The 144,179-nt window shown below is 49.5% G+C and overlaps 1 long non-coding RNA gene across 2 annotated transcripts; it reads right to left on the bottom strand.

The window, feature by feature from the left end:
* Nucleotides 1-91,715: 91,715 nt before the first annotated feature.
* On the bottom strand, nt 91,716-131,977 carry LOC123373138. Of its 2 annotated transcripts, none has more exons than XR_006580580.1 (6): nt 131,856-131,977; nt 128,923-129,212; nt 128,712-128,770; nt 108,366-108,635; nt 99,124-99,193; nt 91,716-91,811 (listed from the first exon to the last, which is right to left on the bottom strand). It is a non-coding gene; the product is annotated as an uncharacterized LOC123373138 (long non-coding RNA). The 2 variants fall into 2 exon arrangements; XR_006580579.1 differs by lacking the exon at nt 91,716-91,811 and adding an exon at nt 96,874-96,961.
* Between the last annotated feature and the right edge of the window lie 12,202 nt (nt 131,978-144,179).

Here is a 144,179-nt window from a genome sequence, read left to right as displayed (position 1 = left end):
CTATCATCTTTCACCAGCATAAAATTCAGTTTTACTCTTGTCGTATCGTCCTTCCACCCCTTAACTGAGTCAGCCGACAAACCGACCTTGCAGCCAGGAATTCCTGCCCTTCTCTCCACTTCCCTCTGTCTAACTCAGCGAGTGCACAGCGGTGTTCTCTGTCGCGTGGAGCAGTGATTTATAGATCCATAGATTCCAAGACCGGACGGGACACCTGCAATCATCTCATCTGATCTCCTCTATAGACCTACCCCACAATAATTCCTAGACTGGATTTCTTAGAAAAACATCCCGTCTTGATTGAAACATTGACTGTGATGGAGGCTCCACCCTGACCCTGGGTAAGCCGTGCCAATGGTTAATTACCCTCATTGTTCAAAATGTGCACCTGATTTCCAGTCTGAATTTGTCTAGCTTCAGCTTCCATCTTTTGGAACTTCTACCTTTGTCTGCTAGACTGAAGAGGCCTCTGTGAGCAAATCTTTTTTTCGCTGTGTAGATGCTCAAGTCATCCCTTAAGCTTCTCTTGGTGAAGATAAATAGACTGAGCTCCTTGAGTCTATCCCAAGAGCCCTGAGTCTTTTGCAAATGTGAAATAGAATGAAAAGCAACGTATACAATGAAACACTCACCCTGCAGCAGCATCTCCTGTGACTCCTGTACCCTGGGGCTGGGCCCGGCTCCCTGCTCTGGGTGTTGCGACCTGGTGTATTGGGTTGCAGAGCTGAGCAGGTCTGGCTTGGCCATGGATGGAGGGGCAAGTAGGCCAAATTTGAGTGAGTGGTATTATGACCTGGTGTACAAGGGGCTCAGTGCTGCACAGGTTGGCCTGGATGCCCCTTTGTCATTGGAGGGTGGGGCAGCCAGGCCAAATTTGAGGGGTCACAGTGCCACTCCCTTACATGTTGCCTGGCTGCCCCTCCATCATCACAGCAGAGGGGTGCCCAGGCCACACCTCAGTGGTGCTGTGACCCAGCATAGAATCATGGAATATCAGGGTTGGAAGGGACCTCAGGAGGTATCTAGTCCCACCCCCTGCTCAAAGCAGGACCAATCCCCAAGTATTTTCTTTTTGCCCCAGATCCCAAAATGGCCCCCTCAAGGACTGAACTCATAACTCTGGGTTTAGCAGGCCAATGCTCAAACCACTGAGTTATCCCCATGCACATGCCGGGTTGCTATGCCTGGAACTGGGAGCCGAGCTGAGCCCTGCAGGATGGGAGCCACTGCTGCTGGGTGACTACAGGGCAGGCTTGCTCTGCAATCTACCCTCCCCAGGCCTCCCATGTCCCTGGGGGCAGGAGCTCCCCCACCCCCGGCTCCCACACCCTTGGGAGCACAAGCTGACACCCCTCTTCAGTATGGATAAAATGAAATAATACAAAATTCCTGAAAAAATATAAAGAAGTCAGAAGAATTTCAGGGGGCTCTACCCCTATAAGGCAAACGAGGCACTAAACCATTTGTCAAGGCCCTACATGCCTGTACAGCACCTAGCACAACATGGCCCTTCTTAGAGTTTCACTCCATGCATCTGAAGAAGTGGGGGTTTTACCCACGAAAGCTTCTGCCCAAATAAATCTGTTAGCCTTTAAGGTGCCACCGGACTCCTCGTGGTTTTTGTGGATACAGACTAACACGGTTACCCCCCGATACTTATTAGAGTTGGGGCCTGTGGCTGCAAATAAATAAAAAACAAGAGTTTTGAGGCTGCAGAAACCAAAAAGATGTTAAAAAAGCAGCAACTTGAAAAACAGCGACGCAAAAAGACACTCGACTCTATAAAAGAGCTCATCTTCGGGGGAAATTAGTGAAGGCTGCTGATAGCTGGATCCAATTTATTAGCGTCTTGGAGCGGACGGTCATGGACAAAAGAGATAAACAATCTTCAGACGGAACAGTTGCAGATCAGTTTTGACATAATCAGGAGAGCAGTTTCTCGGGGCTCCGGGGATGCTGGGCCTGACTCTTAGTTAATCAGAGATAAGCCAGAATTATGGGGTTATCGCTGCTCTCCAGCAGTGTCACAACTGATTGTTAATTGTTCCATTTGAAGAATTATTTATCTCTTTCCCTCAGGATCATCCCCCCCTCTCAGCTTCTTTTCCATAAAAAGGAATGACCCCAATAGACCTTTAAAAGGTAACTTGCAGAGCAGGACAGATGCTATCCGTCATGATTATGAGCTACTGAGCAGCTGGATAGAGAAAAAAGTGACCCATTACGTACATGATTTTGTCTGTTTAGTGGGACTTGGTACAGTGTAACTTTAAGAGGGGGAATCTGCAGGTTTAATGCACAGGAAACTAGGCTGCATTTCCTCTCTCTGGCTCTCAGGACGAGGGGCCTGTGAGAAGCATGGAATAAGAGTTAGAGACCTGAATGTGCTAATTTGGTAATGTTGGTAACACGGGGGTCCTGGCAAATAGCTCAGGTCCTCTCCTGCTGTTTGGCAAATTAAGTGCAGCTGATTTTGTGATGTAGAAAATTTGTTGGGATTTTACTTTTGCTCCAGGCCAAAAAAATTCCGGGGGAATACAAAGCTGGAGTCATTTTTAACCCTTTCCTCAGCGAACGCGGAAAGCAGGGAGACAGCTTGGAGGAAGGCGGTTTAACACTATATTCAGGGCTTTTAATGGGCAGTATTACTAATACTCTATGTACAGCTCGAACATCTGATCAGTCAACCCTCTTTATACCCCTCACCCCTGGGGGGTGGGGCGCGGTGTGTGTGTGTGGTGTTGGACACGGATTGCTCCCGAAGCAGGATTTGCTGCGGTTGTAATGAGAATTTCTCCCTAATAACCCTGAGCAGCAATTTTCATTTCCTGGTTTGCATTGCACGGCATGTTGTATTGCACCATGGTATTTGAGGTATTACTGTGTGGCATTTGGGGTGTTTATTGCCACACCAATCGCCCCCACCCATACAAACGGTTGCATTTAAAAACCCATCAGGGGCTTTTAAATGTTTCTGGTGTGTGGATGGGTGTGCAACTGGGTGGATGGGCTAAAACACTAGACTGGGAGACATGAGGATCAATCTGAAAAACTCAGATCTTCTTCAGGGGGAATTATCCAAGCCCGCTGATGGCTGGACCCCATTTATGAGGAATCTGGAGCAGATAATCAAGGAGTAAAGAGATCAATTGGCTTCACATTGACCTCCAGTGAGTCCCCTGCTCCATGCCTCCCTTTCCCCAGCTGTGAAATGCAGATATTGACACGGACCAACCTTGCTGAGAAGTTGTGACGATTCAGTTCATTAACGTGTGTGAGCTTTGAGGTCTTTGGCTGGAAGAACCTATAGAAGGGCAAAGAATTGTCATTATTGTTACAGAAAAAATTCTCAGTCATGAAGCCAGCGTGTCTAATTTGCCTTTAGAAAATGTTCTGCTCTTTAGAGGAGTCGGCAGCAGTGGAAGAGCCTCGCTGAGATCCATAGATTCTAAGGCCGTAATCATCTGGACTCACCTCCCACATAACGCAGACTAAAGAACTGGTGAGGAATTCCTCTGTACCATCCCGGCAGCCCAGGGCCAGATTTTCACATGAACTCAGCCTCCAACATGCACCCAATGCAGTGAGCCCTTTTGAAAATCTTGCCACTTATTTAGGTGGCTGCACGGGAGCTCGGTACCTTCAAAAAAATAGCCCTTAGTCTCCACGGTTCTAGAGATTTGGATAGAACCTTGATCCTCTGCTCAAAACTCTGTCTGAACCCATCTCATTAATGGAACATTTCTGGAGATTTGATATTTCTTTATGTATGTGGCTTCTGCTTCTGGCTGCGGCTCGGAAGGATGAAATACCTTCAAAAATGGCTCTTTCCTGTACTTCCGGCCCACCTGGGAGCAGGGGGTACCAGGAACCCCAGCAGAAAGGTTGTTACTGTGAAGTCCTAAGACTCAGTATAGGGGAACAACACTTGCTGTATACGGGAGCTCACGCTAACCCTGCCCAGAGTGTTCTGCGCCAGCAGTCATTTGTCTGGTTGCATAAAAGCCAGGATGGATTCTTCAGTAGCACTCTCTCCACTTGTCACTCCAAAGTCCTGGTATGGTAGGTGTTATAGCCAACGAGAGAGAGAGCAGCAGGGGAACCATGGTGAGATGGAGACAAATTCATTGGCCCAAAAAGTCCAGAGAGAGAGTGAGCGATTATCCAAAGACCAAAAGGAGCCCAAGACAGCACATCCATCTTGTAGAATAAAAGCAGCTAACACGTGAAAAGAAACAAAAGAACGTTTCCTTATGAACCATCTCACTGAGACCCAGTGATCTGCTTTTGCCTGCAGGGAAAACAGAAGGGCATCTCTAGCTATATGATATTCCTTTCAATCATCTTCACTTAGTTTTTCCTCAAGGGTTTGCAGAGGTTGTTCCCCGTCAAAATGTAAACGCTCGTGTTTCACAAAAGGTGGCCTGGAGGCAGCATCATGGAGTTTCCTCTGTATGCCAGAAACGCTTATTGATTCTTGCAGGAATCACGACCGTCTCCCGCGTCACTCCAGGAACTCACCATGACAATGGCTATGATAACACATTGCTTTCGCCACCAATTTCACTTGCATTTCTGAAGCCCCTTCCACTAACTAGGTCACAATGCTTTATGCACATTAGTTAACTGTGCACAACTGCACTCTACTGGATAGGGTTGGAACTGGACTCCTGCGTGTCATAGACCCCTCTATTGATGACAACTAATGGGGGATTCTCCTTTAGTTCAAGGATGTGTTTTTGCAGCAAGAGGGCTCTAGCATTGAAGTTCTTGGCCATGAGGGCATTTAGCACAGCGATCAAAGCAGAATCCTCCCCGCATAGAGGCTTGGTGCAGAAATACTCTCCTGATTCTACAGCTGTTGAATGCTACTAATTCATATCACTTCCCTCAGCTTGTAGAGGAAACTCCAAACAGAGCATGGAATGGAACCCAGGAGCTGAAAGAATCCCAGATCCTAACCCGGTGTGTTAATCACAATGTTCCGCTGCCAGCTTCCTGCTTGGGATCTCAGCACCATCTTCATGGAATCATAGGACTGGATGGGACCTCGAGAGGTCATCTAGTCCGGCCTCCTGCACTCAGGGCAGGACTAAGTATTAACTAGACCATCCCTGACAGGGGTTTGTCCAACCTGCTCTTAACAATTGCTAGTGATGGAGATTCCACAACATCCCTGGGCAATTTTTCCAGTGTTTAACCACCCTGACAGGAAGTTTTTCCTAATGTCCAGCCTAAACCGCCATTGCTACAATTTAAGCCAATTGCTTCTTGTCCTGTCCTCAGAAGTTAAGAAGAACATTTTTTCTCCCTTCTCCTTGTAACAACCTTTTTATGTAGTTGAAAACTGTTATCATATCCCCTCTCAGTCTTCCCTTCTCCAGACTAAACAAACCCAATTTTTTTCAATCTTCCCTCACAGGCCATGTTTTCTAGACCTTTCATTATTTTTGTTGCTCTTCTCTGGACTTTCTCCAATTTGTTCACATCTTTCCTGAAATTTGGCACCTAAAACTGGACACAATACTGCAGCTGTGACCTAATCAGCGCAGAGTAGAGCAGAAGAATTACTTCTTGTGTCTTACTTACAACACTCCTGCTAATGCATCCCAGAATGATGTTTGCTTTTTTTTGCCACAGTGTTACACTGTTGGCTCATATTTAGCTTGTGATCCACTATGACCCCCAGATGCCTTTCCGCAGTGCTCCTTCCTAGGCAGTCATTGCCCATTTGTGTGTGTGCAACTGATGGTTCATGGTAACCAATTGCAAGGGCACGAATTGAGGACTGTAAGTTCAGGTGGAGAATCATAGATATGTTGCACTGGAAGGGACCTTGAGAAGTCATCCAGTCCAGCTCCCTTCACTGTGACAGGACCAAGCAAACCTAGACCATCCCTGACAGGTGTTTGTTCAACCTGTTCTTAAAAACCTTTAATGATGGGGATTCCACAACCTGCCGTGGAAGCCTCTTCCAGAGCTTAGCTACCCTTAGAGTTAGAAAGTTATTTCCTGATATCCAACCGAAGTCTCCCTTGCTGCAGAGTATGCCCCATTACTTCTTGTCCTACCTTCACTGGACATGGAGAACAATTCATCACTGTCTTCTTTATAACAGCCCTGAACCTATTTGGAGATCGTTATCAGGTCCCCCCTCACTTTTCTTTTCGTAACACTAAACATGCCCAGTTATTTTAACCTTTCCCCATAGGTCAGATTTTCTCAACCTTTGATCATTTTTGTTGCTCTCCTCTGGAGTCTCTCCAGTTAGTCCACATCTTTCCTAAGTGTGGCATCCAGAATTGGACAGAGGACTCCAGCTGAGGCCTCACCAGTGCTGAGTAGAGCAGGACAACTACCTCCCGTGTCTTACATGTGACACTTCTGCTAATACAGCCCAGAATATTCACCTTTTTTGCAGCTGCATCATATTGTTGACTCACATTTAATTTGAGATCCACTATAAGCCCCGGATCCTTTTCAGCAGAACTACTGCCCAGCCCGTTATTCCTTGCTGTGTAGTTGTGTGTTTGATTTTTCCTTCGTAAGTGTAGTACTTTGCACTTGTCTTTACTGAATTTCATTTTGTTGAATTTGTCAAGGTTGTTTTGAATTCTAATCCTGTTCTCCAAAGTGCTTACAACCCCCCTCTCCACATATCATCTGAAAATTTTATAAGCGGACTTCCCACTCCATTGTCCAAGTCATTACTGAAAATATTGAACAGTGCCAGACCCAGGAGTGGCCCCATCTGGACCCCATTAAATAGGCCCTCTCAGTTTGACAGTGAACCGTTGGTAACTACTCTTTGAATATGGTCTTCCAACCAGCTGTGCACCCACCTTATAGTAAGTTTATTTAGATCACATTTCCTTCATTTGCTTATGAGAATGGCACATGGGAATGTGTCAAATGCCTCACTAACATCAAGAATAAGCCGCAGGAGCTGAGGAGGCCCAACATAAGAAAAGAGAGACCATTTCCATGGAGATGCCCCTTGCAAGGAGAGAAAAGAAATCTGGGAAGGAGGACATTTGTTTCTAAATGGAGCAATTTCCAAAGTAGTCTATGCAGCACTTGCAATAAGCTGCTCTTTAAAGCTAATTTATTTGTTGTTCAAAAGCCAAAAGCCGGCAGCAAATGAGCTCACTACAGCACTGGAGAGCAGCCCTGCTCCTGGTGTAGCAAACGCTCCTCATTCATCGCGCTTCACTGGGTGGACTGGAATGTCATGCACAATGTTGACAATGTTGAGCGTTTGCTGCAGGGAGAAGGGAGTATTTGGAGAGATTCAGAGGCAGATAAAGAAGGCAATGAGGACAGTGGTGTCAATTAGAGGGGGCTGGGGAGGGGGCAAATCCTCCCCCCATCAAAGGATTTTGCATTTGCTCAAAGCTGCATAAGCCACGGAGCAAGGGGTGGCCACAGCCCAACCACTTTTAATCTGTGGCCCCAAACTAAATCGGTTCAGCTGCTGCTGGAGCGGTCCGAGCATCGCTCCGGCTGTGTGGTCGCAGCACCACTGAAATTTGAGCCAGCCACCCTCCATCCAGACGGAGGGGTGGCCAGGCCAAATGGTCCTGTGACCCGGCGCACAGGGAATCTGCCAAGAACCAGACTCCCACTGACAGTGGTTCCTGTACTGGGTGGCTGGCCGAGAGGGAAGACTCCCCAGCTGAGGGAAACCCAGAGTTTCTGCGGGGGAGAAAAGCAGGGAATGGAATCCCCCCACCCCACCCAAGAAATATGTAAATTGACTCCACCAGATGGGGGTCCCGCGAAGATTATGGCTCTGGAGAGAGGTCAGGAACACAGAGCCAGGGGCCCAAACCTGAGAGTGTTAAGCAGATACTGCTAGCACCCAGTATTGCCAACCCAGAGTGTTAAAAAATTGTGGACCCCCTCCCCGCCCCCAAAAATCATGAGTTTGGCTTTAAAATCGTGGGATCTTTCAAAGAATAAATTTGGAGCTGTTTTGATTTGCTTCCTAGCTTTTGTACCTTTGCGGGGGGGGGTCACATTTATAACCCTATCTCCCAAATCCTGTGGGCTAGAGACGTGGTTTTTTTAAAACAGTGACAGCTGAGATTCTGGTGTATTCACATGACTCCGGGAGCTGGGGCTGGATGATAAACAGCAAATCTTGTGCAAATGATGGTAAAATCACAAGTGCTGGCAACACTATAAACACCTTGCAGGGTCAGGGCTTAGGGAGAGGGCGTGAGCGTGACTAGGGGGTGGGAGGAAGAAGAGATCAGTACCGGACGTCTGTGTCACATGAGAGCGTCGCGTGAAGATACCATGGTGATGAATGCAGGGTGGGTAGATAGATAGACAGGACTGTATGACAATTGAGAGAGCCTGACGATCTTGCAATGAGTTCACGAGAGGTTTCTCCAGGCAGCGTGTCATTGTAACCCACTGATGGGTGTGCGTTACAGGTCACCCTCTGGGCTGATCCACAGAGGTTACGCTCCTGAGGCTATGACTACATTAGCGCTTCAAAGCGCTGCCGTGGCAGCGCTCCCGCGGCAGCGCTTTGAAGCGCTAAGTGTAGTCAAAGCGCCAGCGCTGGGAGAAAGCTCTCCCAGCGCTGTCCATACTCCACCTCCCTGTGGGGAATAACGGACAGTGCTGGGAGCCGCGCTCCCAGCGCTGGGGCTTTGACTACACTGGCGCTTTGTAGCGCCGCAATTTGCAGCGCTGCAGAGGGTGTTTTTTCACACCCTGCTGCAGCGCTGCAAATTTGCAAGTGTAGCCATACCCTGAGGCTTGATTCTTTAGCTCAAGTTGTAACAGCTCATGATTTTAGCTCTGGCGATCCCTGGTTCAATCCCCAGTGTGGTGGCCATCACACAATGACCACAGAAGACAAACGCCCAAGTGCAAGAGAGAGGACCTGCCAGGGGAACTGCAGGCCGGACCCACGTGGGGCGCATGGCCTCCTGCCCCCAAAGGTGACCAACAAGTCCTCAGGAGCAGGGAGTTTCCTGCCCAGGCTGAGATGCTGCACGCAGCAATAAAAGCCCTGCCCTGCATCTGCTCTGTGGTGGCAGCTGCTTTTTATGGGGACAAGGGCCAGAGCAGGGCTATTAAGATTTTTATGGACAGGAAAGAGACTGTAAAAGGTAGCTGCTGCAGGAGGAGAGGGGGAAGGCCAGGGCTCCCTTCGCCCACCCGTTCGCAGAGAAGGCTCCGCTGTGCACGAGCTGCCGCGGCTGCGCCTCTGTGCACATTGCTGGGCCGTGCTCTGGGGAGAACCTGGACGCTTCGACAGTTTGCGAAGCAACAAATCTCAGCCGTGTGAGTGTAATGCAGCGAGTAGCTCAGCCCGGGGCTGGGACTGGCCCATTGGAAAATGAGCGGGAGCAGGAAACAATTCCTTTCCCCAAACTCCTCCCGCTGTGTCTGTGAGTCTCTCTCCCTCCCATGCACCACTACAGGCCGGGGACCAAATGGCTAAGCGGCAGTTCTGCAGAAAAGGACCTGGGGATTACAGTGGACGAGAAGCTGGCTATGAGTCAGCAGTGTGCCCTTGTTGCCAAGAAGGCCAATGGCATATTAGGCTGCGTTAGTAAGAGCATTGCCAGCAGATCGAGGGATGTGATTATTCCCCTCTATTCAGCACTGGTGAGGCCACATCTGGAGTATTGCGTCCAGTTTTGGTCCCCCCACTACAGAAAGGATGTGGACAAATTGGAGAAAGTCCAGCAGAGGGCAACGAAAATGATTAGGGGGCTGGGGCACATGATTTATGAGGAGAGGCTGAGGGAACTGGGCTTGTTTAGTCTGGCAGCCTTCAACTACCTGAAGGGGGGTTCCAAAGAGGATGGAGCTCGGCTGTTCTCAGTGGTGGCAGATGACAAAACAAAGAGCAATGGTCTCAAGTTGCACTGGGGGAGGTCTAGGCTGGATATTATGAAAAACTAAACCCCTCCCACTAACCAAACTGGACCCACTTGAGGTGCCAAAATAAGATGCCGTTCACAGTATACAACCATTCCTCTTCTTCCCTGCATGCTCTGAATAGCAGTGAAATAATTAACAGTGCTGGTATCACCATTAGGCTTCAGAGTCAACAGCGTATTGAGGTGAATAGAGGCAGCTGACAGCTCTCTGAGATGCTGTTTCAGGCTGTCTGCAGACTCAGGCAGACATGGCTGCATCTATGATGCATTACAACCTGGAGCAGGAAACAGCAGCCCCAGAGGAAAGGACCGGTTTGCTGAGCTGCCCTGAATCAACCTGACCCCACACTTGTGCTCAGGGCCAGCGCTCCCTCCTTTCATTCCCTCTCAGCCACCAGGGCTCCTTTGCTCCTCTGACCCCTTCGGGCCCTGCCTCCCTTTCTGCTAATCGGGCCTCAATCGCCCTCCCTTGCCAGGGCCCCCACCCCCAGAGATACCATCTCTTTCTCTCCCTTACCATCTACTCACGGGCTTGTCTTCCACGCTCCTTGGAGACACTTCACCTGGGGACGCGAGGGGTCTCCGTCCTGGGCCTGCCACGCTATGTCATGCAGCTGAAATGCAGTGGCACTGACTGCAGCTAACCTTGCCAGCCCAGCACTCAGCTGCCACCCGGCGAGAAGATTCATCAGTCATTATGCATCTGAACAAATAGGTTTCATATTCCAATGGAGAGATCTGTCAGCGGCTCCCCCTCCTCCGGGAATGTCAAGCTATGTAGAGCCCTTTCCTAATGATCCCCCAGGTGAGCAGCTGCAAAGACAGATAGCCCCCGGTGCTTAATGAGAGTCTATCAGGGGTAGCCACACAGAGAAGGAGAAATTAGGAGCCATTAGGCCAGCAGCATTAGGTCCAGTTCTGCCTGAGCGTCGCTGCTGGGGGTTAGCGGCAGGGGGTTATTAGAAAGGAAACACTAGGCCAGGCCTCCACTTTGACGGCCTCTCCAGGAACTGGCTCTGCATTCAGATGGAGCAGAAAAATGATTAGACACCCGCCCGCCCCAGTGGGGATACAGGCAGTGATGACTGACATGCAGTTTAACAGAGATCCTCCCCAGAAAAGGTGGAGCAGAGCAATGGGACTGTGATCTTTCTATTGCCTTCTCTGCTGTTAAGAACATAAGAACGGTCAGACTGGGTCAGACCAAAGGTCCATCCAGCCCAGTACCCTGTCCACCGACAGTGGCCAATGCCAGGTGCCCCAGAGGGAGTGAACCTAATAGGCAATGATCTAGTGATCTCTCTCCTGCCATCCATCTCCATCCTCTGACAAACAGAGGCTAGGGACACCATTCCTTACCCATCCTGGCTAATAGCCATTAATGGACCTAACCTCCATGAATTTATCTAGTTCTCTTTTAAACCCTGTATAGTCCTGGCCTTCACAACCTCCTCATGCAAGGAGTTCCACAAGTTGACTGTGCGCTGTGTGAAGAAGAACTTCCTTTTATTTGTTTTAAACCTGCTGCCCATTAATTTCATTTGGTGGCTCCTAGTTCTTATATTATGGGAACAAATAAATAACTTTTCCTTATTCACTTTCTCCACACCACTCATGATTTTATGTACCTGGCACCTCTTTCATTACTAATTAAGCACTGGGACTGCTGGACCTCAATGTAGGTTTTTTGCTGACACCAGCGATCCACAGACTTCAGTCTGGGACCTGCAGTACTACGAGGGTGCACAGAAATGTCCTAAGGATTCAGCATTGCTGTATTTCAGAACCAGGTGAATCTTGCAAAGAGGCATGTGGAAGCACTGGTGCAAGAAACCCAGTGAGTTTAATTGCTGGGTCAAAGTTTTCTTCAGGGGCAGCTTGTATTTGCTAATTACATGCCAATATTTGTTTTTGAATACTGCTGCTGCCATCCAGTGGGGGGAGCAGAAGCAATACCACATGACTTCAGTGGCCAATCGCACAGAGCGAATAGCAAACAATGAATGAATACCTACAAGAGCTTAACTTCAGTATCCGGAAAGATAATGGAGCAAATAATGAAGCAAGGAATTGGCAAAACCCTAGAAGATAATAAGGTGATAAGTGACAGTCAGCGTGGATTTGTCAAAAACAAATCCTGTCAAACCAACCTGACAGCTTTCTTTGACAGGGTAACAAGCCTTGTGGATAGGGGGGAAGTGGTAGACGTGGTATATCTTGACTTTAGTAAGGCTTTTGATACTGTCTCGCGTGACCTTCTCATACACAAACTAGGGAACTACAATCTAGATGAAGCTTCTATAAGGTGGGTGCATAACTGGTTGGAAAACAGTTCCCAGAGAATAGTTATCAAAGGTTCACAGTCATGCTGGAAGGGCATAACGAATGAGGTCCTGCAGGGATCAGTTCTGGGTCTGGTTCTGGTCAGTATCTTCAACAATAATGTAGATAATGGCATAGAGAGTACACTGATAAAGTTTGTGGATGATACCAAGCTGGGAGGGGTTGCAAGTGCTTTGGAGGATAGGATTAAAATTCAAAATGATCTGGACAAACTGGAGAAATGGTCTGAAGTAAATAGGATGAAATTCAATAAGGACAAATGCAAAGTGCTCCACTTAGGCAGGAACAATCAGTTTCACACACACAAAATGGGCAATGACGGCCTAGGAAGCAGTGCTGCGGAAAGGGATCTGGGGGTCATGGTGGATCACAAGCTAAACATGAGTCAACAGTGTAAACAAAAAAAGCGAACATCATTCTGGGCTGTATTAGCGGGAATGTTGTAAGCAAGACACGAGAAGTAATTCTTCTCTATTCTGCGCTGATACGGCCTCAACGGAAGTATTGTGTCCAGTTCTGGGCATCACATTTCAGGAAAGATGTGGACAAATTGGAGAAAGTCCAGAGAAGAGCAACAAAAACGGTGAAAGGTCTAGAAAACATGACCTAGGAGGGAAGATTGAAAAAATTGGGTTTGGCTAGTCTGGAGAAGAGCAGACTGAGTGGGGACATGATACCAGTTTTCAGATACATAAAAGGTTGTTACAAGGAGGAGGGAGAAAAATTATTCTCCTTAACCTCTAAGGACAGGATAAGAAGCAATGGATTTAAATTGCAGCAAAGGTGGTTTAGGTTGGACATTAGGAAAAACTTTCCTAACTGTCAAGGTAGTTAAGCTCTGGAACAAATTGCCCAGGGAGTCTCCGTCATTGGAGGTTTTTAAGAGCAGGTTAAACAAATATGTGTCAGGGATGGTTTAGATAATACTTTGTCCTGTTGTGAGTGCAAGGAACTAGACTAGATGATGTCGCGAGTTCCCTTCCAGTCCTATGAGTCTATAATAAGGTGCTTGAGAGCAATCTGTAGTCTGAAATGTAGTCATATAGGGACTGACTTCAGGAGTGCTCTGGGCCAGATTCTGAAGGACTAAGCCCTCATAGCCAGCCCTGGGTTTTTAATATTAATACCTCTCTCTTATATAGCACTTTTCTTCAGTAGATCTCTCAGCACCTCACAAGCTTTAATGTGTTTATCCTCACAGCATCCCTGTGAGACAGGGGTATTATCCCCATTGTACAGATGGGGAAACTGAGGCACAGAGAGACTAACTATCCTGCCCAAGGTCATGCAGGAAGCCTGTGGTAGAGCAGGGAATTGCATCCTAGTTTTGTAATGCCAAGACTAATGCCAGATCTCAAACTCCACATTGACAGCTCCCCATGAGTCAGATTCTTTATACATGTTCAGAATCCAGCAGCTCCCACTGTGCCCTTCCTGGGCAGATTTTCAGCCCTTCTGGTGGGTGCTGAACACTTCTGAAAATCTGTTCCATCCAGCGTCTGACAAGCAAAAAATCCAGGGTGGCTCACAAAGCAGGCCAAAGGGTGAAATGAATCATGCACATTGTTCCCTGCATGCAGCTTGGTCAGCTTTAAGCAAATCAGACCACCTGAAATATAGCATCAACCGCGCCGAGAACGCCATCCTCTGTTGGTAACAGTCTGCTCCTCTGGTTGGCCAGTATCAGAAATATGAGACCCAATCTATTTTCCAATATGTGTTGCAACCTGTGTGTTACCTCTTCAAAGGAAGCAACTTATACTGAGAGAAGAAAAAGGTAAGCCCCTAAAGGCCACCTTTTGGGAAGCATTTGCTACAGGGTCTCACAAAATGTTACTTGGAAAATTAATTAATTAATTCCAATTGCCTTGGATCTGAGCCGCGACACCTGACTGAAAACTGGCTTAGGGACTGTAAACAAAAAGAGATGATAAACAACAAGGTACTTAAAGAGGGAGAGGTGTCTGGAGGGAGCTGTGGAGATCGAAGCTACAGCTGGCTTGGTTTTAACATCTTTATTAATGAGATGGAAGGAGACGTAAACAAGACATTAATAACATCCCAAGATGCAACTCCAGGGAGAGGAGCAATGAGCAGAGTGGGAAAATATAAACTCCCATGATGGGGTGGGGAGGGATTCCGAAACATGGACAACCAGCAGGAGAGAGGCCCTTGGAAAGCAGGGACCATCTAAGAGAAGGTGGTGGGCATCAAACTGGAGAGACGAATTCACAGTGTGCGAGGTGGCAGGAAGTCAAGACAATGCAGTTTGGGCTGTAGGAGCACCAGACGTTGAAACCTGTGTGTTCATCTAGTTATCACACACCTATGTGTCAGAGCCATATGCAGTGATATTTCATTTTTTACGGCACCAACCATCTCAGAACATATCAGAACATCGGGTTCAGCTAGACACTTCCTCTAGGTACCATGTTCACCTGGGACACATTCAGGAAAGCACTTTACATTATAGATGATGATTTTCTCACACAAAAGCTATCACAGTCAACACGAGGCAGCTTTATTTTAGACCTCATTACAAAAGATGAATTCATCACTGAACTGGAAGTTGGTGGCTGCCTCGGGACCAGCAATCATGACTTGATTACATTTGGTTTGGCTGTACCAAGGACAGTCCCAATCAGTATTAGATACACTTGGTGCCTCAAAAAGGACATGTTTTCCAAAGCTGAGGAAAATTATAAGCAAAATTGATTGGGGATAAAAACTCAGACAGAAAAATACAATGTTGGTTATTGAAAAGTTGGAGAGTGCAGAAAAGAGCCAGATTTTTGTATTTATTTATTTGAGGACAGGAAAAAATGCCTTGCAGTGAGAAACTTCAAGAGCTCAATTTGTTTAGTTTAAAGAAGACTGAGAGGTGACTTGATCGGTGTATAAAAAAACCTTCACAGGGATAAAACACTGGTCACTAAAGGGCTCTTTAATTTAGCAGAGCAAGGCAGAACAAGAACCAATGGCTGGAAGTTGGACACAAATTCAGCTACCAACTCTACGCTGACAGCTCACAGGTCCAGCTGGCAGCTCAAACTCAATTTGGATAAACAGAGCTCCTAATCTTCCCAGCCAAGCTCCTCCCACTACCTTCTTTTTCTATCAGCGTGGACACCACCACCCTCCTGCTGGTCACTCAGGCCCGTAACCTGGGTGGTCGTCTTCGACTTGGGCCTCTCTCAAGGTCCTTGCATCCAGGTAATGTCTAGGTTTTGTAGATTCTTTCTGCGTGGCATCTCTAAGGTATGGCTTTTCCTACCCATCCACACAGCTAAAATGTCCTCCAGGCTCCCATCAGCTCACGTCTCGGTTATTGCAACCTCCTTCTCTCTGGCCTTCACGGCGGCCATCCTGCCCCACTTTTCTCCAGTCAGAATGCTGCTGCAAAGATTATTTCCCCAGCCCACCGTTTGGCCATGTCACCCTTCTCTTTGCATCCCTCCACTGACTCCCTGCTTCTCTATCACTTCAAACATTAGCTGCCTGTCTGCCTATCGTCTCTCATTGACTATCTCATTGCGCCCTCCTGTCGGTGCTTGATCATCCTCCATCACCCACTTGTTACATTTTCAAACAAGCGCCTTCATGCTTTCTCCCAGGCTGCTCCTCACGCTTGGGGGTGCTCCTCCCAGACATCAGCAAAGCCAGCTCCTTGTCCTCCTTCAACTCCTCCTCAAAACTCTCCTTTGCTGTGAGGCCGACAAAAAACTTGACGATGGTTCCACTGTTGGTGGGCTGACACCACTGACTATCACGCTGACCAATAGAATCATAGAATCATAGAACTGGAAGGGACCTCAAGAGGTCATCTAATCCAGTCCCCTGCACTCAAGGCAGGACTAAGTATTATCTAGACCATCCCTGACAGGTGTTTGTTCAACCTGCTCTTAAAAATCTCCAATGATGGAGATTCCACAACACCGTTGCATTGTTTCCTCATATTCTTCCCATCTGTCTGTGTCCGTCTGTTGTCTCTTGTCTCTTGTCTTACATTTAGATCGGCAGGACCTAGCACACTCTCTGACTAGGTCCCCCAGGTGCTACAGTAATGCAAATAATAATAATAAATAATGGAAACTGAAACCAGCCAAACTCAAATGAGAAATGAGGCACAAATGTCTAACAGGGAAGGTGATTAACCAGTGGCACAGTCTCCCAAGGGAAGTGGTATATTCTGCATCTCTTGATGTCTCCAAATCCAGCCTGGATGCTTTAGTGAAGTTATTGGATTCAATGCAGGGGTAACTGGGAGAAATTCTCCAGTGCTATACTATTCCTGTGCTATACTTGAGGTCAGACTAGATCTGATGGTCCCTTCTGGCCTTAAAAATCTATTAATCTTTGAAAGTACTGTCCTGCGTAGGGGTGATTTACTGATTAGTGGCCCTAGATAGCTCATACCTGCCATAGATGTTGTTGTACCCACTGTATCTTATCACCATAATCATATAGATACTTCTACAATATCATGTTCATCTAGATTCGTATCCAAGTATTGTGCCACAGCTCCAGATATATCTGCCATAGACGCACACTGTCTATTTACTGAGATTCAATGTTCCTCTAGATATCTTGTCCAGAGTACTGTGTTCATTTACCTATCTCATAACTAGATACTGTCCGGCCGCCATGGTAGATCATTCAGCTCAGATAGCAGCAGATAGATGGCGGCGTTTTGTCTGAAGTTTGAAAACGATGCTGCCTTTGTTTTCTGCGCACTTCCCCTGACATGTCTAAGAACTCTGCCTGTCTTTACAGACATCAGCCATTTTGCTCCCAGAGTTGCTGCAGCCTGTTACAGGAGTCACACACCATGCTCTCTCGTGGGGACTTTACTTTTCTCCCTGTTGATTCCCTGTGCAGTGTGATTCCCTGTTTGCACAGACATACTTGCGCTAGCTCTCATGTGATCTAGCATGCTAAAAATAGTAGTGCAGCTATGGTAGCATGGGTGCCAAGTGCTTTGAACCCAGCATAGAGATAGAGGCACTTTTGCTGACTCAGTCTGAGCTGAGAACAGGTGTGTCTAATTAGCGCTGAGGTAGGACTATAAAAAGGCTTCATTGTCTCTCTGAAGCAGAGGAAACTAGGGATGGAAACAGAGAAGGTCCTGCAGGAAAAAAACAGAGGAACAGCCAGACTTGGGGAGAAAGGCTAGACTGAGGTTTGTCTTTTACGGTTAATATCTTTGGCTGTTATCACTTATGTTAGCAATCAAAGCAAAGTCCGGATAGCGAGTACGATTGCACGGTACACAGTGTGTGCAGCTCTGTTCACAGCTGGGTGGGAACTCCACCTGCTTTCATACATGTTCTGTGATGCATGTACGGAAACATGAGCCTTCCTGCTGAATATCAGATGTGTTAGGGGACCTCTCCTCTAGAAGCCGGTGTTAATGTGGCCACACTCTCAGTACAGTGAAGGGAATTCAGAGAAGAGCAACAGAGATGAAAGAGTTAAAGGGGCTGATTTATAGGGAGAGCGCAAAAGGATGAGTAATATGGGAGTTAACTGCCTGCAAGTATTTGAAAGGTGTATGTGGGGGGGGATGTTATTTAGGGTGCCCGGGGGGGGAGGTAGCAGAATTTTCACTTGGAAGCGTGGGATGAAATCAAGCAAAGAAAAACCGAGTCAGATGATCAGGAAATGCTTTCCGCCGCTGGGCAATGCTCCCTAAGCAAGGGGAGGGGACCTCACTGCGTGAGACTTATACAACTAGACAACTTATACACTGGAAATCGGAGGAGAATACACTGTAAGGAATAACCCTACCCTGGTTCCCAGAAATAGCCTGATTGGACTGCTCCATCTCCAGTGTCCATAGGTCACCATGGGGCAGAGAGCAATTGTGGTGCGTTCCCACAGATACACACTGGAAGCCTTGGTTGTGATCTTAGGGAAAAGCAGATCGACCCTTGAAAACTCCTTGAAAAATCACCCCCGAGTGCTGTAGTTAAGCCAACCTAAGTCCCTGTGTAGACAGCACTACATGTTATTCTGTCAGCCTTGCGACCGCCTCTCAGGGAGGTCAGGGCCGGTGCAAGGATGTTTCGCGCCCTAGGCGAAACTTCCACCTTGTGCCCTCCCCGCACGTGCCCCCACCCTGAGGCGCCCCCCCCCGCGGCAGCTCCCCCCCTCCGCCCTGAGGCGCCCTCCCGCCTCCCAGGCTTGCGGCGCCTAAGCTGATTGACGCCGCAAGCCTGGGAGGCGGGAGAAGTGAAGCGGCCATGGCGTGCTCGGGGAGGAGGCGGGGCAGGGGTGAGCTGGGGCGGGGAGTTCCCCTGCATGCCGGCCCCCCCCCTTACTTGCTGCCAGTGGCCCTCCCCGCGTTCCCCTGCCCCAGCTCCCTCTGCCTAAATGCTGGCGGCGACCGGGGCGGCCGAAGATCCGGCCGCCGCGGTTGCTGCCGAAGAAAATGGTGCCCCCCAAATGCCAGCGCCCTAGGTGACCGCCTAGGTCACCTAAATGGTTGCAACGGCCCTGGGAGAGGTGCATTAACTACAGCAGCGGGAGAACCGCTTCCGTCGCAGCCGTGAGTGTCTACAACGAAGCCCGGCAACTCGGCCGCTGTAGAGTTTTAAGTGTAGATGTAGCCTCAACCTCTCTGTCTCTGGCCCCCCATCTTCAGAGCATCTGAGCCCAGCTGGTGAGTGAATACAGAGGGGTTGGTAGGGGAGGTGCGTGGACCATTCCAGAGAAGGATATCAGGGAAAGTTCTGCTTGATTTCTCCATGTCAGTAAAAAACAATGTGAAAACCTTCACTGCATTTTCTTTTAGGGGCGAGGCCATTTCTGGTCTGGTGGGCAGGTCACCCTTCTTAGAGATACAGAGGCTTTTGTGCTGACACAGTCTGAGGTTAGAACGAGTGTCTAATGAGGGCTTGAATGGGAGAACATGACTCTGCTCGGAAAGACAGTTCCTCTGTGCTTCCTTCGCCACGACACGCAGACCTGATGTCCCAGAGTCCTGGCAGAGGGACTGTATGTGCTGCGTCCTGCTCCACAACCCCAGTATTGCCCTCCCTGGACACATGCCTACTCCTTCCAATTCTCTCCCCTGCCACGATAATACTAAGCCCTTATAAAACACTTTGCAGCCTCATGGTGTTGTAGAGGACAACTAACCCCCACAATCCCTACTGAAGTGCCTCAGTAATATTATCCCCATTTTACAGATGGGGAAACTGAGGCACAGAGCTTAAGTGACTCACCCAAGTGCGCACAGTTGGGTTTGTAACTCATGAGTCACTAATTCCCTGATCCATGCCCTGACCACTAGATATCTCTCTCCTCCTCCCTCAGCAACGGCCTCCTATATTGTAACCTCTGCAGACCGCCCACACTGTCCCTCCCCTCCCAGGGCAGTCATGGCATCACTGACATGTCGTGTCCACTCTGAAGCAGGGAGCTCTCAGCTGACTCTGTACATGGGCTTCCCTCGATTTCATTATCAGTTTCTCAGCCTCCCTAGTTAGGTTTGCCTAAAACTGCAGAACGCCCCCTTCTGGTGACAGTGGCACTGGCAGGGCAGAGATGCAGGGAGAATAGGTCCTCTGACCTTGACTTGGTTAGTTACTAAGAAAATATTGGTCTGCTTCAATCAGCAATGCCTCTTCCTTTGGTAAGTGTGTCCATTTCCCCAATAAGCCGTGTCTCATATCTACTTGTCTCTCTCTCTCTCTCTTCCTTTTGCAGTATCTCTCCCTCCCTCCCCCAGCCTAGAGTTCTGTCATTTCCATGGTTACCCCTTACCTTTAAGAACTACATTTTTCCAAGCCCGGAGTGCGATTCCAGTGCTTCACCCTCGGCACAGAACCGTCTCCCTGTGAAGTGGCACTAATTGAGCATGAAATGCTCTGCATCTAAATGACGCTATAATTTATACAGAGCTAAATGGCGGGGAGCAGTAATTTCAGCATGCTGGGAACAAGCCCCTCCTTGGAACGGTTCTGGCAGCGCCTCTCCCGCGCCCTTGTCCTGCGCTGACTTGGGAAGGGGGTTCAAGGACAGGATCTGCTGGTGGACTCTGAGGCTCAGCCCTTATCAAGAACGAGAAACTCCATCAAGGAATCGCAAACAGGGGAACAGACACCCGGATGCCTTATTTCAGATCCAAGGGTGCATAGGCCCCTCCGGCACAGCTGGCATTCGGGGCCTGCCGACCCAGGGACAGCCTGGCTAAAAGCGGCAGAATCCGTACCCACAACCCTGGCTATCCCTGACAATGTCCAGCTGTACTTCCGTTGCCGGGTACAAGACCTAACCATCTCCCTATCACTGGGTGAAACCCCCGGAGAGTCCAAGGCTTTATCCCATATCTGGGAATGAGGCTGGGTCCCATCTACACTACAACTCTAGCCATGTCCCCTGGCTCCGTGTGGATGCGTCCTCTGACTGGACCATTGTAATTTCTGTGACTCAGCATCTGTCTAAAGCAACCGGTGAGCTCTGGGGACTCGGCTTCCAGTCCCTAATCTGTCCTTTGAGCGTAAGCCTGATGTGCCAATGGTTTGTGCTCTCCTGAAGAGAGAGCTTAAGCACAGATTTCTTTGCCACTTAGAAACATGCTGCCAAATTATCCAAAGGGGGCATATTAGCTTCCCATGTTCGGATTGTTCTCTTTGGTCCAGCAAAGCGGAGACTATTACAACAGTAACCGACTCGGCTGTTCCCAAGCGCCGTAGGAATCTGCCCCCACTAAAAATTATCCTGTCCCAGTTAATCTGATCCAAACAAAAACCAGTTCAATGCCCTACAGAACAAACCAGCGCAGTGCTGAGTGCCCTGCAGGGCTGGGGACCATTGCTTTCTATGTACATATGGGTAGAAACCCAGACCCTGAAACCTGACTCTGCCCCTTGGTATCGACCCTGGCCTGGAACCTGACTACGAACTCCTTCGCCACTCCCAGCCTCAGGTTTGACTTTGCTCTGGCCCTCGATCCTGACTGCCCTTGTTAGGATCCTGACGGACAGGGAATTCGGAAAGGGAATTGGAAAGTCAGTGCGCCATGGTCAGGGCTGGCTCTAGGCACCAGCAAACCAAGCACGTGCTTGGGGCGGCACATTTTCAGGGGCGCCATTCCGGCCATCTTTTTTTTTTTTCTCCCGGCGGCAAAAGCCTAGAGCCGGCCCTGGCAGCAGCTGCGGTTCGTGCCGCAGGGAGCAGCGCCTGCATCTTGTGGCTGGGCCGGGCAAGCTCCGAGCGGGGGACACTTGGGCTGGCAGCCGCCCTGCGGGGCACATGGAACTGCCTGCAGGTGCCGCAGGGCGGTCGCCCCCCAGCACTGAAGCCGGGGCTGGGCGAAGCAGCCTGAGCCACCCAGGGACTGCGGCAGGGCGGCCAGAAGCAGCAGCAGCAGCAGCAGGGCCACGGAGGGCGAGGTGCTGCCGTGCAGGGCCTGCTGTCCCGCTCTCTGGGACTCTGCTCCCTGTCGGGCTACCCTGCCCCAGCTCCTCAGCCCCTTGCCAGGCGGTCCCCTGGCTCTGCCCTCCCAGGTCCCAGTTGGTCCTGGAGGCGGGAGCCCTGGGCTGAGGCACGGCCAGGGAGCTAACCCCAACCCGGCCAGCGCCGAACCGGTGTGTAATGCTCCAGCACGGCCAGTGAAAAAAACAGCAGGTAGGCAGAGATTAAACTAGCTAGGGATGTAAAGGGTAACAAGAAAGCATTTTACAAATACATGAGAAGCAACAGGAAGACCAAGGACAGGGCAGGCCCATTACTCCTGAGGATGGAAAGACAATAACAGAAAATGCAGCAACCACCATAATGTTAAATGCCTTTTTTTGTTTGTTTGTTTCAGGTTTCATCGAGACAGGTAGCAGTGATTGGATGACTAACACTGCACATGAGGCTAACATAGGAAAAGAACAAGTTGAGAATTACTTAGACAAGTTAGATGTCTTCAAGTCAGCAGAGCCTGATGAAATACATCCTAGAATACTCAAGGAGCTGGCTGCAAAGATCTCTGAGCCATTAGCGATTATCTTTGAGAACTCATGGAGGACGGGAGAGATCCCAGAGGATTGGAAAAGGGTAAATATAGTGCTTACCTGTAAAAAGAGAATAAGGACAACCCAGAGAATTACAGACCAGTCAGCTTAACTTTGGTACCTGGAAAGATAATGGAGCAAATAATCAAACCATCAGTTTGTAAGCACCTAGAAGAAAACAAGGTGATAAGCACCAGTCATCATGGATTTGTCAGGAACAAATAATGTCAAAGCAACCTAATATCCTTTGACAGGGTAACAAGCCTTGTGGATAGCAGGGAAGCAGCAGATGTGATATACCTCAACTTTACTAAGCCTTTTCATACAGTCTCACATGACCTTCTCATTAACCAATGAGAGAAATACAGCCTAGACGAACCTACTATATGGTGGGTGCACAACTGGCTGGAAAACCATATTCAGAGAGTAGTTATAAATCCTTCAGAATCAAGCAGAAAGGTCACATTGACTGAAGTCCCACAGGGATCTGTCTGGGGTCTGGTTCTATTCAATATCTTCATGAATTATTTGGATAGAGCAGTGGTTCTCAACTTATTTATCACTGCAGGCAGCATATGCCCGTCCCGGGCATTGTGGGCTGGCTGCTCACCCCGGCTGCCTGCCACGGGGGGCTGGCTGGCTGCCTGCCCCAGACTCCTGTCGTATGACTGCCCCGGAACCCCGAGCCTGTGGGGCCAGCCAGCTGCCTGCCCCGGACCCCCGAACCCGTGGGGCCAGCCGGCTGCCTGCCCCGGACCCCTGTCATATGACTGCCCCAGACCCCCGAGCCCGTGGGGCCAGCCGGCTGCCTGCCCCGGACTCCTGTCGTATGACTGCCCCGGACCCCCGAGCCCGTGGGGCCAGCCGGCTGTCTCAACCCTGGACCTCCACCTTATGGGGCAGGCCAGCATCCCTGCTCCTGCTGCACTAGGCGGCAGAGCTGGCCGGACCCCACTGTGCCAGGCATCCAGGAACCCAGACCCCGCCATTGGGGCCGACCTTTAGCACACAGCTGAGCTGGGCTGCAGCTGTGCACTAATTGGCCTGCATGCAGCTCACAGGCCGCAGGTTGAGAACCACTGGGATAGAGAGGACACTTTTAAGGTTTGCAGCTGATACCAAGCTGGGAGGGGCTGTAGGGGCTTTGGAGGACAGGACTAGAATTCAAAACGATCTGGACAAACTGGAGAAATGGTCTGAATTAAATAGGATGAAATTCAATGAGCACAAATGCAAAGTGCTCTGCTTAGGAAGGAACAAACATTCCAGGGGCAGCGGTCACCGGGGGCCATCGGCACTCATTACAAGCTAAGGCAGAGCGATTGCAGAGCATCCAGTAGCAGGATTCGGCATTAGTTCCACTCTGGAAGTGAGCTCAAACCTGGGAGTAAAGGTGGATGGCCAGGAGTTAGTAACAGAGCCAGGGCTCTCGTGTGTGAAGTCAGGAGCTAGCTTGGTTTGGATAGTGCCAAGGGATATGCCAAAGGATCTCTCAGCCTGGGTACATGCAGGTACTAGGGGTGGTCGTGCTAAACAGAAGGAAGCCCAGGAAAGGTTGGCAAAAACAGGACGGTGGCCCAAACGGGATCAGGATTTGAATGAACATCTTAATTCTTGCCTTGTTTGCGCTAGATATGATCCAGCAAAGAGAAACTGCAGAGGGGCACTCATGAGACAGGCTCCCAAGGACCCTGGGAAGAGATCCAGCTGGATTACACTGGGGAACTACCCCTAACATCCCGAGGGAACAAACACGTACTAGTTGTAGTGGACTCCTTCTCACCTTGGCTGGAGGTATTCTCAACTAAGATTACAGTGACAAGAGCTAGATAATTGGTGTATGATTTGTTCAGTGGGTGGGTGGTTCTTAAGGTGATTGATTCAGACAATGGTAGTGGATTTGTTGGCTCAGTGGTTAAGGAAATATGGACACTGTTGGACATAGATCAGAAACTCCACATGGCTTATCATCCCAAAGCAGTGGGGCAGATGGAAAGAATGAAGAGAACCATTCAAACTGAACTCAGGACAGGATTAAACAGCATGGGTAGTAACTGGGATGAAATATTGGCACCGTTCTTAATGCGCATCAGAGCTCGCGAATGTAGATCTGGCGGGGGGGTCCGCTTACGAGGCCTTAAAGGGGAGACCTGCGAAACTATGAATATGATTAACCCTGTACCAGGCCATCTGCCTATGGCAGCCTGGTTCGAGGCCCAGATAAAGGACTTGCAGAAGCAGATTATACAGGTGCAAAAGTGTGTGGTGGCAATAGAGGAGCCAGTCGTTCAGAAGACCAAGGTGAGGTATCAGAGGGGTAGCCGTGTTAGTCTGGTTCTGTAGAAGCAGCAAAGAATCCTGTGGCACCTTATAGACTAACAGACGTTTGGGAGCATGAGCTTTCGTGGGTGAATCCGAAGAAGTGCATTCTTCTTGCATCCGAAGAAGTGGGTATTCACCCACGAAAGCTCATGCTGCAAAACGTCTGTTAGTCTATAAGGTGCCACAGGATTCTTTGCTGCTTCAAGGTGAGGTAGGTATTGTAGTGTAATCAGGCCAAGTCACTTGTGTGTTCCTAGAGTCCAAAGGAAATGCGAATGGTATTGTTTTCACTTGGCTATAACCTGTTGAGTGCTATTGCGTTACATGCAGGGGTGGCTCTAGCTTTTTTGCTGCCCGAAGCACGGCAGTCAGGCAGCTTTTGGCGGCTTGCCTGCGGGAGATCTGCTGGTCCTGCGGCTTTGACGTACCCACCGCCGAATTGCCACCGAATGCCAGCGGACCTCCCGCAGGCATGCTGCCCTCGCAGGGACCGGCAGGGTGCCCCCCGCGACTTGCCGCCCCAGGCACGCGCTTGGAGCACTGGTGCCTGGAGCCGCTGCTGGTTACATGATGTTGTCACGGAGTCCCTGGGCGATGCTCTGGAACTGCTCCCCACTAAGCCAGTCAGGACTTTGGGGAGCCTCCTCTTCCTTGGAGCAGACTTGTTCAGGGCAAGAAGCTCACACGGCTTCACCTCCTGGGTCTCTCCTCGGAGCATTCAGCATGTGCCCCTCCATGCGCTTCCCACAGCGAGCCCACCCCAGCGGGGTCCTGGGGAAGCCACAGGGTCCTGCCCCCCCACTGCGCAGTCAGACGTGACTCTCAGCCAGCCAGTAACACAGAGGTTTATTCGATGACAGGAACACAGGCTAAAACAGACCTTGTAGGTACAGTGAACTGGACCCCTCAGCCGGGTCCATTCTAGGGGGCAGAGCCAGACCCCCACGTCTGCACTTCACTCCTTGTCCCCAGCCAGCTCCAGACTCCCAAAACCCCTCCAGCCCCTCCCTCTGCTCAGCTCCTTTCCCAGGCCAGGAGGTCACCTGACCTCTTTGTCTCCCACACCTTCAGTTGGCACCTTTGCAGAGGAGGGGCCCAGGCCATCAGTTGCTAGGAGACAGAGTGTCAGGCATTTAGGTGCACTGGCCCCTTCCTCTGCAGCAATCACACCCCCCTGATCCCACCACCTAGATACTTAAGAACTGCAGAGGGGACACTGAGGCACCAACACAGTATTCAGAGCAAACATTAAGAACATTCCCAGTTCGTCACAGATGTATGTTCCGGTAATTAGATAATCCTAAATCCAAGTGGGTGTTAGTGCTAAAACGAGAAGATGTTTGATGTGCACATTTAATGAAAACTAATGAAAGATTGTCATTTGCTGATACATTGCATTTACATTGCATGTACCCCTGTAATTACATTTGCACTGTGTATACCCATCCCTGTAACTAAAAATTACCCATCAAGCACGACTGGAGCCTTGGAAGTGCAAATGAAGAAAAGTGCTAACTTCAAAGCAAGTGGCCATGGAGTGAGTGAAAACACCTATCAGACTGTTGTCTGGAGAAGAAGCTGTAAGTACTGATTCAAAGGAAGATCCTCTATTGCTGACTGTTTGGACTCTTATAGGGAAGATACCAAATGCAAAGTGGTGGTCCCCAGGAACATCTGAGTTCCCTGAAAAGATTCTTGGGAAACTGGCAGATTACTGCATCAACTGCCAGGACTTACAAATTTTGTCTCACCTGTTAATGTATTTTACCTGCTTTAACTTCTCAATAACGCTCATTTCTTTTTCTTAGCTAATCTTTAGTTAGTTTACTAGAGAATTGGCTGTTTTTCATGTGAGATCCAGAGCATCAACTTGATCTGGGGTAAGTGACTGATCCTTTGGGATGGGGAGGAACCTGCTGTGGTGTGATTTTTGGTTCGTATACCCTTTTATCACAAAGTCCAGATTGTCTGAGCGGCAAGAGATATTGGCACATCTATGGGGACTATCTGTGACTCCATGGTAAGACTGGGATAGTGATCCAAGAGTTCACATTTGTCACTGGCTGGGTGAAATCTAATAATGGAATCAACCACCAGTTTGGGGTGTCTGCCCTGAGCCTGGGACTCGCATCTGTGAGCTATTCCAGACAGCATGAGAGAGGGCATGGAGATAGCCCCCAGGTTCACACACACTCTGGTCAGTGATTTGCAAAACCACTGCAGAAGCACATCAGATCCAGCCGTAGAGTGAGAACGGAGGGAAACGTGATCTACAAACCACCGTCCGGGCTAAATGAAGTCGATCCACCTTTGTGGGAAATTTCTCTCATTTGGATACTTGGGTAGCATGTGCAGCAGCGATGGAGAGAACTACACGGGGTGTGTTTGGATGGTATCAGCAGGCCAAAATGGACAGCTGGAGAAGGGGCTGTCTGGTGTGAGAGTTTATGGGCATAGCACAAGAGACTTTGGAATTCTTTGGTATATAAATAAAATGTCGGGTTTTTATTTAAGACAAAACAAGTGTGCTTCAGTAGGGCCGGGATGGTTGGTGGGCGTATAGGTACATAAAACCCAACTCTCTTGGTGACAAATAACAAATGATATGCAACATCGCATGCCTAAGCCTACAATTATAGAGTCATAGAAGATTAGGGTTGGAAGAGACCTCAGGAGGTCATCTAGTCCAACCCCCTGCTCAAAGCAGGACCAATCCCCAACTAAATCAACTATGGTACCTCTATCATTGAACCCCTCCCACCTCCCAAAATGATGCTCTTCCTCTGTGCCCAGTGACCACTCCATAGCCAGAAAATAGTATTTTTTGTATACGCCTCACTCGTGAAACAGTGGGAGAAGATGTAAGGTGCATATGCCTCTGACCTATTTTGGAGTTTACAAAATACAGTTTGCCCAGGACCTGCCTGGCCCCCCACATAAGAAATGGTTTACTAATACTATTAAATCCCAGATCAGATTCTGGCAGAATCTGGTGGGAGGTGTCCTGCCAGAGTTTACAAATACTAAGAAGAAAAGAGATACTTTGGCAACTATATTGAGTGGAGCAGGAGTTGGGGTTTCACTGTGCAGTTCTGCAGATGCTGATGGGTTGAATCTTAGAATTAACTCTTTGGTCAATGGTTTTGGAAAAGCAATCAGAAAAGGAGGTGGAATCAGTAGCCTAACGCTGCAGCAGCAGGCGGTGACTCTTAGCAATATGCACGCTCTTGCACCAACTTTGAAATGGATGACTATATCTATAAATCCTGTGATTTGTTTAATGTTTCTCAAGCAATTGCTTGCAGCCTACATGGTACTAAACTTGTTATGTGTTTAACTCAGGCGATAGAAGAAATGAAGTGGAGCGGGCTGGTCGAGACTGTTAAACAGCACACTGATCTGGACCACACTAGTGGAAAAGGGAATTTGTAATATCAGGGAAGGACATTTGCAATCCGCAAGGCTAGGAGGTCCTGCGCCTTGGGCACCACACGCAATTAATACTGGGACCATGCCAGTCATGACAGGGAGGGAGACCTAGAGACTTCATGTATGTTCACACTTTGAGCACTTTTGAGAATGGAACATATAGACAACACTAGCCGAGCCGTAAGCTGGCAGCAGGAACGGTGTAGAGGTAAACGCTGCATGTTGCCAAAGAACCCAGCATAGATGGTTCTTTAACTGCATCTGTCTCCGCAGGAAGTAAGGCCCAACTAGTCAGCAAGGAGAGTGTGAAGGAGGTGGTAAGGCTCAGTGATACCATGTGCGCGGTGGGTTACTGCTGCTTTTCAGTTGGGGCAACGCCATGTCAGGGGAACCTGGATGTATCTTGTCTAAACCTCACCTTTCCGACTCAGACTGGGACCCTGGCCAAGTGCATGGAGTGAGGAGTGTGAGGGAGGAAGTAGGGTGACCAGATGTCCTGATTTTATAGGGAAAGTCCCAATTTTTGGGTCTTTTTCTTATATAGGCTCCTATTACCCTCCACCCCCGTCCCAATTTTTCACACTTGCTGTCTGGTCACCCAAGGAGGAAGTGATGGCCAACTCCGAATGGGAACCATTAGTGCCTAATCCATTTGATCCCAGAGTTCCCTTGTCCGATTTAGTAAAGAGAAACGCAGAGCAATTGCTGCCCGTTACCCAGCGGGGAGCCAAGCACCAACGAATGGGGACAGTGCTGCACAGGCTGTGACCACGCGCTGGTGGGACACCCCAGAGGAGGTGAGTGCGCACCCCCGGTGCATGCCTGAAGTGGAACTGGAACGAGTGTGGTCATGGGAATGCGTAGCTGGATGCTGAAACTGAAAAAGCAAACACGGAAAGAGAGAAATATGATGTGAATGAAACGAATGCTAATTTAAGAGAATACGGCGTTTAGGGGTGGCCGAAGTTAAGACAAGATTCTGCCATAATCTGATCTGGGATTTGATATTATTAGGAAGCCATTTCTTATGCAGGGCCAGGCAGGTCCCGGGCAATCTGTATTTTGTAAACTCCAAAATAGGTCAGAGGCATATGCACCTTACATCCTCTCCCACTGTTTCATGAGTGAGGTGTATAAAAAAATACTATTTTCTGGCTACAGAGTGGTCACTGGACACAGAGGAAGAGCATCATTTTGGGAGGTGGGAGGGGTTCAATGGCAGAAGTACTCGTAGGCTGCGGCATGGGATGTTGCATATCTTTTCTTATTTATCAGAGGGGGAGCCGTGTTAGTCTGGATCTGTAAAAGCAGCAAAGAATCCTGTGGCACCTTATAGACTAAGAGACGTTTTGCAGCATGAGCTTTCGTGGGTGAATACCCACTTGCATCCGAAGAAGTGGGTATTCACCCACGAAAGCTCATGCTGCAAAACGTCTGTTAGTCTATAAGGTGCCACAGGATTCTTTGCTGCTTTTCTCATTTGTCACCACAAGAGTTGGGTTTTATGTACCTATATGCCTGTAAAGCAATTGGTCCCTAGGCAATCTGCAAAGCAGTTGGTTTTTACATGCAAGAAGTATAGATGTTAGTAGCTAGGAAAGATGTATATAAACAGTGCGGTGTCTGACATGAATTGGAATTGTGGTGTCACCCTGCACCTGATCCCCCCTGCATCTGGGCCTGGCCAGCGGGGGCGAAGAGCTGCTACCCGCCTAATAAAGCAACTTGAGTGATGAGCTGGAGTCGAGCAGAGGCTTTTTTGGATCCCAAAGGACTGGATGAAGTGGACGAGGTGTTCTGGATAAGCAGAGTGGAAAAGGTCTCAGAGGGAATCCAGCAGTGGGTGGAAAGTGCTAAGTATGGTTATTAATAGGGAATGATGTCCCTGCCCTGGAATTCTAGAGATGGCAAAAGATTCTCCATCTCTGTAATATTCTGCAGGACTTTCCCCTCAAAGATTCATTGAGTTTGCACAGTAACTGGATAGATTTTTCTGGGGATAGCCCTTGGCAGAGTCATGCACAGCACCAGCAGGGCTGGCATCATGTTCCTCCAGACGGCTCTGCTAATGCTCCCCTCTTCCCTTGTCAATCCAGTCCGGTCTGCAATACAGGGTACCCCTGCCCCAACTCCCAGTTCTGCCAATGCACCTGCAACACTGTCCCCACCTCTGTCAGTCCAGTGCTGAGCCTCCGCTGAGCAGCCTGACTGTGCCTCTGTGTATAGGCAGTGTATGCTCCAGGTAAATATCCACTAGGAGCACCACAGAACCCAACTATACATACAATACGATGGGGGCTAATTTAGCTACAACGAATCAGGAAAAACATCTTGGAGTCATCGTGGATAGTTCTTTGAAGACGTCCACGCAGTGTGCAGAGGCGGTCAAAAAAGCAAACAGGATGTTAGGAATCATTAAAAAAGGGATAGAGAATAAGACAGAGAACATCTTGTTGCCCTTATATAAATCCATGGTATGCCCACATCTTGAATACTGTGTACAGATGTGGTCTCCTCACCTCAAAAAAGCTATACTGGCATTAGAAAAGGTTCAGAGAAGGGCAACTAAAACGATTAGGGGTTTGGAGAGGGTCCCGTATGAGGAGAGATTAAAGAGGCCAGGACTTTTCAGCTTGGAAAAGAGGAGACTAAGGGGGGATATGATAGAGGTCTATAAAATCACGAGTGATGTGGAGAAAGTGGATAAGGAAAAGTTATTTATTTATTCCCATAATACAAGAACTAGGGGTCACCAAATTAAATTAATAGGCAGCAGATTTAAAACAAATAAAAGGAAGTTCTTCTTCACACAGTGCACAGTCAACTAGTGGAACTCCTTACCTGAGGAGGTTGTGAAGGCCAAGACTATAACAGGGTTTAAAAGAGAACTGGATAAATCATGGAGGTTAAGTCCATTAATGGCTATTAGCCAGGATGGGTAAGGAATGGTGTCCCTAGCCTCTGTTTGTCAGAGGGTGGAGATGGATGGAAGGAGAGAGATCAATTGATCATTGCCTGTTAGGTTCACTCCCTCTGGGGCACCTGGCATTGGCCACTGTTGGAAGACAGGATACTGGGCTGGATGGACCTTTGGTCTGACCCAGTACGGCCGTTCTTATGTTCTTATGTTTTGCTTGTGACTTATAGCTAGTACTGGTTAGCTGTGAATGTAGAACTTGGCTCTGCATATCGGATTGCCAGAGGCTTCTGGGAAATGCACTGAAAATCCTGAGGCAAGCTTGAGCGGCATGAAAGAGCCAGGTGGGTGGCTGTTTCATCCTCAATTCCTTAAGAGAGTCAGTGCAGAACTCTATAGACACTGCTGCTCTGACACAGCTACAAATACAATATAACTTGTTACTGATCTAACTCTGCTCACTGAGGACCATCCAAATATTTATCCCTGTGAGGTAGGGAAGTATTATTATGCCGCTTGTGCAGATAGGGAAACAGAGGTACAGCGCGATCAAAGGATTTGCTCAAGGTCACACAAGGTGTTTGTGTCAAAGTTGCAGATGAATGTAGATTTCGTGTAACCTAGTCCAGTGTTTTAATCACTAGGTAATTCTTCCCTTCGCCAACTAGTCTTTTCTTATGTAACACTGGATGTATATGAGGTGGAAGGACTGTCTTCTGCAGCAGCTTGCTAGGGATGTATTCTGATTGGTAGAAACAAGAGCATTCAGAATTCCTCTTGGTTTATTTGGCCCTATGTACTTGTAGCTGAGAGACTTTCAACAAGCTAAAAACCACATGATCATGAGAATTGACTTCCACATGGCCTTGGGCTGTGCTACTGCCAGATATGATATAGACCTCATTGCTAAGAGAAAGTGTGAGCAGCTTTACTGACACCATCCAGCTATAACACGGTCCCCCAAAGGCTGGATGCTGAAGCTAGACAAATTCAGCCCGGATGTAAGGTAAATTTTGAACAGTGAGGGTAATTAACCATTGGAACAATTTACCAGGAGTCGCGGTGGATTCTCCATCACTGACCATTTTAAAATCAAGATGGGATGTTTTTGTAAAAGATCCACTTTAGTTCAAACAGGAATTATTTCAGGGATTTTTTCTGGCCTGTGTTCTACAGAAAGTCAGACTAAATGATCACAGTGGTGCCTTCTGGCCTTAGAATCTACGGATCTATGAAAATATCCATTGTTCTCCATCGAAGGCCAGATCAACATTAGAAACGTTTGCCAGTATAATAATGTCAGTTAGAGGTGTGATTTTTTTTTCATGACATTTTAATACCAGCAAAAGCCCTAATAGAATTATACTGTGACCACTTTTCTAGTATAGACTAGATGGCAGTGCAGATATTTTAAGTATAATATTTCCAAAGTCTTGGCTAAACATGGCACTGGATCTCATGTAAAACCTGGAGCCTTCAGGATCTGTTTCTCCTTCAGTTGTCCCAAAGTCCTGGTGTGGGACATGGAGGGAATCTTTACAATGGATGGATGGATGCTGGGAGTGGGGAATGTGATAGTACAGCAGTGACTTATTTTCATACTACTAAGTTAAATTAAAAGCAAAAGCAACTCCTTGCAACTAAATGCACTAAACAGGCCCCTGATCTAATCAGCTCTTTCAACGGGAATTAAATGCCAATCTATTTTAAAATGCCTTTTGCTGAGGGCTTAATGAGGGAAACCGGGGAAAATCAATTGGTTGTGTGATTTGGAATTTCAGAACATAAACAATAAATGCTAATTAGAAACATTCTTATTAATGGCGTAAACTTTTCCGATAGTTTATAGACACATAATTAAAGTTCGATGAAGCTGCTTTAGAAATTTAGGGCCTGCTGGCAGCAAGAAATGGCTCCCACCTTTGGGAAACTCTCTGTCCATATGGCCCTTTCACATAAGAACGGCCCTAGTGGGCAGGGGGGGCTCTAGTAATTTCGCCGCCCCAAGCAGGGTGGCGCGCCGTGCGGGGAGCTCTGGCGGTCGCCGGTCCCGCAGCTCCAGTGGACCTCCTGCAGACGTGCCTGCGGAGGGTCCGCTGGTCCCGCGGCTCCGGTAGACCTCCCGCACACACGTCTGCGGATGCTCCACCGGAGCTGCGGGACCAGCGCACCCTCCGCAGTCATGGACCTCCCGTAGGCTCCGGTGGACCTCCCGTAGGCATGACTGCAGCAGGTCCGCCGGAGCCGCCTGCCGCCCTGCAGGCAAAATGCCGCCCCAAGCGCGCGCTTGGCGCGCTGGGGTCTGGAGCCGGCCCTGCTACTGGGTCAGACCAAAGGTCCATCTAGCCCAGTATCCTGTCTACTGATAGTAGCCAGTGCCAGGTGCCCTGGAGGGAATGAACAGAACAGGCAATCATCAAATGATCCATCCCCTGTTGCTCTTTCATGTGGGAGAATGACTCCTGGATGAGTCCAGAAGGATGCAGCCAGTTGGAGAAACTCTGTGCCCTGAGCTTTAATTGTTTCACAGAGAAGCTGGGTATAGGGAGCTGTTGAGAATCCTGGAAAGTGGGAACTTCACTGCAACAGTGGGAACAGTGCTCAGATCTTCCTAGTCCAAAATCATAGGCCCCTGCCATTTGAGCTAAAGGAGAATCACGGCTAGCAATATAGGGCCTATGACACATAGTTGAGCAGTTCTGATTCTATCCAGTAGAGGGCAGTAGTGCATATATGTATGAGCCAGCTCATTCCTGTCTTAGGGACTATCATCAGAATAGCTGAGCAGACCACTGCACTCCATTTTCCAGATGTGGAACTATGGCACAGAGGCACTAGCCGAAGGTTATGGCAGAACATCTGGCATGGCATAGGAAACTGAACCTGGGTCTCCTGAATCCTAGATTAGCGCCCCAATCCATCCTTCCTATTGAATCTAACTCTAGGATGAACAAACAACAGAGCTGGTCAACATTTTTCAAATGGTTTTTCAACATCAGGAATTTTCCTGATTTGTGTGTGTGTGTGTGTGTGTGTGTGTATTTGCCAGGTATTTTGATAAACAGGAACATGAAAAACTGAATAGTTTTTTTCAGTCATCAGATTTCCAGTTTATCGTTTTTACTTTGGTTTCCCTTTTTCTCTCCCTTTTCCTCCTCGTGTGACAGAGCGATGGGCAACAACAGCGGATCCAGAACTCTGACCACTGCTGCCTCGCACGCTCCAGAATATGGGGAATATGCCGAGCTGATAGGCTGGAGAGAGTTAAAAGCTAATGACCTCATGAACTCAGCAGTCACAAAGGCACAGGAAGTGTGAAGGGCGGCGGGAGAAAATGAAAGTGCTGTAGGCTGGGAGAATCAAGGACACAGAAGATCTCTCCTCTGCTGGGCTCAGGAGATTTAGAGCCCCAGGATACTGCTTAGATAGTGGCACAATCCATAAAGGTGGTGGGAACCTTGGATTGCCACGGGCTCGCAGGGGCGAAAGAAAATGCAGGCCTGTTATTTACCAGGCTGCACGTGGCAACAGACTATATTGGTAAGGGATGCAAGGAGAGTGTGGGTCACGATGCAAACTGCAGACACACACACACACACTAAACTTAATCAATTTAAAAGTTTTATTGGGGATAATTACAAGGGGTAAGGGAGCAGTGTATGATTAGCTAATAGAGTTAATGAAACTTAAAACACACAATGACTAAAATATCTACTAACAATATTTATAAACAAAGATGCACCATTTAGTAATAACTGATACTTACAAATACAAACCAACGCATAATGACCGGCAAACGTAGAAGCTCTGTTTGAAACACGTGAGTTGAGAGAGAGGCTTCGAGGTGATCAGGCTCGGTTACAGGTATACACAGGACACACGGGTATACACGGGATACACGGGTATACACAGGATTCGTTTTTCTTTCTCCTCTCCCTGCCTGCACATGGCAGGCAGGCCATAAAGTACCCACTATGACATCATAGAAGTGTCATAGGGGACGGGGCCCAAAACCTGTTTGTGTTCGTTTCTGATTGGCACAAGCAAAGTTTACACCATGTAGGGGAGCAGGTGCCTTAAAGTCTGGCTTCGCCCCCAAAAGGTGAGGAAATGCATATTGTCTTAGAATGCGTTCAACACTGAATGACAAAAGAAGAGGCCAGGGCAATACCGGTATGGCAAGTTCTACAGGATGCAGACAGGAACTCATCTCAACAGGAATCATCGTGGAGCTTTCTCTGAAAACACTCATTGTGTAGTGGGAGTCAAAAAAGCAAACAGAATGTTGGGAATCATTAGGATTGGGATAGATAATAAGACAGAAAATATCACATTGCCTCTAAATAAATTCCTGGTACTCCAACATCTTGTATAGGGCGTGCAGATGTGGTCGCCCCATCTCAAAAAAGCTATATTGGAATTGGAAAAGGTACAGAAAAGGGCAACAAAAACGATGAGGGGTGTGGAACGGCTCCTGTATGAGGAGAGATTAATAAGACTGGGACTTTTCAGCTTGGAAAAAAGATGACTAATGGGAGATATGAGCAAGGTCTATAAAATCATGACTGGTGGGGAGAAAGTCAATAAGGAAGTGTCATTTACTCCTCCTCATAACACAAGAACTAGGGGTCACCAAATGAAATTAATAGGCAGCAGTTTAAAACAAAAGGAAGTAATTCTTTACACAATGCACAGTCAACCTGTGGAACTCCTTGCCAGAGGCTGTTGTGAAGGCCAAGACCACAACAGGGTTAAAAAAGGAACTAGGTAAGTTCAAGGAGGACAGGTCCATCAATGGCTATTAGCCAGGATGGGCAGGGATGGTGTCTCTAGCCTCTGTTTGCCAGAGGCTGGGAATGGGCAACAGGGGATGGATCACTTGATGATTCCCTGTTCTGTTCATTCCCTCTGGGGCACCTGGCATTGGCCACTGTCAGCAGACAGGACACTGGGCTTGATGGACCATTGGTCTGACTCAGTATGGCCGTTCTTATGCTCTAATGTAACAAACTTTGCAAATAAATCATTGGGTGATTTCCCTGAAGAAGCTCTCCAAACAGTTTTTTTGTGGCCCTGTCAGGGGCACCGGAACAGGAGAGGCCAGGGGGCCAGGGCCTCATCCCTTTTAAAAATGGGAGGGCTATGCCGTAAGGGTGAGCAAAGGAGGGGAGGGGGCAGAGAGGAGTGAGCAGGGGGCGGGATCTTGGGGGGAAGGGGCAACATGGGAGTGAGGCGTCGGTGGGGGAAGGGACGGCACAGGGGGTCAGGCTATGGTTTGGGCACCGTGGCCCCCCCACTTTTCAGGAGCTTCCGCTGCTCTGTCATAGCCCATGTCCTCCCTTTTTTCACTGGGAAAGGAGAAAAGGGGGAAGAAGAGATGGGGTTGAGGGAGGGCAAGAAGAGCTGAAAGCCAAGGAAACAGAGAGTTTGGAAACCAAACGTATTCAGTACATTTGGTGAAGGTTCTCCGAGAACTTCCAGCCCCGCAGCAAGAACAAAGCTTCGGCAGTCGGGAACATTCCCCCCCAGAATATGTTTTCTGTTGTCCAGCCAGGTCTCAGAAGCAATCGCCGCTCCAGAACGGAGAGGAATGATGCCAGCAGGAAGGGTTTCCCCTTTGGTGTTTCAGCCTGAGAAGAACTTCTCATTGCTACAGCCAGTGTGTGATGGGGGGCCACCATCTCAGCCTGCCCTCCAGGGACCTCCCGAGCTCAACGCAGCTAGAGCTGAGGGGCCAGGCAGTGCAGCTAGGGCACAGGGTTGCATAACACGCACGTTTGCCTCAGCCCTGACCTGGGACGACGCGTCCTTCGGGCTGAAAGGGATATTCATTTTCCGTGGCTCGGCTCATCTTTGGCATCTCTCTGGAGACAGCCAACAAGGGGATGGATTACGACAGCAGGTTTTATTATGCAGACATCCCTCCGTTAGAAAATGGATTGAGAGGCACCAGCTTGTTTCACGCAGGTCCCTGACAGCCTGGTGCAGGCAACGGGCTCTCGGTCTGGAGAGAATCTGCTGAAAGGCCCCGGCTCCGGTCCCTGTCGACTTACTTATTTAGCACAGCAGAGCCTTGGCTTCAGGTTTGCTGCATAAATAGTTGCAGCAGAAGAGAGTGGGAGCATTAGCGGCTCCCTGAGTCTACTTGTCTTTTACTGTTGCCACCGAAATAGCGATTTCCATGGCGCACTGTTTCCATCAAGAGTCGTTCCCGGCGCGAGGAGTCGTTGGCTTTGATTAGTCCCCTCGTGTTTCTTCTCCTCCCCTTGAGAGGCGAAAGAAAGGTTTGTCATCCCATGAGGCACCCCTCTCTCTGAGGAAAGCTAAACCGGCAACCTGGGGGTTTTACCCCCCCACACACCATGAACCCCCTCCTTCAGGACCGAGTTAAGGAACCGACATGTACATGAATTGATACCATGTGCTCCCCCCGCCTCCCGGAGATTAGCCCCATATGGGGAAAGAGCCGCGTTCCCATCCATTTGTGAGGGGGGTTGATCTAAATTTATAGCAGGCGTTTTTTAAATATATGTAACAACCCAGGAGATAGACTTCAAACATCGCCAGAATTGGCCGCTTCTCATGATATTTAAAATATACGGCGCAGTTCATTATGTTGTAAATATATTGCTAACACACAGTGATATATACTTACAATATGTTCCTACCACGCTGTATTTTTCTACAGTTTCCTGACCACATGTTAACCATATCAACAGCCCCGAAGCTTTAGGAATGGGCCCTGTCATGGCTGACGGTTGTAGATCTCGTTGAGCAGAGATGGCATAAAATGGGATCCTTCACAGTTCACAACCTTTAATTCTGGCCTCTGACATTTTTCACCACTATCCAGGGGCGGCTCTAGGAATTTGGCCGTCCCAGGAAGGGCGGCACGCCCCAAGCAGGGCGGCTCCGGGGGACCTCTTGCAGACGTGCCTGCGGAGGGTCCGCTGGTCCCGCGGCTCCGGTGGACCTCCCGCAGGCATGACTGTGGAAGGTGCGCTGGAGCCGCCTGCCGCCCTCCCGGCAAAATGCTGCCCCAAGCGCATGCTTGGCACGCTGGGGTCTGGAGCCGGCCCTGCCACTATCCATGACATGATGAGCTCGGGTATAACAACATTACCCCCTTTTACCCGAGGCTGATCAAAAGGTCAGGGCACCGGTGGCATGTTCCAGTCGGGAAGAGAAATCGACAGTGGAGTCGGGTTTTGTTTTTGTTTTGTTAATGCAGTCTTGTCTGAGTGCCAGGAAAATACAATGTGCTGCTTCTCTGAATGCTGGAGGAACCAGAAGTAGGAGACAGCTTCCCTTTTCGCAACAAACTCTTTCAGCCAGTTTGTTCAAGCAGGGATGGTGTCCCTAACCTCTGTTTGCCAGAAGCTGGGCATGAGCGGCAGGGGAGGGATCACTTGATGATTCCCTGTTCTGTTCATTCCCTCTGGGGCACCTGGCATTGGCCACTGTCGGAAGACAGGACACTGGGCTAGATGGACCTTTGGTCTGACCCCGTAGGGCCGTTCTTATGTTCTTATGAGTCTGACTTTCTTTCTGCTTCTCTCTGTGTTGTTTATCCGTGTTGTCCTAAGGCGCTTCAGCCTCTCTCTCTCTCACACCCCCACCCACAAACCAAAACCACTTCCCGCAATCAAAGCCCCAGCTCCTGCATCTGAAGCCCCTTGGGTCGCATAATTCAGCATCTACTCAGCCCTTTCATGTGCCGGGAGTATTGGGCGCTCCTGCTATTGTTCCAGCCCCCTGATAACAATGGGTTCTTTATACTTATTCTGAGTGGATGGTGGCTGCCACAGCTGATCCATAACAAGGAAGTTTAGCCCAGCCAACAACAATGATATACTAGGATTGCCCGAGAGCTTCGTCCCTGCAAGCAGGGCTATGTTCTGGAGGGAAAGTCAGCATCAGGCCTGCCATAGACTGGGAATACGGGGCACATTTTACAGGCTGCAGTATACAAAGGATATGAGCCCTAGGAAAGGGAAGGAGAGGAAGAGGAGGAGATGGAGCTGAAGGGAGAGGGACAGAGTGAGATGAAGTAGGGGCAGAGGGAAAGAAAAGAAAGATAGGGGAGATATGGAGGGAATGGGGTACCACAATCCTACCAACCTTTGTGTTTTTTGCAGTTGCCTGCTGATCCACTGTAGCTCAAGCAAGCCTAGATTTTCCAGAGCTTGGCTCCCATATGGCACCTAAATAAGGACCAGATTCACAGAAGTGTCCAGCACCCAGCAGCTCCCGTTGTGAGATTTGTGAGCACCCAGCGCATGCCCAATACACAAATCTGGCTACTTATTTAAATCTCACAGAAGGAAATATATTTTCACATGTGATTAGACTGTGGAACTCACCGCCACTGGAAGTCATGAAGCACAAGAATTTAGCAAGATGTAGAAAGGGCTTGGATACTTAATGTGCATCACGAGACTAACCAGAGTTATAATTAACAACAACATTTTTGGCAGGGATTTTAAACCTCATGCTTTGGGGCTTAGCGACCAGGACGAGATCTAATGGGGGATGATTTGTTCCCCTCCCCCACCCCATCTGCTACTGCAGGGTTCTCGTTCCTTCCTCTGAGGTCCCTGGGGCTGGCCATTGTCAGAGACAGAACACTGGACTAAAGGGACCGTGTGCCAAGTCCTATGCGCCTATGAACATTCCAACCATAGAGGCAAATCTGCTTCCTAGCAAAAAATCCCCTGGATTGTGCTGAAATTCTGCGGAAAAGCTCTGCACCGCCGAGCTGAACTAAAGGGTGGAGATTTTTGACTAGCAAGGACTTTTCAGGACGTTATGAGGATGGGAAAATAGGGTCCAGACGTAACTGTCTAAAGTGCTTGAAAGGCTATATAACGGTATGATACTACTAACCTTTAAACTGCCTGCCATTTTGGGGGTTTAAATACGCCACCTTCAAGTTGCACTAATGGAGCTGTTATGCACAGAATTCCGCGCTTTTATTTCAGAGAGCAAACGAGTAAAGTGAAAAAAAGCTACTTGCCGCTGTTGGTGGACACTGGCAAATCCCTGATTCCCATGCTGCCAACTCTCGTGATTTTGTTGTGAGTTTTGAGCTATTTGGTGTGTTTTTGTAAAGCCCCAGCTCCTGGAGTCATGTGCTAATGAGAGAATCTCACTTTCATTTTAAAAAGGAAACTTTTCGACCTCGTGATTGTGGAAAAAGTTTGAAAATGGGATCACATTTTCAAAGGCTCAAAACGCAGATGGAGATTGCAAGAACTCAGCATTTTCTTTTTGAAAGAAAAAAAAAAGCCTATGAGTTTAGGCCAATCTCGTGATTTTGAGGGACCCGACCCCTGTGATTTTTGAAGGCTTGGCAATGTTGTGATTGAACTCACCAGCTGCAGCATCAGACACCAAGGGTCTACCCTTTGCTATTATTGCTTCCCTAATCTCCAGCTTTCCCAGCTAGTCCTCCTGCTCTGTAAACCATCCCCTCTGCTGCCCCGTTCATGAGGTGTGACTTTCCAAGCCAAGGACAGACCCACTGAAATTACAGGTGGTCCCCAAATGAAATTCATGGGCAGCAGGTTTAAAATGAAGGAAGTTCTTCTTCACGCAATGCACAGTCAACCTGTGGAACTTCTTGCCAGAGGATGTTGTGGAGTTCCACAGGTTGACTGTGCATTAGGTGAAGAAATACTTCCTGTTGTTTGTTATAAACATGCCGCCCATGAATTTCATTGGTGACCCCTAGTTCTTGTGTTACGAGAAGGAGTAAATAACACTTCCTTATTCACTTTCTCCACACCACTCATGATTTGATAGACCTCTATCATATCCCCCCTTAGTCGTCTCTTTTCCAAGCTGAAGAGTCCCAGTCTTATTAATCGCTCTTCATACGGAAGCTGTTCCATACCCCTAATCATTTTTGTTGCCCTTTTTGGACCAATTCCACTATATCTTTTTTGAGATGGGGCGACCACATCTGTACGCAGTATTCAAGGTGTGGGCGTACTGTGGATTTATATAGAGGCAATATGATATTTTCTGTCTTATTATCTATCCCTTTATGTTCTTATAAAAGGGACAGCTCTCTATGAACTCCTAAAAAAATAGCATAGCCCAACTGAGCATGCTCAGAAGCATATTCCAAATGAGCATGCTCAGAAGTGATCTTTCAATGACTCCGTTTTTTATCATAAACGTTTCTCTCATCCCAAGCCCAGCAAAGGGCCATCTCCTCAGTAAGGACAGTTTCAATGCAGAGTTTGGAGAGGGGCTCGTCTAATGCTAATTTTTAGACCCTGAGAAGAAAATTGAGTCTGAAAATGCCCTAAGAGTAATTTTCCTCCCACAGTGCAATAACTCAAAAATAGCTGAAAGGATTTTTGTCAAACTGTAGGGGGAAAAAAATCATTTCTTCTTGCCTGAGACAAAGTGTGGAAAGTTTTATCCCTAACAGAATTTTTTTCACAGAGTTATGACCATGTGAAACTAAGAGGTTAGAATGAAAAGCCCAATGTAAGGGTAACTATAACTTTTGCTATTGTGAAAGCTGTAATATATGAAGCACAATAAATCTATGGGAAATATATTCTTTTCCATGAAGGGAATTGTCAGAGCCCAGTGTCTAAGTACCAAGATTGATGATAGGGGAACTGTTTTTCCAGTTGACATTTATTTTGCAGAGATATTAATGAGAAAACTGTTTCTTTTCCTGGAGTTCAATTTTAGGGCATTTCCCGACTCTGTTATCAACCAAACCAGCCCATCTGAACGCATTTGACATGTGAACTTGAGACAAGGACTACCAAGCCTTGGAAAGAATATTTAAAGGGCTGTGTTAAGCCCAGATTTGACCTATTTTTACAGTTCTGTAATCGGGTGAGAATGTTCTCTGCTGAAAAGCAAAAAAAAAGGCAAAAAAAAAATCCAAAAACCCACCTACGAAACAAAACTAAAGCCATTATTTATATAGGATCTACAATATTGTGTGGCTATCTGCGGCAGAGTCTTTTCATCTAACCAGCAGAAAGAGGGCATCATTGATAAGAGATATGATATGAGAAAGGAAGTAAACGAAGCAGGTGTTGATGGGTGCATGGCAAGGCACACAACGATGAATGCAACACAGGTGTAATTATTATAGCTGGTCTGTGCCAGAGTGCATCAAACCCCTAAGGTACCAGTAACCTGCCAGCTGTGCCATGACTCAGAGGCACACTTTGCAGGCATTTCAGCAGGGAAGCCTAGAAATCGCTAGCCCCGGTGGGTCCTAGCCACGTGGCGAAGGGAAAGTGTATTTTACTAGGGCTGGCAGGAAAGGGGAAGGTTGCCGATACCCTAGGTACCGAGGCCTGAACAGTTACGGCTCAATGTGAGCAACAGCAGCTCGTGCTTGGGTCCCTTGGGCAGCCCATTTGAGTGTTCTGGCTCTTCGAGCCTCGTGCCTGGGCTGCCCTCTCCAGCCCGGGCGCTATTCCAGCAAATAGGCGCTTGCAGGCTCCCAGGCAGGTGTGTCTCATCGGGATCCCTCTGTCCTGGCTCCCTTCCCAGCTGCTGCTGCTGCCCCCTATGCCCCACACAGACCTGCACCCAGCTGCGACGTGCAGCCATCACAGCCTTCCGCCCGGGACTCTGCATCCAGTTCCTGGGGGTTCCTCTCTGCGTCCAGCTTCCCTGTAGCTCCTGCCTCGCCAGGCGGCTGCTGCTTCCCCTGGGTGCCCTGTCAGTTCCTCCGACCCAGCCTGGAGAAAGAGAATGTCCCGTGGGGCGAGAGCTATGGGACATGTAGTCTCCTGCTTAGCGGGGTCATCACATGGGCTTCTTACCTTATAACAACAGCTAATCTTTGCCCTAACTAGACATCTGAACATCTCAACGCACAATTGGCCAGATGTATTCTGGGATATTTGGGGAGGATTGGGGGTGTTGTTTTGGGGCTTGTTTGTTGCCTTTCTCTGATGTATTGGAGACGGGCCACAGCTGGCGACGGGACCCAGCATGGACCAGTGCTCTAAGGTGGTTCAGAGAATCCTCTTAGATGCCTGACTGTTGGGCCTTGCTCACGTGCTCGGGGTCAAACTGCTCACCAGATCTGGGGTCAGGAAGCAATGTTCTTCTAAGGACTTTGGAGGGTTTATTGCCATCCTCTGCAGCATGGGGCATGGATCAGCGGCTGGGATCAGCTAATTAACCCCCTCCCCTCACAAGGGCCTTGGCCATCGGTGGTTTTATAAAGGGACCATATAGTGCAACAAAAATAAATCTACTCACAGGACTGCAGGCCGGGAACTTGCTGCTTCATTTAACTCCATCACAATCAGGAGGAAAGTCCCACTGGAAATAAGGAGAGATGGAATGTGGCTCCCACCCATAATATGCCAAGTAACCCTATTAATAGGGTGACCATACGTGCCATTTTGGCTGGGACAGTCCTTTTTTAAGCCCTGTCCTGGCCATCCCGGCTTGGCAAAAGCGGGGTGCGGAGGAACATGCAGAGGGGAGGCGAGTGGTGAGACCAGCCCCGTGAAGGTAGGGCTCATGTGAGCAGTGATGCCAGCCCCAGGGAAAGTAGGTGCATCGCTGCTTGGCCAAGCCCTGCCAGCCCCACGTCGGGGGAGCTCAGGCGCACGGCTCAGGCCAGCCCCGTGGGGGGGGAGGAGGAAGGCTCAGGCCAGCCCCATGCAGTGTTCCCTTTTTCCTTTGGGATATATGGTCACCCTACCTACTGGGAGTTAATCAGGACAGTCCATTATAGGGTTCTTACCCCTTTCTCTGAAGCAGCTTGTACTGGCTTCTATCAGAGATGGGATATCGGGCTGAGTGGAGCCCTTGTCTGATCCACTCTAGCTACTCCTGTGTTCCTACCATGGGCCCCCGGGTCCTTCTCATAGGACTGATTAAATCTTAGCTATACTATACTTCCCGCGACTTCTTAAAGGCTGGTCTCTATAGCACAGGGCTGAGGCAGCATGGGAAGGGTGTTGCTGCTGTCTCTGTTGGTCTGCTGCTCTCTGGCCCCCTGAGATGCGGATACGGCCCTCAACTCACTTCAGAGGGGAAAGGAACCTTGCAGCCTGCGTGTGAAAGGACTCAGCTTCCCTGACAGCACCTCTGCTCCGGGTTTTACAGCATGAAATTCGCGGCCCCATCTCCGGCAATTCAGCTGCGTTTTTCTTGGCACGCTCATTCCCACCAGGCATCATGCATGTGCTCCTTGTAGTGGAAACTAAAAAGGCCGAGAAGTGGCCCCTTGAAATTCAGCTCAGCCAGGCTGTTTTTGTTGCTGACAAGAACATCTATCTTTTTGTACCTCCCAGAACGTGAGTTTTGAGTGCCTGGCTTTGTGTGCGCACACCCTGCACCATTTGAATGTGGGAAGCGTTGCTGTGCAGCATGTATTTGGTTTGGAGACCTCCTTGTGCAGGGGTGAGGATAGCAGAGGAATCTGCATTTGAGTTATACTGGCATCTGGGTTATATTTGGGTACATTGGTACAAATCTGGAGTGACTCCACTTCCTGCAGGGGGGTTATACCAGGTTTACACTGATGCAGCTGACATCGGGGTCTGGCCCTTGATTTCTCTTTTGATTCCTCCTCTCTCTCCTCTGCTGTATTTTAGCATCTCGTCAGACAACCTGTGCTAATTGTGTCTGTGAGTGAGGCTTACCCCCTTGTCACCAGACTGTCCCATTCGTAGGGCCACGTTGGCATCCCAGCCAATTCAAGTGGCTCTGCGGGGGATGATCCCGTGGTAGAACAACCCTGCTGGTTAGCTGACCTCTCCCCTTCCCATTCCCCACCTTCCCCATGAGGCAATCCCCACCCACCCCCTTAACTCCCATTCAGGGCCATGCTGAGTATCTGCATCCAGTCCCCCAAACGACCCTTTCTTCATTGTACAGGAGCACATGCAAGGACTAAGGCAGAGGCCATGGGACTTTGAGATCAGGGGACAGAAGGAGACAGGGAGGTTAATGGGGGAAGTTTGCAGGTGACATCGGCTAACCCCCCCTCCACCCCCCACACACAGCCACCAAGACTACTCTCTGTAGTACGCAGCTCACGCCACCATTATCTGGGTGGTTAGCGGGCTCCGTGCAGCACCTCCGAACACACAGTGTCCTGCCCTGTTACACAGCGCACAGGGACGTGGTTCCTTCAGAGGCAACAAATCAGAATGCAATCACTCAGGTCACAGATCTGATCTTACCAAAGCAGGCCATAAATCGCCTGGCCAGGATTGTTCACTGGCTTTGCTGCTCTATGGGATGAGGTCGTAAGAGGGTCTGAGATGGGCGGGGGGGGGGGGGATTAGAGGGAATTGGGGATACCAGTGTTTTGACTGGCAGGGTGTAACGGGGATAGAGCAGGGCCACGGGGCTCCCTCCCTGGAGACAGTGTCTTCGCCTTCTTGGGGCTTCCTGGCTACAGCCCTGTGGCTGGGCCACTGCAGTTCAGTTCCCCCCCAGTGGCTAGTGGGGGTTGGGAGGGACCCAGGCCTGCCCACTACTCCCTGTCGGTAGCAGCCATCTGCTGTATCCCTTTAACTATGTGGCACCACTTCTCCAGTTCTCCAGGCCACTTCCCTGAGGCTTCGCGCCGTCTTCCCCCTCACCTCAGGGCCTTTTCCTAATGGAGTCCCAGCAACCAGCTCAGGGCTCCTTCTGGCAGCACTGCCCGGTCCGGGGTTCTGTAGCTCCGTCAGCCATCCACACGCCATCCACTCTCCAACAGCTCCAGCAAGGAACTGACCTGCTTCTGGCCCTGCAGCTCTTCTTATACTAGGCTGCTGGGCCCTGATTGGCTGTGTCCCACACAGCCACTCTAGGTAGCTTGGAGGACTATCTCCGCTGCCCTTTTTGGGGGCAGGGTGTGGCAGGGCCATGAGGTCCCCAGCAGGGGGCATCAGAAGGTCTGGTGTACCCAGTCACAAATGGGAACACAACGGTGGAGGGCTCAGGACTGCTCATGGGGTGACTGTGACAGGAACACTGGGTGAGTTACACCACTCTCTTCTGGGCCATTGGTGGATCCCATTTGGAGAATGTCTGGAGGAAAACAAGGGACCCTCAAGAGGGAGAGGACTAGCTGGCCTGGCAGGACTTCCTGTGATTGTAGGATGGAGATAAGTACAGATTCACATGGCTTGTCCATGCCTGAGACTACCCAATGCACCCAAAATGGTATCAACATGATACGTGCCGCAGTGCTGAACTCCAATGGGGCTGTGTTCCATGTGGCGTTGGCTAAGGAACATGGCTACGTTATGGGACAGAAATGTACCCTGGGATCCATCTTCCCGCATTGTCTACCCATGCAAGCTCCATTGTTTTTATCAGATGCCAATTACTATAGCACCTAGGTGCCACATACAGTAAAAAGATACATATAGAAATGACACAAAATTGATTGTTCTATTGTTATCCTCGAGTTTGGTCATTTCTTTGTCTTTTCCCCAGAGGGTCTACTCCAAAAGCAAATCAGGGGGCTCAGTCTGGCTGAGTAACCCAAAGAACACACAGACCATGAGCTGGGCCCATCTATGGGATCCTCTGCCAGATGAAGGGGTTGGGGACCTTGAAAACTAGACCGGATAACCCCTGCCTGCAATGTTCTTGCAGGGAGCTTTGGGAAGATGAAGTGGATTATCGAATAGAGCTTTGCCATCTCTAGCTTCCATGATTCATAGATCCCAAGGCCAGAAGGGACCATTGTGATCATGTAGTCCAGGGGTAGGCAACCTATGGCACGGGTGCCAAAGGCGGCACGCGAGCTGATTTTCAGTGGCACTCACATTGCCCAGGTCCTGGTCACCAGTCCGGGGGGCTCTGCATTTTAATTTAATTTTAAATGAAGCTTCTTAAACATTTTAAAAGCCTTATTTACTTTACATACAATAATAGTTCAGTTATATATTATAGAGTTATAGAAAGAGACCTTCTAAAAACATTAAAATGTATTACTGGCACGCGAAACCTTAAATTAGAGTGAATAAATGAAAACTCGGCACAGCACTTCTGAAAGATTGCCGACCCCTGATCTAGTCTGACCTCTTGTAGAACACAGGCCATTGTCCCACAATAATTCCTAGAACAGAGCTTTGGGGAAACTATCCCATCTTGATTTAAAAATGGTCAGTGATGGAGAATCCACCACGACCCTTGGTAAATTGTTCCAATGGTAAATTACTCTCACTGTTAATAATTTATGCTGTATTTCCAGTCTGAATTGGTCTAACTTCCAGCCATTGGATCGGATCGTGTTAGACCTTTGTCTGCTGGACTGAAGAACCAATTATCAAATATCTGTTCCCCATGTAGGTATTTATAGACTGTGATCCAGTCTCTTTGTTAAGCTAAATAGACTGAGTTCCTTGAGTCTAGCACTATAAGGCAGGTGTTCTAATGCTGCAGTCATTCTCTGGCCTCTTCTCTGAACCCTCTCCCGTTTATCAACATCCTTCTTGATTCTGTGATCCAGGCACTCAGCTATGGCACCGAGTGTGGGGGGAGGTGAAGGCAGGTCAAAGGTCAGATTTGCATTTTGCTGAATAATTGCCTTGTACAGCCCGGGCTGATTTTCTCCAGGCTGAGTAAACTGCCTTCAGGGCCAGATTATGCAGCTGCACAATGCAAAGCAGTTCTGCTTCTCCTGAGAATCTTGCCCACATTATGATCCATTTTAATAGCTGAAGCACTTGACAAATTTGACACGTGCTGGGAACATTCACCCACCACTGGATTATTGCCACCTCTGGGAGGCAACGCAAAGCAGTTGTTTAACAGCACAGAGCAATACTCCACAATAGTTTAAGAGAGGCCATGAGGGAAGATGTGGTAACCAAGCAAATTTGCAGAAGGAATTTATTGAGTCAGGAGATAATTATCCAATTGGAATTTTTGGAGGATGCAGAGACCAAGCCAGCAACCCACACTCAGGTGAGTAGCCCCTATTAACCCCAGCTGTCCTGTTGTCATTAGCAAGGCTATAGGCATGAGTGAAGGTAGTAGGATCTTTAGCTCTCTCCTACTCTTAGGGCTTGTCTACACTATGAAATTAGGCTGAATTTATCGACCTTTAGCCTCCGATTTTACAAAGTCAGTGCTGCATGTCCCCACTGTGCACAGTCCGTCAGCGGAGCGCATTCCCCAGTACCGTGGCTAGCATCGACTCATGGAGCGATGCACTGCGGGCAGCTATCCCACAGTTCCTGCTCCCGATTGGAATTCTGGGTTAGGCTCCCAATGCCTGATGGGACAAAAACATTTTTTGCAAGGTGGTTTGGGTACATATCGTCAGCCTCCCATGATGCACTTGGTTTCTCCCTCCCTGAAAGCAATGGTAAACAATCATTTTCATGCCTAAACCTGGGTTACTTGTGCAGACACCATAGCACGGCAAGAATGGACCCTGCTCAGCTGTAGACTATTGTGAGTGTCACAAACACCTCACGCATTGTCCTGCGGTATTTGCAGAGCATAGTCAGGATCCGCTGCATGGAAGAATATGGTGCCACACAAATAGTCGTGCTGGAAGCCATGGAATGGAGCAATTCACACACACTGGCAGTGGCATCCAGGCTTGTTGACATGGTGGAATGCCGCTTCTGGGCCAGGGAAACAGCACAGATTGGTGGGACCGCATTGTGATGCAGGTATGGGATGAGGAGCAGTGGCTGCATAACTTTCGAATGCATAAGGCCACTTTCATGGAACTTTGCAAATTGCTTTCCCCAGCCCTGAAGTGCAGGAATACCAAGATGAGACCTGCTCTGACAGTTGAGAAGCAAGTGGTGATAGCCCTGTGGAAGCTTGCAATGCCAGATTGCTACTGGTCAGTCGGGAATCAGTTTGGAGTGGGTAAATCTACCATGGGGGCTGCTCTGATCCAAGTCGCCAGGGCAATCAAGTCATTTCTGCTAAGAAGGGGAGTGACTCTAGGAAATGTGCTGGACATAGTGGATGGCTTTGCCGCAATGGGGCTCCCTAACTGTGGTAGGGCGATAGACGGAACACACATCCCTATCTTGGCACCAGACCACCTTGCTAAAGAGCACATAAACTGGAATGGCTACTTCTCAACGGTGTTGCAAGCGCTAGTGGATTATAGGGGCCATTTCACCAACATCAACGCGGGATGGTCAGGAAAGGTGCATGATGTGTGCATCTTTAGGAACAATGGTCTCTTCAGAAAGCTGCAAGGAACTTTCTTCCTAGACCAGAAATTACCGTCGGGGATGTCGAAATGCCAATAGTTATCCCTGGAGACCCAGCGTACCCCTTGCTCCTGTGGCTCATGAAGCCGTACACAGGCAGCCTGGACAGTAGTAAGGAGCAGTTCAACTATAGGTTGAGCAAGTGCAGAATGGTGGCAGAATGTGCCTTTGGACATTTGAAGGGGCGCTGGCGCAGTTTACTCACTAGGTTAGATTTCAGTGAAAGCAATATTCCCATTGTTGTTGCTGTTTGCTGCGTGCTCCATAATATCTGTGAAAGTAAGGGGGGAAAGTTTCTGGCGGGGTGGGGGGTTGAGGCAGATCGCCTGGCTGCCAATTATGAGCAGCCAGACACCAGGGCAATAAGAAGAGCACAGCGAGGTGCACTGTGTCTCCGAGAGGCTTTGAAAACCAGTTTCATGAATGATCCAACAGTGATGTGACAGTTCTGTGTGTTGTTCCTTACCAACCTACCCCCTTTTTGCACATGTACTGCCCTGTAAACTAAACCCCCACCAACCACAGTGCGCAGTGAATAAAGAGCCTCTTGTCCTCAATTCATGCATTTTTATTATGCTAACAAACACTGAACAGAGACAGCCATGAACAGCAACGATAACCAGGGTCTAAGGGCCTGATAACACAGTGAGGGAGGAGCGAGGACATGAAGCTTATTACAATTGCACTGTCTAGCAATCAAAGCTGTGGGAACGAGAGCTTTCTGCTCCATGAACCATTCTCTGGAGTTGAGTTCAAGGGATAACGGGGCTTTCCCCCCCACCCCCGCATTCTAGGACGTCTGGGAGAGGAGCATATGGAACTTGGTGAGGAGGGCAGCTGGTTCATCGCTGGATGCAGCGGGACTCTAAGGTCTAGCTGCCTTTCCTGCACCTCAGCCAGATGCCTCGACATGTCTGTTTGCTCCCCCATAAGCCGCAACATCTCCTCTTGCGTGTTATGCTCTTGTTCCCTGCATGCTTTCCTGTCCTCTTGGTCAGTGCGCATGCTCTCTGAGAGTGTGAGCCTCCGTGCATGCAGCGGGGCCCTGTCAGCCTGAGAGGGACGCATTGAATCACAGAACGTGTCTTTCCTTGTCCACCTTTTCCCCCTTCTCATCTGGGACAGCCTTTGTGCTGGACTGGAGGAAGCACCCACAGACAATGTTGCAGCTGCAAGGGAAAACATACATGGTTGAAAAGAAAAGGTTAACTCGTGCAATGAATGAAACAATTCACAGCAGTAAATACATTCCCTGAGGTACACGGCCACATTTTGTTTTCTAAAAGAAGCACCTGCCACTAAGGTACAACACATGGCAGAGCGCTGGGCAGCAGATTTCGGTCTGCAGGCAGGCATGGTGAGCACCCACGAAAGGAGTGGAGGTGTCAGGGGACACCTGGGGACCTTTTTCGGTGTGGAAACTCTTGGCACATAAACAGGCTTTTCCGGGGAGCACCCTTTGCGTGGCTGGACTGGCCGCCACTGTACCCAATTGTTTATCTCACATTAAACATTAACCACAATTGCATTTAACCCCTGTGGTGTTATTACAAGTGTGCACTCACCAGAGGTGCCTTCCCCACCATCACAGTCCCGCAACAGTGGGTCCTTGGAGGGGATTGGCTCCAGAGTTAGAAAAAGGCCTTGGCTGTCCAGGAGACTGGATCCTCCACTTGCCTGCTGCGAATTCTCCTCCTCCTCCTCTTCCTCATCAACAATGTCCTCCTCATTGTTGCCCGTGGCCACCCGGGTCCCTTGGGAGGTATCCACGGCGAGTGTTGGGGTACTGGTGGGGTCCCTGCCTAGAATCACATGCAGCTGCTCATAGAAGCGGCATGTCTGTGGCTCAGCACCAGAGCGACTATTCGCCTCCCTTGTCTTCTGCCTGAGCTCCTTTATTTTCACGGGGCACTGCTGTGTGCCCCTGGTGCAGCCTTTGTCCCCCATGCCCTCTGCCATTTTGGCAGAGAGGTCAGCGTTTCTTCTGCTGGATCGGAGCTCTGCCTGCACAGACTCGTCTCCCCACGCAGCAATCAGAGCCAGTGTCTCCTGTATGTGCCACACTGGAGCGCGTTTGCAGCCCTGGGCTGGCCTGGGCAGCTGTGCTGTGAGCTCTCCACGCTGAGCAACCAGGAAATGAAATTCCAAAGTTCCTGTGTCCCTGGCGGAAGTGCAGTGGAGTTGAAAGTGCTGTTCAGAGCGGTCACGTTGGAGCACTCTGGGATACCTCCCGGAGTCCAAACCCGTCAAATTACACTGTGCTGTGTCTACACTACCCCTAATTCGACCCGGGAAGGTCGACTCTAGCGCTACTCCTCTTGTCCAGGTGGAGTACAGGTGTCGATTTTAAAAGCCCTTTACCTTGATGGAAAGGGCTTGGTAATGTACACACACACACATTGTAAATTCGACCTAATGTGGTGAATGTCAATCTATTGACGTAGTATAGACTAGCCCTTAGAAATAGCATCCCGGGGTCTAATGTCTCAGTTGTATTATCTTTAGGATGGTGATATAAACACTTCGACCAGACCAAGATGTGCAACATGGGAGAATAGAAAATCTCTCTCCTGCTGTCCCCGAAAGATGCTGTAGTATCAATATATTGCGCTGCTCATATGCTAGAGAAATGCCTTTTGAAACCACTCATGAAATCAAACCTCCTTCACTACTTTTTCCTGAGCTCTTTAATATCTTCCCCACCTGTATGATATCACTATGTGTTATCACTCACCAATAAGAGCAGGAGCACTATCTTCTCTGACATGACCTGTCAGGGCAGAACTAACTACATAAGTCAAGGTTTCCAAGTGTTCTGAGCTTCAGCCTGATTGTCTTAGAGTTTACAGTAAAGTTACTGACAGGTTTCAGAGTAGCAGCCGTGTTAGTCTGTATCCGCAAAAAGAACAGGAGGACTTGTGGCACCTTAAAGACTAACAAATTTATTTTAGCATGAGCTTTCGTGAGCTACAGCTCACTTCTTCAGATGTAAAGTTATTAAAGGCTTGTATACATAGAGAACTGCTTCTGTTTAACAGAAGAGGTGAATTTTAAACCAATTTAATTAAACTGGTGCAAAGAGCCGTGTGGACTCACTGACTTTGGTTTAAACTAGGTTTATTTCAGTTCATCTTAAGTCAATTAGGAACAAGGTTAAGTTAAAACTGCAACAAGCCACTTTTAAACTGAAATCAGAGTGTCCAGAGAGGGTTGCACTGGCTTAACTGAACTAGTTATACCTTAGTTATTTACTGTACCTAATAACTTACCCCTGTATATAGCATTGGTGGGACCAATACTGGAATACTGCATCCAGTTCTGGAATCCACATTTTAAAAAAAGAGGTTGAAAAATTGGAGAGGGCGCAGAAAAGAGCTACAGAAATGATTCAAGAACTGGAAAAAATGCCTTACAATGAGAAACTTGAGGAGCTCAATCTATTTAACTTATCAGAAAAATCAGTAGGTGACTTGATTATGGCATATAAGTACCTTCATGGGGAGAAAATACCAGTTACTAGAGACTCTTTACTCTAGCATAGAAAGGTAGAACAAAAGGCAGTGTCTAGAAATGACATCTGAATGAGATAAGGCACCTTTTTTTTTTTAACAGCGAGGATGATTAAGCACTAGAGCAAGCTACCAAGGGACGTGGTGAATTCTCAGAGTTTACCTATCTGGACTAGATGCATTTCTGGAAGATGCTTTATTCAAAAACAAGTTATTAGGTTCAAAACAGGAGTCACTGGATGAAATTCTCTGGCCTTAAAAGCTGCGTGCGACTAGTTTGACTCTATGAAGCTAGTGTAATTAAACTGGTGCACGTTTATATGGAATTAAGTTATTGGAACAAACTATCCACCCAGCCCCCTTGCTTCAGTTCACCTCTACTGTGGAAGAAAACAAAGTCCTCACTCTGAGTTTAAAGGAACAAGCCAGAGGCAGCTTTACTACGAGCAATTGCAATTGGGCAGGAGAGTACACATGGGCAGGTCTCCCATGCCCTACCTAGGCAGGTCTCCGCCAGATAAACAGTCAGGGCAAGCATTTATACCTTTTGTTACATACAGGAATGATCAACAGCTGCATTTTGTTTATACATATTCCTTCCTGAGATCTTCCTTTTCTCAGCAATTTTCTGCTACAGTCTGTGTTCCATTCTTATCTAACACAGGGTCAAAATAACCACTCTCAGTTTTTCCCACTTGCCCAGACCCTGCATTAAAGTCTCGTGTTATTAAATAGAAGAGTTAGCCTGACTCTTGCTTTACCTGGAAGACTAAGATGTCTGCGCTTTTCCCAACTTCCACACTGCTTTCCTCAGACAATATTCACACCCTTGAACATGTGCTATAACTCCATACCAGGGGCTGAAGATTCTAGGAACGGGTGGGATATCTATGGAGTCGGTGACTAGGGACATAGGAAAAATTCCCCGTCAACAAAACCGAAGAGACAGGGACTGTGCAAAAGCAGAACATTTCTGATGTTTGCTGCTTATCTCTGATCAAACTGAATGGAGCTTCTGAGGAACCACTCTACTAAGCTACAGCTGGCAAACCCTGCTGAAAAAAATAACCCTTCATTTTTCTCACTTTGTTCTTCCTCATTCAGTGAACATTGGTTTTTTCCCCCATGTCCTCCATGCTGTTACGGAGATGAAGCCAATTAGATTATAAACTGTCTGGGGCAGGTCCTGTGTCTTATTTTGTGTGCGTACAGTGCGGCCCGGATCCTGATGAGAGCCTCTGGGCACTACTTGGACAAGTAGTACATTAAAATGGCGAGGCAGAGAAGCCCGGTGAGTGGGGTGAGTTGGGGTGATGGGCTTGGAGTCAAGAGAACCACATTTCCTGCTGGGCTATGCCACAGACCTGCTGAATGGCCTTGAAAAGTCACAGCACACACACACATGCCCTCCTTTGTGCCTCAGTTTCCCCATCTGTAAAATGAGGATAATGACACTGCTTTTTCTTTGCAAAGCACTTTGGGCTGCATGGATGAAAAGGGCTATGTGAGAGACAGGACTGGACTATGTGTGGGTTAAAAATGGGACCAGTTCTGGGAAGACGGATTGTCACTTGTACCATGCCTGTGGCCAGGCCACACATTCCTCTTTTGCTGTGTCACATTGTTTGGTTGTTTTTAAAATGTTTTTTTCCCTGACAAAATAGTGAATGGAAAACCAACCAGTGACAGAGCAATGAGTCTGCTCACCGGCTCAGAGCTGTCTTATGCAGAAGTAGGTGAAGCCTGAGACCTAATCCTGGGAGGCCCCCAAGATATCTGGGCTGATTAATAATCAATTATTATTTTCACCTTGCCCAAAGCTGAGGCAGGCACCTCACAGAGCAGAGACTGCCCCCAGGTCCTTGCCCTGATGAGCGGACAGCTGAAACAGACAAGGCGGACGACTGGACCAACTTCTGCTGATGAAAGAGACAAGCTCTTGAGCTCCATAGAGTTCTTCTGACTTCTGGCAGTTTAGACCTAACACGTGCACTTAGACTGTAAGCTCTTTGAGCTGGGGATTGTAATTTACAGAGCCTCGGACAGCACCTTGCCCTGCCATGGTTAGAGCCTCTAAGCCAGGGGTAGGCAACCTATGGCACACGTGCCAAAGGTGGCACACAAGCTGATTTTCAGTGGCACTCACACTGCCCGGGTCCTGGCCACCAATCCGGGAGGCTCTGCATTTTAATTTAATTTTAAACATTTTCTTAAACATTTTAAAAGCCTTATTTACTTTACATACAACAATAGTTTAGTTATATATTATAGACTTATAGAAAGAGACCTTCTAAAAACGTTAAAATATATTACTGGCACGCGATACCTTAAACCAGAGTAAATAATAGTAGGGCATAGACAAGGGAGGGACACATGGGATTGGACGGGGTCACACAAATACACCTAGTGCACACTGCTTAGTGAACAAACTTTTTAAAATAAATTTTAAATGAAAGTTGCAGTTGGATGACTTCCTCCAGGCTTGGCAGCAGGAGGTGGGAGTCTATAGTGGGTGGCTCTGAATGTGGCAAGGGTTGCAGGTGTTGCTTTAACATAGCTGGATGGCCAGCAAGTGTTCTCCTCGGTTTCATGGGGCAGGTTACAATGGGAAAGGGTTGACTATATTTGCAGTAAATATAACCCGACATAAAGCCCAGTGAAGTCAGTGGAATGTTCCCATTGGCTTCTGTGAGCTTTGGGTCAGTCCCACACACCGCCGAGCAAGCCAATCACAGACAGCTATTTCGTCACTGAATTTAAACCAGTGCAACTGATGCGTGTAGGTCTCGGTCCCATGGTATTGCCTCTGCTCTCTGGCTGGACAATTCCCAAAGCCACAAAGGGCCATCAAACTGGCCTCACGAACACTGCTAGCACAAGCAACAAGTGAACGTTCCCATAAGAGCTCACCTGGGGGTGCACGGATTTGCATGAGTACTCCTCTGCCAATATATGTTTGCACAAGTATTCCCCTCCAAATACCCATCCACATGCAGATTTGCTGGATGCACGTTTGCACAATTGAACACTATGTCATCTCTTTCCACAAACACCCTTTCAAACAGAATTTTGCTCGCACGAGTATTTGCAGAAAGCAAGCAATGAGGGCCACAAGCACCATCAAAAGCCAGTTCCCAGCTCTCACTTGGATGAATACTGGTGAGTTCTTTGCCTGATAGCATCCTCCCTGGTCCCAGGATATGCATACCTTCCTACATGTTTCCATCTGAGTCCTGAGAAACTCTGCTGATTCCCCCCCTGCTGCCCATGAGCTGAGACGGCTATACGGGAAAATAATTAATACAAACAATGGCTCAGCCTGAATCTGACTCCTCTTTACTAGGGACAGCCAAGACACACAGATGTCGAAATATTATTGAATTCCTTTGGATACATTTGATCTCCTGAGCCAAAGAATGTGGGACATTTCAGCTTATTTTTAAAACACTGGGCTACAAATCAGTAATTCAATTAGCAATAGCACCGTATGATATCACCTCCCAGCTTCAGAATAAGGTGAAGTATTTTACTGGGCTATGAACACAAAAGTGCTGCCTCCAAGTTACATCTATTGTAAAGAAAGTATCAGAGGGGGAGCCGTGTTAGTCTGGATCTGTAAAAGCAGCAAAGAATCCTGTGGCACTTGCATCCGACGAAGTGGGTATTCACCCACGAAAGCTCATGCTGCAAAACGTCTGTTAGTCTATAAGGTGCCACAGGATTCTTTGCTGCTTTTATTGTAAAGAAAGTGTCCCATAAAATCTTTGATGGTTAAAAGTAAGAGATTTTTTACAAAACAGAGTTTGCTGAATTCATTGAATTCACCCATGCGCAGATGGCCCTGCACAAATCCCATTGCACCACTTTGTCTCGCTTAAGGCTAATTTGAGGTTGTAAATGGTGCATAAGCCTGATGCTGGCCCTCTGTACAGAGATAAATTTCACCCAATTTAAGCGGCACCTACACTTCCTTGTACTTTGCTGGCTTTCCACAATGAAAATAGGTCCGTCAATTTCACTTCTGCAGCTAGTCCCTTTCTGGTCAGTTTAACTGTCAGGATCTCAAGCATCAGCTCAGCGCTGCAGTGACTATGTTGCCAACACTGCAGGGCAGAGTTGTTTTAAAAATGTGCTTCCCCTGGAATAAAAAAAAAAAATCCCCTGGCCTTAAGTTTTGTAAAAGCTGCTTTTTTGGATCAAATGGGAACTGACAGCTTTCCTTTAATGCAACATTAAATCTGAGATCTTAATCTCATCGCACTCAGGAAATTCAGAAGTTGAGCTTCCCACAGAAACCTTAACTCTGCCCCCTTGCGCATATGCTTTACAAAACAAGCTTTCATTCCATTATCACCCAAAATAATGTCTATGCAGTTTTACAAAATGCTATAATCTACATGCATCTAAGGTTACAGAGGAAAGTTCATTTTAAACAAAAGACAGAGCAGACAATTAAGGTTATTTAAAAAGTAATACTGGAGACACATATGAAGGTAAGCTGATACTTAAATACTATTGGGGCAGCGCATTCAAAATGACTAGGTAGATTGATTAGATAAACTGATAGACCTCTCGAATGCTTGTTCAACATACCAGGTTCAGCTTCAGAAAAGCAGACTTTGACTCCCTCAGGGAACTGAGGGGCAGGATCTCCTGGGAGGCTAATAGTAGGGGGAGAGTAGTCCAGGAGAGCTGGCTGTATTTTAAAGAAGCCTTATTGAGGGCGCAGGAACAAACCATCCTGATGTGTAGAAAGAATAGCAAATATGGCAGGCAACCAGCCTGGCTTAATAGCGAAATCTTTGGTGAACTTAAACTCAAAAAGGACTCTTACAAGAAGTGGAAATTTGGACAGATGACTAGGGAGGAGTATAAAAATATCACTAGAGCATCCAGAGGTGTAATCAGGAAGGCCAAGGCACAGCTGGAGTTGCAGCTAGCAAGGAATGTGAAGGGTAACAAGAAGGGTTTCTACAGGTATGTCAGCAACAAGAAGGTGGTCAGGGAAAGTGTGGGACCCGTTCTGAATGGGGGAGGCAACTTAATGACAGAGGATATGGAAAAAGCTGAAGTACTCAATGCTTTTTTTGCCTTGGTCTTCACAGACAAGGTCAGCTCCCAGACTGCTGCACTGGGCAGCACAGTATGGGGAGGAGGTGAGCAGCCCTCAGTGGTGAAAGAACAGGTTAGGGACTATTTAGAAAAGCTGGACATGTACAAATCCATGGGCCGCATCTAATGCATCTGAGGGTGATGAGACAGTTGGTGGATGTGATTACAGAGCCGTTGGCCATTATCTTTGAAAACTCGTGGTGATTGGGGGCAGTCCTGGATGATTGGAAAAGGCAAATATAGGGCCCTAGAAGAATCCAGGGAACAACAGACCGGTCAGCCTCACCTCAGTCCCTGGAAAAGTCATGGATCAGGTCCTCAAGGAATCCATTTTGAAGCACTTGGAGGAGAGGAAGGTGATCAGGAACAGTCAACATGGATTCATCAAGGGCAAGTCATGCCTGGGCAACCTGATTGCCTTCTATGATGAGATAACTGGCTCTGTGGATGAGGGGAAAGAGATGGACATGATATACCTTGACTTTAGCAAAGCTTTTGATACAGTCTCCCACAGTATTCTTCCAGCAAGTTAAAGAAGTATGGGCTGGATGAATGGAACATAAGGTGGATAGAAAGCTGGCTAGATTGTCGGGCTCAACATCAAGTGATCAATGGCTCAATGTCTAGTTGGCAGCCGGTATCAAGCAAAGTGCCCCAGGGGTCGGTCCTGGGGCTGGTTTTGTTCAAAATCTTCATTAACTATCTGGGTGATGGGATGGATTGCACCTTCAGCAAGTTCGCTGATTACACTAAACCGGGGGGAAGAGGTAAATATGCTGGAGGGTAGGGATAGGGTCCAGAGTGACCTAGACAAATTGGAGGATTGGGTCAAAGGAAATCTGATGAGGTTCAACAAGGACAAGTGCAGAGTTCTGCACTTAGGATGGAAGAATCCCATGCACTGCTACAGGCTGGGGACTGACTGGCTAAGCAGCAGTTCTGAAGAAAAAGATCTGGAGGTTACAGTGGATGAGAAGCTGGCTATGAGTCAACAGGGTGCCCTTGTTGCCAAGAAGGCTAATGACATATTGGGCTGCATTAGTAGAAACATTGCCCGCAGATAGAGGGAAGTGATTATTCCCCTCTATTCAGCACTGGTGAGGCTACATCTGGAGTATTGCATCCAGTTTTGGTCCCCCCACTACAGAAAGGATGTGGACACATTTTAATTGCCCTCCACTGGACTCTTTCCAATGATGAGGGGGCTGGAGCACATGACTTATGAGGAGAGGCTGAGGGAACTGGGATTGTTTAGTCTGCAGAAGAGAAGAGTGAAGGGGGATTTGATAGGAGCCTTCAACTCCCTGAAGGGGGGTTCCAAAGAGGATGGATCTAGGCTGTTCTCAGTGGTAGCAGATGACAGAACAAGGAGTAATGGTCTCAAGTTGCAGAGGGGGAGGTTTAGGCTGGATATTAGGAAAAACTTTTTCACTAGGAGGGTGGTGAAGCACTGGAATGGGTTACCTAGGGAGGTGGTGGAATCTCCTTCCTTAGAGGTTTTTAAGGTCAGGCTTGACAAAGTCCTGGCTTTAGTTGGGAATTGGTCCTGCTTTGAGCAGGGGGTAGGACTAGATGACCTCCTGAGGTCCCTTCCAACCCTGATATTCTATGATTTTATGATAGTGGCTGAAAGTTGTCACACTGTGATGGCTGCTCAGTGGCTTCTGCAGAATGGATTTTGCGGGTCTTAGTTCTATTCATACTGCACAAGCGTCTGCAGGACAAAATTTGCTGCCATGTGTACGCCTCTTTGCACCCAGTCTCAGCAGAGACGCCCAGAACTACAAGCGCCATGGAGGCCGAACGCTCCTCTCCAGTCCTTGTGATGATCCGCTGGCAGCCTGTGTGATGTGACTGCACCTCCACCCAAATCCACAGCGGGTTGAAATGTACCTTGGAACCTTGGTGTGGGAGAGCGGCAGGGCTGCCTGTAGCATCTTCACTGCGCAGGTAACCCGGGCCTGAGCACTCAGCTTAGCCTTGCCCAAGGGGGACCGCCCCCACCACAGCGTGTCTAGGGGCCATTTCCTCTAGGGGCCCATCCCCTGGGTCTTTGTGCTGAGATGCGCTAGGATTCTTTCCTGGGCAGTCATATCAGCTCCAGAGAATTGCTCTGTTCTTTGGGGGGAATTGTGGGAAGGCATTGGAGGACTATCCGCACGCACGGGATTTAGCCAGCGTCTGCACTGCACAGTACGTGGGTGCCAGCCTGAGCTGGAATGGAGCATGGGCTCTAACCAGCTCTCCTGGCTAACTAAGCTAGGCCAGGCGTGAAGCCCCCCCAAATCCAGGTCAGAGGTTTTTCTGTGTCCCTGGGGGAGTGGCGCTAAATCACCAGTAAGATCCCAGGTTAACTGTGCGGCGAAGACATACCCCAAAGCAGAATTATTGTTTTCTGCCATCAGCGTCGCCACGAACATCCACTTTCAAGCATCCAGTCCCTGCCCCGCCAGTGGCGATTCACTGCTCCGGCTGCGCTATTCCCCATCCCCAGGAACCGTTCCGCAGAGCCGGGGTTCTGCAGAGCTCGCAGCGGGGTAAAGCGCAGCGTGGGTGGCATGACCAGATGTGACGGGGGAAGCAGAGGGAGGTTATTGTTCCAGGGAAAGCACGTTGAGTGAATGTGCGTCACTCATTAGTGTGGGGATTATTGTTAATTAGTGTTACCGTAGGGCCTGAAGGCTGCAGTCAGGGATTGAGGCCCTGCGAAGGCATCCCGCTCACCACAGCTGCGCCTTCTTGTGGCTGGGTCTGGGAATTAGCTTTCACCCCACCTGGGGCCCCGTTCTGTCCGGTGCTCACGCTGCGGGCCCTCTCCTCCTCTGTGATTTGGGGGTGCTCCCTCTTCATGACTCAGCCCTATAGCCAGGGAAGCATGTCGTCCCCCCTTCTGGGGTAATAAAGTCCCACTGGACAAGCTGTCTGATGCTGTCTCATATGAGCTTCCGTTCCAAGTCTCCGGGTCCTGTGCCACTTCCCCAGCAGCCAGCAGGGGAACCGAGGACAATCTACTATGTGGGGGTCCAGCCCTGGGACCCAATAACCAGCAGCCAGACTCTGCACAGCCCCACTCCTTGCTGCTGTTTCCCTGGGATACTTCCTGCTCAGGCTTTCTGGGGCTTTCTTCCCTGGCTTGACCCTTCTTTGGGATCCCAGGGCTTAATCTCCCCTTTGGACATCATCCTCACCCCCTCTCTGCTCCCGGAGAGTGACGGCCAGCTCCTTCCCTGCAGCCCCCTTCTGCTCTCAACATCCTGCCTGTGACGTTGCTGTCTATATGATTTTGTAAAAATTTGATGAGTGAATATAATGTAACTGGAATGTGCTTCATGCAAAAGGTCTTTTGTAAGGTATCATTACAAAGCTTATAATCTACTGAGTGTGATCATCCTATTTCTATAAACGTACCACTCTTGTATCTGAAACTGGAAATATGAACTAGAACTCTGAGGGGCTATTGTAATTATGCAAAGTGTGGGCCATTAATGGTGGTTTGGAATCTTGATGGCTCCCATTAACCAGGGCAATTGACTGGATGGCTCTGTTTGCAGGCAGCCTTCCACTGAGTCAGGCTGGGAGGAATGAAAGCTTGAAGTCCTGCAGTGACATGTGATCATGTCACCTGAACTAGAATCCATCTTTAACCTGGTGTCTTTCCACTGAGAAGTAGGAGGTGGGAACCCAGAGAGGGACAAAGGATTCCCGCCTTATGCAAAAAGATATATAAAGGGGTGGAACAGAACAAAGGGAGAGAGGCGCCATCACGAGGAATCCCCGAGCTACCACCTGAGCTGGAACAGGAGCTGTACCAGGGGGAAGAATTGTGCCCAGGCCTGGAAGGAGTCCAGTCTGAGAAAAAACTTACTGAAGCATCTCTGAGGGTGAGATTATCTGTATTTAGTTTGATTAGACATAGTTTTGCGTGTTTTATTTTATTTGATTGGTGACTTACTTTGTTCTGGCTGTTACTACTTGGAACCACTTAAATCCTACTTTCTGTATTTAATAACATCACTTTTTACTTATTAATTAACTCAGAGTATGTATGAATACCTGGGGGAGCAAACAACTGCCTATATCTCTCGATCAGTGTTATAGAGGGCGAACAATTTATGCTTTAAGCTTTGTACAGGGTAAACCAGATTTATTTGGGTTTAGACTCCACTGGGAGTTGGGCATCTGAGTGTTAGAGACAAGCACACTTCTGTGAGCTGCTTTCAGGTAAACCTGCAGCTTTGGGGCAAGTAATTCAGACCCTGGGTCTTTGTTGGAGCAGACGGGATGTGGTGTTTAGATGTGCTTGTAATTATTAGAACTGGGAGCGCTGGGTGTTGGGAGTTGGAAAGGACAGGAAACAGGAAGAAGGGGGGAGGAGTTGAGGAGGCTGAGTGAGAGTTACAGAGGGTGCAGCAGCAGCTTGGTAAAGAGGTTTCCACGGTAAAAATAAAGTCCTGTTGAAGCTTGTTAATACCTTGCCTGCTTGATACAACATTTTGGTGACGAGGACGGATCTTCTGCCTCTGAACCCACCTGCACCCTTTCTGCAAAGCCCGGGTGAACCTCCAATTGCTTTTACTGTCTGGATCCACATGTTTGAGACTTATCTGCTTGCAATCAGTGCTACAGAGATTTCTGAAGTAAGAAAGCGTGCTCTGCTAATGCACTGCCTTGGAGCAGAAAGACCGCATATATTTTACACTTTTCCCCTTGCAGATGATAAATATGAGACTGCACTCACTGCATTAAAGAACCGTTTTGTGCCAAAAGTGAATGTAGTAGCTAATCGCTACAGATTTCGCCAGCGTGAGCAGAAACTGGGGGAGACTATAATGCAGTGTATTGCTTCCCTGAGGAGTCTGATTGTAACTTGTGACTTTGGGAATATGGCAGATGAGATGATTAGAGATCAGCTCATTGAGAAAACAATCATGCTTCGTGTAAGAGAATGCTTACTTCTAGAGGGATAGCTCAGTGGTTTGAGCATTGGCCTGCTAAACCTAGGCTTGTGAGTTCAATTCTTGAGGCGAGATCTGGGGCAAAAATCAGTACTTGGTCCTGCTAGTGAAGGCAGGGGGCTGGACTTGATGACTTTTCGAGGTCCCTTCCAGTTCTAGGAGATTGGTATATCTCCAATTATTATCTTTATCTTTAACCACAATTTACACTAGAAAAAGCAATAACTATGGCTACTCAGATTGAGTCAGCTACAGCTGAAACCAAAATAATGAGCAAAGATACAGGAGGCAGAGTCCAGGCTGTGACTCCTTTGCAGAAAAGTTCACTATTGCTGCAGACAAACAATTGCAAGAGGAAAAATAATAAAAAAGCCACCGAATCAGCAAATGCAAAATACAGTAAAAGCATGCTTTCGCTGTGGATCCCCACAACATCTTGCAAGCTCCATAGGATGTCCAGCAAAAGTAGCTCAGTGCAATCATTGCAAAAAGATTGGGCATTTTGCTAAAGTACCGGTATGTTGCAGTAGCAAGTTCAATCAACAAGTGCATGCAGTTACAATACCAGATGTTACTGTGCTGAGTGTGGACAAAATCACTACTGCACATATTCCAGAACAGATAATGTGCACTGTAAACGTTTCTGCCATACGCTCAGGCAAATCACACTCTATTCAGCTAATGTTGGACATTGGCTCAGCAGCATCTATACTACCGGATTCTCTCTATTTGCATTACTTTAAAGATGTGCCTCTTACTGAACCCAAACTTCAGTTGGTGTGTCATTTGAAAACCATATTCCAGTACATGGCTGCCTGCCAGCAAGAGTTACTTTTGGTGATTGCTGTGTAACTGCAGAGTTCTACATTGTCCACAAAAGCACTCCTATCCTTGGCAAAGATTTATTGGCTGCTTTAAATCTCAGGGTAGGTAATGGACGAATTGATCTTCCTCAGCAAAGCACTCTTGCCGTACACACACCAATTTCAGCTGGGACCCAACACCAGGTTGAGGAGAAACTCGGCTGTGCTTATGGATTTCTGCATAAAGTTAAAATACAGAATAATGTGATTCCTGTATGACAGAAATTACGGCGCTTACCATTTTCAGTCAGGGAAGCTGTTTCAGAGGAACTTAGAAAACTTGTTCAAAAGGACATTGTTGCCGGCTCAAAGAGCCCGAGGCGGAGCAACAGCAGGGTTCGTTGCCCGGTGTGCGTCGCACTAATTATCACACCAGGGTGGAGAAGCAAAACCAGGTTTATTTGAGCCCAAATAGGTGCCAGGGAGAAAAGCATTCTCAAATCCTGCACACCGATACAAGCGGTTTTCCTCTCTTTATACAGAACTTCAGCTACGCATTCCCATTACCCCCACACTCCTCCTCTCCCCCCACCTTTCATTCCCATGCAGCAAATACACTTTGCAATAGCAATCACATGAAGCAGTTAAGTCATACTTGGCAAAAAACCACCTTAGCTCGTTAGCAACTTTTCTGTGATCAGTTATCTGTACTTTCCCACCGTGGGGGCTACGTTCTCATGCATATAACTTTAATTACAGCACCTGCTTTCCACCTATCTTATTTAATATTGGCTACATCTAGTATCAAGCAACCTTGCCACTGCAGTAATTAGCACATAACACAAAAGGTTACAAAAGTTTAGTAAGGCTAACAAAAGCACTTTACATAAAGGTACTTTGGGTCACATAGGCCCAAAGTCACAACTTTGGTTTACTCAGGCCTAGTGGCACCAACAACATTATTGAAGAGATTAACTCCCCGGAATGGGTTTCACCTATAGTGGTGACGCAGAAGAAGGGTGGAGGCATTCGCCTTTGTGTGGACTTAAGGGAGCCAAATAAAGCTATTGTGATTGACAGACATCCTCTTCCTCACATAGAAGTAGTATTTGCAGAACTCCGTGGAGCAAAGATGTTTTCTACTTTTGATTTGCAGAGTGCATACCACCAGGTTATGATGCATGAAGACAGCAGAGACCTCACAGCATTTATTACATGAGGACTATTTCGTTTTAAATGTGTTCCATATGGTCTCGCATCAGCCCCAAGTGCCTTCCAAAAATGATGTCATTGATTCTGAAGACTCAACATGGAGTTCAGTGCTATTTGGATGATATTATCGGGTTTGGAAATACCACTGAGGAGCATGACAATAACCTGCAGTCTGTACTATGCTGCATCAGCAAAGCAGGCCTCAAGCTCAATAGGTCCAAATGCAAATTTAGACAAACTGAACTCTCCTTTCTGGGGCAAATAATAAAACCATATCCAGATCATATCTTGGCAATTTCAAATACTCCTCCTCCAACAGATTTGCAAACCTTGCGTTCCTTCTCAGGTCTTACCTCCTAGTATGCAAAATTCATTCCCAGTTATGCTTCTGTCATTGAACTGTTACGAGAATTACTATGGAGAAGTTCAACCTTTGTGTGGACAACAGATGCACAAGCTAGTTTTGAAACAGTGAAAGACTTGATTGTACATAGTCCAGTACTTGCACTATTCAGTCCCGCATTGTCCACAATTGTAACTACTGATGCTTCTGATTATGGACTTGGGGCTGTCCTCACACAACTTCATGAGGACAAGACAGAGAGGACTGTTGCATTTGCTTCAAGGACACTGAGTAATGCTGAGAGAAAATATTCTACCGTCGAGAAAGCAGCACTTGCTTGTGTCTGGGCTACTGAAAAATGGAGAACTTACCTGTGGGGCCACATGTTCAAGTTGCACACAGACCACAGCCCTTTGACGACATTGCTCACCACGAAAGGACTGGGAAGAGCAGGATATCGTATTACTAGATGGTCTGCGAGACTACTCTCTTTCAATTATGACCTGGAATATAAACCTGGAAACAAAAATGTGGTAGCTGATTGCCTCTCTCGCCTGCCTTTGCCTTCACCAGATGGTCCACCGGAGGATGAGGATGTAGTAGTTGCGCTTATTACAAGCACTCTTACTGCAGTTACAAGAGAACAATTTCAAGCTGCTTGTTCAGCGTGTCCAGTTCAACAAAAACTACGTGAATTTCTGACAAAGAGATGGTCCAGCAACCCTAGAAAACTTGACCCAGTTTTGCTGCCTTATTGTAGAGTTCGGGATGAACTTTCTTTGCTCGATAGCTGTGTGCTACGAGGTACACACCGGCTACTTGTTCCAGAAGAATTACAGTCAAAACTCAGGTTTCAGAGTAGCAGCCGGGTTAGTCTGTATCCGCAAAAAGAACAGGAGGACTTGTGGCACCTTAGAGACTAACAAATTTATTTGAGCATAAGCTTTCGTGGGCTACACCCCACTTCAACTTATGCACCTGGCACACAATACTCATCAAGGAATTGTCAGAACAAAACAATGACTATGGGATCTGTATTGGTGGCCAGGGATGGACTCTCAAACTGAAGCACCCGTAAAATCCTGTGTCACTTGCCAAATGCATGATAAGACAGCAGTGACATGTACCCCTCCATTACAGCCTGTCGTTCTTCCTGAATCTGCATAGGAAAAAGTGGCGATTGACATTGTAGGACCCTTTGATACTGCTCCAATTGACCGTCGTTATGCCATCACTTTAATAGACTATTTCAGTAAATGGCCTAAGGTAGCGTTTACATCGCAAATCTCTTCTGCTACAGTAATTCAGTTCCTCTCTTCAGTTTTTAGCAGGGAAGGTAACCCCAAAGAACTGGTTTCTGATAATGGTAGTCAATTTACTTCCCTGGAGTTTGAAACTTTTCTAGCAGAGAGGAACATCTTACACAGAAGGTCATCCCTATATTACCCTCAAGCCAATGGGGAAATCGAATAGTTTAACAGAAATTTGAAAGAGAGTTTGCAAACAGCTAAACTGGAAGGGCGATTGTGGGTACCCTTCACTACTGATTTCTTGCAAGCATACCGTGCTACACAATGTGCCACAACGCAAAGATCACCCGCAGAGTTACTGCATGGGAAACAGATGAATACTAAACTGAACATTGCTGGATTGTTAAAGGCACGACCTGATGCCCCAACCAAGGATGATGTGAGAAAACCAGTTGAACAGAACCAAGCAAAGTATAAGGCTTTCACAGACAAGCGGCGGGGTGCTAAGGAATCAAAGTTTGAGTGTGGTTCCTTTGTTAGAATACGAAAACCTGGAATTTTACGCAAAGGAGGAGAGTATGCCAACACCCAGTCTGCATTGGATGACTTCACCATAGTATCAACACAACAAGACATTGCATGGAACCAGGACTTGAGAGACGGCCTGTCAGATCCAGATGACCACCTGGACTAGAGACTATGTTATGTTATCTACAGTGTTTTCAGTGTAATATTTCTGCCAATAGTATAGTGTCTTGTTTCCTATTTGTTCCTGTGGTTAGAACAACAATGCTTATTTTAACTGGGAGAGTTTCTTAAGAGAGGAGGGAACGTGGTGTTTAGATGCTGCTTGTGATTATTAGAACTGGGAGCACTGGGTGTTGGGTGTCTGAAAGGACAGGAAACAGGAAGGAGGGGGCAGGAGTTGAGGAGGCAGAGTGAGAGTTACAGAGGGTGCAGCAGCAGCTTGGTAAAGAGGTTTCCACTGTAAAAATAAAATCCTGCTGAAGCTTGTTAGTACCTTGCCTGGTTTGATACAACACCAGCCCACGGCTGCCCAGCTGGCTCTCCCTCCTGCGGCTCCCAGGCCCACATTAACCCCTTCCAGGCCTCTGTGGGGCACACACCCTATCACAGGCCCCATTGTGCTGAGCACTGTCCACACATGCAGTAAAATGACAATCCGTGCCCCAGCGAGCCCGGGGAAGGACAGGATCCAGCCAATGGATGACACAGGTAGGGGATCGGGAGGACGGGATGGATGTCAGCAGGCAGCGGGCCATGTTACATGGGAAGGCTCGAAGGTCACCGTGTTGGTGGTTTTATGGATGGAGCTTGTATTGTGCTGTACAAGGGTATCATGGCTGGGCATGGCAGAGCAGGGTCTTCTCCTCTGGAGGCCTCTGCTGAAAGCTGCTCCAGCCCTGCGGTGTCAGCCTCTGCTCGTGACATGGCCATGAGGCCCTCCAGCCAGGTCACATGTAGCACCCTCTGACCCCAGTCCATGGTAAACTGGCTTCAGCACAAACATTGGCTGGCAGCTTCACATTGGTCGTCAGGCTCCCAACCCTTGTCTCCTGGGGCCTGCACAGCACCATCCTTGGGGGAGCCTAGGGGAACCAAGACCCACCCTCTGCTCTGGGTTCCATGGAAGTCACTGGAGCGACAGTGATTTGCACCAGTGCAGAGTCTCATCTCTTATCATCCAGTCTCCTCCTTGTGAAATGACTACACGCTGGAGTGACTGACTGCAGAGGTGAACTGCTGGGGAGTCCCCTGCCAGAAGGGCACCATACTCATGCCGGGCTATTTCTAAACCCCCAGCACTCTCTTACAGTATCTTCAAACCAGCAAGACACAGCTGCATTCCAACGACAGAGCCGGAGGGGGACGGGATCCAATGGTTTCACACCAGACCCTGGTGTAGTTATCCAAAGCGGGAGGGGAGGGAAGCAGTGGAGTGAAGTCACTTTCCTCCAAAGCTCTGGAATGGCTGGATGGGAAACTCTGGACCAGTGTGTGATATCCATGGGGAATCTTTCTGTTACCACCATGGGGCTATGGATCAGGCAGGATCTCTCTAGGTGAGGCACTTCTGGACCCCCGTTATCACAGCCTCTGAGCACTGCATCACCTCCACGCTGTTTATACTCACATCCCCGTAGGTTAGGGAAATGCTATTGTCCCCATTTGTCCAATGGAGAACTGAGGCACAGAGAAGGCAAGTGGTACAGCTGGGAATTGAACCTATCCTTCACCCGTCCTAGGTTAGCACCCTAACCACTGGATGTGCAAAGGCTGGGGGTGGATCAAGGAGCCTTCAACACCCTAGCACCACCTTTCTAGCTGCCCATGGTGCAAACCTGTTCAATGGGGATAGTGAGGTGGCTGGGACACGGCCCCCTGGCCCCCACAGGCTGGCTGAGCATGCCAGGGAGCATGCCTTGTGCTCCTTTAAGGCGAGCTCTCCCACGGCACGCTGGGCAGCTCCAGGAGGAATTGTGACTCCCTGACGCAGAGCACCCCCTGGTGATCCCACTGGAGGAGGGTGACTGCCTGCCATCTCTCCCATGAAGGCTGGGGCTGGAAGTCCTTCATGTCGGGGGATGACCATGCACAAAGCATTTCACAAACCCCTAGGAACTCCCCAGATGCAGCGACAAGAATGAGGCCACAAAGCATGAGCTTAAAAGAGCTTCTCCGGGCTGAGCAAAGGCCTGGAGCATTCAGCACATGGATCAGGATGAAAGCAGCCACACCGGCTTACTTTTGCAATCCAGTCTCTCCCTGGCCTCACAGCTCCCTGTGCCTGGGGCTCTTCTCGGCTCCCCCCTCCCCTTTCTTAAGAACCCAACCCAGCCGGTGCTGGTTTCCCCATTGCGTTTCCCCAAGCCCGCACTGCAGCACGGGATTTCCTTTGAAATGACTGCGTGGGAAACGCAGCTTCTTGGGTCATTTCCCAAACAAAAGCCCAACAAGGAAAATAAAATTAAACCAATGAGAGGTGGAAGCCAAATCACAGCGTCCCTCCGTCCCATCCCAAAATAGGTCAATGGGGCGGCAACTGCCATTTGGAACGAGCATGATGCCTTCCGGCTTCCCTGATCCTGTCCATAAACTCCCCCAGGGTAGGATCCAGTAGCCCCTAGGTTTCTTTTCTCCCCGTTTCTGCTCACCGAGGCATCAGAGTTCGGGGGGATTGCGTGATCACAAGTTTGGCTTGTACGCTAATGTGTACACATCAGTGTTATTCCCTCTCCACCTACCTCCACATTCCCTCTCTGGTCGCAGCAGCCTCCTGTCCCATCCCTGCTAGGCACTAGCTGTGATACATGTAATACATGATTCATAATGATGCGGGTCATATCGCCGTGACCTTATCTTCCTTCCTCACCTTTCCCCACCCCCAGCACAGTCAGTTCATCCATCTTAACCAAGGCTGGACTGCAGTGTCCAGGTCTGGTGCCCACCCTTCGAAAAGGGCACTGCACGAACTGCCGAGAATTCAGAGAAGAGCCTCAAGAGGGAATCAAGGATGGGAAAACCAGCCTTACGGTGAGAGTCTAAGGACGCTCAATCTATTTAGCTTATCGACAAGAAGGTTAAGCGGGGGCTTGATCTCTCTCTTTAGATGCCGCCGCCGAGAGAAGATTTCTTATAGTGGAGGAATCTTTAATCTAGCAAAGTTAGACTTGGGATCCAGGGGCTGGACGCTGAAGCTAGACAAACTCAGACTGTTAGTAAGGTGCAAATTTTGAATTGGGGGGATGATCAACCATTAGAACAATCCCCTTATGGCTATGGTGGATTCTTCATCACTTTAAATCGAGACCAGGTGTCTCTGTCCACACACCACAGAACAAAAACACTAACCCAGGAACCTATCCTTGCAACAAAGCCCGATGCCAGCTCTGTCCACATATTTATTCAAGTGACACCATCATAGGACCTAATCACATCAGCCACGCCATCAGGGGCTCGTTCACCTGCACATCTACCAATGTGATATATGCCATCATGTGCCAGCAATGCCCCTCTGCCATGTGCATTGGCCAAACCAGACAGTCTCTATGCAAAAGAATAAATGGACATAAATCTGACATTAGGAATTATAACATTCAAAAACCAGTAGGAGAACACTTCAGCCTCTCTAACCACTCAGTGACAGACTTAAAGGTGGCAATTTTGCAACAGAAAAGCTTCAAAAACAGACTCCAATGAGAAACTGATGAACTTGAATTAATATGCAAATTAGACACCATCAATTTAGGCTTGAATAGAGACTGGGAGTGGCTGAGCCATTACACACATTGAATCTGTTTCCCCATGTTAAGTATCCTCACATCTCTTGTCAAACTGTCTGGAATGGGCCATCTTGATTATCACTACGAAAGTTTTTTCTCTTAATTAATTAGCCTCTTAGAGTTGGTGGGACTACTCCCAACTACTCCCTCTATGTGTATATATATCTATCTCCTCATTATATGTTCCATTCTATGCATCCAATGAAGTGGGTTTTAGCCCACGAAAGCTTATGCTCAAATAAATTTGTTAGTCTCTAAGGTGCCACAAGTCCTCCTGTTCTTTCTGTCTAAAAGATCTGCTTTAGCTCAACTGCAAGCTGTGGTGATTACCGGGGGGAAATACTCTTGTTTGTGTTATGCAGGCGGTCAGAGTAGATGATCACACCAGTCTCTCCTGGCCCTGGAAATCTATTCATCCGTGACTCTCAGCTCAGACAAGACATCTCAGGAAGAAAAAGTGAACCCCAGTTTCTTCATGTGGCGCCAGTAGATATGTTTCACAGGGTGCCCTGAAGTTCAGCAAACTGGGGGCTCCTGCTCAGAGCAAAGGAGAAGGAACTTCCATGTCAAACTGCTTCCTTGCATTCCCTATCCTCACCAGGGCCGGCTCCAGGCACCAGCTCAGCAAGCAGGTGCTTGGGGCGGCCAAGGGGAAGGGGCGGCACGTCGGGCTCTTTGGCGGCGGGTCCCTCGGTCCCTCTGGGAGGGAAGGATCTGCCGCCAAATTGCCACTGAAGAAGAAAGCGGCGCGGTGGAGCTGCCACCGATCGCGGCTTTTTTTTTTTCCCCGCCGCTTGGGACGGCAAAAACCCTGGAGCCGGCCCTGACCCTCACCCTCCAAACACAAAAGTGCAAATCTGAGAAGGGTGTGTAAGTGTCCCAGCTGGCTTCTAGTGCAGAGACGGTTGCAGATTGTCCATCCGATAGGTGGTGCATAGTTGGAGAGGCTGCCAAATCCAATAGCAAAGGTGAATTCTGCCTGACCGTGTAAAGTGAGCAGACGTCACCGCTACCAAATGCTCTGCTGGCCCACCAGGAAAGCCAGTTTTCATTGAGCTTTGCCCAACCCGCTCTTGCCCAAGTTCTGCTTTTCTTCATTCATTGGGAAAGGCAAATCACTAGGCCTCTTCGTACAACCAAACAGCATCCAAAGTGCCACTATCGTATCTGTACTTACAGTCTCCAAGTCCTCCCCTGAGACAGGGCCCCTCCAGGCCAGGTTCGAGGGTGGTCCACTGGTGAGCAGGGGCTTACCCTGCTCTGTTCCCGGGAAGAGGACTTCAGTCTCATGAACTGTCCCGTCATCAGTACTTAATTCACTTTAAGCCCTTCGCTCCTGGGTAGAGTTGGGTGGGAAATGATTTTCCTGGCTCTCAAATACTTTTGAGTGTTTCAGGTTTTCTCCCGCCTCGCACTGGGACAAAAAGGCAAAACCTTGAAAATTTTTGCAAACCAAAGAACACCCGGTGATGGTGCGGGACTCACCCCTGCGGCGCCTCCTGCTGGTCATCTCAGGGGATTAGCGTTTCCAGCCTCCGGAGTGCCCTCTGCAGGCTGGTGTCCCGCTGCCGCTGGCCCCCGTGTCCCTCCCAGGACCCAGTGCCCCTTGTCTTTGGGGTGCTGCCCCCTGGCAATACTCCCATAGTCTCAGGGTCTCCCCATCCAGGGGAACCCCGAACCCTCTATCCCCACCTTGCCTCAGTCGTGGGCTACTGCCAGTCCGCATCTAGCCCCCGCTCCTGGGGCAGACTGCAGTATAAGCCACTCATCATAGGCAAGGGGGGTTTGGACCTGCTGCCTCTGCCTGCCTGTGGGCTGCCCCAGGCAACCCCAGTACCTAATTGGCCTTCCACTAGGCCGCAGCCTGGGGGTTTTCCAGGCCAGAGTTCCCCAGCTCCCTTGGCCTTCCCCCAGCCCTGCTCCACTCCAGGTACCTTGTCTCTAGCTCCCTGCAGCCAGATCCCTCCCTCTCAAAGCTAGAGAAAGTCCGTCTCTGGCTTCTGGCCCCAGCCCTCTTATAAAGGCCAGCTGGGCCCTCATTAAGCCAGCCATGGCCTGATTGGGGCATGGCCTCTGGCTGAGGCTGCTTTCCCCAAGCAGCCCCGCTTTTCCTTCCCTGCCGCAGCCCTCTCCCGGGGCTTTTTTTAAGCCTTTTAAGGCAGGAGCGGGTGACCACCCCGCTACACACCCCAAACAAACCAACAAACCAAATCGGGTCCAGGTTGCTCAAAACAGTTCATTGCGAGAATTTTGAAACATTTTTCCAACTTTTTTCTTTAAGTAGGGAGATCTGTCGACTCTTAACCTGTTTTGTGACCTGCGTCAGTGCTGGCAGATGGGAATTATTCGATGAAAACTTAGTTTGTGGAAAAATTCCCACCCAGCTCTGCTCCTGGATTCCTTGTGCACACGTGCAAATCACGCACCACGTTGGCTACGCTTAGGGTATGTCCAGTCTGTGGCTGGCCCAGGGGCAGCTGACTTGGGCTCGGGCTAAGGGGCTGTTTAACTGTGGTGTCGATGTTCAGGTTCGGGAGACAGCCTGCGCTCTGGGAGCCTCCCACTGAGCCCAAACAACGACACTGCCATTTTTAGCCCCAGAGCCCCAGCCCGAGTCAAACGATCCGGACTCTGAGAGTCAGTGCCATGGGGGTTTTATTGCCACCGAGACACGCTTTTTGTGTTGCACACACACATAGTGAGGAAAAGACCCTGTGCCACAGAACTCCCCATCTGCACAGGCAGGAAACAGAGGGGAAGTGACTTGCTGAAGGGCCCACGGAAGGTCAGTGGGAGAAGAACCCAGACTGCAGCGTTCCCCTGGGCCAGGCTGCCTCTTGGCCCGGCTCAAGCATCTCTCCCCTCACCCTGTCCGCAGCCACTAGTGTCTCTGCTCTAAAGAAAAAGGCTGCCGGGGCTTGCACCTTCCGCAGGGTGGAGGTGGGTTTGTACCAGAGATAACAGAGCACAAAGACCCATCAGTGCCATTTACCAGCTAATCCGAGCGGGGAGAAGAAGCTAAACACCATTAATACCTGAAGAGTGGGGGGAAAGGGACTAAAAGGATGAACAGCAATAAAAAGTCCATTAGATAATCCACCGTCCCCAGCCCGGGCTTTTAAGTGCTTTATTTACCTCTGGTGCACTTGTGGCACCGCTCGGGGTTGGGCTGAGCACCCTAATGCATGCGAGCAGCAGGCTGACTTCATTCAGCCATTCAATTAACGCCAGAAAGGACCCACTCCGGAGGCCGCACGCATCACCACGGCGATGGCGTATTTAGAGAGAGCGATTCAGGAGGCCGTTAGCATAATCAGAATGGATGAACTTACCTCAGGGAGAAGAGACGGCTTTTAATAGACCCGTAAGTGCAAGCGTGATGAATATTTATCGCGCTCTTCCTTTCAGAGGGGACGCAATGAAATATTCAGCCAGAGCTGGGCCAGGCGGGGTGGGGACGTGGCGGGAAGCTGGGCTGCTGGCTGAACAGAAGGGCACTGGGCCGGCAGAGCAGCCGGGACTGCTGTCTATATCCCCTCGTGCTTAGAGCTTGGGCCGCTGGAGTGCAAAGCCCACCAACGCGACCCGTAAGGAGCGGGAGGCAGGGCTTGAGCGAGCAGAGATGCCAGCCCCAGCCTCGGGCGGGGGGCAGGTGGGGCTCGGGCGAGCAGCACTACCAGAGCCACAAGGGGAGGGGGGCTTGGGCAAGGGGCTTGGGCCAGCCCCGTGCGAGGAGCGGGAGTTCGGGCCAGACCCTCACGGTGTCCTGTTTTCTCTTTGGGAAATATGGTCATCCCAGTTATACCTTGGCTGAGTCAGTGACCGTAAGCTTGTCCGTGTGCCTCCTCTGTTTCTCCTCCCACCCCTTGTGTATTTCCAGATGATCTACAAACGAATAGGCTCCGACAGCTAAAGCAACCGAAGCTATTGTTATTCCGAAATACCAGCGTCTACACGCAGACCTGCGCCGAAATAACTAAATCCATTTGAACTTACGCCTTTTGTTCCTTCGCTGCAAGCCTGTGTCTAGACTAGGCCTAGACTGAATTCTTCGATCAGGGCTTTTCCCGTACAATGTGTACGTACAGCGCCTAGCGCCACGGGACCCTGATCTCACCTGCGCCCTGCAGGGATCATTATAAGAATAACTGCCTCCTGCTAACCACAGCCTGCCTGGTTCCACTCTCAGCTGACAAGGGAACTTTAATGCCAGCCACGGTCTAATCTGCTTTTAAAAATCTCCAATGATGGAGATTCCACAACCTCCCTGGGCAATTTATTCCAGTGCTTAACCACCCTGACAGTTAGGAAGTTTTTCCTAATGTCCAACTAAACCTCCCTTGCTGCAATTTAAGCCCATTGCTTCTTGCCCTATCCTGACAGGTTAAAGAGGACAATTGTTCTCCCTCCTCCTTGTAACCATCTTTTATGTATTTCCTCTCTCTATATATGTCTGGGTTTATATATGTATATTTGTGTGTGTGTGTGTGTGTATATATATATATAAATATAATTTTTCACTTTCATTATTAGAAATGTCAGCTTATGCAACACCCCCTATGTTGTTTCCTAATATCCTTACCTTTCATACGCAAGACAGATGGCTTGACAGCTAGCGCTGCTGAAAAGCCCAAGGAAATCCTAGCTGGATTAAAGTTTTAGTCCATTTCATTTTCATCCACTGCTTACAGCGAAGCTGTACGTGGATATCAGACTAAAGACAGCAATTTGGGAGGCAATTTTCTTGAATTGCAGGTACAGCAGGATACAGGGAAAGGTAATGGCAGGATCAGGCAGTTAGATATGGCATAAACATTTGAGTGACTGGAAAGATGTATTGGTTTTTCTTTCATTCGCTTTTCTTTGTTCTTTTTCTAAATCATCCATAATGAAGAAGAGAGAGAAAAAAAAAGGCAGCACAAGATTTCACCTCGCCCAACAAAGGGCTACATTACTGGCCTCTCCTCCCTTTGATCAGAGCCTGTTCTACCCGATCAAAGATAAACATTTCACCATGGCACCTGCTGGTTAATATTCAGGGACTCTGCCACCACAATTGTCTCCATTTTGCCATGGTTTGGAAGCCTTATCTCTGGAGAGATTTAATAGACCGGATAAAGCATTAGCTGGGACGGCTCCACTCTCTGCCCCACTTGCTGAAGTTATGGGGCCAACGTGGCAGTGGCAGAATCTGCAGAACTGATGGTCCGGGGCGGGGGGGCAGTAATTTTTGTAGCCCTCATGGTTGTGAAAAAAAAACATCGTGGCCAAGATTTTCCAAAAGTGGCTATTGATTTTGGGGGCTCTCCACTTTTGGGTGCCCAGCACACATTAAAGGGGAACCTCTGGACATCAGGACACTCTGAGGTGTCTTACTGTGGGCAACCAGACCCTGAGGGTACGTCTACACTGAGATAAAACCGCCTAGCTCAGGTGTGTCTGGCCAGGGTCACCGGACATGGGCTCACAGGGCTTGGGCTGCAGGACTGTAGATGTTTGGGCACGGGCTGGAGGCCAGGTTCTGGGACACTCCCCCTCGCGCAGTCTCAGAGACCAGGATCCGTCCCAAGCCTGAGTATCTGTGCTGTAATTTTATATTCCCGCAGTCCGAGTCCCACAAGCCCAAGTCAGCTGACCCGTGCCAGCCATGGGTCTTTTATTGCAAAGTAGATGTACCTGGAGCTGTAAGTTCCAAAGGCAGTATTTACTAGGGCTGGCTGAAAAAGTTCATATAAAATATGTAACATTGGACAACAGGGTTTCATCAAAATGGAAATTGGTTTCATGTTGCGTCAGGTTGACATTAATTTCTACATCATCACAGGAATCCCATGATGCACCACAATGGCTCAGCTGCATGGCTAGATGCAGTATGTCATGGGAGACTCAGAATGGCTGAGAAATTGGGTCCATAGGTGAGACTGGGGGCAGGTACGACCTGGAACCACGACCCCCAGGGGGCTCTACAGCAGTGAAGCCGACACAGAGATTAACGATGACCCAACTTGAAACGAATCTTTTCGACGTATCTGAACTGAATTTTTCATTGCATGGAAAGTTTCCATATTTTGAGTTGTCGTTCCAGTTTGGGGGGTGGGGAGGAAACAGATGTCAAAATATTGGAAGTTCCCGTGGGACAGAAATTCATTTTCCAATCATCTCTGCTAGGCCCTTTTGGAAATCTTGGCCATTGAAACTGTGACCCAAGCTGAAACCGATGCCTGGGTCCTGAGAGCTGTGAATTTCCTGGCCCCATATTAGCCTCCTTGGGGTGCTAATTTCAGTGACTAATGGAGATATTTCAGATGCTGGCGTGAATGATGTAATTGCTGAACCTTTTTGTGAGTAGACTGGGGGGAGGGGGGAGGGGGCTGGGAGCGAAGCCCGGGCGGGGAGCTGGATGTCAGCTTGGAAAAGAGAAGACTAAGGAGGGATATGATAGAGGTCTATAATATCTAGTGATGTGGAGAAAGTGAATAAGGAAAAGTTATTTACTTGTTCCCATAGTATACGAACTAGGGGTCACCAAATGAAATTAATGGGCAGCAGGTTTAAAACAAATAAAAGGAAGTTCTTCTTACCACAGCACACAGTCAACCTGTGGAACTCTTTGCCTGAGGAGGTTGTGAAGGCCAGGACTATAACAGCGTTTAAAAGAGAACTAGATAAATTCATGGAGGTTAGGTCCATTAATGGCTATTAGCCAGGATGGGTAAGGAATGGTGTCCCTAGCCTCTATTTGTCAGAGGGTGGAGATGGATGGAAGGAGAGAGATCACTTGATCATTGCCTGTTAGGTTCACTCCCTCTGGGGCACCTGGCATTGGCCACTGTCGGTGGACAGGATACTGGGCTGGATGGACCTTTGGTCTGACCCGGTACGGCCGTTCTTATGTTCTTATGTCACCAGAGGGAGGGACATGCAGAAGAGGAGAAGAGAGATGTGGGGACAGGGAATGGGGAGAGAACAGAAGAAGGGGAAGGAAAAGAGGCAAAGGGTAGAAATCGCACTGGTGCTGAAGGAGAGCAGTTCATAGATGTTGAGGCCAGAGGGGACAATTGTGGCCATCTCGTCTGGCCTCCCACAGAACAGAGGCCAGAGAACCTCACGTGGGTGTTTTTCATCAACCCTAACAACTTGGGGCTGAGCTATGATTCATTCTTATCCTTATTTGCATTCTGGCAGCTGGGCCCCATTGCTCTGTACAAACATATTCCAAAGCGACAGTCCCTGCCCTGAACACTACAGACCACAAGTGGATAAAACAGACAACGGGAGTGCAGGGAAACTGGGAGACACTATAGGCAATCGTCAGCGGTCGCCACGCCCCAGCTGCCTGCAGCATATCTTTTAGAAAGATGTCAGATCTTGTTCTGAAGCTCCCAGGCACGTTCCTTGCTGCTCATCTGTTCCAGCGGTTAATTACCCTCACTGCTGAAAAAATCTGCACCATGTGTCCAGTTTGGACACAGATGACTTCAACTCCCCGCCACGGGATCTTGTCACACCTTTGCCTGCTTGGTGAAAGCGCTCGAGGACGCTCTTAGCTGGGGTTAAGGATGCAGATGATTTCCACCCTACCAAGGGGGCGGTTCTCCCCTCAGACAGAGCATGAGGCTTAAGGCTTAAGCCGTGCCTCTGTCTGTGTCGGCCCCTCTGAGAGAGGAGATCCCTGCCCTGAGAAACAGCCCCATATTTTGCTGGAAATGTGACTAAGATGAGGCAGCACATCCTATTTTAGGAACCCTGAATCTCAGTCTGAGCCAAGACATGTCAGTTTCCTTAACAGCCTGGAGAGTTTGGTCCCTGGCCAAGGATTGTGTCTGCCCTGATGGAATTGGCACCCTCCAGTGTGTTTTATAAGCCAGAGCCAGGACATGTTTTAAAAGTCCCAAGTGGCAGGAATAAACCCAGCAGCAACGGGCTGCTTTGCCTCTTCTGCGACTGCCAATCAAAGGCAGCGGCATGGCTTAAGGAGAAATGGGTTATCCTTCCCCTCACATCGGTGCAGAGGGAATTTACATACAGATCTCCCCTGGGGGCTGCATAAACAGAATAGCTTGTCTGCTCCGTACTCCTCTGCTCCCTGGATGGCCGAGGGCCTGTTGAGATAAGAGATTTTTGCACCTGTCTAAGTCTCCCCAGTGTTGATAATCTGCGCCCAAGGCTAGATACATATCACTTACCCTGCCGCCAAACTCATTTCACTCCAGTGCCGTAGGTCGACGCTGGATGTTTGCACTACTGTGGCTACATTGGTGCAGAAGTCTCTAATGCGAACAAGCTCTGAAACTAAAACCTGATGAGATCAGTCACGGACAAAATCAAGGGTGTTTTATTTACTGCCAGGTGCAGGCCAGCTGACCCAATATCTCCACAGGAGAGTGATATTGGTGATGGAACCAGCCCCCTGCACCTGGAGTAACTCAGTTCTCCTCCCCACACACACACCTTCTGGAGTGACTTCTCCCAGAGCCGCTTTAAGAGAACTGTGTACCCGGCAACTGGGGCATTTCAGTGCATCCTGGTAGAGCCCTGCATGGATACAAAATTTGTATCCACATCCAATCTGCAAATATGGTCTGCAGATATAAAGCAGATTTGCAGAGCTCTACATACTGGTCCATTTGCTATCACACTTTTCCCCTCCAGAATTACTTTGGCAGTGAAACGGCTGATCAGGCAGGCGTGTATTTTGGCAAACTGTCCTGGAAATGTGACGTTTTGCGGGAGGTTAGAAAAGGGTGAAAATGGCTGACACTAATGGCAGAAAACGTGCCGCCAATTTGGTAGGCAAAGTAGATTTTCCTAGCCCAGGCTGTTGGGCGAGAAAAGTTGCTTTGGCTTGTGAACAGAACAGGTTTGAGGTAGAAATCAATGAGGCAGAATGATGACAAGAGAACAAGATGCCATTTCTGCAGAGCTGGTGTTCTGCTCTTTTTAGAATTCCTGGGAGTTCACTGCACCTAGCCACACCCGCCTCCAGCAGGTGCCAGTCCTCAGTGCCCTGTGTTGGTTCCAAACGTGCTCTCCCTTTCTGTTACATATGGCAGCACCAGAGTTGAGGCTAGCATTCTGGGAGTCCCGCTTTCCTGTCCGGCACCACCTGGGATCCTGCACACCTGTGCACGGGAGCGTAAAATCCCACCATGCCTAGACGGCCGCAGCCGCGGTTTACACCCATTTTGCACTCACGTTACATGGGTGTAAATGGAGACACAAACATGCGTGATGTGAGACTCAGACCCGGAGACCGATTCTGGTCTTGCTTAGGCTGGTGTAAATCCGGAGTGACTTTGTTGAAGTCAGTGGAGTTGCACCTGTGTAAGTACGATCAGAATCGGGCCCATGCTGGTACTCAGAAGAGTCCTGTCTCCTCCTCTCAGGGAGCAGGGTGATATCCTGCTCCATCACCGGCACAGGTGCAGACCCCCTTCCACAGAGAGGCTGCAGAGACAGGAGACCAGCATGATAATCTGTGAGGCTGACGCTTCTGTTCGCAACCTGGCCTCTCTGAGCTCCTGCAGTAACTTAGCCAACACTCCCTGGAATGACGCCTGAGACTCAGGTGCTGTCACTGCAGCTGATGGAAAACAACAAAGCGCTGCACAATGCTCTTTCAGTGACTGATATACCAATGAATGACAGGGCAATTACACCATTTATCCAGAGTGTCTCACGCTCGGGCAAAAAGAGCTACAGCTCCAAAATGAAACTGAGTGGAGAATGAGCAAAGAAACACATATGCAGTCAGCAGGCATCCTCAGCCAGTGTACAGACATGCACAGCCAGGATCCTCATATGCACAGGCAATACACACATAGCATTGTTCTACACAAACGACATCCATGCATAATCAGTATAGCTATGCAGACATGCCACACCTGCAAACACACACAGCCAGCATGCCTCTTCACACTGTACACACACAGGTACATTCCTACACATGAAACACTCATGCAAGCAGAGCAAACACTGTCAATTAACAGGCACCCCCTTATGGTATGCATATATCTAAAACCTATATATTCACACGCAAACACAACACCAGCCTGCAGCCTTACATAATACACACACACAACCACACACACAAACATAACATGCAACATTGCCCCAACATACTCACATGGGCTAGGTTCAGCAATCTAAATGTGCCCTACACACACATAAGTGAGGGACTGAGTTGGAATCTGCCAAGGGGCAGAGGGAATCTGCTAGGGGGTAGGTAGGTATTTATGTGCACCCCTGTGACACAGCAAAATAACAACAGGAGGCCATGGGCCAGTGGCCAACACAAGGGGGTTGGAGTCTGCAGTTGGAAATGCCTGACATGCGTCTTTAACAGTGTTTGAAAACCCCCCTCAAAGTTGAATGTTAAAGTTACTAAGTAAGAACTGAGAAGGCAGGAAATAGTAAAGTGAAGGATGCCCGTGTCACCTTAACTCTGTCCCCTTGTTGGTATTGTCTGGCTTAGAATGCAGGTTACAATTTTCTAAACTGCATATATGATTGAGGAACTTAAGTCTTCCAGGGCATTTTTGACAGTTTTACTCCCATTCTTTAATGACACCACCTATTTTTTTCTGGTGGACCCTGCCTCAAACAGTTCACATGTTGGCTGGTGTGCAGTTAGCGTGGCAGCTGCTCAATAGTCACTTTTATCCTCAAAGGCTAATGAGTGGAGCCATGCAGCATCCAACCTGCATGTTGCATACACCCAGAAGCCAGATTGTCAGATATCGGCAGCAATCCCAACAGCTGCCAGCTTCAGTTCAGGCCATTTACTCAGGTGCCTAAATATGTAGGTAGGTATCATTCTTTAGGCACTCAAGTTTGCAAAGATTGGTCTATAGAAACCTCAGTCACCACCTAACTGCCGCCTTGGCAAAGAGCTCATGGGCTGAATGGGATAGAGAGAGACCAAAGTCCCTTCTTCATCCCTAGACAATGTTTGCTTAATTAGTCTTCACGAAAGCCTTATGAGGTAGGTAATGCTTGTTGATCTGATCCCAGATTCTGATCTCTGCGACTCTGGTGTCAATCCAGAGCAACTCCCTTGACTTCGGTGCAGTTATTACACTGGACTAACTGAGATCAGAATCTGCTCTGTGAAGTTCCACGTGAGTTCTTTTTAGAGACGGCATCTCCAGGTCAGGGGCTGAGACCTTTTGGTGGGACAAGGTGTGTGAGGAAAGTCTGCCTCTGCAGCGGCGTTCTGTGCAGAACCAGAGGCTCTGATCCTGTTCTCTCCCCAGCCCCCCGGCTGTCAATCTGGCATCGCTCACCAGCACTGCAGTCAATCACAAAAATTTCAGAAGAAGAAAACCGGCCAGGGAAAACAAATCAATGTTTTCCAAAGGAAAAGGTGCTGAGCAAAGCAGTGTTAGTTCCCAGCGTCTAACAAGGTGTCACAGGCAATGGAGGGCTTTGAAAAAAATGATAACAGAATAACTCTGAAAATCTGGCACTTGGTAGCGATCAGTGGGGGGGGGGGGCGAGGGAGCACCCTAAGGCTGGGAGATGAGGTTAGAGCTCCCCAAAGGCAAGGTCTGTTCTGTGCCACAGACAGGAGCGGACGGGCTACGCAGGATGCTCAAGGATGCCATCCCGTTCCTGGATACCGTTAGCCCATGCTCGGGGGGGATTTTAAATGATCATTTTTGTCTGGTGCTGTTACATCGGGTCATTACAATACCAGGAGCCGGTCCAGCTGCTTTGTGGCACCGTGATGGGGCCAGCTGTGAACTTCTGAGCATTCCCAGTAAGTGTGCCCTCGCCTCCTCCTGGCTCCCCATGCAGGGTGCACTCCCAGTAAGTGTGCGCTCGCCTCCTCCTGGCTCCCCATGCAGGGTGCATTCCCAGTAAGTGTGCCCTCGCCGCCTCCTGGCTCCCCATGCAGGGTCTCCCCATGCAGGGTGCATTCCCAGTAAGTGTGCCCTCGCCTCCTCCTGGCTCCCCATGCAGGGTGCATTCCCAGTAAGTGTGCCCTCGCCTCCTCCTGGCTCCCCATGCAGGGTGCATTCCCAGTAAGTGTGCGCTCGCCTCCTCCTGGCTCCCCATGCAGGGTGCATTCCCAGTAAGTGTGCCCTCGCCTCCTCCTGGCTCCCCATGCAGGGTGCATTCCCAGTAAGTGTGCGCTCGCCTCCTCCTGGCTCCCCGTGCAGGGTGCATTCCCAGTAAGTGTGCGCTCGCCTCCTCCTGGCTCCCAATGCAGGGTGCATTCCCAGTAAGTGTGCGCTCGCCTCCTCCTGGCTCCCAATGCAGGGTGCATTCCCAGTAAGTGTGCCCTCGCCTCCTCCTGGCTCCCAATGCAGGGTGCATTCCCAGTAAGTGTGCCCTCTCCTTCCTGGCTCCCCGTGCAGGGTGCATTCCCAGTAAGTGTGCCCTCGCCGCCTCCTGGCTCCCAATGCAGGGTCATTCCCAGTAAGTGTGCGCTCGCCTCCTCCTGGCTCCCAATGCAGGGTGCATTCCCAGTAAGTGTGCCCTCGCCTCCTCCTGGCTCCCAATGCAGGGTGCATTCCCAGTAAGTGTGCCCTCGCCTCCTCCTGGCTCCCAATGCAGGGTGCACTCCCAGTAAGTGTGCGCTCGCCTCCTCCTGGCTCCCAATGCAGGGTGCATTCCCAGTAAGTGTGCCCTCGCCTCCTCCTGGCTCCCAATGCAGGGTGCATTCCCAGTAAGTGTGCCCTCGCCTCCTCCTGGCTCCCAATGCAGGGTGCATTCCCAGTAAGTGTGCCCTCGCCTCCTCCTGGCTCCCCATGCAGGGTGCATTCCCAGTAAGTGTGCCCTTGCCTCCTCCTGGCTCCCAATGCAGGGTGCACTCCCAGTAAGTGTGCCCTCGCCTCCTCCTGGTTCCCAATGCAGGGTGCACTCCCAGTAAGTGTGCCCTCGTCACCTCCTGGCTCCCCATGCAGGGTGCATTCCCAGTAAGTGTGCCCTCGCCGCCTCCTGGCTCCCAATGCAGGGTGCACTCCCAGTAAGTGTGCCCTCCTCACCTCCTGGCTCCCAATGCAGGGTGCACTCCCAGTAAGTGTGCCCTCGCCTCCTCCTGGCTCCCAATGCAGGGTGCACTCCCAGTAAGTGTGCCCTCGTCACCTCCTGGCTCCCCATGCAGGGTGCATTCCCAGTAAGTGTGCCCTCGCCTCCTCCTGGCTCCCCATGCAGGGTGCATTCCCAGTAAGTGTGCCCTCGCCTCCTCCTGGCTCCCCATGCAGGGTGCATTCCCAGTAAGTGTGCGCTCGCCTCCTCCTGGCTCCCCATGCAGGGTGCATTCCCAGTAAGTGTGCCCTCGCCTCCTCCTGGCTCCCCGTGCAGGGTGCATTCCCAGTAAGTGTGCGCTCGCCTCCTCCTGGCTCCCCGTGCAGGGTGCATTCCCAGTAAGTGTGCGCTCGCCTCCTCCTGGCTCCCAATGCAGGGTGCATTCCCAGTAAGTGTGCGCTCGCCTCCTCCTGGCTCCCAATGCAGGGTGCATTCCCAGTAAGTGTGCCCTCGCCTCCTCCTGGCTCCCAATGCAGGGTGCATTCCCAGTAAGTGTGCCCTCGCCTCCTCCTGGCTCCCCGTGCAGGGTGCATTCCCAGTAAGTGTGCCCTCGCCGCCTCCTGGCTCCCAATGCAGGGTCATTCCCAGTAAGTGTGCGCTCGCCTCCTCCTGGCTCCCAATGCAGGGTGCATTCCCAGTAAGTGTGCCCTCGCCTCCTCCTGGCTCCCAATGCAGGGTGCATTCCCAGTAAGTGTGCCCTCGCCTCCTCCTGGCTCCCAATGCAGGGTGCATTCCCAGTAAGTGTGCCCTCGCCTTCTCCTGGCTCCCAATGCAGCGTGCATTCCCAGTAAGTGTGCCCTCACCTCCTCCTGGCTCCCCATGCAGGGTGCATTCCCAGTAAGTGTGCCCTTGCCTCCTCCTGGCTCCCAATGCAGGGTGCATTCCCAGTAAGTGTGCCCTCGCTGCCTCCTGGCTCCCCGTGCAGGGTGCATTCCCAGTAAGTGTGCCCTCGCCTCCTCCTGGCTCCCCATGCAGGGTGCATTCCCAGTAAGTGTGCCCTCGCCTCCTCCTGGCTCCCCATGCAGGGTGCATTCCCAGTAAGTGTGCGCTCACCTCCTCCTGCCTCTCAATGCAGGGTGCATTCCCAGTAAGTGTGCCCTCGCCGCCTCCTGGCTCCCCGTGCAGGGTGCACTCCCAGTAAGTGTGCCCTCGCCGCCTCCTGGCTCCCCATGCAGGGTGCACTCCCAGTAAGTGTGCCCTCGCTGCCTCCTGGCTCCCCATGCAGGGTGCATTCCCAGTAAGTGTGCCCTCGCCTCCTCCTGGCTCCCCATGCAGGGTGCACTCCCAGTAAGTGTGCCCTCGCCTCCTCCTGGCTCCCAATGCAGGGTGCATTCCCAGTAAGTGTGCCCTCGCCGCCTCCTGGCTCCCAATGCAGGGTGCATTCCCAGTAAGTGTGCGCTCGCCGCCTCCTGGCTCCCCATGCAGGGTGCATTCCCAGTAAGTGTGCCCTCGCCTCCTCCTGGCTCCCAATGCAGGGTGCATTCCCAGTAAGTGTGCGCTCACCTCCTCCTGGCTCTCAATGCAGGGTGCATTCCCAGTAAGTGTGCCCTCGCCTCCTCCTGGCTCCCCATGCAGGGTGCACTCCCAGTAAGTGTGCCCTCACCTCCTCCTGGCTCCCCATGCAGGGTGCATTCCCAGTAAGTGTGCCCTCACCTCCTCCTGGCTCCCCATGCAGGGTGCATTCCCAGTAAGTGTGCGCTCGCCTCCTCCTGGCTCCCAATGCAGGGTGCATTCCCAGTAAGTGTGCCCTCGCCTCCTCCTGGCTCTCAATGCAGGGTGCATTCCCAGTAAGTGTGCTGTGCATTCCCAGTAAGTGGGCACTCACCTCCTCCTGGCTCCCCGTGCAGGGTGCACTCCCAGTAAGTGTGCGCTCGCCGCCTCCTGGCTCCCAATGCAGGGTGCATTCCCAGTAAGTGTGCCCTCACCTCCTCCTGGCTCCCCATGCAGGGTGCATTCCCAGTAAGTGTGCCCTCGCCTCCTCCTGGCTCCCAATGCAGGGTGCATTCCCAGTAAGTGTGCCCTCGCCTCCTCCTGGCTCCCCATGCAGGGTGCATTCCCAGTAAGTGTGCCCTCGCCGCCTGCTGGCTCCCAATGCAGGGTGCATTCCCAGGGGAAAGAGGGCATGGGTAGGCCTACCCCTCAGTGACACCTAATGACATAAAAAGTCCTTCATGCTGCTCTTACAAGCTGTCTTTGTCTTGCACAGAGTCCCACAGGGCATGGCTTCTCAGGCGAGCTAAGGTAAGGTTAAATGTATGGAATAAGCCCACATAAACCTGTTGGGTAGAAAACCAAAGGTCTATGAGCAGGACCTGCTTCAGGGTTTCAGTGCAACTTTGCAGATAGGTTGGGGGATCTTTACGAAGCTCCCCAGGAGATAGGAAAAGCCACTTGAGGAGGAAGTTCTGTTGCTAGGACACTGTCGCCTAAGTGTCATGCTAATGTCTTCTCCGATCAAACGGTAAAAGGGTTAAGAAGAGATGGGGATGTCAGCCATTTCAATGTGTTTGTGTTGATCAGAAGTCAAGTGCACCCACACCAGAAAAGGCAGAAACACAGGGACTTACCGACAAAGTGATGCAATACAAAGGTGCACAACTACAGTGTGATCGAGTGGGGTTCAGGAGACCTGGGTTCCGTTCCCAGGGACTGCTGTGTTCCCATCTCATTGCCTCTGCTTCTCCTCCCATCCTTTGTCTGGCTCATCTATTTAGCCTGTACTGTGTCTTGTTATGTCTGCAGACAACACAACGGGGCCTCTTTCGCGGCTGGGGCCTCTTGACCCTGCCACCAAACAAAGAAATTTTCTTAAAAAGCTCTAGAGCTAAGGTACAATTGCTCCAGCTGGAGGGATCAATCCGTGATTGGTTCACAAATAATGGCTACAGATTAACAGCTTCTGTCACACAGACATTGTGTCCTGGACGCTGCTGCTGAAAGAACTTCGACCGGCTGGTGAAGAAGAACAGACAAGACTTCATGTTGCTTTCCACAGACATCTGTAGCTAGAGTGGAAACTCTGACATCTTTAGAAGGGAAACGACAGAAACAGAAGCAACTGAGGTGGAAGCTGTGTGGCAGGAGGTTTGAACACACAAAGGGGGCAGGCCGTGGAAGCGATTTTGGGAAGTGGGTTGCTGAGGGGATCTCAACCAGCTGATGTCTTGAGTTGTTGCACAGGGTGTCTGCACATAGATGAACTTCACCATAATAGCTTTCAGGGTGTTAGTCTGTATCAGCAGAAAGTACGAGGAGTCCTTGTGGCACCTTAGAGACTAACAAATTTATTTGGGCATAAGCTTTCGTGGGCTAAAACCCACTGCCTACAAATATGAAACCACAAAGACTCTCTGGTTTCTCACTGGGTGGGGAAAAGGTGGTACACAGGGCACACCATTGGGCTGCCTCACCTCTTTGTCAGAAGTGAGGATTTTATGCTGATTGGTCATCCTAAAGGAGAACTAGTCAATGGAGGTGCCCTGCAGAACGGACTGGAAAGGGCCTGCTGCATTCATGGGAGAAAGACCCAATCCTGAGCTGGACTCCTGAAGGATCAGGGAGCATCAGCTGGGTAGGAATGTCAAAAGAATTTTGCACTGATCTTCCTCTGCTCCCGGGGACATCAATGGGAGTTTTAGTGCTGCCTTTGATGGCGGCAAATTTGGGCCAGCAATAAGTGTGTTTGAGACTTCCCCTCACAGCAGGACCTGTGTCTCTGTGGGGCACCTTTCTGTCTCCTTTCCCTACTAGTGAATCCAGGAGAAAGGCTTTTCTTCCTTTCCTGTGCTCGCAGCACCCGAGGGGCTGAGCTGTATCGAAAGCGCTGGCTGAGCAAAGATCTGGTGATATGTAACATAGACACCTTCCCTCAGGGAATGATTTAGTTAATCGCTCCCTGAGTCAGGGGAGGTAATCCATACGGAGATCGATTTGGATGTGTTTTAAGACCATCACCGGGGGCCAGGCATGTCCTGCCTATGCTTGCATGAGAAATTCTACTCAGGGTATCGATGAGCACCTTTGGCTCTTGTGAAATTGTAGTGAGCGGCCGAGATTGTGGCGCGCCGTCCTTTGTCTGAAGGCAGTAACTGGAGGGATAAGTGGAGATTGTGCTGCCTGGATAGTTATGGGTGATGGTTATTATTCATTATTTGCATCATGGTAGCATACAGAGCCCTCAGTTGGGGCCCGGGGCTCCATTGTGCCAGGCACACTCTCATGTGAGAAAACAGACAGTCCCTGCCCCAGACAGGTTACAGTCTGAGCGTCTGATCAGAGATAACAGGTGGACACAACGCTGTAGAGGAGTGGAATTACCATTGGAGCACCCCCTCCTGGCTGGGTATGGCATTGCAGGCTGTCCTCATAAAACATCCCTCAGCGACAGTCACTCTGGCCTTGCAATAATCTGCCTTTTCTTGGGACTCGGTGCCCCAGCCACATCAGTTTTAGTCCCACCCTTTCCAGGGCAATCGACAGTCCAACGAACAATAGCCCCATGGCCTCAAGCCGAGTCTTTGGCCCAAATCCTGACTCACTGGTCCTTCTACGCTGGTTCCTGGGGTCTTTGTACCACCTGTTCCAGTGGGCCAGAAACGAACCCATCACATTTCACTCACTTACACCTTTATTGAACCCAATAACTTGCGTTCGATTAAAGCCTCTCTTCCAGAAAGGTGTCCAGTCTTATTTGAAAGCCCCAAGAGATGGTGAACCCTTGGTAGTTTGTTCACTGGTAAGAGTAAGGTCCTATTATGAGGCGCTTCTGATTAAAATGAATGGTCCAAGTCCCCTTCCCAGATGTAAGTGGTTTTATCTACTGTGATGAGTTTGATCAGGTTATGTTGGTTTTTGGAAATCCAGATTTTAATCATGTTGACATCGTTGTTGAGTTCACGTTGCATTCCTAATCGCTGTCTGATATGACTTTGTTTTCCTGTACAGTATTCCATTCGCTGCTGGCAGAAGGGGAAATGAATACAATTTAATAAAAGCCAGAAGTCTTGAAGGAGTCTTTTACTATGGGCTTGCCTACACTAGAAAGTTGTAGGGCTTCAGCACATAGGGTGGACACAGTTATATGCTATAAAGGTCCTTTAGACCGGCATAGCTATTCCCATGTGGGAAGAGGAATAAGTATACGTATAAATGTCACCTTTATACTGGTATAACTGTGTCCGCACTAAGACATTTATTAGTATAACTGTATTAGTAAAAAATCATGCATAGTTATATCAGCAAAACTTTGAGGCATTCACCAGGCCGAAGCAATAGAAATCCTGTGAATTCATGAGAAGGCTTGCCATGGATGAAATACCCTTGGAAGCGGCGTTTTCTAAAGTGCTCATCGGGGGCTGTTGACATTGATGTGGGAGCAGAGTTGACAATCCCACCCTGTGTCTTTACTCTATAGTTCTCGCAGCTGGCACCTGCCATGGTCTTGCAGCTTGTGGGCACCATGCTGTACAATTGTGGATGTGTTTATTTTCCTTTTGTCTAACACGTTTTTTGGTGCCCAGGAGGTGGGTGGGGAGGCTATGGGGTGACAGTCACCCCTGTGCAGAGTTACCTTCACAAGGCCTCGGCACCACTTAATCCCTCAAAATACATTTTAAGAGGGACTTTGGTGGTCTGTTTTCTCTGCACAGGAATGAATTTCATGCATAGTTTATGAGGGAGACAAGATAGGTGAGATAGTGTCTTTGTTGGACCAACCTCTGTTGGTGGAAGGGACAAGCTTTTGAGCTTCACAGATCTGTTTCTAAGATCTGGAGACGGTAACAGGGTGTCTGAACTAAATACAAGGTGGGAGAGATTGTTAAGTGTAAGGTGTTCACATAGGCTGCAGGAGACCACTTGATATGAAGTGGGCAATTAAGGATTAGCAGGAAGAAGGATGTGTCAAGAATGGTTGTAGTAAGCCGTAAAACCAGAGACTCTAAAACTTTAACAGCTTCCCCCAAATCACCATCTTTGCCACCGTGGATGTCCCTATACACCAACATCCCTCACCATGACGGCATTACTGCCTGCCTCCAATACCTATAAGATAGTGTACCATGCTCAGACATCCACCTCAAACACTTCGCCAAACTCATCCATTTCATCCTCACCCACAACAACTTCACATTGAACATCACTTTGTTCAAGCCATGGGAACTAGGAGGGATCTCCAATCTGCCAACCTCTTCATAAGCCACCTTGAGGGAAAATGTCTGGATAAATACACCCCTACACCAATGATATTCCTGAGCTGCATCAATGACATTTTCATCCTTCGGACAGACGACCTACACTCCCTCCTAGATTTCCACCACAACTTCAACCACCACCACCCATCCATCAAACACTCTAGGAAACGCCCACACCAGCATCAACTTCCTGGACACCACGAATGGCTTCAGCAATGGAACCCTATAGACAACTGTATACCAGAAACCCACAGATCGCCACACCTACCTCCACAGATCCAGTACCCGCCCCAGACACACCAAGAAATCTGTTATCTACACCATTCCTGCCATCCTGGCTAATAGCCATTGATTGACCTATCCTCCATGAACTTATCTAGTTCTTTTCTGAACCCTGTCCCACCTTTAGTTAGCTCAGACACTCTGTCACCTTCTCCAGACCTGAGGGATCTAAAAAGCTTGTCTCTTACACCCAACCGAAGCTGGTCCAATAAAAGATATTACCTCGCTTACCCTGTCTTGCTCCTACCTTGGGACCAATAACACTGCAAACATGCATAGTTTATTAAAACCAAGCTTTGTTTGGATGTGTGTGTCTTTCTTCTATGTATTTCTATCAGGATATTACAATAAGGGAATGCGAGAGCTTTGTTTATTCAAATATCCACCCTGTCACAAACTATATTAGCCTCGGATTTTCAAGTATCCCCCTCACAGACATCTCTCTTCTTTCAATAACTCAGTCTCTTGAGATCAAATCCTCTTTCCTTAATTGCTCCACGGCAATCATCACTGTTATTCTTCATGAAAGAGGCAGACAAGAAGCCTCATCTCCTTTTTGTGAAATCGCTGCCCTTATTTCTAAGCCCCAGCCAGCCGATAGGAAATAATTAAGCTCCTATCTGCACAGCGTGGGGCTCGCTGGGTTGCCAAGTTGCAGGTAGTTTGTTATTCTCGCTTTATCACCCTCTGCAGCAGCGGGACGGAGATTCTTTAGAGAGCTCTGCCTGCGTGTTTATCGCTACACATTTGATTAAAGAGTCCTGGTAATTATTTTATTTATTTGTAAATAAACTATTTCTTTAGCCTCGGTGAGGGAACTGACGAATCTCCATGTACTTGTTCCATTACAGAGAGATTGTTTAGGAGCTGGGGGACTCAGAGAGTGGGGACTGGACAGGACGGGTGGGTGCTAACTTAGAGTCATAGAGTCATAGACTTTAAGGTCAGAAGGGACCATTATGATCGTCTAGTCTGACCTCCTGCACAATGCAGGCCACAGAATCTCACCCAGCCACTCCTGTATCAAACCCTTGACCTATGTCCGAGCCACTGAGGTCCTCAAATCATGGTTTAAAGACTTCAGGGTACAGAGAATCCTCCAGCAAGTGACCCGTGCCCCACTTGGAGACAACAGGGGTCAATTCCCTACCCAGCCACAGACTGCCTCCGGGACCTTCAACAAATCACACAGGGTCTGTCTACACAGCAGCTAGACCCTGTGGCTGGTCTGGGCCAGCCGACCGGGGCTCATAGGGCTTGGCTGTGTGGCTGTGTAGACGTCCGGGCTCGGGCTGGAGCTTGGGTTGTAGGATCCCAGCTCAGGGGCTGCTTTTCGGTATAGATAGCCATGAGCCCAGGCTAGTGCTGAGGAAACCGCTTTGTCGTTCGATGGACGAGTCGCCATTTCTGCGGAAAAGGTTGGAGGTCCCTGCCCAGTGCTTGGAGGAGGGGACTGCACTTCACCCCGCTCCCAGACCTTACAGTCAGCACGGATTGGCTCCCTTCACGGACAGGCTCAGCCCCAGGGCCAAGGACTGGACAGGCTGTGGAAACTGCCCTCCCGCCTCCCCACCCTCCCAGCAGGTGTCCGTCCAGGGGACATGTTGGCCAGGACGCTTGCTGTGCCGTTGCCCAGCCCGGTGGCTAGACGGAGGATGTCATGCTGCTGTCAGTCCGGCACGAAATTCCCTGCAATAGAAAATAATAATAATAATAATAATTAATGGCGATAATAAAAGAGCTGGCAGTGACGTGTCTGCCGCCCAGGGAAGGAGATGTGCCCTGTCACCAAGAGGACTTGGCTTTTGTCTCTGCGCTAGCTTCAGACAGCTCCGGTCTGCCTCCCCTGGCATGTTTCTTGCTTATCAGCTCGGCTGCCCATCCACCTGCTGAGGGTCTGTGCAGAGCAGGGAGCCGAGACGGGACAGACAGTGCGAGCGGCTGATTGAAAAGAACCCACTGGCCAGGGACAGCCGGGGCAAGGCGACGCAGCTCAGGAGTGGGTGGGAGGCTGGCTGGTTCCCAAAGGGAGACACCCTCGGCTCCCTCTCCGATGGATGCTGTTGGCAAAGCAAAGGGAGGTGGAGACCCCCAGGTCACAGGGTGCGCCCTCAGCTGCCCGTGCCACCCGGCCTGTTTCTGTGGCCTCCTGGGCACAAACGCTCACAGCCCATTTCTTTTTTCGCCACGTGCCCCTTTGATCCTCAGTTCCCAACGTGGCAGGACGTAGCACAGGATACGGCAGGAGAGGCCTTCCACAGCCTTCTCTCCTCCCCCCAGCTGCCTCTTACTTCCTGTTCCTCGCAGTTACATATCCTCCCTGTCACAGAGCCAGTCGTCTCCGGGGCCCAGCAGTAACCGCCCAGGGGTCAGTCGTCTGCACCAGTAACCAGCTGATTCATCCCAGTTAAGACTGCAACCTACCAGGTGCTTCAGCAACCTCAGTGCTGAGGGTGCTCCAGCTAGCACTCTGTTACAGCCCGGAGGTGGGACTCCATAGCCCCCTCCGCCGCTCGATTCGCGTTCACCCTGCCATGCTCAGGGCAGTAGCGCTGGAAGGACAAGTTGGCCGTGGGAAGTGTGGGGGTCGGGTGGGGGTCTCTCCAGCACTTGTATGACTCAATCAATAGAGCTGCATTTCTGAACCAGCTCGGAACGCAGCACTGCTGCTGCGACAACAGAAAGCAGCTCCCGGCTCTAATTCTGCCGGAGTCGAGGCTTTGATGAAGCGGCTCTTTGCTCTCCCCCAGGGTGGTTTGGAGACGGTACGTGCAGCCCGGCTCCCCGGTGGTGGGGAAGCAGCGCATTTCCGACCGGAGCCAGGAATGCTAATGGACTCATTTCTTCTCCCAAGGCAAGGAAATTATTTCTGCCCCCGGCTGACCCCGAACCACAGAGACACCGTAAAACAACAGCAGTGTGTTAAAAAAAAAAAAAAACCAACGCAGCCACGCGGCAGCCTCCCTGGTTACCATCCCGGGGTAGCTTGGGCCATGGGTAGCAGGGATGGGGCAGGGGAATGGAAGTCATAACCCGCGAGCAGGACCGGGCTCATGATACATGTGTTCTCCTAGGCAGGTGGAGGGGAAGAGCGGATTAAGGTGACTCCACTGAATGGGAGTCTTTCTCTAGAGACCGGGGCAGGTGTCTCCAGACAAGAGTTTGGGTAGGATGGGCTATCGGGCGGGACTTTTTAATCTCACAGAGGGCCACTGGTATGGGGAAGAGGGGACCTTGTGAGACAGTCAAAGCTGGGACCTAAGGAAGTGGAGGGTATGAGGGATCAGCACTTGGAAGGAAACAATATGATTATTAGCAGTATTTCACCAGTGCCTAGAAACCCAAGCAAGCTAAGAGCCCCCTGTGCTGAGCACTGGACATACACATAGCAAGAGACAGTCCCTGTATCTGCTTATCCCCTTAAGAACTTAGGTACTGATGCCCAGAGGTTGGGCACAGGGCTCTTTGGGTCATCACAGCTCCAGCCACATGATTTTAGGGTCCATATTCAGGGTACAAACTAAGGGCCTTTAGAAATGCAGGAAAAACCCAGGATGCATTCGGACTTTGCTGTTCTCTGGCAAGGTTTGCACAGCAAGAGAGGAATAAAGACCCGTGCACCATACAGCATGAATTTAGAGAGGTCAAGACTTCACAACGGGATTTACCCACCAGGATTTTACCATTGGGCAGGCTCCATTGTGATACAGATCAATAGGTACATGGGCTCGGGTTTTCAAACAGAGCACAGAAATGCGCATACGTCTTTGCAGCCACCCATGTGAAAAGCCGGGCTGCTATATACAGAGCATAATTCCTGCAGACTTGGTCAGCCCCAGTGCAACAGGGCTTTGTAGCAGTTTCAATACCCAATTTTTGATATTTTACTGACTATTCAATTTTTTTTTACTGAAATTGGATTTTGAAAACCAGAGTGTTTTTGTTTTTTTTCATTGAAAAAACAAAACAAAAAATGTCATTGGCAATCCAGAAAATGAAACATAAAAAAAGTCTTGCAAACAATAACTAGTATTTTTTGGCCAGCTGCAGTTAATCGAGTCTGTTAAATACTGTGACGCTGGCAGACCCGGTGCCAGCTCATACCACAGGCTCAGGGTCCCACTGAACCCTGGCAAACCCACTTCATCAGATGCATGGAGTGGACAATACAGTAAGCAGAATATATATCACAACACATGAAAAGATGGGAGTTGCCTTACCAAGTGGGCGGGTCAGTGCTAATGAGCCAATTCAATTAAGGTGGAAGTGGCCTATTCTCAAGAGTTGACAAGAAGGGTGAATATCAAGAGAGGGGAAATGACTTTTGTAGTGCTAACGAGGCCAATGCAATCAAGGTGGACGTCGCCCATTCCCAACAGTTAACAAGAAGGTGTGAGTATCAGTGGATGGGTCACTACAAAAAGTCATTTTCCTTCTACTGATACTCACACCTCCTTGTTAACTGTTGGGAATGGGCGACGTCCACCTTGATTGCATTGGCCTCGTTAAGCACTAAAAGTCATTTCCCCTCTCTTGATATTCACCCTTCTTGTCAACTCTTGAGAATAGGCCACTTCCACCTTAATTGAATTGGCTCATTAGCACTGACCCCCACTTGGTAAGGCAACTCCCATCTTTTCATGTGCTGTGATATATATTCTGCTTACTGTATTGTCCACTCCATGCATCTGATGAAGTGGGTTTTAGCCCACAAAAGCTTATGCCAAATAAATGTGTTAAGCTCTAAGGTGCCACAAGGACGCCTCGTTGCTTTTTCTGTAACTGTGTAACTCACCACACAGGAAAATAAGCATGAATTCAGGTAAAGTGCCTATCCTGCATCCAAGATGGTCCACTGAAGGCAAATGAGGCACTGAGTTGCATCAAAGGACAGAGACATTGTTGATTGCATTCTTCACTCCCTCCAGGAAGGGGAGACCTGCGCATGAACTCATCCCATTAGCTTGGATTGTGGGGGGAAGGGGATAAAAATCCCTGACCAGGAGAAACTGGAAAGGGGCAAAGTTTCCTAAACATAAGCAAGAGATCCCCATGCTGCTTGGTCGGGGTCACCCCTAAAGGGTATATAGAGCTGCTTATTATAGAAGCTTATGTTACCTTTTCAAACTGAAGGCTGTAACTCATCTCTGTGTGTATGTTTCCTGTTTTAACCTTGTAAATAACTCTCCTTTCTTAGTTAATAAAGCTTTAGTTACGTTATTACAGGATTGGCTACAGGCATGTTCTTTGGTTTGAGATCTGAGAACAACTGACCTGGGGCAAGTGACTGGTCCTTTGGGACTGGGAATAACCTGAATATTGTTGTGATTTTTGGTATAAAGTGACCATCTATCACATAGTCCAGCCTGTCTGGGTGGCAAGACTGTGATACTGCTTTAGGTGTTCCCGCTTGTTACCGGATGAGTGAAATCTGATTATAGAACATAGCACCAGATTGGGGGCGTCCGCCCTGTTTCCCGACAGTCTGGCCCGAGGTTGGCACTCATGGCTGTGAGCCACTCCAGGCAGCATGATAAATACACTGATTTTAAAAAGGCCCAAAGCATGTAAAGAAATGCAGCAAAGCTCTTAAAAATGGAAAGCAGCTACAGGAACAAACGGATTATAAATTAGAAACACTGCAGGTAAATTCACACTGTGAAATGTCCGTTTTTCTCTCATTCCTTTGGGGCTTCACGAGTGGCAACCTGGAGAGCCTGGAACCTGCTGCCCCCAAGCATCATTTCTCACTGCTTGAGATAAAAGAGAATCTAGCTGATCCCTTTCCTGTACGGGGCCTAACGCACAGAGTTGAGCAGCTCTGATTCTGCCCAGTAGAAGGCACTGCTGTTCATATACGTTAGTTGGTTTGTCACGATACATTTGATAAACGATTGTTGAATATCACTTTCTCCCCTCTTAAGAGGATGTGTGTCTTCAGGGGACGTGTATTAATGTAGGGTTTTCAAAAGCAGCTGTGGGAGTTCAGTGCCTAACTCTCGTTGATTGCCACAATCCCTTCAGTACTTTTGAATGATCCCATCCTTGTTTCTTACTTGCGGCATCTTTTGTTTTTTTCTTGCAGGCGAAATAATGTCTTTTAAATTGTGTTTCTTCACCCGGGGTGCGATCAAAAATGGGGAACTGGGCCTGATAAGAAATTCAATCAGTTACTTGGAAACTATTCTCCGAGCAAAGAGCCGAAGTCCAGTTTATAAAATACACAGGGAGGGGATCCTGCTGAGTTAAATCCCTGCTGTAATCACACAGTTCCCAGGCGACGGGGTTTATCTCACCTAACAGGCCTCTGCGGCACAGCTGCAATGCAATTCAGTCGCACTTTGCCATCCGGTAATTCCAGTGTTGGAATTTTCATGAGTCTCCCCTTGACATATTGGCTTAACATTCTGTGGTGTGTTTTGATATTCCACGACACCGTGAGTTACCTGCGGGTTTTCCTCTGTCGCTTTGACTGACAGCGCCATCCACACTGGCAGAAAGGACAGTCTCTGGATGGACACACTTCATCCGGCTACATCTGAATTACACAGCCAAACAGGTCTAAACCTACTGTGAGAAATCAACACTGTTCTGGAGCCTAGGCACGCAGAGAGATGCTTATGCATTCTCAAAGGTTTTGGAGAGTCCCTGTAATCAGGGAGTGGAATGTTTGTCTGTAGCCATCCCAGTAGTCAGATGGCTCTCCATTATCATTGGGATCACCAGCTTTGCCACCACAGATCGTACTTTCCTGAGGCTCAAGATGCCAGCGTGGCTTGCTGCTGTATCGTTGCATTGTAATGCAACCTTGCGAGGGAGATGATGATGTTGGACCAGCCCTGGAAGATGTTTCAGGGTTAGACCTGGGCAAATAACTGATTTTTTCCCCCAAGTTTACTGGCAGTTTTGGACGGGGAAAAAAATTAGGCTGGGGTTGAACAGAAACTGATTTTTTTTGTTGAATTGCAGCAAATTGAAAAAGTTGGAAAAAATTTCTTTTCATCTCTGGGCATTTTTAACCTTTTGAAATAAAAGCAAAGGATCTGACAGGCTCGGTTCATGTAGCTGGAGGAGGACATGCCACCATTATGCCCAATAGCTCAGTGGTTAGGGCGCTCGCTAAGAAGGGGGGATGGCTGGGTTTGAATTGTTGCTCTGGAGCTGGGACTTGAACTGGGTGTGCTCCCCACCCAACTGACTGGGTATTCTGGGCTGGGGTGCTCTCAGTCATAGAATCATAGAATCTCAGGGTTGGAAGGGACCTCAGGAAGTATCTAGTCCAACCCCCTGCTCAAAGCAGGAGCAAACCCAACTAAATCATCCCAGCCAGGGCTTTGTCAAGCTGAGCCTTAAAAACCTCTAAAGATGGAGATTCCACCGCCTCCCTAGGTAACCCATTCCAGTGCTTCACCACCCTCCTAGGGACATAGTGTTTCCTAATATCCAACCTAGATCTCCCGCACTGCAACTTGAAAACATTGCTCCTTGTTCTGTCATCTGCCAACACTGAGAACAGCCGAGCTCCATCCTCTTTGGAACCCTCCTTCAGATAGTTGAGGGCTGCTATCAAATCCCCCCTCACTCTTGTCTTCTGCAGACTAAACAATCCCAACCCTGTTGGAGTTGTTCCACTTTGTAGAAAATCTTTATTGGCGAGAATGACTCAACAGCCTGGTGGTGAGGGTACTCACCTGGGAGAGGGGTAGCTGGGCTCAGTCCCCGCTCCAGAACGGTGATTGGACCCTCCTCCAGTTTGTGAATAGCACCTAAGTCCCCTTGTGAATCTAGCCCAGGGGAAAAAAATTGGCCAAAACTGTTGAGCCAATCCATGTCAATTTGGTGAATAGTTCTGGTTGGCCAGCAACTGCGTTTTTCGGCAAACAAACTATTCATCTGCAAAATGTCTCCCGGCTCTATTCAGGATGCTTTTGTGCAGCTGGATGCTGAGGAGCCTGGTGAAAAGAAGAAACCTCTCGGCAAGAACTGGGATGGAACCTTAGGAACCAACATCAGAGCAGAACAATGGCCTATGTAGCACAGCATCCCATTGCCCTGTCATATGGGAACAGGCTCACACCCCATCTAGTTTAGTCTCCCTATGAATCTTTTCCAGCTCTGAGGACACCAGCTCTTCTACGATAATCCCAGGGCTACTGACACTGAGGGATATCTCTTGCCCCTGTTTAAAGAACGGGGGCTGCTTATATGTAGACATCATGGTCATCAGAGAGGTCATCAGAGTTCACCCTGGACCCTTCAGGCTTCAGAACACCAAATGCTAGCCCCTACTTGCTGAGCTAAAGGAAAAGACCTGCCAACTGCAGGCAAGTGGCTGGCTCTGGAAGCTATGGCAGCCAGCAATTGGAGAGACACAGGATCATATGAACTACGCCAGCATGCTACACTTGCACTGGGACAGCTGTAGCAGTCTGGTTGGTTGGAGAACCCCTTATAAGAACATAAGAACGGCCATACTGGATCAGACCCATGGTCCATCTAGCCCAGTATCTTGTCTGCCAACAGCGGCCAGTGCCAGCTGCTTCAAAGGGAATGAACAGAACAGGGCAATTAGCAAGTGATCCATCCCCTGTTGTCCAGTCCCAGCTTCTGGCAGTCAGAGGTTTAGGGACACTCAGAGTATGGGGTTGCGTCCCTGACCATCTTGGGCGATTGCCATTGATGGGCTTGTCCGCCATGAACTTATCTAGTTCTTTTTTGAAGCAGTTATAGTTTTGGCCTTCACAGCATCCCCTGGTAATGAGTTCCACAGGTATCCAGGGGGTGGCAATGGTATATTCAGGAGCTACTATGTGCAGAAAGATTTCAATAAACTGAAGACTTCAGAGGGACACCAGGAGTTTGAGGATCCAGGTGCAAGACCACATGGACCATGTAAACATAAACCTGGAACAGTCAGTGAAGAGGGAGGAATACATAAGCAACACTTAGAGGAGACAGCGAGATGAAAAAGAGAGAGATGGAATCCTGAGGATATAGTTACCAAAGGAGCTGAGCAGGGAGCCGTGGGAGCTGGTGGACGCAAAGCAGCTAGGAAACTCCAGACTGGGAGGCTGCCAAGGAAAGGAGAAAATTGCATTAAATCTTATTTGTCTTTAAACAAAGTGTTCTAATTGCTAACAAAGGCATTTCAAGCAAATTGTAGTAAAACTGAGTTATTCTGATCAATTTACGTAGTCAAGCAAATTACGGAATGAGTCTGAACGAGTGCCAGATACAATAGAGAGAGGGGAAGGCGGTAATTTGGGGGAGGAAAATTACTTGATGACTTGAAACGAAGAATTATTAACCATGAGTTTGAGACATAGATTGCAGGCTAATCGGAATGCAAAATGGGATAGAGATTTTAAACTGTGTTTTAAGGTCTGGGAAATCTGATTAGGGTAAAAGAAACAAGAATTTGCTAGGAAAATGTTGGTGTTAGCTCCTGCAAACACTAACTCAGTGCAAGTAGTCCTTACTATGCCTAAATATGCCAATTGACCTCCGTGGAGCTAGGATGACCTCATGCAAGTGCTCCCATTGGCCAAGAGATAGTCTTGTGGTTAAGACATCGGCCTGGGACAACTCTGGATTCAACTCCTGCTCTTTCTGTGACCCTGGGCAAGCCGTTTGGGATGGATTCTTAAAAGTGCTCCAAGTTTCCTCCCATTGAAACTGCTAAGTGCTGTCACGAGCCCTTTCCTTCAGCTTTCGGTGTGGTGAATAATTAGGGCTGGCTGGAAACCCCAGAGGTTTTTTTCATTTGTTTTTCTTTCACGTTGGAATGAACAGGAGCCCTTTCAAAAAATGTCATGAAAAAACACAACCCACCCCAGAATAGCCAACAGCTTTGTGTTCGGGGCACTCATCTCCAGTGGGAGAGACCCAGGTGCAAGCTCCAGCTCTGAATCAGGTAGAGAAGCGTCTTGAATTTAGGTCTCCCACAGCCCAGGTGAGTCCCCCCCAAGCTCCAGGTTATTGGATCGTCTGGGGCAAGGGCAGCCCCTCTCTCGCCTGAAATGTCAGCCTAGCTCTGTGACCCCATCACAGGGAGTTTTGTCGACACCGATACATTTCTGCAAAATGGTTTGGTTCTGACAAACGAGCATTTGCTGGTGAAAAAATGGCTTGTTGAAAAATTCTCCAGTAGCTCTATTTATACGATTACTTTTGTCGGTCTTGACTGCTTACATTGTAAGCTCTTTGGGGTGGGGACTGTGGCTCATTATGGGTATGTGCAGCACCTAGCACAATGGGGCTCTGGTCAGGCTTGGAGCCTCTACACATTCTGTACTACTGTGATGGGGTGTCTGCCCCATACTGGCCTGTAAGGGGCTAACGCAGTCCTAAGGAGGCAGCGTAAAAAGCAGCCAATAGGAGAGGGGCTACAAGGAGCAGCCAATCAGGGCCTGGCAGGCCAACATAAGAAGATCTGCAGGGCAGAGCAGGGTCAGTTGCTCCCTAGAGTTCCTGGAGGGAGGACTTGCTGTCTTGCAGGTGGAAGAAAGCTAGCACCCTGGACAAAGCAGTGCTGGGCAGGAACATGGGGAGAGAGAGCTCCTGGCTGGCTGCTAAGACCGGGATGCTGAGGCCCTACGGTAAGGGTGAAGAAGGTGCTGGGCTGCAGGGAAGTGGCCCAGGGAAACGTACTCAGAGGTTGGAGGGGACACAGGGTCCCTGGGCCGGAACCCGGAGTAGTGGGCCCGGGTCCCCTGTACTCGCCACTGAGGAAGGGGCTGGACAGTTGAGCTGCAGTACTGGCCCCTGGAAGGGGAGGCGCAGAGTGTGGCATGGCCGGAGGGCTGTGTCATGACGAGGATGCTGCGGTCCTTGCAGTAATGTGGGTCAGGGAGCAGAAATGAGGGCGGGAGAGACACCACCAGAGTGGGTGTACTGACCTCTGGAGCTGATCCCCAAGATGACCAGCAGGAGGCGCTCGCATAGTGAATGGAGCCCTCACAAGTACACATAATAAATAATAATCTCAAAGGAGCAAATAAAAAACCCTAAAATGGGCGGATAGTTGCATGCGTGAGGACCACTAACATGACTAAGGGTTTGTAAGGACCGGGCTCTTTAGGTGCTAGCCTGCACTGTAACTTTATGTAACTTTATGGCGTTAATCTGGATTTACCGAGAGCAGCGTCTGTCTCTAAGTGTGTTACTATGTGCAGACTGTAATCTCGTAACTGGCTATCGGCACGGAGGAATGTTCAGAGGAGCATTTAGGAGAGGATGGAAGGCAAGACTAGAGAGAATTTTTAATAATATTTATTTGTCAGAGAACGCGAGAGTGTGCGGAGTTCTGTAGGACTGGAATTTCTGCGCCCAAAGAGGAAGATAAGGGGAAGGATTTAGAGCATTACGGTGGCATTGAAGTTCACGGGAGCTGAATTATTAATGTTTGCAAAGCACTTTGAAAATGAAAAGCACCATAAACGTGCTAAGTGTCACATTAGCAGGAGCTCTAGAAGGGGAATTTACGTATGAAAGGACACATATCTGTTAGCACCATGCTGAGAGCTTGCTTGTCTCCAGAGAATTCTAAAGTCAGATTCATTCTCAAGGGAGCAGGAATGGCCGAGGAGCCTTCAGAAGCCGCCACAGACCAGAACGTTGGTGGCCATGTAACATTTAATCATAGATGGGAAAGGCCCATTAGATCATTCCCTGGGTCCAGTGCAGACATTAACCAGTCTTCTTCAGAATGCTCCATGACATGGGACTTACGCCACTTCCTTTGGGAGACTGTTCCATCTGTGATCCAGGGAGAGATGCCAGAATCATGGGGCCAGCTCCGCAGCTGGTGTAAACCAGTGCAGTTCCACTGACTTTAATGGAGCTATGCTGATTTACGCTGCCTAGGGATCTGTTCCATGGAGTTTGGAACTGAAGATGAGCTTCCCCCAAGCTCAGAACAGGGCTCAGAGCTAGAGCGCTGGTTTGAGCCATCACTTCGATGGATATCATTTCAGCAGAGCTACCCTTGGGCATTGTACTCCACCGATGCAAGAAGATGAAACCCCTGCTCTGAAGAATTTACAGTGCTAAGGGCCCAGTTCTGCACCCTTGTGATGACAGAAGCTGGCGCAGATGGATATTTTTTAAAAATTCCAAATTTGGTTGGAATATTTTCACTGCACATTTTGAATTTTCCCAAGAAACTGCCCTCATTTTCTGACCAGTGTTAGCAGAAGCAAAGAGAAGACCCAAAGGCTGCCACTGGCAATGGCAGGGAATTGATTGTGTCAGATATGCTCCGCTGACCCCAGCAGCGATCCTTACTCAGCGATCCGAAGTCAGGGAAAGACAGCCGCGGTCTCTGCTGTTGGAAAAGCAATCCCTGCCTGTCCTCCACGTTCACTGTCTGCCACTAGCTCTAGGAACACTCCCCTCCTTAGTGATTGTTCGGCCAAGCTGCCACGCACTCTCAATTTAGTTCTGCGAATCATTCCTTGCAAATCAATCCTTCCAGCCCTCGAGTCATTTCCTTTTCTCGTCGCTAACCTGCCCAGCAATGCCTCTTTGGCCTTGAAGATTCAGGCTCAAACCCAATGAAGATGTGTGTATAACTCCCCTGTTTTTCCACGTTCTACAATTCCCCTTTGCAAGAGGTACATGTTGCCGTTGAAGATTTAAATTCCTCAGGGCAGGGACCTTGGGCCAGATTCTGATCTCTTGCACCAGTGGAAATCCATAGTAACCCCAGTGACATCAACAGAGGGTTACTCTTGATTTACAACAGTGTAACAGAGATCAGTGCTCACGTGTGATGGGGACAAGTAGTGATACAAAACCTCATACAATCAGGATCCCGTCCCTGGCCTAAATTTCCAGCCAGGAAGCACCTAGTGTACTGTTCATAGACTCATAGACTCATAGAATTTAAGGTCAGAAGGGACCATTATGATCATCTAGTCTGACCTCCTGCACAATGCAGGCCACAGAATCTCACCCACCCACTCCTGTAACAAACCCCTAACCTATGTCTGAGTTATTGAAGTCCTCAAATTGTGGTTTGAAGACCTCAAGCTGCAGAGAATCCTTCAATGATTCTGCAATAATAGATTCATAGTCAGAAGGCCAGAAGGAACCAATCTGATCATCCATCCCGACTTCCTGCTTAGCACAGGCCAGAAATCGTCACCCAGTGGTTCCTGCAGTGGAAGAAATGATTACTCCATATTAGTAATTATTACACACAACTGTAATAAATTCTAATATTTCATCTCCATTCTCTCCAGCCTGCCAATGCTCTCCTGGTGCTGAGGGGCTCAGGGCTGCAGGCAGGATGGACAGTGGAGCCTCATCAGCACTGTCCAGATGCATTATCGCGTCCTTGCTCTGTGATGTGACACCTGTTCCATGCAGTCAAAATTACATTCTCGCTGCTGGAATACAATGCAAACTCCAATTTCATATTTGTTGTCCACTATCACGGTTAGGCTTACACCCTTCAAATATTTGCAGGCTGTTATCATGTCTCCTGTGAGTCATCACTGAGCCGGGCTAGTCATATTTAGCTCTTTTAATCTTTCCCCGTAAAGTAAACCCCTCTTGATCATATTTGCTGCTCTGTTTTGAAATGGCAGTTTGTCAGTGCACCTCCTGAAGGAAGCGCTGCATCCCCGGTGCAGTGGGGGACTAGCAGCTCTCCGCTCTGTGACTTGGTACCATTTCAGATAGAGCCCCAAACCATGCAGGGCTTCTTTCTGCCATATCGCATTGCAAGCCCTTCTCTGCTGAGCACCAGTTCCCCAAGTCTTTCTCCAGCACTGGCTCCCCTTTCCCGTTGAATATCTGCGTCCTGCTCCATTTTGGAACTAGCAGCAGCCCAGGCTGATTCTCATTTTATTTCCTGCCCTTCTTTCTGATCTCTCAGGTCTCTTGCTATGATTGCTCCATCCAGGCTTGTGTTCACAACGCCTCCCAGTTCAAGCAGGAGAATGTAATTAACACGCTGTTTCCCTCGTCTCCCAGACTATTAATAAATGTGAAATGAGGCCGCTACCTTGCAGAGCAACGCACAAGGCAGATGCTGAACAAGAGTTACTTTCAGCCTCGTGCTGTGTGTCAGGCCGCCCCTGCTGCCAGAGAGAACCAGGTGGAGCTAATTCCCTTTTGCACCAGCAGCTGAACTGAAATTGATTTCCCTTTACCCTGACACCTGTGCACGCCTTCCCCCGCCAGCTGGAATGAGTGTGATGACGAGGCACCAAGGACACTGGATGATGGAGCTTAACGCTTTCAAAGTCTTGAGACAGCAGGAGCAGGAGGAGAGTATGTGGACGAGGCTCTTTCACATGAGGCTCTCAGACCCACTTGCAAAGCCAAGAGCCCATTTCTCTGTTGGAGAGCGAAGGGGTGAGCAGAGGCGGCTCCAGGCTCCAGCGCTCCAAGCGCGTGCCTGGGGTGGCAAGCCACGGGGGGCACTCTGCCTGTCCCTGCGAGGGTGGCAGTCAGGCAGCCTTCGGCGGCTTGCCTACGGGAGGTCCGCCAGTCCCGTGGATTCGGCGGCAATTCAGTGGTGGGTACGCCAAAGCCACGGGACTGGCGGACCTCCTGCAGGCAAGCCGCCAAAGCCACGGGACCGGGGACCTCCCGCAGGCAAGCCGCCGAATCCGCGGGACCGGGGACCTCCCGCAGGCAAGCCGCCGAATCCGCGGGACCGGGGACCTCCCGCAGACAAGCCGCTCAATCTGCAAGACCGGGGACCTCCCGCAGGCAAGCCGCCGAATCCACGGGACCGGGGACCTCCCGCAGGCAAGCCGCCGAATCCGCGGGACCGGGGACCTCCCGCAGGCAAGCCGCCGAATCCACGGGACCGGGGACCTCCCGCAGGCAAGCCGCCGAATCCACGGGACCGGGGACCTCCCGCAGGCAAGCCGCCGAATCCGCGGGACCGGGGACCTCCCGCAGGCAAGCCGCCGAATCCGCGGAACCGGGGACCTCCCGCAGGCAAGCCGCCGAATCCGCGGAACCGGGGACCTCCCGCAGGCAAGCCGCCGAATCCGCGGAACCGGGGACCTCCCGCAGGCAAGCCGCCGAATCCGCGGGACCGGGGACCTCCCGCAGGCAAGCCGCCGAATCCGCGGGACCGGGGACCTCCCGCAGGCAAGCCGCCGAATCCGCGGGACCGGGGACCTCCCGCAGGCAAGCCGCCGAATCCGCGGGACCGGGGACCTCCCGCAGGCAAGCCGCCGAAGGCAGCCTGCCTGCCGTGCTTGGGGTGGCAAAAAAGCTAGAGCCCCCCTGGGGTGAGCATGCAATACTGTGGATGTGAACCTGGGGAGGGCTTCCTAATGCCACAGAGGAGGGCAACTGAGGCCAAAGTGAGTTGGAAAATAAGGGCAGCTAAGGGGCTCAGTGCAATTCAGAGCTGAGAGGTGTCAAGCAATTAGATCAGGACAGAGAGATTGGAACCCTGCCTTATAGTGATAGACTCCCAGAGCTCAATCTATTTATCTTAACGAAGAGAAGGGTGCTGGGTGACTGGATTGCAGTCTAGAAGTATCTACATGGAGAACAGATCGTTAATAACGGGCTCTTCAATATTGCACAGAAAGGTACAACACCAGCCAATGGCTGGAAGTTGAAGCTAAACAAATTCTGAATCGAAATAAGGCAAAAATATTTAACAGCGAGCGCAATTAACCACTGGAACAATGTACCAAGGCTCGGATGGGTTCTCCAGCACTGACCATTTTAAAATCAAGATTGGATGTTTTTCTAAAAGCTCTGCTATAGGGATTGTTTCGGGGCAGGTCTCTGGCCTGCGTTCTACAGGAGGTCAGACTAGATGATCAGGATGGTCCCTTCTGGCCTTGGAATCTATGAATCTATGTAGCAAAAGAAGATCATGCCCTACATGTTTACGAGCTATGAGAAACTGATTTGGGAAAGGATCTGGGCTGGTGAGGCAGAGAGCTGGGATGCCGCCCCCTCCGAGCCTGAAAGCTCCGAATGCAAAGGTAGCCCTGGGGTGTCTCCCTAGATGGAGGCACAGGCTGCCAAGATGCTGCAAGCTTGGGTGCTGGGACTTCCAGGCTCCCAGCTCCCCATCAGCGAGGAGGAGGCAGGTTGGCCGGAAGCCAGGCAGATTTCTGCTGGAACCCTGGCAGGGTTCCACTGGAACATCATCGAAATTGACCCATCTGCAGGAAGCGTTTCGATTTCAACAAATCAGCAAATTCAGACAAAAAAATGCTTCGCTGGATTTTTTCCAGCCGGCGCTAATGATGATAGTAGACAGACAGACCGATAAGGAAATTGGAATCTATCCAAGCAACGCTAGACCTGTGTAAAGCAGAGCAAGGACCCCAGGGGGTGGGTGCTTATTAATCATACTTTTATTTTATTATTTGTGGTACTGATTTTGATTGTTGATTAGGCCTCGCACACGCTCGTCTTTATTTCCCTTTCCTCCTGGGCACACCAGGACCCAAAGGGTTCCTCCGCTGGGCTGAGACACAGGTCACCTTGGACAAGGAGATGGGTTTGCTTGTTTGTTTTCCAAACAGATAATTAGCACTGCAGGCAGTAAGTGACCTGGGAGAGGGAACTAAATTTACACAGAGCTCTGCGACCTGGCTAGTCCCTCTGGGCTGCTACTCTGCATTTGGGCAGAGGGTCTTTCCAGTGACTTTTGTCTTCCTGCTGAAGCTTTGATTGCTGTCGATGGTGCCTGATGCCTGCCAGGGTTGTGTCTCGGCATTTCCCCCACTGTCCTCACTAAACGATGATTAGTGGGTGCTGGCTTCCTTCGCAGCCAGCAAGTTAGGAACGCCAGCGATTTAACCACTGGAATTTTCATTTACAGCTGACCTTGAGCAGCAGCTTTAAAGGGTGTGTGTTTGTGTCTTTGTGTGTGTGTAAAAACTACATTACAGCACTCCGCCTTTATCATTTGGCCAGTGGAATATTTTACACAGTGGTCTCGATCCCTGTCTTCCTGCAGGTTTTCCTCTTGATGGATTATTCATGGCCACTGCGCCGTGAGCAGAGGTCTGCCGGCAGCCATCCACAGCGACGCCTCGGTCTTTCCCCTGACAGCTTCCAGCTCCCTCGCCACCCAGCCGTGTCTGTAAGTATCGTAAATTGTTCCTTCCAATGCACATTACCTTGGACTTGTCCACGTCTAATTTCACCTGCCACTCAGTTGCCCACTGATTTGTACTGCTAGAGGCTTTCCGGAACCAAAGTAACATTCAGTCACCAGCGAATTTCACTGCCGTGCTATTCCCTCGCCCTTTTGTGCTGCTGTTAATAAACCCCCGCCCTAATGCTGATCTCAGGGCCTCTCCACTATTAACCTCCCTCTCTGCGGAGAAATGGCCATTTACTCCTTCCCTTTCCTTCCGAGCTTTTCTCGTTTTTAATCTGTGGCTTGGCTTTTGCTCTCATCCTGTGGTTACCAAGTTTCCTTAATAGCCTCCTGTGAGGGACTTTATCAAAAGGCTTTTGAAAGCTTAAATAAATTATATCCACCACCACTTCACTCTCTGCTAGCTTGTTAACCCTTTCGGGGGATTCTAGAAGCCAGGTTAGTTAGGCATAACCCGGGGGCACTGCCCACTCTCTACACAAAACCACACTGTTAACTTTATCTTCTCCTCTGGACACCGTAACCAGGACACGGCAAGAGATGGGTGGGAAATAGTTTTCCCGTTCAAAGAGCATTTTCAAGATTTCAAAAAATCTTCCCATCCCGAATCAGGATGAAAAGTGAACGTTTTGGAAATTTTTGCAAATCAAAAATCTTAAAAATACTTCTGGTCAATCAAGATGTTCCGTTTTGATCATTTCAAAATGTTTCATTTCAGTTTTGACCTTTTTAAAATAAAATAAAAAATTGTACTAGAAAATTAACTCAAATTTCCAAATGAAAAGTCATTTTGACCCCAAAAACATATTAAAAATGTCCAAGCAGGATGTTTCAACAATTTCAAAACCATTTTTTCCCCCAGTGTTTTTTAAAATGGAAAGTTTGTCCAAACCGACCCATTCCTGCGAACCATTTTGGCTTTGAAGAATTGGCATTTTCCGACAAAAAAATGTTTAGTTGAAAAATTACCCTGCAGTTCAATTCACAACCTCTCACTCTCCACCTCACCCACACTGCTCCCTCCACTGGCTCTGCGTCAACATCCATCTTCCTACACTGACCTTCAGGGCTGCTTTCTCCCCGTCTATACCTCTGTCTTCATATCTATCTACTCTCTTGCACAATTCATACATAAATACCATGGTTGTCACTCTGGTACGTCCTTTCTGTTCCACTGGAGCTGCGATCTGCCCAAGTCTCCTGCCTGAATACTTCTGAAATAGCATGGCAGATTCTAGGATCAGGCCAGGAATGGAGAGCTCTCCTGTTGCATCATGGTTTGGGATGTTTTTCTAAAAGATCTGCTTCTCTGGCTTCTGTTCTACAGGAGGTCAGATGAGATGATCACAATGGTCCCATCTGGCCTTGGAATCTACGACTCATCCTGATGCCCGGTACTTTGAACCTGTCTGGAAGATGCAGAACCAGTTTAGCTGAATCGCTCTGAAGTTACATCAGCTGTGTCCAATTAGCTCCAATCTGTGAGTGTAAGAGGAGTTTGGAGGACACCTCTGGACTGAGGGAACTAGGGGCTAGGACAGAGGAGGTATTGCAAGGAAACCCCAAGGTTGAAAAGATGAATCTATTTAGTTTATCCAAGAAAAGGTTATGAGGTGCTTATATCAAGGTCTATAAGTGCCTGTCAAGGTGTCCGGATAAGGCTCAAGAGCGTGAGAACCAACCTGAGCGCGGACTGTTAGGAACCAGGGCACAAACCTCAGATTGTGCGTGAGTTCTATAGGTAGATTTCACCAACAGTTGTGAAGTGCAAAGTCCCCAGGCACTATAACAGCCTTAACATGGAGTCACAGGCAGTACCGCTGTGTACACCTACCCCATGAGCTTACCTTTGTGATAGCTGGTCCCTTCAACCAAGGATCACAGCAATATTCAGGTTACTGCCAGTCCCAAAGGATCAGTCACTTACCCCGAGTCAGTTGTGCTTTAGATCTCACACCGAAGACAACGTCTGTAGCCAATCTGCTAATAAATTACCCAAAGAGTTATTAAATTGGAAGAGGAAATAAGAGAGTTATTTACAAGGTTACAGGAGGCAAACGTGCATACATAAATGAGCTGCAATCTGAAGTTTCAAAAGGCAATAGAAGCTTCTATAATCAGCAAGTGCTATATATTCTTTAGGGCTAATCCAGGCTAAGCTGCTGGGGATCCTTTGCTTATGCTTAGAAAACCTTGCCCTCCAGAGTCCAAGCAGCATACAGGTACCGTTCCTTCCGGTTATTCCCTCCCTCCCACCCTTGTGTGCTCCGAGCTGCAAACTCAGCTGGTGGGAGGAATTCACTTGCACGAGTCCTCTTCATGGGGGGTGGGCAGAGCAGACAAAGAAAGTTGTTTGTTCTCTTTAATGTTGCATAACAGTCTGTCTGGTGTTGATGGGCCTTCCTAGTTGGGCAGGACGTAATGCCTTCTGTTGGAGACCAACACTTTCCACTAGTTAATGTCTCTCCCCTGTCTGGTGATTTACACAGTCACCGAGGCTTCCAATACAAATGCTTAAATATTACCTTATAATATTGGACACAGAGGTTATCGGGGAGATGAATGCAGGCAGCAACTCACAAGAATTCAATAAAGTCTAAACACTAAACACAGTCTTATCATTCTAATACGTATTTTAACTACACTAGCACCCAGGTGAGCCAGACCGGTCCCAGCGAGGCATTTGGCTCAGCTGAGACACAGGGACCGCGACATGAGCTGGCACCTGGTCTTGCCAGCGTCACAGAGCCTACATGGGGAAGAGATGTCTGCTAGAAGACAGCTCTTTAATCTAGCAAGAAAGGCATAATGAGATCCAACATCTGGAAGCAGAAGCTAGACAAATTCAGAATAGAAACAAGGTGCAAATTTTTAACATTGAGAATAATTAAGCATGGGAGCAAGGTACCCAGGGATATATTAGATCCTCTGTCACTTGTAGTGTTTAAATCAAGGTAGGATAACTGACTAAAAGATGTCCCATAGCTCCACCACAAATGGTGGGTTGGGCAGACATTACTGGCTAAGGTCTCAGTGTCACAGAGGAGGTCAGACTACATGATTAGAATACTCTCTTCTGCCTTTAAAATCTATCAGTTAATGTTGCCATTATCTGAGTTACCAATACAACCAGACCCCAGGAGAAGGGGGTAAATTTATGGCAGTGGGTGTGGGAACTCCTGCTGTTTACGCAGATCTAGTTATCCTTCCCTCAGTGTCAGCTTCACCCCTTCCTTACTCAAGGGATTCCTTCCCTGCCCTCCCACGCCAAGCAGCCGCCTTCAGATTCCTTCTCGGGGCCCCATGCCTCCCAACAGTGAGCCAATGAGGTCAGAAAGCCCCCGGTGCGCTTGAGCTGCCGGCAAACCCGTGCCAGCTCCTGCCAAGGCCCGCAGAGCTCAGCTGAACACTGGCCGAGGCCTAGCTGGAGCCAGGCTGGCTCACCAGGGTGGTAGCGGTGTTATACCAGGTATTAGCCTTATCAAAATATGTTTTGTGTTTAGACTTTAGGAAATGCTCGTAAGTTGCTGCCTGCAGTAATCTCAGGTACAATACCCGTGTCCTGTGTTCTCCGGCGAGATTTAAGCGTCCGCTCTGTATCTGTAACTCACCAGACAGGAGAGGAGCATCAAGAAGAGAACAGGGGGTGTTCTCTCTTGCCCCACAAAAGCAGGCCCATCGACACCAGATAGCTCATTGTGGAACGTCAGCGGACAAAAGACTCTGGGGGTTGCTTCCCCCGACCCCGGCCCCAGGGTAGAGGAGACTTGCAACTGAATTCCTCCCAACAGCCGAGTTTGCAACTGGAAGCAGCAGGGGGAAAGGAATAAAAGCCCTAACGAGCAGGAACTGTCTCTTTTATGCTGCTTGGACTCTGAGAGGAAAGGACGACTAAGCCTAAACTAAAGATCCCCAGTGCTTAGCCTGGGTTAGCCCTAAAGGACACCCAGAGCGTGCTTATTACAGACGCTCTTGTTACCTTCTGAACTCATTTGTGTGTCTACGGTTACACGCTTTAACCTTGTAAATAACTCTCCTTTTCTCGTCCTATGAAATAAATCTTCAGTTAGTTTGTTATAGGATGGCTACAAGCCTTGTCTTTGGTGTGAGATCTGAGGTGCAATTGACCTGGGGTAACTGACTGGTCCTTTGGGACTGGGAGTAACCTGAATATTGCTGTGCTCTTTGGTGTAACGGGAGCATCTGTCACAAAGACAAGACAGAGGAGAGTGCTTAAAGGGACTGTATGTGACTCCACGGTGAGGCTTTTATAGTGCTTGAGGAGTCTACACTTGGGTGGTGAAATCTAAGTATAGAACTCACAGCCAGTTTGGGGTTCGTGCCCGGCTTCCTAACAGTCTGCTCTGAGGTTGGTACCCACACTCCCGAGTCACTGCAGGACAGCTTGACAATGTCTTTACACTGCGATAATGTGTTCATTAGTAATGACATGAGAGGACAGGAAGATAGATGACCAGTACATTAGAGGGGTGTGTAAGAGATTAAGATTAAGATAGATAGATAGATAGATGGGGTGGATGGGGATAGATAGATAGCGGGGGTGGATGGGGATAGATAGATAGATAGATAGATAGATAGATAGATAGATAGAGGGGGTGTATGGGGATAGATAGATAGATAGATAGATAGCGGGGGTGGATGGGGATAGATAGATAGATAGCGGGGGTGGGTGGGGACAGATAGATAGATAGAGGGGGTGGATGGGAATAGATAGATAGATAGCGGGGGTGGATGGGGATAGATAGATAGATAGATAGATAGAGGGGGTGGATGGGGATAGATAGATAGATAGATGTGGTGGATGGGGATAGATAGATAGATAGATAGATAGATAGATAGATAGATAGATAGATAGATAGAGGGGGTGGATGGGGATAGATAGATAGAGGGGGTGGATGGGGATAGATAGATAGATAGATAGATAGATAGATAGATAGATAGATAGAGGGGGTGGATGGGGATAGATAGATAGATAGATGTGGTGGATGGGGATAGATAGATAGATAGATGACTTGGCAGAATTCAATTTTTATATTTTTATCATTTCAATGGAGAATATTGATTGTTTTTAAGCATTTTGTCTAATTTTACTGATTTACATTTTCACAGTGGCACAAAATTATAGAGTTAAAGCTTTTTTTAAAATTGTATCTATTTAAATTTTCACCATGGTAGGAAATTGCTGGGGGGTCATACATTGCAGGTGGCAGACAAGAATTATTTAATGACAATAGATGTTGAGATTCAAACCATTAAATCTTTATAACCATTAAACTACAAATCGTCAACGGCACGTCTCAAAATACAAAGTCAATATGCTTAACTCAAACTCGAATCAGTTCTCCAGCAGCATTTGTCTTACTTTGCCTACCTGTACATTTTGATTAGTATCAATGGAAATACGTTTTCATCATTTGAGTGTGTGTGATGAAATCAACGTTTATGGACATTTAGGAATAAAAATGGAGCCCTTCCAAGCAGATAGACAGTCTGTTAGACACCCTGTCTTGCTTCAAGCGTAGCTCTCCTTCATCCAGCATGTCCCAGATGTGTGTGAACTCTTGTGCCTTCTTCAGATTGCAAACTCCTTGGGACAGACCCATTGTCTCTCTCTATTTGCATGCTGTTCTGTGCACCCTGATGGCACACAGTTAACAATAAACAATAATAATAACCTTGCCGTGTATATGTGCTTTAATGTCCCAGGTAGCGCGGGTCTGAATACCTAATGCCTTGCTGATTGTTATTCACTCTGTATTCAATGTTTTAAAAAAAATGCACAAAACCACAACCCTATAGTTAGAAAGTGAGATAGGTCTGCTTAATTTCAGGCCATTATCTCCCGGTAATTGCTGGAAGGATTTCATTCAGTGCCAGAGCAATGGAAGCAAATCAATTCTCCCCCCACCCCCCATGGAAAAAAAAAAAAAAGCCCTGATGTTCTCCAAAGGGTTCGGGTTTTCAGACCGCGGCTGGGAGCGAGAGCCAGGGCTCCTTTATCAAATTCACATTTCATTTCCAGAGCACGCCGGAGCCGGGACGTACATTTATAATGAGAAAACGGGAAAAAACACAAAGACAGCGCCGGGGAAATGCTAATGGGAGAAAGTGAGCTGGGGCTCCTGGAAGAATAATGGACAGACACACGTGCATCTCCGGTGACAGGGAGAGACACTGAGGCAAAGAGAGACACACGCACAGACACACGCACAGAAACGCACAGAGCTGTGGGGCATCCACTCGCACGCAGAGGGTTTGTCTGCACAGCAGCTCAGCTCGAGCCGTGTAGATGCGGCAGCATGAGCTAGGCACCTGCGTGCGTACGCTAGGGATTGGGCAGGTTAGCACGCCGGTGGCTAGCCCGTGCGGCTGTGGGCACCGCTGTGACCACCCTCTGTTTTTAGCACGCTGGCTCAAGCAGTGCGGGTCCTTCTACCTAGGCTGGGAAGCACGCTCCCAGCTGATGTGTAGATGTACCCTGAGAGAGACACAGACAGACACACGGACACAGAGCCAGGGAGAGAGAAACACCCCCGGACACGTGTGCACAGCCAGCCCGATGGAGCACCAGAGACAGAAACACGCAGAGACCCCATCACGGACGCAGGCACACGCCCAGCAAGCCAGACACACAGGGCCCCGCTGTGCAAGGTGAGAGCCCCCATCTCCATCAGCTTCTGTGGCACATGACGGGGCTCAGCACCTCGCAGAGGCCTGGACTGTGACCTGGCCCTCAGAATCTTACTGGGGCCTTCCTACTGGTACGCATGCTCCCAGCCATGTACCAGATCGGGCTGCATATGCATCGCGTTGGGGGGTCCGGCTGGGGTGGCCCTTCCGGCGGGACCAGGCCTGGAATGCAGACGCTCAGTGCCGCAAAGACAGTGCTACCAGCATAGAGTCATAGACTATCAGGGTTGGAAGGGACCGCAGGAGGTATCTAGCCCAACCCCCTGCTCAAAGCGGGACCAATCCCCAACTAAATCATCCCATCCTTGCTCCATGAGTGCATAATGACCTTCCTCCATGGGTCACCTCATTGAAGCCAGCAAGATCTGTCCTGGAGCATGGTGCCTTTCTGCACAATTCAGGGCACCCTGACCCAGCCCGTGGTGAAGAGCTGGAAGGGTGATTTATGCCAAAGGGGCCGCAGGGAGACCCTAGCCATGTGCAAGAGTGAGACGGGAATAGGCAGAAAGGAGGCAAGGAGCCAGTTTCCCAGGGGACATTATCAGGGATGGCATGGCTGTGTCTCTTTGCCATCGTCTCAAGCATTAGGCTGGGGCTCATGAGAAGGTTGAACGAGGTGCCCTGCTTGGTTCCGTCTGACCTGTCTTGCAAAGTTCCCATGCTCAGGGCAGCTTAGATTCATGGCTTCATAAAGAGAAAGGCCAGAAGGGGCCCATATTCAGTCTGACCTCCTGCATCACACAGGCCGGAGAGCCCTCCCAGCAATTTCTGCAGCAAACCCCTCACTCCTGTTTGAGCGGGAGTGGATCGTTTAGAACAAGCCATTTGGTTTCAAGCGCAAGTCTTCAAGTGACAGAGACTCCAGCGTGTCCCTCAAGGAGCTGTTCCAGTGGTTAATTACACGCGCTGTCAGAAACACCCCGTACAGAAACGTGTGCCTCTTTATTGCAGCAAAGTCACAATCAGACTTTCCCAGGCTACATTATCCATTGCTCGGTCACGATACATTGCACCCTCAGCAAGTTTGCGGATGACGCTAAGCTAGGAGCAGAGGTAGATATGCTGGAGAGTAGGGATAGGGTCCAGAGTGACCTAGACAAATTGGAGGATTGGGCCAAAAGAAACCTGATGAGGTTCAACAAGGACAAGTGCAGAGTCCTGCACTTAGGACAGAAGAATCCCATGCACTGCTACAGACTAGGGACCGACTGGCTAAGTGGCAGTTCTGCAGAAAAAGACCTGGGGATTACAGTTGGGTATGAGTCAGCAGTGTGCCCTTGTTGCCAAGAAGGCTAACGACATATGGGGCGGCATTAGTAGGATCATTGCCAGCAGATCGAGGGAAGTGATTATTCCCCTCTATTCGGCACTGGTGAGGCCTCACCTGGAGTATTGCGTCCAGTTTTGGGCCCCCCACTACAGAAGGGATGTGGACAAATTGGAGAGAGTCCAGCGGAGGGCAACAAAAATGATTAGGGGGCTGGAGCACATGACTTATGAGGAGAGGCTGAGGGAACTGGGATTGTTTAGTCTGCAGAAGAGAAGAATGAGGGGGGATTTGATAGCAGCCTTCAACTACCTGAAGGAGGGTTCCAAAGAGGATGGAGCTCAGCTGTTCTCAGTGGTGGCAGATGACAGAACAAGGAGCAATGGTGGAGGTTTAGGTTGGATATTAGGAAAAACTATTTCACTAGGAGGGTGGTGAAGCACTGGGATGGGTTCCCTAGGGAGGTGGTGGAATCTCCATCCTTAGAGGTTTTTAAGGCCTGGCTTGACAAAGCCCTGGCTGGGATGATTTAGTTGGGGTTGGTCCTGCTATGAGCAGGGGGTGGGACTAGATGACCTCCTGGGGTCTCTTCCAACACTAATCTTCTATGAGTCTATGAGCAGATTAATCTTCCCAGAACCCAGCTAAAGATTCTGGCTGGCTGGCTGGGAACACCTCCTCCTTCTCCGAGTACACTAGAAAAGGGGAGCAAATTTCTTAACACCTCTCCTCTTTGGGACACTCCTGTTGCATACATACGTGGGGTGAAAGCTTTTCCATTACAAAGACAGTCCACATTTTACTATCCCCCAGTTGCATAGGAGACGGAATAACTGCCAATAATGGCCAATACAACGTCCTTGCTGCTAAGACCGAAAAAGCCATTCATTTCTTGTGTGCACCTTATTTCTAGGCTGCATGGGGGAGTCGTTAGTAGAAATTGAGAGAAGGAAAACGAAGGCTGATTGTGGCCCAAGGTAGTGGAAACCTCATGACAATCTCTTGAGAACTAGCTGTGAGATTCTGGCACTAAATCCCAACCCAGAGGAGCGCCTTGGTATGCAAAGCCCAGCTGGAGGGCTCATTGCTGTGAGAACCAGCCGACCCTGCACCAGACCTCCTCGGCCCATCCTTCATGATTCATTACTTCCAGTTAGTTAATAATGGCTAACTATGAATTCTGAAAGACTAATCGGTCACTGATAATTGGTTATTGGGACTGGGCGACAGGTGATGGATCACTGGATGATTCCCTGTTCTGTTCACTCCCTCTGGGGCACCTGGCATTGGCCACTGTCGGAGGACAGGATACTGGGCTAGATGGACCTTTGGTCTGACCCAGTCTGGCCGTTCTTATGTTCTTATGATAATTACTGCCACTAAGTATTGGCTTTTAATTAGGTGCATAGCTTGCGATGGGTGGCTGTGGTGCTGCCACAGGCAGAGGACTGGGCATCAGGAGCAGATGAGACCCTGTGCAGCACCCACCCTGCTTCCAGGCACGAAACTCTCTAGGGATCCAGACCGAGCGCTGAGACCTCCAGATCACAGGTGCCAGATCAGCTGGGTAGCTTCAGAGCAGAGGGCCTTTCCTGGCTTCCGGTCCTGCAGGCATTGGCAGCTGTAAGGGGCTTCGTGGTGGCTGTCTTGAGTTATGTGCTTTGACTCAAGAGCCATGTCCTGGGCAGGGAATGGCAGAGTGAGTGTTCCTGATCTCATTGCACCGGTGTAGGACGCAGGCCGAGTGTCAGAGCTGTCTGTTCCTGGGGACTGATCCTGCAAAGCTGGGTTGAACACCATCCACTCCCATCGGCTCCAGTGGCAGTTCAGGGGACCCAGGGCCGGCTCTGGGTTTTTTGCTCTGCCCCAAGCAAAAAAAAAAGAAAAAGAAAAAGAAAAACTCTCCTGGAATGCTGCCCATGGAATTGTGCCGCCCCAAGTACGGGCTTGGTTTGCTGGTGCCTAGAGCTGGTCCTGAGGGTACCTAGTACCTTGGCCGAGGCTCTGAACTGAGCACGGGGAAAGGGAGGCAGCTCCCAGGAAGGGGTGTGTCCAGGGCCCCGGCACGCATCCGGGGGGCACACCTTGCCGGTGTGAACAGTACCTCTCACTGCAGCCAGGGCCGAATCCAGCTTTTTTGCCGCCTCAAGCAGCGAAGGGGTGGGGGGGGGAGATTAAAACCGATCGGCGCCACTTCGGCGGTAGCTCAATCGCGCCGCTTCATTCTTTGGCAGCAAGGGCCTGAGGGACCCACCGCCGAATTGCTGCCGAAGACCCAGCAGGAGAAGGCATTCAGCTCAGCTCCTGGGGCCCTGTCTACACTGGGATTTAACTCCAACCCCGGGCGTAGCTGCACCAACCCCCCCTACCACCGACAGCAGTGCAGCGTGACTGCAAACCCGGGCAAGTTCTACTGGTGCAAATCACACTGCTCTCACGGAAATGGAGTCCAGCGTAGGGGCCTGGCGTCATCGATTTACACGGGGGTACGGTGAGCGCTAAATGCACCCATCATGCTCTGGCGCTAATGACTGCCTGGCAATGGACAACATGCGCTTAGGACTCTGCATTGGTGCAGTGCAGGGCGGCTCAAAGGCTATGTCTACCTAGGTGATATTCCCGTACATGCGCGAGTGCTGTTTGAGCTAGCGTGCTAAAAACAGCGGTGTGGCCAGGGCAGCAGGGGCAGAGGCTTGGGTTGCTATTTTCAGCCTACTTGCTCTGCTGAGACTTATAGACACACACACACACACACACACACACACACATGACTGCAGTATAGACATGCACATGGGTCCCCTGCTCCTCCTTGGGACAGGCACTATTCAGAGAGCAGGTTCCCTAACAGTCCATATTGCAAATTCCCTCAGAAAGAGGCTGCGAATCCTTCAGAACCAGCTTTTTCCCCTCTGCCAGGGACACTGGTGCAGGAAAAGCAAAAAGAGAAGAACCCTGAAATTGATTCTTACCTCATATCATTAAAAAATAAATTGCTGCAGCGCTGTAACATAAAGTAAGAATCAATCTTATTTTTTAACACCAGAAATAACCTAATGAAATACAAGATTAAGTCTGAATATGGGCTTCTTGGTGCAGACCCTGTGGGAATTGATTACAGAATTGAATGGCTCCGAGCTGATAAGATGAATTTGGAATAAATCTTACTTTTAACTACTCCCTTTTTATGCTCGTAAAAAAAAAAATCAGATTGATTCCAATCAAAACTTCTTCTAAAAAGGGAGACAGTTTCGATTTGTCATGGCGCTTTTTCAGCGGAACGGCACTGAACTTTGGAGTCAATCTCGCCGCTCGTTATGCGCTCCCCAGAGAGGAAAAGCAGGAGGCACAATATTTCTGATTTACAGCTCAAAACGAGACAGTAATGATCATAATCATCAGGACGAGAAGCGGGAGAGGGCCTCGGGCGGAAGGGGGCTCCCTCCACGGGTTCTGCTACGGGAGATGCTGTTCAGAAGCGAAAGGTTGTCAGTTCTGCCGACGGCTCCTTCGCTGTGTTGCAGGTGGTTAGCTGCAGTCCCCCCCTGCTACTCCAGACCTGGGATCCCCCCGCCCAGCTCTGCTGGTGTCCCTGAATCCTGATTTGCTACTGTCACAGCCCTAGAAACCTGGGCTTTAGCAAGAGTTGGGATTAACTGATAAGATTTGCTTTCACTTTTGTGTTCAGGCATTAGTGAACGACCTCCCCTAAGGTGACTTCTCCAAAGAAGAACCCGAGGGGAGCGACTGGTGCAGGATCATGGAGGGAGAATAGGGCCCAGGTGAGAGGGTCAAACACATTCGCCACACTGTACATCAGTCCCACATAATGGTCTCAAGTTGCAGTGGGGGAGGTTTAGGTTGGATATTAGGAAACACTACTTCACCAGGAGGGTGGTGAGGCACTGGAATGGGTTCCCTAGGGAGGTGGTGGAATCTCCTTCCTTAGAGGTTTTTAAGGTCAGGCTTGACAAAGCCCTGGCTGGGATGATTTAGTTGGGATTGGTCCTGCTTGGAGCAGGTGGTTGAACTAGATACCTCCCGAGGTCCCTTCCAACCCTGATATTCTATGATTCTATAACGTTAGCTGGGGATTCCCCGCTCCACCCCTCCACCCCACCCCCAGGAAATTTCTTTTCATTTTCTTTGAAATTTTTCCATGGCGTTTTCAGGTTTTTTGTCAAAAAGAAATATCAGAGGGGGAGCCGTGTTAGTCTGGATCTGTAAAAGCAGCAAAGAGTCCTGTGGCACCTTATAGACTAAAATGCATCCAACGAAGTGGATATTCACCCACGAAAGCTCATGCTCCAATACGTCTGTTAGTCTATAAGGTACTACAGGACTCTGTCAAAAAGAAAATTGACATCCAGACATTTGGGGGAATTTGGGATGCCAGAAAACAAACATTTCCAAGATCGTTTCCGTTTTTGGCAACTGAAAAATGTTTGGGTTTGGAGTTTGTTTTAACTAAAAACCTGCAAAATTTTCAAAAAATGAAGAAGAAGAAAAAAAAAAAGCCCTTGGCTTTTTGACAAAGAAAACCGGACATTGCCCAGGGGAGCGTCTGTTCGACGACAGAACCACGTCTCGTCAAGAGTCGTTTGGACTGAAAAATCTGACTCGCTCTGGCAGCACGCCTGTGGGATTGCAGGCCGCGGCATGGTTCCCTACCCACACCTCTGGGTTGGAGCACACGGGCCCTTCAGACACCCTGCAATTAGAGATTCGGGTGATCAATGTTAAAAAACTCCAACCCCGCCAGCATCGACCAGAGCGTAGTGAAAGGGAAAAGGCACCTCCTCTTCCCTCTTCCTGCCATGACCTGGCTGGAATTTTAGGCCGAAAAACCTGGCTGGCAGCGTACTGCAGCTGGCATCTTCCAAGCTTCGGTAGCTGGAAAGGCAGCCAGTTGGTCCGGCTGAAGAACAATTTATTCTCCCATCCTAGCGAAATCTGGTCTGCATTAAAAATAACAAAAACCCCTCCAAGCCCATTATGTTTAAATAATGTTAAAGGTCTGACTTAACGCAGCGAAAGCAAATTCCAAGGCCTAATGAAGAAGGATTGTCTGGCACAGTAATAATAATAAACTTGGTGCACATGTGTAGAAAGAGAGAGACGTTCATATGAGGAGCTCACCGCACGATAATTAAGTAGATCTCACCACACTACTGGAGCACTATCGGTGAGGGGTATCTCTATTTTCCAGCTAGGGAAACTGAGGCACAAATGAGGAAGAGTATGGCAGCCCCTGGCTCTTCTTCATGTGCTCCCCCCATCACCTGGAGCAAGGTGGGAGTGCCTGCAGCTCCCCCTCCTTTGCAGGTAAGTGGGGCCAGAGTGGGGAACAGGCAGAGCCTCCCGTGCACTGACATGAAGTGGGAGTCAGCTGTGCCAAGGTACTTTCCTCCTGCGAGCAAAGGGAGGAATAAGGAGACACTCTATGCCTTGGTCTGTTCATGGGACAGTGCAGCTTTGTCCTCAGGGCTTGTCCCACGGGGCATGGGTGGGGGGGACAGACCCACCGGCAGAGGAAGACACAGACACCCAAGAGGCGTCTGAAATGGAGAGTGATCCAGGGGCCATCACAGCTGGGTGGTTGCCAGGAGGCCCAGCTCAGCTGCTGAGCAATGGGAGAGCCAGGCTCCTCCTGCGTCATTGAGGAAACCTCACGAGAGGAGACAGTGCAGCAGACATGGCCAAAGTGCCTGGCTGGAATCCAGCCCACGAACACCTTCTTCTCTGCTCTGAAAGGGGACTGTCCATCAACTCTCTGGCGATCGTCTCTCATGTCCTCCAGCGCACTCCTGTGGCTCCGAGGGGCTGGTGCCTCGAGCAGGGGCTGTTGACTCAGAAGGAGCCAGGAGATGCCCCTCAGAGTCGAGGTGAGCTTGGCCGATGGAGGCGCCGGGTCCCAGCATGCCGTGCTCCATCTGGATGGAGGTTGATGGTGATGATGGACACGTGTGGCTGAGACAGACAGAGACAGATTCGATTGGTTAGCTCTACAGGTGTTGCCAAAGTACGAAAGTGTCAGCCCCACCCCAGTCTGTTGGGGGGCAGGCACGACCCACCTGGGACAGGGTCACAGGCTCTGCTTGGGGCTTGATCCCCTATGTTCTTTGTCAGCAGGACCAATTTCTGCATGACCTGTGGTGGCTTGCTCTGTGTCCCAGGGTCTGGGGTAGCCTCTCCTCATCTCTTCGCACTGAGATGTCTTTGAAGAGCCCTGATCAGTTGAGAAAATCTCTCTCATGCCAGGGCATCTTTGGGACGTTGGAGTAGAAAGCCTCAATCTCTTCTCTGTCACATTGATTGCAAAGTCACTCCTCTCTGGGTTTCAACCATAATTTGGGCCTCCTGACTTATGCCTGTTAGTTAGAAATCTTACTGGAGAGAAGCAGACACTGTTGTCCGAAATCAACAGGCAAAAACTCATGTGCTTTGGTCACATCAGGCAGAGAGATGGAAACGACCTTGAGAAAGTGATCCTGGAAGGAATGGTGGTGGGTCATCCTCGTAGGGAACATAAGAACATAAGAACGGCCGTACCGGGTCAGACCAAAGGTCCATCTAACCCAGTATCTGTCTACCGACAGCGGCCAATGCCAGGTGCGAAAGAGGGAGTGAACCTAACAGGCAATGATCAAGTGATCTCTCTCCTGCCATCCATCTCCATCCTCTGACGAACAGAGGCTAGGGACACCATTCTTACCCATCCTGGCTAATAGCCATTTATGGACTAAACCACCATGAATTTATCCAGTTCCCTTTTAAACATTGTTATAGTCCTGGCCTTCACAACCTCCTCAGGTAAGGAGTTCCACAAGTTGACTGTGTGCTGCGTGAAGAACTTCCTTTTATTTGTTTTAAACCTGCTGCCTATTAATTTCATTTGGTGACCCCTAGTTCTTGTATTATGGGAATAAGTAAATAACTTTTCCTTATCCACTTTCTCCAATCACTCATGATTTTATATACCTCTATCATGTCCCCCCTTAGTCTCCTCTTTTCCAAGCTGAAGAGTCCTAGCCTCTTTAATCTTTCCTCGTATGGGACCCTCTCCAAACCCCTAATCATTTTAGTTGCCCTTTTCTGAACCTTTTCTAGTGCTAGAATATCTTTTTTGAGGTGAGGAGACCACATCTGTACACAGTATTCGAGATGTGGGCGAACCATGGATTTATATAAGGGCAATAATATATTCTCAGTCTTATTCTCTCTCCCCTTTTTAATGATTCCTAACATCCTGTTTGCTTTTTTGACCGCCTCTGCACACAGCATGGACATCTTCAGAGAACTGTCCACGATGACTCCAAGATCTTTTTCCTGACTCGTTGTAGCTAAATTAGCCCCCATCATATTGTATGTATAGTTGGGGTTATTTTTTCCAATGTGCATTACTTTACATTTATCCACATTAAATTTCATTTGCCATTTTGTTGCCCAATCACTTAGTTTTGTGAGATCTTTTTGAAGTTCTTCACAATCTGCTTTGGTCTTAACTATCTTGAATAGTTTAGTATCATCGGCAAACTTTGCCACCTCACTGTTTACCCCTTTCTCCAGATCATTTATGAATAAATTGAATAGGATTGGTGCTAGGACTGACCCTTGGGGAACACCACTAGTTACCCCTCTCCATTCTGAGAATTTACCATTAATTCCTACCCTTTGTTCCCTGTCTTTTAACCAAGTCTCAGTCCATGAAAGAACCTTCCCTTTCATCCCATGACAGCTTAATTTACGTAAGAGCCTTTGGTGCGGGACCTTGTCAAAGGCTTTCTGGAAATCTAAGTACACTATGTTCACTGGATCTCCCTTGTCCACATGTTTGTTGACCCCTTCAAAGAACTCTAATAGATTAGTAAGACACGATTTCCCTTTACAGAAACCATGTTGACTATTGCTCAACAGCTTATGTTTTTCTATGTGTCTGACAATTTTGTTCTTAACTATTGTTTCGACTAATTTGCCCGGTACCGATGTTAGACTTACCGGTCTGTAATTGCTGGGATCACCTCTAGAGCCCTTTTTAAATATTGGCGTTACATTAGCTAACTTCCAGTCATTGGGTACCGAAGCCGATTTAAAGGACAGGTTACAAACCTTAGTTAATAGTTCCGCAACTTCACATTTGAGTTCTTTCAGAACTCTTGGGTGAATGCCATCTGGTGCCGGTGACTTGTTAATGTTGAGTTTATCAATTAATTCCAAAACCTGCTCTAGTGACACTTCAATCTGTGACAGTTCCTCAGATTTGACACCTACAAAAGCCAGCTCAGGTTTGGGAATCTCCCTAACATCCTCAGCCATGAAGACTGAAGCAAAGAATCCATTTAGTTTCTCCGCAATGACTTTAACGTCTTTAAGTGCTAATTTTGTATTTCGATCGTCAAGGGGCCCCACTGGTTGTTTAGCAGGCTTCCTGCTTCTGATGTACTTAAAAAACATTTTGTTATTACCTTTGGAGTTTTTGGCTAGCCGTTCTTCAAACTCCTCTTTGGTTTTTCTTATTACACTCTTGCACTTAAGTTGGCAGTGTTTGTGCTCCTTTCTATTTGCCTCACTAGGATTTGACTTCCACTTTTTAAAGGAAGTCTTTTTATCTCTCACTGCTTCTTTTACATGGTTGTTAAGCCACGGTAGCTCTCTTTTAGTTCTTTTACTGTGTTTCTTAATTTGGGGTATACATTGAAGTTGGGCCTCTATTATGGTGTCTTTAAAAAGCACCCATGCAGCTTGCAGGGATTTCACTTTAGTCACTGGACCTTTTAACTTTTGTTTAACTAACCCCCTCATTTTTGTATAGTTCTCCCTTTTGAAATTAAATGCCACAGTGTTGGGCTGTTGAGATGTTCTTCCCACCACAGGGATGTTGAATGCTATTGTATTATGGTCACTATTTCCAAGCGGTCCTGCTATAGTTACCTCTTGGACCAGCTCCTGAGCTCCACTCAGGATTAAATCTAGAGTTGCCTCTCCCCTTGTGGGTTCCCGTACCAGCTGCTCCATGAAGCAGTCATTTAAAGTATCGAGAAATTTTGTCTCTGCATTTCGTCCTGAAGTGAAATGTTCCCAGTCAATATGGGGACAACCGAGGAGGAGATGGATGGGATGGCGTGTGATGGATCATGGGGAGGTCAGCTGCTGAGTGTGCGAAGGTAGCGATGGATGGAGAAGCCTTCCAAAAATTCTGCTACGAGGTCACCAGTCTTCAGACATGAAAAAATTGACTTTATATAGTTTATATCTAGATAGACAGTGAGACAGATAGAGGTGGGGTGCTGTACAAGAGTTCACCGGGGCTCGACCCTCTCCGGAGCGGAGGGGAGCCACGCCGGCTCACTACACCCCGATGGGTCCGGGGGATCAGTCTGGCCCAGGGTCTCCCACGGTAGCCCTTGCAGGAGTCGGCCAAAAGGTGGTTCATCTGGCTGTGCCTCCAGCGGGGCAACAACCACTGAGTCGGGAGGCTCAGGCCCTCAGGCAGGGCTGAGCCGTAATAACAGTTATGAGCCCCGGCCCTAGGTCAGGCAGGGCAACAAACACTGAGTCAGGGTGCTCAGGCAGGGTTGAGCAGTAACAGGCTTCGGCCTCCTCAGGCCAGGAAGAGGGGGAGTCTGCCACCCAGGAGTGGGGGGGCAGAGGGGACGCAGGCCCTCCCACTACAATGCGTCCCAGCCTGGGGCCCTAGCAGCGGCTGACAATCCGCTGCTTGGTCAGTGGGGATCCTGGCCGCAACACACTGACATGGGCTCTGGTAGTGCTGCAGCCAGATGGGGGTCGGCTGCCCCCGGGCCACTTCCACACTCCCGCTTGGGTCCTACCTGGGTCCTGGCATTGGCCTCTGGGGGATCCAGGAGCATGGGTTCGTCGCGGCAGGGGTTGGTTGGCAGCTCCGGCAGCTCCTCCGGGTAGCGGGTGCGGGGGAGCTCCGGCAGCTCCTCCGGGTAGCGGGCGCGGGGGAGCTCCGGCAGCTGCTCCGGGTAGCGGGCGTGGGGGAGCTCCGGCAGCTCCTCCGGGTAGCGGGCGCGGGGGAGCTCCGGCAGCTGCTCCGGGTAGCGGGCGCGGGGGAGCTCCGGCAGCTTCTCCGGGTAGCGGGCGCGGGAAAGCTCCGGCAGCTCCTCCGGGTAGCGGACGTGGGGGAGCTCCGGCAGCTCCTCCGGGTAGCGGACGTGGGGGAGCTCCGGCAGCTCCTCCGGGTAGCGGGCGCGGGGGAGCTCCGGCAGCTGCTCCGGGTAGCGGGCGCGGGTAGCTCCGGCAGCTCCTCCGGGTAGCGGGCGCGGGGTAGCTCCGGCAGCTCCTCCGGGTAGCGGACGCGGGGGAGCTCCAGCTGCTCCTCCGGGTAGCGGGTGCGGGGGAGCTCTGGCAGCTGCTCCGGGTAGCGGGCGCAGGTAGCTCTGGCAGCTCCTCCGGGTAGCGGGCGCGGGGGAGCTCCAGCAGCTCCTCCGGGTAGTGGGCTCAGGGTAGCTCCGGCAGTTCCTCCGGGTAGCGGGCGCGGGGGAGCTCCGGCAGCTCCTCCGGGTAGCGGGCGCGGGGTAGCTCCGGCGGCTCCTCCGGGTAGCGGGCGCGGGGGAGCTCCGGCGGCTCCTCCTGGTAGCGGGCGCGGGGTAGCTCTGGCCAGTCTGGGCGGCTGCCTTGGGCCGCAGGAGCTTCCCAATCTCGGGCTCCCCTAGGGACGTCTGCTCTTTCCGGCGGCTGGGCTCCTACTGAGCTCTGAGGGCCGGCCTTTATAGTTCCGGGTCACTGCCTGACCCTTTGAGGGGTGGGCTCAGAGCTCCCTAGCTCCGCCCACTCTGGCCTCCAGCTGGGCTCTTCCTCCTCCGTGGCGGAGGGGAGCCACACCGCCTCATTACAGGTGCATATGGGGAGAGATAGTGGTATATGCAGGAATAGATGGTGTGTTTATGGGAATAGATAGTGAGATAGACGGAGGGTGTTTATGGCAAGAGATAATGAACTAGATAGAAGGTATATATGGGGCTAGACAGCAAGCTAGACAGATGTGGGTGTGTGGGGACAGACAGTGAGATAAATAGAAGATTCTGTATTCGCAGTCACAGTCCTTCCCAAGGCTCTCACAGCCTTGTTAATCACCTGGGGTTGCTTACATGCCACAATTTGCATGGTAATTATAATTAACGGGAACAGCAATAAAGGAACCCGAACGTGTGATGTTGTTATCAAGACATAATTATCCCAGAACAATTCGGTGATTACAGTTTGCTGAGGACGGAGCTAATTGTTACAGCGTGACAGGTTCCCTTCACAGCCACCCCGGGAGGCCTGCTCTCCAGCCAGCTGGCAGCTCGAGGCCTCTGCGTGGTGCAGAGGAGTCGGGGCACTAGCGTCGGGGCCCTGAGATCAAGCCCCAGCTCGGGTAGCAGATGGAAAGGAGGCTGGCGAGTTTCACCCAGGTTCTGGACATCGGGTGCCTCCCCGTGAGGGCAGGTCTCTGCTGAGCTGGGTGGGGGTGAGGCCAGAAGCGCACCAGCGGAGATGAGGCGTCTGTAGGCCTGTGTGCACCCTGGACGTAGCCTACACCCTCAGCCCCCTACTTGCACAAGCACCAGATGCACTTGCAATGCTTTTCAGGAGAACCCCCTCGCCCCCCGAGCACACCAGGGGCCGGGGGGCTCTGCGAAGTCGCCAGTCCCGCAGTTAGAGGGTACAGCGGAGGGGCATGGGACATGGCACGCTGACCGAGTGCCACAGGAACGGCCCTGTCACAGCAAGTGACAATCCCTGGAAGCAAAGGGTCAAATATCTTGCTCCTCTGGGCTCGGGGGCATCCCCGCCACACCTCTGTGCCTTCCAGGGAAGCATTGACTGAAGCTCACACACCAGGACCAGTCACTTACAAAGCAGCCTCAGGCTGCAGTTTTTCCATTTGTCCCTAGCTCTAACTCCCTTCCCCTCTGCCAGAATCCGCACCAGGCCTTGGACAGAGGGAAGGACTTGGAATCAATGGAAGCACTGCCAGCAGATCGAGGGATGTGATCGTTCTCCTCTATTCGACATTGGTGAGGCCTCATCTGGAGCACTCTGTCCAGTTTTGGGCCCCACACTACAAGAAGGATGTGGATAAATTGGAGAGAGTCCAGCGGAGGGCAACAAAAATGATTAGGGAGCTGGAACACATGACTTATGAGAGGCTGATGTTTAGTCTTCAGAAGAGAAGAATGAGGGGGGATTTGGTAGCTGCTTTCAACTACCTGAAAGGGGGTTCCAAAGAGGATGGATCTAGACTGTTCTCAGTGGTAGCAGATGACAGAACAAGGAGTAATGGTCTCAAGTTGCAGTGGGGGAGGTTTAGGTTGGATATGAGGAAAAGCTTTTTCACTAGGAGGGTGGTGAAGCACTGCAATGGGTTACCTAGAGAGGTGGACGAATCTCCTTCCTTAGAGGTTTTTAAGGTCAGGCTTGACAAAGCCCTGGCTGGGATGATGTAGTTGGGGATTGGTCCTGCTTGGAGCAGGGGGTTGGACCAGATGACCTCCTGAGGTCCCTTCCAACCCTGAGATTCTATGATTCTAAGCAGCCATGGCCCGGTATGACATTCCTGAGGCGGGAGGTTTACAGGGCAGGTGATAACACAGCCCCTCTCTGGTCTGGATAATGCCCCGGAGTGTCACACCCCGGTAAACAGAAGCCCCAGACAGAGGGAAAACAACTCAGCTGAATGATGAGGTGCCATACAGCTTTCTACCTCCAAGATGCCAGCTCCATTCCAGCCCAGGCTGACAGTGACAGCAAGCCCTTCTTAACTGAGAGCTGTCTGGAGCCCTCTGGAATTTCCTAGGTCTCAGTCCAGCCCATCACAAGACAGCTGTCCCTATCCCAGCACCATTACATCATGCAGCGGCTCAATGATCCATCTCTGAGTTGGGAGCATGGAAGAGGTAACAGGCTATGGCATTGCTTAGCAGCTCAACAAATCCAGGGCTAGTTGGGATTTCATGATCGCTACCATGGAGCTTGGCAGGAATTTCATGGGGATAGAATTCACATCCTCCCACTCAGCAATCCCCACGCTCTACCACTTGAACTAAAGGAGACTCCCCACAAGGTGCTAGGAGCATAGGGCTCATGAAACACAGTTGAGTTCTTCTGGTTTTCTCCAGCAGAGGGCAGCAGCGCACACTGGCCTGTTGCATTCCATTCTCGTTTGCCATGAACCGTCCCAGCAGAGAGGTTGGTGACCTCCACCTTGGCTTGTGGCTAAAGGCCGTTGTAAGGGTTGTGGTGCTGTCACTGCCCGGGGCTTACCTGAGCCTATGGGTAAGCAGAGACCTCCAGTTGTCAGAGCTCACAGGGTGTGTCTACACTGCAATTAAATACCCATGGATGGCCCCTGCTGGCTGACTCAGGCTAAGGAGCCTGGGCTAAGAAGCTGTTTAATAGTGGTGCAGATGTTTGGGTCGGAACCTGGGCTCTAGGACCCGGCAAGGTAGGAGGCATCCTGAGCTCGGGATGCTGCATGTGCCTGACTGCACTGTAGACTTACCCATAGTCCAGCTCCTTTCACCAGAGGAGCACACAGGTCTTTGCCTGCTCAGCTGGAACCTACAAAGAAAGAAGCAGCGATGCAACACAGCTTTGTGGTGTGCAGCATCTTTGGTGCCTGCTGCATCTCCAAAGGCTGCAGCCAGAGGAGGGGACTGGGGGCGGGGGGATCATAGGAGTGCATTATAAATTATAGAATGCAGCAGCATTACCATGTTTTATGGAGGGTAGCTTGAATCACTTCGCTTCAGAGCGATCACGGAGGTAGGAAGGTGTTCGGAGGCAGCAGCAAGAGAGGGGAGAGGTGTTTCCTGCCGAGGTTTGGAGTGAGATGAGGGTGAGATGGCAGGTTGTAAGGAGGCTGTTCCAGTGGCAGGAGCTGCAGAGGAGGAGAACCTTTTGTGCGAAGAGAGGTGAGATTGTGCAGAGAGAGAGAACTGGCAGGAGAACCAAGACGGACACACAGTTTATAGAGCAGACTACACCAAGCAGCAATTTTGACCTGGAAGAAAACAAAAATCACACTGATAAAGTTTGCAGATGACACAAAAATTGGGGAGTTGATAAACAATGAAGAGGGCAGGTCACCGATTCAGAGTGATCTGGTTTGCTAGGTAAATGGGATGCAAGCAAACAATAATGCATTTTAATACAGCTAAATGGACATGTAACTATCTGGGAAGAAAGAATGTCGGCCATCTTTAACCAGTGGTGAACCTCTCCTGGGAAGCAGTGTCTCTGAAAAAGATTTGGGGGTCATGGTGGATAATCAGCAGAACATGAGCTTCTAATATGATGTGGTGGCCAAAAGAGCGCATGTGATCCTGGGTTGTGTAAACAGGAGAATCTGGAGTAGGAGCAGAGAGGTTATTTTACCTCTCTACTTGGCACTGGTGTGACTGCGGCTGGAATCCTGTGTCCAGTTCTGGTGCCCACAATTCAAGAAGGATGTGGAGAGGGTTCAGAGAAGAGCCACGAGAATGATTAAAGGATTTCATGGGGATAGAATTCACACCTGCTGTAAAGTGATACGCTAAATAAATTGAGCTCTTTGAGTCTAACAAAGAGGAGGTTACAGGGTGACGATCTCAGTCTACAAGTACCTACACGGGGAACAAATATGTAATAATGGATTCTTCAATCTAGCAGAGAAAGGTATAAAACAATCCAATGGCGGGAAATTGAAGCTAGACAATTTCAGACCAGAGATAAGGGATAAATTATTGACAGTGAGGGTAATTAACCATGGGAATAATTTACCAAGGGCTGTGGTGGATTCTCCATCGTCAACAAATTTTAAATCAAAATGGGATGTTTTTCTAAAAGCTCAGCTCTAGGAATTGTTTGGGGAAGGTCTCTGCCTGTGCTCTGCAGGAGGTCAGACTAGATGATCAGGATGGTCCCTTCTGGCCTTGGAATCTAGGAATTTTGGATGTGGGCTGGTGAACTTCTGTTGACAATAGCCAGGAGCTATTGGCTCATTGACCATCCACCTCAGGCTTCCTCCTTCCCTCTCCAATGGGAAAGAGAATCATGACCATACGGACATCCCATTCTGAGGACAGTGTTATGGAGCGGGATGCAGGTGGTCTTGCTTAGTAGTCAGAGCAGGAGTCAGGCCTAGTGGTTGGAGCAGGCTACCAGGTTGGGGAACAAAGCCAACAGTCAGCATCAGAGTCAACTGCCAATTACCAGAGTCAGGGGTCAAGCCAGAGTCAGAACCGGAAATCAAAGCTGAGTGTCAGAGCTGAGGCCGGATACCAAATGCCAAGGGTCAAGCCAGAGACAGGGTCCAGGTTGGAAGTCGGAGGCCGGGGCCGGAGTCAGGACTGGTCACTGGTGATTGGAGGCGAGGTGTAAGAGCAGGAACTGGAGGAGAGGCAAGGATCAAGCGCGGAACGAGAGCCCGGTGGGAACAGGAGCAAAGGCAGGAGTGAGGCAGGAGCCAGGAGCGGAGCAGGAGGCAGGAACAGGGGTGGGTGCAGGAGGCAGGCACACACAGGGACCAATGCAGCCACAACAGGAAATCACCTTGTTGCCTGGACAAACGTCCTATGCCACCTTCTAGCTTAAATAGAGTCGTTGGACCAATCGGTGGAGCTGGGCGATCCTCCAATCAGGGCTACTGTGGGCAGTGCCTTGGCTGAAGTTACAGTCTGATTAGCTTCTCAGCCCACCTGGTTTTACAAACAGTAGGTGGAGGTCAGGATGCATCATCTGTCTGGGGACTCCCAGACCAGGCTTCAAGATCTGGGACATCTCAGATGGTTCCCTGGCCCTGGCTACAAACTCCTCGATCATGGCTCATGATGCTCCCATCCTGCTGGCTGTGTGGTGTAGGTGGAGTGAGGATCACCAGGCTGTGGGGCACGTCTGGGGAGAGCTGACCTGGGATCTGCGCTCCACTCCCTGCTCTGCCCACATGCAGGCAGGGAAGAGAGGGGGCTGGCTCTGCTACAAGTTCTGACTTACTTCTACTTCTATGCAGATAGCGCCCAGATACAATGGTGACGGGCGCTTCAGAACCTTCTCTGTCGGCAGGACTATCAAACCTGCTCTGGGGAGAACATGTTGCCCCGTAGCGGCTGGAAGCTCACAGAGGGCCCGATGCCAGCTATGTACTGGGGAAGAGGGCAGAGAGGAATGGAACCGGGGAAAGTGAGAGACATTTGAGAGAGAGGCCGAGACAGGAAGGAGAGATCTTGGAGAGGGGAAAAGAGAGTAAGAACTGAAACAGGAAAGGAATAGAGAGGGGAGGGGACAATGGAAAGCCGGACGAGGGGCTGCAATGGATTTGGGGGGACAAGGCAGGGACTGTCTCAGACGGGGCGGGGCTGGCCCAGGGAGGCTGACAAGTATGGAGCTGGAAGGTGCTGCATGGATCAATGGAGAGAGCCGTTAGGTTCTCACATGCCCTCCCTGCCTGTCCACACCAGCCCCAGTCCCGTGCTCACACTCGGGGACCCCAGCTCTGAGCAGGCTGGGAGAAAGGTCATGGCAGGAGTCCCCCTTCCATCATCCAACGCCCTCACCCCTGGGGCCTAATCCGCAGCGTGGGCGGGATTGGATTGCTGGGAGAGGCAGAGATGGGAGACGCGCCACGGAGAAGGCTCGGTGCGGTGTTAATTGCCTTCTGGCCACTCACTGCATCGTGGAGGTTTTATTCATTATCTTCGTGGATTATCTCCGTTTTTTCAGCTCGGCAAGGGAGCCTTCTGAATCCTCAGCACGAGGTTGGCACCGCTTCCCACAGGGCGCTGGGGATCTTGAGCAGAAGCCTCCTGTGGAGGGAACACACGGGAAAAGAAAAAGACGATGGGTATCAGGTTTGAAAATTTAAAAAACCAAATAATTAAATCCCCTTCGAAACAATGGTCACCTCTCCGAATGCCCCTCTCTGGAGATCCCCACGCCGACCATACCGCTCAGCCAGACTCCCAACCTCGGCTCCAGAGCTGCCCAGGACTCGAATAGCAGGGGGGTTGCGGGGCAGGACAGAGGAGGGATACCAACAAAGCCTTATGCGTGTGGGTCGGGGGAGCCCAGAGCTGGGAAAGCGGAGAAGCTGTGGGTCAGGACCGAAGCACATTGGCCTGGGGGGGAAGGGAGCCGTGTGTGTACACGTGGAGAGAACCTGAGGCTGGTAGGAGGACGGCTGTGGCTCTGGAATGAGGGGCAGAGCTGTGGGTGGGGTGCCCAGGACTGAAATAGCAAAGGGGTTTTGCCACTCCAGCGTGAGGTACGTAGAGATAAATAAACTCCCGGTGGCTTTCCTCCTTAATGGAAACCATTGCGGCTGGAAATGCTGGACGTATTAATAGCAGCCGGAGCTCCTGCAGGTTGGCTCGTATCTGGATTAGATTTGCGTTAAGGAGGGAAAACGAGTCAGACTCAGTATTGGTTTCCACAAATATTTGGCTGTTTAAAAAAGGCCCAAATCTGGAGCTTATCACATTCAGACCCAAACAAAACGTAATGGTACAGAGAGCAATAAAGAGATAACAGGACCAGCAAGTGAAGGGGTGCTGGAGATGGAGCCTTCATCTCCGGGGATGAGAGGGAAGCACAGAGTAGGGGTCTGGAGAGGCCTGGACTCCGCGTGGTGGCTGGGAGCCAGGAACCACTCAGCGTTGGTCCTATCCCTGCCACTGGCTTGCTTTGGGACTTTGGTATAGTACCCTATGTCCCAATTTAACCAGGACAGTCCTGCTTTCCTATGGCACATGTCCCAGGATCTTCTACCAGGACATCTGGAATGGCCCCCTTTTTGAGTCCATCAATGAAAACATTTGGTTTCGCTTACAGGAACGAGATGCTTTTTTCCAGACCTGTCACTGCACTGAGCAGCTTTGTTCTGTTTACCAGGAACTAACAGTCTCCAGAAAGGATGATCAGAGCGCAGTGAAGGGAGAAATCAAACAAGTGTCGAGACCACCAGCACTGGGATTCTAGTTTGGATAGAAGGAGACAGGTCTGGAGCAGGGAGTCGTCAGCACAGTGCTGGTTGTTGAATGTGTGTTTGCAGATGAGATGACCCAGAGATAAGGTGCAGAGGGAGAAAAGAAGGGGACCACGGATGAAGCCCTGTGTAGCCTCCACTGAAAGTTGAAAGGCATGAAGCAGATCCTCCAAAGGACACGCTGAAGGAGCAATAAGAGAGGCAGAAGGAGAACCAGGAAAGGACACAGTCATGGAAGCTGAGGGAGCACAAGATTTCAAGGAGAAACGCTTGATCAGCAGGTCAAAGAGGATAAGGGTGGAGTTCTGGTTCGCAGCTGTAGCTGGGAAGAGGTCATTAGAGACCTTGCTGAGAGCAGGTTCAGTAGAGTGCCAGGGCTCTCAAGTCTGGGAAAGTTTCTCCATCCATACGCTGAGGATAATACTCTTGATCTCCGCCGCTGGATGGGGCTGTGAGCGTGTCTCTGTGGGAACTAACTAGACACTTCCAAGTTCTTCACTCTCTGCACTTTCTTCGACGCTGCTCCTCATGTGTGGAGCATCCTCTCCCAAACTGATCCTTCTCCTCCTTCACATCCCTCCTCAAGACCAACACCTGCCAGGACGCCGCCAAGAAATCAGTCACTCAATCGTGGCTCAAGGGGCAGGTGGCGTTCGTTACCTAGCAATAATTACCGTGAAATAAAAATCTCTCTAGCTGATCTTTTCCAAAACAACTGAGGGTCCGTCTACATTATAATCAACGACCCACAGCAATGAGACTCAGAGCCCGGGTCAGCTGAAGACGTGGCAGAGCGTGGTTCAGAATAGGCTGTACAATCCCCCACCCCACCCCCAAACTCTGCGTTATCTCTACTCTCTAGACGAGGCCTCAGAGTTTAAGCTGATTGGGGCAGAGACTGGGTATTTATTGCCTCTGCTCAAAACCCTACGATTTATTATGATGATTATTGTTGTTGTATTAATAATTCAGTGCCTAGAATGCTTTGGGAATGATACAAATATTGCCATTATTTAAGCATTGCAGTAGCCCTGTGTGAGTTAAAAGAACTCTGCAGAAATTAAGTAATTAATCCCCATGAAATCCCCTCCCCCCCTAGGTAGCCCTATTTCAGATGGGGAAACTGAGGCACAGAGCAGGGGTGTGACCCATCGGGGGTCACAAAATGAGAAAGTAGCAGGCCCAGGCTTGGAACCTGGTGTCCTGACTCCCAGCTGAAATCCATGCTGCCTATTTATTATTCTAAAATGTTGAGCAAAATTTGACCTGCCTGTCCTTTGAATCAGTTTGAAAGTGCTGCAGAAATGCTCGGGTTTGTTATTCCAGCCCCACCGAGCCACGGCTCAGTACACAGAAGCAGCACACAGCCCCAATTTCCACAGCAACCAGCTATGATGTCACAAACAGGGGATTAAGATTCCAGATGGGAAATAAGCAGCAGGAGCCTGAAAAATCTTCAGATACAAAGATCTTCTTTCCATGCAAATGTCCTTCTGCAATAAAACTCGGGGGGGAAGAGCAAATGACAGAAAGGGACGTCAGCAGCATCGTCGCTTAATAGGATATTTTTTCTCCCCTGGGCTTCCTGCGAGGCATGAGCGGGCAGCTTAGACAGATGTTTGCTGATCAGATATGCTGATGATCGGGCCCAGAGGGAACGAAACTTGAAGTGATTCAGTTTACCCGAATGAAATAATAACACTTTCCAACCGCTCCTAGAATGGCAAGTGTAATGTGTTCGATAACAATTAGGAACATCAAGAGGGTGAGGAAGTCTTTGGGAGCGTTTTCTGATGACACCAGGGTCAGGTGGCGAATTTTCAAGCCATTCAAAATTAATTGTCAGGGAAATCGTGGGTGGGGTTAACGAACATGTCTCCAGACAAGCCAAACACTGCTCAGACACGGAGAACCTGAGGGTCTCAGAAGGAGTGGGACAGTTTCATTTTCTGCCCCACGTGTTCCCAAGCAGGAGGAAAGACAATGTTCTCAGAAGAGGCTATCGGCCAGTCCACCCTCTACCCCCTGTAATGGGGTTCCCACCCACGGCTAGTGCGTCTCCTTGTGTCGAGGTCTGAGAATGCATCGAGTATCCCCTTGCTGCCCACTGCTCGCTCTGGGATAGTCTCTCTTCTGGTAACTTGGGCCTCTGGCCAGGTCACTATTTAGTCCACCTCTTCTGGGGTTACCAAGTCCAACAGGACCCCTTGTCACGCTGTCTGGAGTGGCTCACGGCCGCAAGGGCCGACCTCAGGGTGGACTGTCAGAAAACATAGAATTAGATTTCACCAACCCAGTGCCAAATGTGAACTCCCGGATCACAATACCAGGGTTACCATGGAGTCACAGACAGCCCCCTTAGACGCGCCTATCGATCTTGCCACCCAGCCAGACTGGATAAATGGTCACTTACACCAAAGATCACATCACATTCAAGTTGCCAGTCACTTACCCCAGATCAATTGGCACTCTGGACCCTGCAGCAAAGACAACTCTGACCGCCAATTCTCTAGTGAACTATTGAAAGGTTTATTAGCTAAGAAAAAGGAAAGAGAGGTTAAAGCAGGTAAAATCTATACACAGGTGAGTCGCGGTTTGTAATTCCAAATGGTGGCAGTGATGTAATAAACTGCCAGTTTCTCAAAACTCTTTTCAGGGTACCCAGGTTGTCTCTGGGGATCACAGAATCATAGAATTGTAGGGCAGGAAGGTACCTTGAGAGGTCATTTAGTCCAGTCCCCTGCAGGACTAAGTATTATCTAGAGCCTGACAGGTGTTTGTCTAACCTGCCCTTAAAAATTTCCAATGACGGAGATTCCACAATCTTACTAAGTCATTTATTCCAGTGCTTAACCATCCTGACACTTAGGAAGTTTTTCCTAATGTCCAACCCAAACCGCCCTTGCTGCAATTTAAGCCCATTGCTTCTTGTCCTGTCCTCAGAGGTTAATGAGAACAATTTACCTCCTGCCTCCTTGTAACAACCCTTTATGTACTTGAAAACTGTTCTCATGTCCCCTCTCATCATTCTCTTCTCCAGACTAAATAAACCCAATTTTTTCAACCTTAAGAACATAAGAACGTAAGAACGGCCGTACCGGGTCAGACCAAAGGTCCATCTAGCCCAGTATCTGTCTACCGACAGTGGCCAATGCCAGGTGCTCCAGAGGGAGTGAACCTAACAGGTAATGATCAAGTGATCTCTCTCCTGCCATCCATCTCCACCTTCTGACAAACAGAGGCTAGGGCCACCATTCCTCACCCATCCTGGATAATAGCCATTTATGGACTTAACCACCATGAATTTATCCTGTTCCCTTTTACATGCTGTTGTAGTCCTGGCCTTCACAACCTCCTCAGGTAAGGAGTTCCACAGGTTGACTGTGCGCTGCATGAAGAACTTCCTTTTATTTGTTTTAAACCTGCTGCCTATTAATTTTATTTGATGACCCCTAGTTCTTGTATTATGGGAATAAGTAAATAACTTTTCCTTATCCACTTTCTCAACATCACCCATGATTTTATAAACCTCTATCATATCCCCCCTTAGTCTCCTCTTTTCCAAGCTGAAGAGTCCTAGCCTCTTTAATCTCTCCTCGTATGGGACCCTCTCCAAACCCCTAATCATTTTAGTTGCCCTTTTCTGAACCTTTTCTAGTGCTAGAATATCTTTTTTGAGGTGAGGAGACCACATCTGTACGCAGTATTCGAGATGTGGGCGTACCATGGATTTATATAAGGGCAATAATATATTCTCAGTCTTATTCTCTATCCCCTTTTTAATGATTCCTAACATCCTGTTTGCTTTTTTGACCGTCTCTGCACACTGCGTGGACATCTTCAGAGAACTATCCATGATGACTCCAAGACCTTTTTCCTGACTCGTTGTAGCTAAATTAGCCCCCATCATATTGTATGTATAGTTGGGGTTATTTTTTCCAATGTGCATTACTTTACATTTATCCACATTAAATTTCATTTGCCATTTTGTTGCCCAATCACTTAAGTTTTGTGAGATCTTTTTGAAGTTCTTCACAGTCTGCTTTGGTCTTAACTATCTTGAGCAGTTTAGTATCATCTGCAAACTTTGCCACCTCACTGTTTACCCCTTTCTCCAGATCATTTATGAATAAATTGAATAGAATTGGTCCTAGGACTGACCCTTGGGGAACACCACTAGTTACCCCTCTCCATTCTGAGTATTTACCATTAATTCCTACCAATCTTCCCTCCTAGGTCATCTGTTCTAGACCTTTCATCATTCTGATCTTCCCTTTGCATCTGTACCCTTCCCTGTAAGAGTCCGAACAGTCAAGAGATGAAGGATCTTTTCTAGAATACATATTTATAACATCTTCTGACCAAAACCAAGCTAACAGTGTCTTTACCCACTTTTCCTTTGATGACGGTGACGGAGGCACGCACTTGGAGTCTATGACTGCCAGTCACCACACACATTGGCCATTTGCACTGAAATTCTCTCTTCTTTGAGGGGTTATTTAGTTACAGGGGTTTACACAATGGAAATGTTTGCTGCTGCATCATAGCAGGATACAGACAAGAGAAAACAGTGCAAGTAACGTGCCATTAGTTTTATGATGTCTATACACCAAATACACTCTTCTACCTTCAACAATCACTTTGATCTATATTAATACACAAGTTAATTGGCCTGAATACACTCTGCCAATGTCCCACCGCTGTCCAAATGCCATCCCCAGACTTTTCAGCCCCACCGCAGGCCTGCACCACTATAGCAGTGGCTGGCAAAGGAAGCTGGCCCCCCCCTGCTGCACTGGTGACCCTACAATGACAACACAGGTCCACTAGGTCCCCAGTGCTGTCTCCCTGGACTCCTTTCTTCCCAGGCTCTAACTCGTCCCTTGTTCCGGGTTTAGGCCTGGCCTTCCCTCTCTCAGGTGATGCCAGGTAACCTAATTGGCCTCTCCAGCCCTCAAGGCTGCTTTGGGGTAGGCACATCCCAACACCCCCCAACTCAGAGCTGCCCTCAGAGCAGGCCGAGCTATTCAGCAAGATTCACCCCATTTGCAATTTGTCCGGGAGCAGCTGAAGAGTCTCACACCTTGCACTCTTCCAGCTTTTGTGAGTGACACCTGAAGTCACATGTTATCCTCCCTGTTCCTCGATTGGCTAATCTAACCTCTGAAGGCACCAATCCACTCCCGGGGCAAAACTGATTCAATTTCTTGATGGAACGAATTTCAGCGCCAGCCCCGGAGGCTGCCATATGCAGACGTTAATACAAACAGCTCTGCCCATGTTCACATCCAGTAAAGGGGGAACTGTCCAGCCCAAGCGAATCTGTTTTCTCATCCAGCAAACTATTTGTGAGCAGGCAATTACGCTGCACACCAGCCCTCGGTGCCACCTTCAAAAGTGAATCCAGCGGCCCTCCCACACCGGCCTCGAGCTGGGTGAGAAATGCCAGTCCTGGTTTGCTGGGGCTTGTGTGAACATCTCAGCAGGGTTTTTCATCTACCTGGAGGCAGGTTCTCCAGATTTCGTGCCAAACCTCAGGTCTGCAGTTACCAAACACTCAAAAGTGAAACTCGGGCAAAACTGCCGAATTGCACCTGGTTCTTGGCTACAGCTGCATCAGAATCAAACCCTTGTATCCACCCCCTGCATTCAAACCTGCCCCGGCCCCAGGTTGGACTGGAAAGGGGACTGTTTCCCACCTCTGCTTCTGGTGTGACTGAAGTCTCAACACAAGAATAGCTCGACTCACCAGGTTTCGGCCCAAAAGAGTGGAAATCTCATTTCCCCATTAAAGTACCAAAATCTCACAAGAACGGGCTGGTGAGATTCTAGCTCCCCTGAGCCTCAGACCTCCAGCCAGGTTCCACCTGGAAGCCAGACCCTGACACACCCAGACCCAGATCCAAGTACCAAGTCTTCCATCCATCCAGCAGAGCAGCCCAGATCAGTGCCAGATTGGGCATGGGTTTCAAACAACAAGAGAAGGCAGGCCAGGAAGGAGGAGGTTCTTATTTAAAATCATGGGTAATTAGCCAATAATAATAATAGAACATGTTCCTGATCTCACTAAACAATAGATGAGCTTCTTCTGAGCAGCCCGACACGCTTGCTTTAGAGTCCACCTCTGTGGTGCTCAGTAATTGACGGAGAAAGAGCTATTTGTTGGGACTACCTCAGTGCTCCAGACAGGAGGCATCACTTGTCCAGCTGAGTAAGCCTCCCATCTAGTGGCTGGGCTCATGTACATCTGTGTAGGGAAACGCTGAGGTGTCCCCAGGATTTGCAGCTCCTGGAATCTTCCCTGGGAAGCAAAGACCAAACCATTGTTCCCATTGCGTGATGCCCACAAAAGACAGAGAAAGACTGAAAGAGACAGTCCTGCATGCACTCAGAGACACAGGGCGAGAGAGACAGGCACCCCGAGGCCACGGTGATGGGCATAGTGCCGGAATCTAGACTGCAGAGTGTGTGTGTGTGTGTGTGTGAGAGAGAGAGACAGAGCGCATCAGTGTGTGAAAGAGCATCTCAGTGTGTGTCTCTGCACAGAGCCAGTGGCCAATTAAAGGAGCAAGGGGCTATGCCACCCCCCAAACCCTGCTCTGACCCCAGGGATGTGTGCGTAAGGCTGCAATCTCAGTGGGGAGGGGGTGATGCTTAAGCCAGTGGAGGAGGAAATGTGACTCTGCACATCGCCTGGAAAGAATGCAGCTCCTGTTGCATTTACAGCTCTCCTGGGACAGGCTGCAGGAGCAGGGGAAGGAAACCCAGCAGCAGGCCCAGGGGATATGGCCAGGGCCTGGCTTTTTGAAGATATGGGCTCCTGTGTTACAAGTGTCAAGAGGGCACCAGACGAGCCTCTTTAATGAGGTCCAAGGGTCAGGGAGGTCATTAAGCTGCTACACCTCGCCCGACGCGGCTAGAAGGAAACACAGAAACAGCGGCTGTTAAGGGTCTGGTATTTCTCTCGCCAACTTGCGCTCTGAAAGGGAAACACAGATCCAGCTGGGGCTGGGTGCAGACAGGGGTTTCCCGTCCCTTCACTGATGGGAAAAGCCGGTGTAATGCCAACAGGCCCCAGTCTCGAACCTGGAGCCTCTGGAGCTTGGTGCACGAGCCTCTACCACATGAGCTAAAAGCCAACTGGCCCTTAGCTCAGGCAGTAGAGCAGACTCATTTAACTCTCTCTTAGGGTCTCGGTGTCACCAGATGGGACAGACACCACGCCCAGGAGGTGTGTGGGTTACACCGCCGCTCTCTTTCCTTACAGACCTGATGGGTGATTGGCCGAACCGTAAGTGCCTGTGCTGTTCTCTCTGCCACCAGCCATGGCCTCCTGGAAGCAGGTGAGACCACCATTGTCTGGCAGGGCTCAGCGGCATGGTCCGGCGGGTGGTGGGCAGTCACTTGCAGTGGTCTCTCTGCTGGGAATCCCTGGCACTCGGATGAAGACCAGCCCCCAGGTCATTTCACACACAGACCATCCCGTGGTCCAACAGTGGGCACGGCTTTCGGGTGCTAAATTTGAAGTGGGGGTGTGGAGCGACTGAGCCTTCCCTTCTGTCCTTAAAAGGCGAGAAGAAGAGTTTTCACCCTGGAGTAACCGTTCACTCCTGCGTGTTAAAGGCATGATAATTCCATGCATCTGTAGGCCAGTTTTCTGCCAAAGCTAATTGTCAGAGATATTGGCGGTCCAATTGGAGCTACCTCCATCCCTCGCCAACCTGCCTCTTCCTATTCCCCTCAGGTTCTCACACCCTGCCCATCACGGTGGTATCTGGGCCCCCCTTCCAACACTGTGTTAAGCAATGTGACTAACATCCGTCCCATGGGATTCTTTCCTTCTTCCTGGAGGGCAAATTCCCTGGGGATTTCTTGGTTTAAATTACGTTTGCTGGGTCGTGTGTGTCTGTCCGTGAGGTGAGCCTGGCAATCGGCCCCAACTAACAGGAAGGCACAAGCACATTGCAACCCCTGTCCTGGGAAGCTGACAAGCTAAGGGGGGGGGGAGGGGGAAGTGAGCAACACGCAATTGAAGGAGCCAGGAGTAGACTGAGGGAGTTTCTGCATCACAATCCGGTGTCCTGGACCACGCAGTCGTCCTTGGACAAACCTCTCCAAAGTGTGCAGCAGCTCCCCCATCCTGCAGGGGGCACTGGCAGCTGGCTCCTGCCACGCCCTGCCGCCGTCACAGGGCTCCGAGTTCGAGTGCAGAGTTTCACGACAGGGCTGCCAGGTGGCGCAGGAGGAATCACAGGACCCAGGAGGGAGCGAACCCCTGTGGTTTGGCCCAATTACTTGTTGTAATAGCAGTGGGCAGGTGGGGGTGGAGAAGGAGCTGCTGAGGAAATTGTTTTGGGTAGAAATGATTTTTTTCCTACTCCAGTCGGCAGCGGCGTGGCAGTGCCACGTTAACCTGCACCCAGCCAGGATTTTACAGAAGACAAAGCAAAGTCTGCAGTTTTTGCCCACTGGGATTTTTATGAGGTGCTGGCAATTATGAGCATTTCATTGTGCCCGTTCTTACCCCTCCACATTCTTGCGAGAGGCTCTTAACCCTTTCTTCGCTGGATGGCTTTGTCTCCTGGTTTCCACTTTCTAGTTAGGGGCCCTCCCGCTCCTGTGGCCCGCTACTCGGTGGTGATGTGGGAGGGGCGTTATTTCTTTTAAATCCCACTGGGCGGGAACTGCAAGAGGAATTCCGGTTGGCTGAGGCAGCAGTCCATCCTACGTTGCTAAGGAACACAACTTTTAAGCACATTGCCTTCTGGACCCAGATACCTGCACACATGGGTACTGTCTCCGTAATCAGTCACTGGGTTTGGATTTTCCTACACTCATTGTGGCATCAGTAGGGACTGGAATTCAGCACCTCTGGCTCTCAAAGCCCCACTTCCTCCCCTTTGAGCTCAAGGACACTTTAACTCAAGGCAGTACAGGGCCTATGTCCTGCAGTCGAGCATTTCCAACACTGTCCAGCAGAGGGCAGCGCTGCACACTAGCCAGGTCATTCCATCTGGACGTCCCTACCTCCCGGGCGTATTGCGTGAGGATTAGTAAAGTAGATGATTACGAAGTGCTTTGCAGATGGAAAATGCCAAGTGTTATTAACCAGTGGCAGGGCTTACATAACGAAAATGCTCTAAAATATATGGTGGAGAAGGGGAAAGATAAGCCATGCCGAGAGATTGGTGGTGAAGGGTGGGCAGGGAAGATGGACATAGGTCAGTGTGACCCGGCGGAGGCTGCAGATGCAATCCAGCAGCCGCCGCCACAGTGAGTCAATAGAACAATACGGTGTTATTAACGCATTGAACCTCGCTCAGAGCAGAGGTGGGTGGAAGCAAAAAAGATACATTTTAATAGGGCTAAATGTAAACATCTGCATCTAGGAACAAAGAACGCCAGCCACACTTGCTAGATGGGGGACTCTATTCTCAGAAAAAGATTTGAGGGTGGGGGAGAGAATCAGCTAACCATGAGCTCCAGTGCGACATTGTGGTCAAAAGGGCTAATGCAATCCTGAGATGCATCAACAGGGGAATCTCCATTAGGAGCAGAGATGTTATTTTATCTCTTTAATTGGCACTGGTGCGACCGCTGCTGGAATCTTGTGTCCAGGTCTGATGCCCACAATTCAAGAAGGAGGTTGAGAAATTGGAGAGGCTCAGAGAAGAGCCACAAGAATAACGAAAGGATTGGAAAACCCGCCTTACCGTGGTAGGCTCAGGGAGCTCAATCTATTTAGTTTAACAAAGAGAAGGTTGATCTATGGGGAACAAATATTTCATTACAGGTTCTTCAGCCTACCAAAGACAGCTATAATACAGTCCAATGGCTGGAAGTTGAAGCTAGACAAATTCAGACACGAAATAGGTGAACATTTTTAAGGGTGAGAGTAATTAACCATTGGAACAAGTTACTCAGGATCATGGTGAAGTCTCCATCACTGACCAATTTTAAATCAAGATTGGATGTTTTTCTAAAAGCTCTGATTAGACATTATTGCAGGGCAGGTCTCTGACCTGTGTTATATAGGCCAGTGGTTCTCAGCCTTTCCAGAGTATTGTCCCCCTTGCAGGAGTCTGATTTGTCTTGCGTCCCCCAGGTTTCACCTCACTTCAAAACGACTTGCTGACAGAATCAGATATAAAAATACAAAAGTGTCACAGCGCCCTGGTACTGAAAAAGTGCTGACTTTCTCATTTTGTCTGCATGAAATTTTAGTCTGTACTGAGGTCGCTAGTCCTTTTTATGGAACTTGTTGTAAAACTAGGCAAATATTTAGAGGAGTTCCCCTGGAAGACCTCTGCGTACCCCAGGGATACATGTACCCCTGGTTGAGAACCACTGATACAGGTAGTCAGAGGAGATGATCACAAAGGTCCCTTCTGTGCTTGGAATTTATGCCTAAGCAATTTGGGGTGGGTAGGAGGCTTGCGGGGTATGAGGTACTGGTTCCAAGGTCTGGGGCGTGGAATAGCACATCCCAAGGAAGGGCTCGAACAAGGGGTCTGAGTCTGGGAGCGCACATACAGAGGCAGAGCTAGGAGCAATGACTTGGCTCTGCCCAGATCTGCTTGGCTTAGAAGCACATGGGGACTGGGCCAGGCTGCGATGGCCAAGATTCTTCTCATGGAAGGACCTTGAGCTACTGGGCTGAGGATCCTGCGCCATTGGGACGACTCTTCGGTGGGCGATGACACAGGGACGGCTCTTTGCAGAGGACGGCAGCAGAGCTGAGGGAAGTCTGGCGAGGTGCCTCCTACCCAGCCACGACGTTAAGTTGAAATCACTATAGGTGGGTTAGGTGGCGGCGCCTCAAGACAGAACCAAGCAGCACTTCCCAAAGGGCTGGAGATGGACCCATACGAGTGCACCTCAGGATTTTAGGACTACGGTACCCACTGACACCCGACCGGGAGTGGGGCTTAGGGGAGAGGGCAGTGACATGGTGACAGGACATTTGCCTATTGGACAGTCACACTGGTGAATGGGAACCCCATTAACGGA

Source organism: Mauremys mutica, chromosome 6, assembly GCF_020497125.1.
Source record: "Mauremys mutica isolate MM-2020 ecotype Southern chromosome 6, ASM2049712v1, whole genome shotgun sequence".
Classification (NCBI taxonomy): Eukaryota; Metazoa; Chordata; order Testudines; family Geoemydidae; genus Mauremys; species Mauremys mutica.
The sequence above is the reverse complement of the archived record's forward strand: the minus strand, read 5'-3'. Positions and strand labels throughout refer to the sequence as shown.